Source organism: Cannabis sativa, chromosome X, assembly GCF_029168945.1.
Source record: "Cannabis sativa cultivar Pink pepper isolate KNU-18-1 chromosome X, ASM2916894v1, whole genome shotgun sequence".
In the NCBI taxonomy this organism is placed as follows: Eukaryota; Viridiplantae; Streptophyta; class Magnoliopsida; order Rosales; family Cannabaceae; genus Cannabis; species Cannabis sativa.
The window spans coordinates 74,224,526-74,368,704 of NC_083610.1; the positions used below are offsets into that span (position 1 = coordinate 74,224,526).

At 34.8% G+C, this 144,179-nt stretch overlaps 4 protein-coding genes and 1 long non-coding RNA gene across 10 annotated transcripts; 1 reads left to right on the plus strand and 4 right to left on the minus strand.

Annotated features, from left to right (window-relative positions):
* Positions 1-24,149: 24,149 nt before the first annotated feature.
* Positions 24,150-25,558, minus strand: LOC133032349 (uncharacterized). The gene is made up of 3 exons (XM_061106267.1): positions 25,073-25,558; positions 24,460-24,977; positions 24,150-24,371 (listed from the first exon to the last, which is right to left on the minus strand). Exons 1-2 carry the CDS (start codon positions 25,556-25,558, stop codon positions 24,636-24,638), a joined length of 828 nt encoding a protein of 275 aa, XP_060962250.1. The 3' UTR covers positions 24,150-24,371; positions 24,460-24,635.
* Positions 25,467-28,546, minus strand: LOC133032350 (uncharacterized). The gene is made up of 3 exons (XM_061106268.1): positions 28,538-28,546; positions 26,141-27,001; positions 25,467-26,064 (listed from the first exon to the last, which is right to left on the minus strand). The coding sequence occupies exons 1-3, from the start codon at positions 28,544-28,546 to the stop codon at positions 25,576-25,578; spliced, it is 1,359 nt and encodes a 452-aa protein (XP_060962251.1). The 3' UTR covers positions 25,467-25,575.
* A 16,869-nt stretch (positions 28,547-45,415) lies between these two features.
* Positions 45,416-53,560, plus strand: LOC115697598 (uncharacterized). Its single transcript, XR_004007972.2, has 3 exons — positions 45,416-45,901; positions 52,454-52,520; positions 53,080-53,560. It is a non-coding gene; the product is annotated as an uncharacterized LOC115697598 (long non-coding RNA).
* LOC115697575 (MADS-box transcription factor 27) lies at positions 52,510-87,857 on the minus strand. Of its 6 annotated transcripts, none has more exons than XM_030624658.2 (9): positions 87,563-87,714; positions 87,139-87,349; positions 67,412-67,490; positions 65,732-65,793; positions 53,819-53,918; positions 53,669-53,710; positions 53,487-53,570; positions 53,180-53,364; positions 52,510-53,097 (listed from the first exon to the last, which is right to left on the minus strand). In XM_030624658.2, exons 2-9 carry the CDS (start codon positions 87,318-87,320, stop codon positions 53,082-53,084), a joined length of 750 nt encoding a protein of 249 aa, XP_030480518.1. In that variant the 5' UTR covers positions 87,321-87,349; positions 87,563-87,714; the 3' UTR covers positions 52,510-53,081. The 6 variants fall into 6 exon arrangements, with proteins under 6 accessions (XP_030480518.1, XP_060962848.1, XP_030480508.1 ...); XM_061106865.1 differs by having other exon boundaries at positions 53,529-53,570; positions 87,563-87,712; XM_030624648.2 differs by lacking the exon at positions 52,510-53,097 and having other exon boundaries at positions 53,143-53,364; positions 87,563-87,709.
* Positions 87,858-94,814: 6,957 nt separating this feature from the next.
* LOC133032351 (uncharacterized) lies at positions 94,815-96,533 on the minus strand. The gene has a single exon (XM_061106269.1). It carries the CDS (start codon positions 96,531-96,533, stop codon positions 94,815-94,817), a length of 1,719 nt encoding a protein of 572 aa, XP_060962252.1.
* Between the last annotated feature and the right edge of the window lie 47,646 nt (positions 96,534-144,179).

Consider the following 144,179-nt stretch of genomic DNA (forward strand, 5'->3'; position numbering starts at 1 on the left):
AAGAAATATGGTAAGGAATAAAAGATTAAGAATTGATAAATTTAGTGATATTAAAAAATCTAAAAAAATGCAAGAAAAAACCTTAGATCTAGAGAAAAACGATAAATATATGAGATATGTATCTAATCAAATGTTATAAGAATGGAAAGATTAAAAAATTAAAAAAAAAAAAACTTTGTAAAGAAGTCAATGTATATATATATATATATATATATATGGAAAAGGTTTCAATGGTTACATTTTTATTGTAACCATCATGCTTACATTTTTTTAAGCCATTGGATTACTATTAAATGGTTGTGATTATTTTGAAAATTAAATAAAACTAAATAATAAATAACTTGTAACCTGAAAGTAACATAATCATTTATTTCCTTATAAAACTTTATTTAAGATTAATTATATTTTAAAATTAAATTAATTATAATTATTAATTAATTTTTTGCAATTCATTACTATATAAGGATCTTTTAGCAATTTATTTTTTTATACTTAAATTATTTAAAATTTTATAGCAAAACTTTTTATAATTTAAAATTATACACATATAATTTCATAATTTAAATTTTATTATACTTGTAATCTTAATTTTAAATTATTACACTTAATTATTTAATTTTTTTATTTAAATATTTAAAAGGTAAAAAATGAAATAAGTTGAAGGATTTTTTAGAAAAAAATAGCTGCACTTGTTATCGATTGATTAGCTTGAGGCCTCATACTTAGTTCATATAATTGTAACAAAATAATTAAATATCATTTAAAAATAATTAATTATTTGAAAATTTATTATAAGAAGAGAATTTTAATTTGTGTCAAAAGAAGTTTAATTTTTGTAAAAAATAAATAAATTTTATTGTAAATATTATAATTAAATGGTTTAATTATTAAAATAAGTCAAGTAAGGATTTAAATATAAATATTAATTGCTAAAAGAGGTCTTGTTAAATATTTAATTAATTATTTTAAGAAAATAGTTAATTATAATTAAATAATTCTAAAAAAGGAATGTCTATTTAATTAATTATTTTAAGAAAATAGTTAATTATAATTAATTAAATCTAAAAAAGAAAAGTTTACCTATTAGTAACCTGTTATTACAGGTTAAAAAAAAATGTAACCATATGGTTACAATAAAAATGTAACCATTGAATAGTCACCCATATATATATATATATTGAAAACATACTATAAAATTCTAAAATCTAAAAGAAAGAAAAAAAAATATAGAATTAGAGAAAAATTGTGCACTACAAAATAAAAGAAAAGAAAAAATAGAAGAAAAAAAAAAAGAAAAACGTGAGAGAGTGAGAGAGATAATGTATACATATAATAAATTAATAAAGATTTAAATTTAACATTAGATATTTTAGTTTTTTTAAAATGTACATATTTTAGATATTTTATTAATTAATTAATTATAATACTTTTCTTAATTAATTAATTCATCAATATTTATAAATTGAATAAAAAATTAGAAAGTGAGATAATTAAGGAGAGATCATATAAGCCTATTAGGAGTGATTATAGAGTGCCACATCACAACCTCATACTTCTCCTTCATATATATATATAGATTGTCAAAATATCCTGAAAAATATGGAGTTATCTCACCTATAAATAATATAGGTACCGCGATCTTCAAGCTCATTACTCATTTTGTAAAAATACTAAATCCATCTAAGAGAGTTTGGAAGTCTGAATACCCACACTAATTAACTTAGTTTGCTTTTTCTTTTATAGATTCAAAACTCATGCGAAATCAAAGCTCAGACAATCAATGTTTGGAGGTATTTCAATACATTCTTCATATTTCATATATGTTCATTTCATACATGATTATATATACTTTTGTTTACCAAATTTTTTGGCAACCGATAATTATAGAGCTTAAGTAATGAAGGTATAAATAATACAATAACACACAAAAAAAATTTACGTGGTTCAGACGTTAACTATCCTTAGTTCACGAATCTATTTTATTAGGCTCTTTGGCCGATGATTGCTTATACAAATACAAAATAATGGACCTCTACTCCCTTTCACTGTGTTCCTCTTGAAGAAGAGGAAACTTAGTAGGAATATTCTAGAGTTAATGGCGGGGTTACAGAGATGTGTTTTCTTGATGAAGAATGGGTCTTCAATCTCAAGGTGAAGGTCTGAAGGATGGGTCAGAAAAAATCTCCCCTCCTGTGCTTTCTTTGGAGTATTTATAGGTCGGCTCCATTGCATGGGCTACCTTGGATGGATCTTCATAGGGATGAATGCCCACCGTTGGGTTGGTAGGTGGTATATTTTCCATGTGATCTTTACCGATGTCAGATTGTACTGGATATACCGGCAGGGCTTTCGACGTGTGTCACTCCAGGGTCGTTCTTATTTAAATTTCCCTCATCACTAGCCTTTGGATTTCTTAGCACAGTACACAAGGACACGCATGCTCTGCATGGCAGCGAGGCGTGACAAACAACCTCCGACATTGTACATGAAAAATCTCGATCAGTGGGCCGGTAGCCTAGCATGCGCGAGCTGAACTTTCGCAGGTCATAGACGTATCCCGAACTGGTGCATCCTAGTAGAAGGAAGATCCATATACCCTTTCCAAGAGCAGGACGTTCCTGTTGGAAATATTTTACCAGGATCTAGATTTACTACCAAGTATGTTTAATTAACATCCTAATATGAATTCTAAAACAATGAAATAAACACATAAGAGTTTAAGAAAACCTTACATTGGGTGCAGCGGAATATTATGACTCCTTCCATTCAGATCTCTAGCCCTTGATTCCTTTCTGTAGCAGAGCATAATCAAGATCTGAATCTGGATCTCTTTCTCTCCTTCTTTGATGCTGATTTTCCATAGTCTTACATACTATGATTGAGGTACCACTTGATGTGTGTGGGCACTACTCTATCACTCAAGGAATTTTCGAAATATTGAAAAGAAGAAAAGAGAGAGGAAAGTGGTGGCTCAGGAATTCACTCTGAAAAGAATGAGATGCAATTGTGTGTTGTTTCCTGAAGCCATTACTTTCTATTTATAGAATGCCCTCTAGGTTTAGGTTAGAATTGTGTGGCATTAAAATAATGGAAAAAATAAAATGGTAAACCTCTTGCATAGTGGGCGGCCCATATAAGGAAATTGGGCTTCACTTTGCAACTTTCCCATTTTGTTATTTTTCATTCCCATTTTCTCAAAAATGCCAATTTTCCAATTTAACCTTTTAAATGCCAATTCTAATTATTTAATAACTTAAAAATAATTATTAAATAATATTGTCATTTAATATATTTATTAATTTAGACATATAAAGTATCTTAATTAATAAATAAACCTAGAATCTCTTTTCTTTACAATTTCGCCCTTGCTTAGTGAAAATTCATAAAGTAGACATAGTCTAACTTTAGAATTATAATTGATTAATTAAAATCAATTAACTGAGTCTTACAAGCAGTATGGTCTCAACTAGTATGGGGACCATGGGTCTATATAACCGAGCTTCCAATAAGTCAAACCGAATTTACTAAGTAAATTCCCTAACTTATTAATTCCTTATTGAATCCACTCTTAGAACTTGGAATTGCACTCTCAGTCATATAGAACGCTCTATATGTTCCATGATATAGACACGTCATTAGTTATCCATTGTTATAATCCTAATGTGATCAATGATCCTCTATATAGATGATTTACACTGTAAAGGGATTAAATTACCGTAACACCCTACAATGTATTTTATCCTTAAAACACTTAACCCTGTATAAATGATATTTCAGCTAAGTGAAATGAGTACTCCACCATTTATTTTCGTTTGGTTAAGCTCGAAGGAAATCATCCTTTACTTTCTATTCGCCAGATAGAAGCTATAGATTCCATATTTATGTTAGCGCTCTCACTCAATTGCACTACCGTGTTCCCAAAATGTACGTATCACCCTGACCCAAAAGTAGGCTTAACTAACAAATCAAAGAACACGAATAACACTCTTGAGATTGAACCTAATCATATCAGGATTACGATCATTTGATCTAGGATCAACAGGTGATATTGAATTGAATAGATATTACGGTAAATTCTAATATATCTAATCAAAGTTCAATATCGGTCCCTTCCGATGTATACTCCATACATCCGATACTGGTAAACTTTGCCAATGTCCTGGAAAGGACATAACACTTTTCCAAGGTGTAAGAATACCTATCGTTGATTATACCATGTCAGTCTAAATCCAGTGTTCTGACAAATCAGGGAATAAACTTTCGAACATATAATTAAGATTATATTCCACTGTGCTGACAACACTATAATCATTAACAAATTCATATGTTCTGGACTTAAATAGAATTCATACATTATATATATAATCATGAAATAAATCATGTGAACCATGCAACATAAAATGTTATTTCTGATCTTTATTAATAAGTAAATCTGATTATATTGAAATGGGTTTTATTTAGGACACAAAACCCAACAGTTCCGTCTTTTGTAATGGAGAGAGACATTAGCTCGTGGATCTTTCTCGCATGGCCCGCACTCGGGAAATCTTCTCTCGCGGAGACTTGTTCTTCGAGGTTAATGTTGTTATCTTCTCAGAGTGCAAAGTGAGGCACTTCGGCAATTTAATGACTCATTGACCTTCTTTAATTAGTATCCACGTGTCGTCATGGCAAAATGCAAATAATATTTACCCCCCAAGCTTTCGGGACATACCATGGTCCGGGAACTTGCAGTATCTTCTCCTGAGAGATCTTTCACGCCCAGGGAATTTATGATAAGTCTTTTAATGCATTGCATCATTAGTCGTCAAACCGAAGTGTCATTATTAGGAAGGCGTAATATCTTCTATTTTCTTATCTGGATCTTAAATGCTGACTTTTGGGTTTCTACGCATGTGCCGAGCGAGTGTTCTTTGGGAAGCTCAAAATGGCAGCGATTAGACTTAGGCAGTCTTCTCATTTGCTGAGTGTTCTTTACGATGCATGCAATGATGGGAGCCGTCCATTGGGAGGTGAGGTATATTGGGTTTTGTGCCCTAAATAAAACCCACCACAATCTGATTAGTTATCAATTTAGAATTTTGAAGTGAATTATGATTACATGTATGTTACATGTTTATGGTTTAATATATATATACTTGATATATGCACAAAATCAGTTAAGTCCAGAACATATAGTTATTCACAATTACAGTATTGTCAATACAGTGGAATGTGATTGTGATTATATGATTCAAAAGATTTGGTCCCTGTTCATCAGTGTTTTGGATTTACACTGATGTGATAATCAGCGATGAAGTATACTTACACTTGGAGTAAGTGTTATGTTCTTTCCAGAATATTGGCAAAGTATACTAGTTTCGAATGTATGGAGTATACATTGGACTGGACCGATATTGAACTTGGTCAAAGATATTGTAAACTTACCGTTGTATCTTTCCAAGTCAATGTCAGAAGTTGATCTTAGATTAAGAGAATCTAAATCCTGATATGCTTAGGCTCAATCTCAGGAGTGCCATTCATGTTCTTTGATTTATTAGTTAAGCCTGCTTTTGGGTCAGGGTAATACATATATTTTGGGAACATTATAGCATAACTGAGTGGGAGTGCTGAACATAAATATGGAAATCTATAGCTTCTACTGGTGTATAGAAGTAAAGTGATGATTCCCTTTGAGCTTAGTTAAATAGAAGTAAATGGATGAGCTCTTGTTTCAGTGACTATATATATTAGATCACTAAAACATCATTTACAGGTAACTAAGTGTTCAAAGGGGCAAAATACATTGAGGGGTGTAAACGGTAAATTGGTCCCATCTCGATGTAAATCATCTATATAGAGGATCTCTAAATCACATTAAGATTATAACAATGGTTAAATGAGATAGCATATTGATATCGTGAAACATATGATATGCTCTATATAAGTCTGAGAGTGCAATTCCAAGTTCTAAGAGTGGATTCAACAAGGAATTAATAAGTTAGGGATTTACTTGGTAAATCGGTTCAACTTATTGGAAGCTCAGCATATAGATCCATGGTCCCCATTCTAAAAGTTAGACTATGTCTAATTTGTGAATTCTCACAGTTTAAGGATGAAATTGTAAATAAAAGGGTTTCTAGGTTTAATTATTAATTAAGAGACTTTGCATGTCTAATTGATAATTATTTTAAATGGCAATATTATTTAATAATCTATTTTAATTATTAAATAATTAGTTTTGACATTTAAAAGATTGGAATTGGAAAAATGGCATTTTTGGAGAAATAGAAATAAAATTGAGGAAACTGCAAAATTCCAGTGAGGCCCATACACACCATGGCCGGCCACCCTTTGCATGTTTCCCAATTATTATTTTCAATTTAAATTGTCATGTAATTGCTGATCAAAGCCTAGCCTAAATAGGAAATTGGTGGATCACACTAAATAAGACAGTTAATCAATTACACAGTAAAAGAGGAAACTGCTTATTTGGAAAGTTGTGCTCTTCCCTTTTCCTATATATAGTAGGCCTTTGCTCTCTTCTCTGGTATGCATTTTGTATCACACGAATTCAAGAGAGAAAACAAGAGAGAATTTCGAAAATCCTAGTGAGAGAGAAGTGCCCACACACATCACTCAGTGCCTCAATCATAGTTTGGAAGACTGTGAAGGATCACATCCAACTGAAGAACTTTCGGGCTCAGATCTTGATTATACTCTGCTACAGACAGGAATCAAGGGTTAGAGATCTGAGTGGAAGGAGACATTTAATTTCGCTGCCATCACTGTAAGTTATTCTTAACTTTTATGTGTTTAGTTCATCGTTTTAGAAGTTCAATTTTAGGTTGTTAAATCAACATACTTGTGAGTAGATCTAAGTTCCTGATAAAATATATTTCCAACAAGGTACCCTTTCAATTTCTCACTCATCCAATCGCCTGATGCCTCTTGGGACGTACAGAAGCATCTTCTTCTTATGAAAGGTGCCCCTTCAAGGCATCCCATAAATACCTTCAACAACCATTCCATTTTTTCACTATTCTTCCCCGCCAAGCCAAAACTCTTGAGTTTTAAGTCTTCTCCTGTTGTGTGAGACTTCATCACCATTACAGTTAGACACAGTGTCCTTCATCGTGGATGTTGCATCAAAACTGTCAACCCCCACATTCTCTTGTCAATTGGTAAGTTTTCTTTTTGGTTGATTCATTGTAGAATTTTGAGGGGATTGTGAGGATGCCTTGGCTTCTAGAACACTGGTTCCACACCCATCGTCGAAGGTTCTGGGATCATGCCACGCACTGACCTGTTTTGTTATTGTATCGACCTCTGGCAGGTACAGTAAGTCTGCCATGGAAGGAGCGGGTCCTTCTGAAGCTGCGAGCGGCAGTTCAGCCAGGAAAAGGTAGAAGCTTGTGGTATCTGCCCCCGGGATGGGAGCCTTTCCCCAATGTCGCGATCCTCAATTGAGGTTGGGCTAGCCCCGATCTTCTTACCCCTTGGCCCTATCAAGGGTCCCTTCAATGGGGTTCACTTTCCCCATGAAAGTGACTCCTTTCAAACCTCTCAATATGCAGAAGGAGAGGGAGGCGAATAGGGCCTTGAAGAGACGCTTGGAGGTCGAAAGGCTACAAGTTTGCAGGATGGCGGTTGTGCTGTCAACTGTTGGATTTTGTGCCCTAAATAAAACCCATTTCAATATAATCAGATTTACTAATTAATAAAGATCATAAATTATTTTATGTTGCATGGTTCACATGATTTATTTCATGATTATAAATTCTATTAGGTCCAGAACATATGTATTTGTTCATGATTATAGTGTTGTCAGCACAGTGGAATATAATCATGATTATATGTTCAAAAGTTTAATTCCCTGATTTGTCAGTTCACTGGATTTAGACTGGCATGATAATTAGCGATAGGTATACTTACACCTTGGATAAGTGTTATGTCCTTTCCACAGTATTGGCAAAGTTTACCAGTATCGGATGTATGGAGTATACATTGGATGGGACCAATATTAATATTGAACTTTGATTAGATATGATAAATTTACCGTAATATCTATTCAGTTCAATATCACCTAGTTGATCTTAGATCAAATGATCTTAATCCTGACATGATTAGGTTCGATCTCAAGAGTGTTATTCATGTTCTTTGATTTGTTAGTTAAGCCTACTTTTTGGTCAGGGTGATACGTACATTTTGGGAACACGATAGTACAATTGAGTGGGAGCGCTAAACATAGATATGGAATCTATAGCTTCTATAGAAGTGAAATGATGATTTCCTTCGAGCTTGCTAAATAGAGATAAATGATTGAGATCTCATTTTAGTGATTATATTAATTCACTAAAATATCATTTATAGGTGGCCAAGTGTTTTAAGGATAAAATACAATGAAAGGGTGTAACGGTAATTTTATCCCTATGCAATGTAGATCATCTATAGAGGATCATTGATTATTGGGATTATAACAATGGATAATTAATAGCGTATCTATATCGTGGAACATATAGAGCGTTCTATGTAACTGAGAGTGCAATTCTGAGTTCTATGAGTGGATGCAATGAGGAATTAATAAGTCAGTGGATTTACTTGGTAAATTCTAGATCAGCTTATTAAAGGCTCGGTTATATAGGCCCATGGTCCACATACTAGTTGAGACCATACTGCTTGTAAGACTCAATTAATTGATTTTAGTTAATCAATTATAATTCTATAATTAGACTATGTCTAGTTTATAAATTTTCACTAAGCAAGGACTTAAATGTGAAGAAAAGAGATCCTAGGTCTTATTTATTAATTAAGAGACTTTATTAAGTCTAATTAATAAATATATTAAATGACAATATTATTTAATAATTAATTTTTAGTTATTAAATAATTAGAATTGGCATTGAAGTGGTTAAATTAGAAAATTGGCATTTTTGAGAAAATAAGATGGAAAAATGACAAAATGGAAAAATTCCAAAATGGGACCCATTATCCAACCCATGGCCGACCACTATGCATGGATTTTACCATTTATTTTTCTATTATTTTAATGCTAATTAAATCTAACCTAAACCTAAGTGGTTACCTATAAATAGATAGTGATGGCTCACACTTAAAGATTGATGAAATTTCACTTTCAGAAAATTTTTCCTGAGCCTTCTTTCTATTAAGCCGAAACCACATTCTTTTCTTTCTTCTCTTCATAATTTCAAACCTTGAGTGATAGAGTGAGTGCCCACACACATCAAGTGGTATCTCAATCATAGTGTGTAAGATTGTGAAGAATCCATTCAACAATAAGGAGAATCAGGCTCAAGAAGGAAAGAAAGAGATCCAGGTTCAGATCTTGATAATGCCCTGCTGCATAAAGGAATCAAGGGCTAGAGATCTGAACGGAAGGAGTCATTATATTCCGCTGCAATCAATGTAAGGTTTCTTAAACTTTATATGCGTTTATTTACATTATTTTAGAAATTCATATTAGGATGGTAAACAACATACATGGTAGTAAATCTAGATCCTGGTAAAATAATTCCAACATCAACGGCCTGTAAGGCCGAAATCTAGGAATGGTAATATGGGCCATTTTCGCATGCCGAGTCGGGCCTCCGGCCCGACGGGGTGACTTTGACCCGATTATGTCAGGTTCTTATCGGGCTTCAGGCCCGGCCCAACTCGGCCCAGTACATATTATTTTAGGTCGGGCCCGGCCCAATTTCAACTTTTTTTTAAGACCTAAATCCCTAAAAAAAACACCATTCCCAAATTCTTCAGTTTGAACTTTGAATCTTCTGACTTCTTGTTCTCTCCCGTGCATCTGGGAATGTGTTTCGATTTATGGCTATGTGGCTTGTTTTTTTCGTAGATCGAGATTATAGAAAACAAATAACAGTGCTCAACTTATATAAAGAAAGGGATATTGGCGGCTAAATTACCTAAACTTTAAATTTTTTAACACTTAACTACAAAAATTGATTTTTCGGGGGAAAAACTACCTAAACTCCTATTTCGTTTTGCTTTGTACCACTCCGTCCAAAAATCACAGTTAAGTGCCATAGTGGACGGCCCACGTGTACACACTTGTACACATAGCAAATTTTTAGTGGCCCACGTAATATTAATTGTAAAAAATAATTATTAATATTTAAAAAAATTAAAATTCAGAAAAAAAAAATTAAAAATATTTTCTTTTTAGGATATTGGCAGCTAAACCACTCGAACTTTAAATTTTTTAACACTTAACCACAAAAATCAATTTTTTGGGGGCAAAACTACTTAAACTCCCATTACATTTTTAACACTTTTCCTTTCTCTTTTCTTTTCTTCTTAACTGAAAAAACCTAGCACCCAGTCACCTACCCCACGACCCAACCTTCTCCGACTCCCCTCTCACACTCACTCTCTCTCACGGTGCACAACGTCGACCTTCTCCGACCACCCCATGTTAGACGGACCACAAAACTGAACCCCACGACCCAAAAAATCCCAACCCCGATCTGCCCCTCTTCTCTCTCTCCTTCGATCTTTCTCTGATCCCCTCTATTTTCTTCATTCAGTCCGACCCCCCCTTTGGCGACCGCCACGAAAAGAGAGAGAGAGAGAGAGAGAGAGAGAGAGAGAGAGAGAGAGAGAGAGAGAGAGAGAGAGAGAGAGAGAGAGAGAGAGAGAGAGAGAGAGAGAGAAAGAGGGCAAATAGCTCTGGCGAGGGCCTGGGTGCTTCGGCTTCGGCGAGGTCTTGGGTGGTGAGACGAGAGAGAGAGAGAAAGAGAGGGCCTAGGAGGGAGGGCTGAGAGATTAGGGTTTCAGAAAGTTTAAGAAAGAAAGAAGAAAGAAGAAGAAAAAGAAAAAAAAAAGTAAAAGAAAAAATATTTTTGATTTTTGTAGTTAAGTGTTAAAAAATTTAAAATTCGGGTGGTTTAGCCGCTAATATTCCAAAAATAAAATTTTTTAATTTTTTTTTTATTTTTAATTTTTTAAATATTAATAATTATTTTTTAAAATTAATATTACGTGAACTACTAAAAATTTATCACGTGTACAAGTCTGTTCATGTGTGTACACATAGGCAGTCTAATGTGGCACTTAACCGTGATTTTTGGACGGAATAGTACATATCAAAATAGAATGAGAGTTTAGGTAGTTTTGCCCCTAAAAAAATCAATTTTTGTGGTTAAGTGTTAAAAAATCTAAAATTCAAGTAGTTTAGCTGAGAATATCCATAATTTCCGTACTCAAATTATGATCCTCAGCGTATGAAGAATCATCCGTATCAATTTTGAACATTCTTAGCCGTTTATTGGTTTTGGATTTTTCACATTATTCAAAAACATACACATGGAAAATTAGAGCCGTATATAGTTATAATAATTGTATATCACATCAAGTACAGTTAAGAAAACAACAATACACTTTCAAGACAAAGACAACACGTACATAGATGATGAGATGATTATAGAAATGTGTGTCTTTAATGTCCTTTTCTAAATGTTTATGGTGGATTACCTTTGTCTAAATACAACTATAAATCACCCTTACAATTGTTGATTTTTATTTTTTAAACAACTGTCTGCGGCTACTAAACTTATATTGATTGCATTTTGTAGTGCTTTTTCATTGCCGGTGATGGTTTAGTCTCATTTCCTTTACCTAATAGATTTGAATATATTTTTTAAAATAAATAAATAAATAAACTGATTTTCAAAAAACAAATACACGTTGAGCTCAACTTGGCCCGATTATCTCGGCTAGGGCCTGACCCGCTAGACTGGATAAAGTAGTCGGGTCGGGCCAAGCTGGGCCAAAGTGATATCGGGCTAGGCCGGATCTATGGCGAACCGGGTCGGGCTCAATTGACATTCCTACCGAAATCTCTGAGGACATGCATACTCCACCCCTTGCAGGTCCGACTGTGGAGGTCGAGGTCTTGGAGAAGAGGCTGGCATACAAGGTGGGCAGAGAGGCTAGACCTTTTGCCGCCGAACTCCTAGACCAGGTTACCGGAAGCGCCTCTGAACTGCCCATGGAAACCTGGGCGTCCTATAGTAGCGCAAACATTTTCACACTAGCCCATTCTGCAAAGCAGCAGGCGGTTGGGGTATGGCCTCGAGACATTGCCTCCACTTTTCTCTTTATTTTGGTTTATTTGCTTTGGCCCTTGTTCTGACATTTCAACCTTTTTTTAACTTGGCCCGTTCTGATAGGCGGCCCTATTGACGGAAAGGGTTGCCACGGAGATAGGCGTGCTGGTGACGGAGTTGGAGTAAATCAAGGCGGTCAACCGTGACTTGCGTGCCACCAATGAGACCTTTCGGACCAAACTTACGGATGCCAGGTTCCAAATTGGGGGTTTGCAGCAGGTGAACCAGCAGTTGGAGGAGGAGAATGCTCACCAGACCCGCTTCATATGAAGTATGAAGGCTATTCACGATCTTTACACAGAGACTGTGGGGCGGATGTCCGGTGCAGGCTCTTCCTCCCAATCAGGCAGTGTCTAACCTTGAACCTTCGGCAGGCCCTTCAGATTAATGTTGTTTCTTTTTCTCTTCTTTTTTTATACATCCCCCCTTTAACTATACTTCTTTAGCCGTGAAGAAAATAAAATTTTTGCCTTGGCCACGAGGGGCTGTAATAGTAAATAGAGTCCTTTTTTGTTGTTCTTTACTTGGAGATTTGTTGTGGTAGACTTTTAGGCGCTGGTTATGTTATTGAAGCACCTGGTTCCAACGACCGGTATTTCAACCTTTTTCCATTAGCCTTGATTATCTCCTGGTAAGTTCGAGAATTACTTTTCGATTTGACCCTTTTCTTTCCCAGTGTTGTGATGTTTTTCTGTTCGCCACCCAGGAGGTTGCTTGTTTGGCCAGAAGATGGCCTTCCTCTGCGAAAAAAGGTCCTTCATAATCTTTCTCATCCCTTTCGAGGTCTAGTTCCTTCATAAGGTCGAGTCTCAGGAGTGATGTCTGCAATTACCTTAAACTTAGATGTTTTCCTTACTGTGGTCCATGTCGGCCTTTCATTCTAGCCCTTTGTGCAACTTGATGGGCTAAGCCTACATGAAGCATGTGGAGATGTGTAAGAAGGGATTCGGGCATGTCTTTTCATTTTCAAAAATGTTTTGGCCGAACATGCTTCTTATCTCCGAGTTCACTCTTGAGTTTAGCTTTTGAGGGAAGAACCGAAGTGTATTTCTCTTGGGGAGACTTTGGTTGAGAACGTTTCCCATTTTTGTTGCATGCATACTCTTGGGTTGAATGACTTTAGAAAATTGACATAAGGTGTTGTAGGTGTCAGCAATCGGATATATCATACCCCCACAAATGAGCTGGGAGTTTTGGACTCAAATTCCCGATCATTTGCTCGTAGTCTAACTTGTATCTCAATTTTTTAGGAGGAGAGTTCAGTGTAGCTTTGCCTTGCTTCAGGAAGCATATTGTCCTTCTGGGATAGTTTCTTAGAAGTGCACATCCACTTTCAGGCTTCTGGGAAGGGAAAACATGGGATTCTGGGCGAGAACCCGGTTGTATATGCCAACAATCTCTTCGAGGTGTAAATTCCGTAAGGGAGATTCTGGGCTCCTCATGGCATGGGAGACCGTTGGTTTCTCAGAGGGAAACCTAGGTCTGCATCCTCGTGTAAACAATCTTCCTTTCGTATAGGTTTATGTAAGTGATGATTACGTTGAACCCTGTGGCAACAAACTTTTGACTTTCACTGAGAAAGGCTAAAGTTGCGCAAGGAGTTTGAACATTAAATTTACTTCAAATGCCAAAGGGTAAAGTATCGCTGGGTTTGCGAGAGTAGGATAGACCTCAAGTAGTCTTTCTAATCCGAGAAGGAGGGTTGAAGACATATTGTACCCCCAGTGATCTTTCTTGCACGAAAAACAACGTGCATGCGAGAGTCATGTTGAATTTTTGTGTAACAAGCTTTGGCTTCCGGGAAGAAAGGCTGAAGTTGTATAAAAATTCAAGCTTAGACTTCGCTTGAAAAGATCAAAGGGAAATCATCACGAAGAGTAGGATAGTCTTCAAGCAGTCCTTCCAATCTGGGAAAGAGGGTTGAAGACGTATCATATCCCCAGTGATCTTTCTTGCATGAAAAACAACGTGCATGCTGTTGGAATTATTTTACCAGGATCTAGATTTACTACCAAGTATGTTTGATTAACATCCTAATATGAATTCTAAAACAATGAAAATAAACACATATAAAGTTTAAAAAACCTTACAGTGGGTGCAGCGGAATATTATGACTCCTTCCATTCAGATCTCTAGCCCTTGATTCCTTTCTGTAGCAGAGCATAATCAAGATATGAATCTGGATCTTCTTTTCTCCTTCTTTGATGCAGATTTTCCATAGTCTTACATACTATGATTGAGGTACCACTTGATGTGTGTGGGCACTACTCATCACTCAAGGAATTTCGAAATTTAGAGAGAAGAAAAGAGAGAGAGGGGCGTGTGGCTTTTCTGAGAGAAACTAATGTTCAAAGTTGTGTGTTTCCTGAAGCCAACACTTTCTATTTATAGAATACCCTCTAGGTTTAAGGTTGAATTACTTGGCATTAAAAAATGAAAAATAAATGAGAAAAGGAAGCAAAGGTGGTCGGCCATACATTTGAGGAAACAAGCCTTCCACTTTTGCAACTTTCCTATTTCATCATTTCTAGTTTCCCATTTTCTCAAAGATTGCCAATTCTCCAATTTAACCTGTGAAATGCCAATTCTAATTATTTAATAACTTGAAAATAATTATTAAATAATATTACCATTTAATATATTTATTAATTTAGACATGTAAAGTCTCTTAATTAATAAATAAACCTAGAATCTCTTTTCTTTACAATTTCGCCCTTGCTTAGTGAAAATTCATAAAGTAGACATAGTCTAACTTTAGAATTATAATTGATTAATTAAAATCAATTAACTGAGTCTTACAAGCAGTATGGTCTCAACTAGTATGGGGACCATGGGTTTATATAACCGAGCTTCCAATAAGTCGAACCGAATTTACCAAGTAAATTCCCTAACTTATTAATTCCTTGTTGAATCCACACTTAGAACTTGGAATTGCACTCTCAGTCATATAGAACGCTCTATATGTTCCATGATATAGACACGTCATTAGTTATCCATTGTTATAACCCTAATGTGATCAATGACCCTCTAATAGATGATCTACATTGAAAATGCACTAAGTTACCGTTACACCTTCAATGTATTTTATCCTTAAAACACTTAGCTCCGTATAAATGATATTTCAGCAAAGTGAAATGAGATCTCCACCATTTATCTCTGTTTAGCCAAGCTCGAAGGATATCATCGTTTCACTTCTAAGTTCCTATAGAAGTTATAGATTCCATATTTATGGTAGTGCTCCCACTCAATTATACTATCATGTTCCCAAAATGTACGTATCACCCTGACCCAAAAGTAGGCTTAACTAACAAATCAAAGAACATTTATAGTACTCTTGAGATCGAACCTAACCATATCAGGATTAAGGTCATTTGATCTAGGATCAACAGGTGATATTGAATTGAATAGATATTACGGTAAGTTTTAATATATCTAATCAAAGTTCAATATCGATCCCTTCCGATGTATACTTCATACATCCGATACTGGTAAACTTTGACTTTTCCAAGGTGTAAGAATACCTATCGCTGATTATACTATGTCAGTCTAAATCCAGTGTTCTGACAAATTAGGGAATAAACTTTTGAACATATAATTAAGATTATATTCCACTGTGCTGACAACACTATAATCTTTAACAAATTCATATGTTCTGGACTTAAAAAGAATTCATACATTATATACATATAATCATGAAATAAATCATGTGAACCATGCAACATAAAATGTTATTTCTGATCTTTATTAATAAGTAAATCTGATTATATTGAAATGAGTTTTATTTAGGGCACAAAACCCAACACATGCGAGAGTCATGTTGAATTTTTATGTAACAAGCTTTGGATTCTGGGAAGGAAGGCTGAAGTAGTATAAAAATTAAAGCTTAGACTTCACTTAAAAAGATCAAAGGGAAAACATCACGGAGAGTAGGATAGAATTCAAGCAGTCTTTTCAATCTGGGAATGAGGGTTGAAGACGTATTGTACCCCAATGATCTTTCTTTCACGAAAGACAACGTGCATGCGAGATTCATGTTGAATTTTTATGTAACAAGCTTCGGCTTTCAGGAAAGAAGGCTAAAGTTGTATAAAAATTCAAGCTTAGACTTCGCTTGAAAGATCAAAGAGAAAGCATCACAGAGAGTAGGATAGACTTCAAACATTCCTTCCAATCCGGGAAGGAGGGTTGAAAACGTATCTTACCCCCAGTGATCTTTCTTGCATGAAAAACAATGGCATGAGAGAGTCATGTTGAATTTTTGTGTAACAAGCTTCGACTTCCGGGAAGGAAGGCTGAATGTAACACCCTAACTAGGATAGGCGTATTACGTGATTTTTCAACATGCTGTGCAGCTCGTTGCTAATCAACGAGGTTTATGGAAAACGTGATTAATTAAAATTTTTGCTTTTTAATTAAACTTGTAAAATATTTATACAAAAGACTCGGGATCCCGATTACAAAATCATTTACAAAAGTTTACTGTTCATACAAAATAATTGTCGCCTAGCGACTAGTTACAAAAATAGCCTCGCTGTCCCGATGATCGTACGCTCCAGGCCTAACCGCCCCGACATGTACAATCTTCACCGGCTCGCTCACGGTCCATCAGCTCTAGCCTTGCCTTTACCTACACATAAACATAGCACTGTGAGTCGACAGACTCAGTAAGAAAAGCATAATAATACTCATACATAAATCCCGGTCATGATCGAACGCTCATACCCCTGACCATAACCCTAACTGCCGTGTCCAACACGATACTGAGTCCCCCTAACTGCCGTGTCCAACACGGTACTGAGTTCTGAACGTTCATAGGGACGGTACTATTGACAAGTAGCAGCCTGATCGGTCGAACCGGTCATACTCCGGCTGCTGGTCATACTCCAGCCTGTACCGACGTGTTCTGATGTCGGCTGATCGGTCGAACCGGTCATACTCCGGCTGCTGGTCATACTCCAGCCTGTACCGACGTGATACGTCAAATAGTACGGAACCACCAACCTAAGTATCAGCCTGATCGGTCGAACCGGTCATACTCCGGCTGCTGGTCATACTCCAGCCTGTACCGACGTGATACAGTGTCAGCCTAATCGGTCGAACCGGTCATACTCCAGCTGCTGGTCATACTCCAGCCTGTACCGACGTGACACAGTTGGATGGTTCGAAGCCAACATACATATCTAATGTAATCTAACAGGCTTCCTACATGCACGGTAAACATGTAATCTACATATGCATACTGTTATACTAATCTTACCTGGATTCCGAATTCAGGTGTCTTGGAATCAACTTGTTGGAACTATCTGCGCAACGGACATGTGCTCCTAAACCATAAAAATCACAACACTATAAGTGATACGCTAAATCACTTCCCGGGGACTTAAACTAGGAACTAAAAGTTACCCTATCGATAAAAAGCATGGCAATACCCCAAATAACATAAAAACGAGGAAAACTAGGGTTTCTGAAAATTCCCCAACCGGTAGATCGGTTCTGCAACCGGAATTCCGGTTCTGAGAATTCCTGGACCCTCATCCGGAATTCCGGTTCCTCGCACGAATTTTTCAAAAATTCACCACTCAATCAAATCCAACCCAAATCACCTCAAACCTTCCAGACCTGTTCTATATAACCCAAATAACATTTCTAAAGCATTAAAATCACCCAGAATGCACAGAATTGAAAAACACCATGTGAGCTCCAAGCTTTGAGTTCAAACTCAAACTTGGCTAAAGCTCACTAACAGGCCTCAAAACTAGCTTAGAACTTCATAAACAAGCATAATAACACTGCAGAAAACTAACCCTAATTCATGCAACCACTACAGCAACAATTCACACAATTTCTCTTTGAAAATTCAAGCTTTTTAACAAGAAATCTATCCAACTAGAGCAAGAATAACTAGCATGCAATTCAACCTAATTAAACATACTTAAATCAACATTTTAAACATGGAAACAACAACAACAATTAACAGCAGCAACATCATCAAAATCATTCATGCATTACTCATCTTTTCATCAAAATTTCAAGAAAACAAAGGAAGAAAACTAGACAAGAAATACCTCAACTAGAAACACTTTAACTTGCTGAAAATCACTTGAAATTGAAGAGGAAAATCCACTTTTCTTGCTGCCTCAAGTGGCCGAAAAAGAGAGAGGAAAAGAGAGAGAGCTTTTTGAGAAATTTTGTAATTTTCTAAGTTTTGAAATGAAAATGAATTTTAAGGCACTTAACACATTTTATTTCAGCCAAAAAGAATAATTAAATAACATATATTTCCAATTTATTAAGTCACAAAAGACAAACTAACAATGGGGCAAAATGACCATTTTGCCCCTTCACACTAAAATCACATAAATAACACTAAAGGGGTATTTTTGGGAAATTCTAAATTCCCGGCCATTCCCGACATTCCCAATGTCTAATAAACTGTCCCAAACTACTAACATACTAAGTTGTGATTTTACTGAGCCAAACACCGAGTTCCATGCTACCGGACACCGGAAATGTAAAATTATGAAAACTACTGAATAACATAAAATGCATCTCAGAATTCAATAATAACAGTATAAATAATTATTTAAATAGCTATAAATAATTTTTTCATAATTAAACATGATAAACTGCTAATTTCTAAATTAAACTAAGCGGTCTTTACACTGAAGCTGTATAAAAATTCAAGCTTGGACTTCTCTTGAAAAGATCAAAGGGTGAAAGAGTCGTTGGGAGTAAAGCAGACTTCAAGCAGTCCTTCCAGTCCGAGAAGGAGGGTTAAAGACGTACGACACACCCAACGATATTTCACAGATGGACATGCAGTGTGCATGCATCCCCCGAGTTTCGAAAGGCTCTAGGAGGTGCATGTTTATACCCCAGGATCTCATGGGCACTCTGTCTCCTCTGGTTAAGCGCGAGGCATTTGAGGGTCTCTAGAGCAAGAACCCAGTCTCTTAACAGGATAAGCATGTCACAAGGACTCCCTAACTGGTTTTTAATGGCCCGAGTTGCTCCTTTCTGATGTAACCCCGGGGTTGCAGCTACACTAGGCAACAAGAACGACATTAAGTGAACTTTGCCCAAAGTTGTCAGCCTCTACCAACAGTACCATAATCAAGCCTCACCGATAACCCAGCAAACGCTGACATGTACTAAATTGTGCCCCCTGAACTTTTTTGGCCATAAAAAATTCCCCCCAAACTATTGAGATTGTTAAATTTAAGGACTTTTGTCTAATTTTAGTAAAAAAATTCTAACATGGATGAAAGTTCAAAGGGCATGATTTAGTACATATCAAAGTTAAAGTTTGAGGGGCATGATTTGGTAGATATCAAAGTCTGGGGAGCATGGTTTAGTACATAAACAATCACTAAAACAGTAAAATTGAATGAAATTAGACAAATGTCCTTAAATTTAACAATCTCAACAGTTCGGGGGGAAATTTTAACGACCAAAAAAATTCAGAGGGCACGATTTAGTACTTGTCAAACTTCGGGAAGAAAAATGACTAATTAGTCTAAATATTATATTTACTCTAAAATAATTTTATTATGATATAGTATTAATGATTGTTTATTGTTATATTGTTACATTGATATTTTTTGGTATTTTAAATTTTTATTTCTAGTGTAACTCTATTTAATTATAATCTTTCAATTAGAATATATTTTACTTGGTCTCAAGTACTGTATTCTTGGATAGAAGTTCTACTATAAATATTATTAAAAGAAATCCACTTCATAAGTTTTGTTAATTCTATTTTTAGCATATTTAATTGACAAAAATATTTTATTATTTATTATTAATTTCGGCTGGAGTATTTAAATTAGTTTTCATATTTTGTGTATTTAACTTTTATATTAATCAATTTAATTTTGGAATGAAAGTTGTCTAGCTTTCCTATTTATAGAAAATAAGGTAAAAATAGTAAGTTTTGTTACTCATTTCTTTCTTACCTAACTAGATGTTATATTCTAATCTTGTGTAAATTTCTTATGGGAAATTAGAATTTCCATGCTTAAATAACCCATATATTATTCCCCTAAACTAATACTATACATAATTAATTTTATATGACACTTTTTGTATTTTTCCCATAATACCCTCCCCACCTACATCTACCCACTCCAACCTTTTTCTCATCAATTCAACAAACAAAATCCCCACCCGAAAGCTTCCACAACCACCAAAAAAAATTTCTTCTCTTCACTCATCACTAAAAGCTACAACCTTCCACACTACAAGCTACCACACTAATCCACCACATTAGAAGCAAGAACACATACAAGCTCCATCAATGGGTAAGTAATTAATTTTTTTTTTCTAAATCTTGTTTGTTGTTGTCCTATTTAATTAAGAATGTTGTGTTTGATGATTGATCTGTGGATTGTTGCTGTTATTTTGCTATTTTTTCTGTTATAATTTTTGCTGCATGTGAAAACTGGGATTTTGCTGTTTTTCTGCATTTTTTTTCGTCGGGTCCGATGGGGCTCGATGCTGGCCCGACGTGGGAAAAAATTTGTTGACAGGGGTGAAGACCCGATGGGTCCGATGGTCCATCACTGGGTCCGATGGTCGGACCCTCCTCGGGTCCGATGTTTTTTTCTTAATTTTTTTTTTATTTTTTGGAACAAGGGTCCGATGGTCCCCATAGGGGTCCGATGGTCGGACCATCGGACCCAATTTTTTTGTGAATTTTTTATTTTTTTTTTAAATTTTTTAATATAAGGTCCGATCCTTGTGGGGTCCGATGGTCGGACCAATCGGACCCTACGGGATTTTTTTTTAATCTATTATTATTTTTTATTTATTATTATTAATTTATTTTATATTGATTTATTATTTGTGTTATTTGTTATTTTTTTATTAATCATTATTAGTTATTAATTATTATTTTAGTTAATGTTTTAAGAATTATTTTTTTTTAGTTATTTTATTAACTATAAATTATGAATTATTATTAATTATTGTTTATTTTTTATGGTTTGAGTAATAATTATTAATTATATTTTATTATCAATTAATAATTATTTTTTAATTATTAAATTTTTTTTATTATGAATTATTAATTATTGTTTTATTATGAATTATGAATTATTATGAATTATTATTTTATTATCAATTAATTATTATTGTTTTGTTATTAATGATTAATTAAGATTTTTTTTCGGTGAGATTTTTGTTGTAAATTATAACTGTGTTTTTTTAAATATATGTGACAGGTTGAACTGTTAATGCGTGTGTTATGTATAATGGTGTTTGGGAGTTTGATGGTAGAGATTGGGTTTATAAACGGGGCGACAATTTGACATTTGACATTGATCCAAACCTAAGCTACTCAGGTTTGGTTGATGTTTTGTACGAAGAACTGGATGTCGACAAAGTGGAGTATGACTTGAAATTGGAAGTACATTACAAGTACAAGAAAGGCTTTGAGTATCGCCCTGAAGTTATTGGAAATGATAAGCGTGCAAGGTACTTTTTATCTACACTTGCGAAGAAGCCAGATGAATTTACTCCTTTGTTTGTGACTTTGTTAAAGAAGAATGTTTGCGTCGATCCTAGTCCCACACCAAGTTTTGTTAAGGATAATCGTAGCGAGGTTGGGAGTTTTGTTGGTCCAGAAACAAATCCAGAGGTGTTGGTTGCAGATGTATTACCTGAATTAAACAATATGATGCCGAGTGCTGATATTGTAGCACAAATGCCGTTCATCGATGGTTTTTTTAATGGTCCAGACCCTGAATGTTATGTTGAGGGCAATGATGGCGTAAGAGACGACCAAGGTACAGAGGCCCCTGCTGCTGTACCTTTGAACTTGACTCCACTATCGTACCAAATACCACCGAGGCCACCGACACGGAAAAGAATGCCCCGTAGAGAAAATTGCCAAACACCTGGTACTAGTAGTAGTCGTCCAGGCGAAACCAGTCATGCTAGAGGAACTACTGACAGTACAGGTCCTAATAATGGTAGAGAGACCAATGATATTAGTGGTCCTACTGATGCTCGAGGTACCAATGTGACTGGATGGAGCGATCCATTTTCTTCTTCGACAAGTTACGGTAAATTCAAGGAGAAAATGTATACAAGAGAAGACATCGAGGATCATAGTCATTATATATCTACGGGTGGCACACCAGGCGGGGAGTTACATGTGGGAAAGTTTTTTAGAGACAAAGAGCATTTAAAGATGGTTGTTGGCCTGTATGCAATGAAGAAAGGGTTTGACTACTACGTTAGGAAGTCCGGTACTGATATTTGGTACGTCACATGTAAGGATACAGATTGTGGGTGGAGATTAAGAGCGAAGAAGAACGTACTTTCTAACATGTTTGAGGTGAGTACATTTCATAATGTACATACATGTTCCCTTGATCTTCGAGGAAAAGATAACCGTCAAGCATCACCTGTAATAGTTGCCCATCTAATTAAGGATAAGTTCACAACTGACGGCTCGGATCAGTTGCCCTCTGATATAAGAAAAAGTATACACAAGGATTACGGGATCCAAATGAGTTACGAAAAGGCATGGAGGTGCAGAGAGAAGGCAATACACCTGTCTCGGGGTACACCTGAAGATTCGTACTCTTTATTGCCTAGTTACTTGCACATGCTACAGTTGCGGAATCCAGGTACCATCACGGATTTTGTGGTAGAAGATGGTCGCTTCAAGTATTGTTTCTTCTCTCTAGGTCCTTCTATTCGGGGGTTTAAGTTTTGTCGACCTGTTATATGCGTTGATGGGTCTTTCTTGAAGACTAGGTATGGTGGGCAAATGTTGTGTGCAGTGGCTTTGGATGCAGGGAGTCATATCTTTCCGATAGCTTTTGCTATAGTTGACAGTGAAAACCACAATTCCTGGACCTATTTTATGAGAAAATTGAAAGAAACGATTGGTGATGTTGAGAACTTAGCTTTTGTTTCGGATAGGCATCAAAGCATTGTTCGTGCTTTGGATATCGTGTTCCCTGATGCACACCACGGTGCATGCTACCACCACATTATTATGAACGTCAACCACAAGTTCAAGACTGACGTCTTCACGAATCACATTTACACGTGTGCGTACACGTATTCAAGATCAGAGTTTCACAGAGAATTTGAGAACATTCGGGCCATGAATCCAGCGGTTGCAAAATATCTTGAGGAAATCAGATTTGAAAGATGGGTCAGGTCGTACTTTCCAGGGGTACGTTACAATGTAATGACGAGCAACTGGGCTGAGAGCTTCAACAACACAACTAAGGATGCAAGAGGCTTCCCGATCACTACTGTTGTAGCATTCTTGAGGTCCAAGGTCCAGAAGTGGTTTGCTTCACGAAAAGAAAAAGCTGACAAGTGGACGAAACCCCTAGCACCAGAAATGGAGGAGGACTTGACATTGCATTTTGAAAAAGGTCGGTATTTGAACGTTGACTCATGCGGGCCTTACACGTTGCAGGTTCACCCTGGAGGAACAGTTATGACCGGTGGCGTAGTGGACTTGCAGGAACATACTTGCACTTGCGGCTTGTTCCAGTGCATGAAGTTTCCTTGTCCTCATGCATGTGCTGCATCTCAGGAGCGAAGTATTAGCGCGTACACACTATGCTCGCCATATTACACAACTGAATATTGGAGGAGGACATATGAAGGAACAATTATGCCAGTTGGTGACGAGGATGATTGGGAATTGCCTGATGACATCAAGAACATGAGAGTTGGAGTGCCTGTTGAGAAGCAACCAGTAGGGCGACCCAAGAAGCAAAAGGTTGGAAGAATTAAGAACAACCGAACTGCTTGTAACGGTGAAAGGATTATCAAATCGCGAAATTGTAGCATGTGCGGTGCCAAGGGGCACAACAGAAGCACTTGCAACTACCGAGGTTAAAAATGTTATTTTAGTTTATTTGTATCGTGATGGGTTGGACTATTATGTATTGTTATTGAATTAATGTTGGACTATTTTAAACATTAGAATTTGTGATATTTTATGTTTACATAATTATTATAATTTGTTGCACGAAAGAAAGGCGTAAAATTTGTATGAACTCTTGAAAAAACATAAACATACCAATAAAAAAAAACCATTTACATTGTTATCTTAATAAATACCAAATAAAAAAAACATTTGTTCATGCTAAATTCTGGTAAAACAAATCTACACACCACCGCTCTCTAAATTTCTTCATATTCTCATCGTGCACATTATCAAACGTAGTCTCCAGCATACTATGCTCGATGTGCTCTATCACGTACATCCCGCAGTTACCGCTGTATGAGACAATAAAAAGTAAATGAATAAAAGTGTGCAAATTAAATTCAAGTTAAATAACAAAAAAATCAATTGTAATTAAGTTACCTTGTCTTTGTCTATGGAACAACGGCCCGATCCATGACTTTTGAAGTGAAACTTCTGACCTGGCTCTCTGAGGCGGTAAGTTGAGGCAAGAGGATCATGTCATGACTCTCGAATAGGCCAGCCTGCAGCAGCAAATTTGGTAGTAATTTTTCCCACATTGCCAGGTGACGGTTGAATTATTTCGGGGAAATCGATCCGAGGCTGGAGTCAAATATGTTCAACAACCAATGATCCAGATCTATCTCTAATGCCACCCAATGCTTTGCTCCATCGAAGTAGAGGGCCATATATATTCTCTCCTTGTTCTTCCAACTGGCCAAGAATTGACTTTCATCCCCTCGAATCAAATCTAATATGCTCTCGTCCCACTGATAGTTAGCCTGGTCATCACCCGCAGCTTCCCACCGAGCAATAACTCCTGCTGGGAAAATACACGGCATTATGACACATCTATTCGGGTAGGACTCGGGATAAAAGTGTTGCCGCCTCCTCATCAAATGGAATGCCGCATCCAAATGCTAAAACATGAAAATTAAATATGTCAGAGTTAAATAAAAAAGAGTTAGATAAAGTCTTTAAAAGCAAAAGCAGTAAAAAAGTCTTAAAAACTTACATCGTTCCCAAGCCAAAATTTCGGAGTATGCAGTTCGAGGAACCAAGACGAATGGTATCGACCGGTGAAGCACTCTCTCGAGTAATTGTTCCCAATCTGGTCGAGTACCCAATTGTGAAAAGTCTTGAGCAGCTTCCGATCAACCACTCTAAGTGGGTCCGCATTCACGAGTGTCGAAGTAGCCCTAGCCTTCTTCTTCATTTCAGTGTACTCAGCGAACCACCTAGGCCGCCTTCTCTTCCTCCGGTTCTCCATGACTTCTGGAGCTGTCTCTAACACCTGCACCTCAGAATCCTGAGTATCCCCGATGCTGGTGATATTCGTCTTCTCAGGTGTACAGAACATGTCATCATCATCCGGTTGGTAATCATTTGGGAGAATAAAGTCATCTTCCGGTTGTGGCTGTGGCTGTGGCTGTGGCTGTGAATCTGCTGCCGGCCTTCCAGGATCTTGCAGGAGCGTCATTATGGTCTTCAACTGATCCATAATCGCTGTTTGTCCTCTTAGCAGAGCGGCCTGCCCCCTCTCCACAGTCTCCAACCTTGCCAAAATGGCAGGGTATACTGGATCGCGAGCCTCCGAGGTGCTGGGAATGGAAGCTGACGGGGGAACAGGAGGACCCTGTGACGCTGCAAGTGGGTCAACACCAGACCCATCAGGAACTGAAGCTGCAGATGGGCAACACCAAACCCATCAGGAACTGAAGCTGGAGATGGGTCAACACCAGACCCATCTGGAACTGCGGGCGATGCACGTGGAGGAGACGGTGGAGGTGGTGTAGAGTCTTTAAATATTCGGGCTGCCTCCGCTCGTTCTTCCAATGTGGAGGCAAGCTTTTCGGCCTGGCTTCGCAAAGCATCCTGTGTTGGTTGCCCATCCTCACCCAACACAAGTTCCTCCAAGTCAACAAATAACGGAGGCTGACCCCCGGTTATGTAACTCACAAACTCAATCTCGTTCGGCCGAGGACATAACACGGAGTACACTGTCAACTGAAAAATATAACAAATATATTAATATAATATATGGAAATTAACATGAATTCAAAATAAAGCGTAACAAACTTACATTTTTAGCAAATAATCTGGTCACTTCATCCTTCCCGAGTGTAGTTTTCGGCTTACTCTCCCAGTTGACCATTCTCGGAAAGCCATGCGACCTCCTCACTGCATACTCGTTGCCCAGCTGTAATATGGCCTCGTATGCCCAATACTGCAACGCTGCAGCATAGCCGTAGGCTGAGTATTTTGCCTCCTTCTGAGTTACTCCCTTCTCAATCTTTTTCAACATCTTATTCTTCACATCCAAGTAATCCTTGTTACAACTTTCCATCAGCTTGGTGTAAGAAATCTTTCCCCAGGGATACTCGTAGAAGAATGGAAGGTTATCAACCATTCTTATCACAAAAGGAGGAACGGCAGTCTTCTCCTCCTTACCAGTGAGGACGCCCATAACAAACAAGGCCATCCCCAACTTGTAAACATCATCAGCTTCTGTGCAGCTCTCAAAAACTGTGCGCAGTTGGCCGAAGGTGATCGAAGCACTACCGTTGAAATATTCCTGAATCAACCGGTCAGAGCTTCCATTTTGTTTGATGTCTTCCTCAGTAGGGCCGGGCAATAAGTTTAACCCGGTGACCAAGCCGAACTCCACCCTCCCAAATCTACATCTCTTCCTTCCCACATAGAAATGCACCTCGTCCGGCTTGTCAGATTTTATTTTGTGAAGCATCAACTGATGAAAAAATGCTCCAGAAAATTGTATGGGCGCTCTCTCGAAAAACTGTTTGAAAGGGGATTCCCTCACCCTGTCCAATAGGTTAAATTCTTCAAATTTAGCCTTAATCTCCGGGTAGTAGTAACTACCCCCGTGCCATGTGACACGGCCAATGTAATGGTCCGACACTGGAATTATAAGATGTGCACTTCCCTAAAAAAAAAAAACCAACAACGATAATTAATAATTAATAATACAAAAATACAACAATTATTGTTTCTTTAATAATAAAAAAAAAATTACCAATTTGAAATACCCCTCTCATTTTACCAATACCTAGTAAATAATATAAAATAATTATTAATAGAAAAAAAACACTAATTCATAATTAATAACAAAACAATAATTAATGATTAATAATAAAAAAAATTATTAATAAAATAATTATCAATCATTAATATAAAACAATTATTAATAAACAAATTATTAATATAACAATTATTAATAATTAATGTAAAACAATTATTAATAATTAATAATAAAAAATAATTATTAATAATATAAAACAATTATTAATATAAAACCATACCTAGTAAATAATATAAAATAATTATTAATAGAAAAAAAAACACTAATTCATAATTAATAACAAAACAATAATTAATCATTAATAATAAAAAAAATTATTAATAAAATAATTATCAATCATTAATATAAAACAATTATTAATAAACAAATTATTAATATAACAATTATTAATAATTAATGTAAAACAATTATTAATAATTAATAATAAAAAATAATTATTAATAATATAAAACAATTATTAATATAAAACCATACCTAGTAAATAATATAAAATAATTATTAATAGAAAAAAAAACACTAATTCATAATTAATAACAAAACAATAATTAATTATTAATAATAAAAAAAATTATTAATAAAATAATTATCAATCATTAATATAAAATAATTATTAATAAACAAATTATTAATATAACAATTATTAATAATTAATGTAAAACAATTATTAATAATTAATAATAAAAAATAATTAATAATTAATATAAAACAACTATTAATATAAAACAATACCTAGTAAATAATATAAAATTATTATTAATAAAAAAACATTAATCAATAATTAATAATAAAACAATTATTAATACTAAAACAATAATTAATACTAAAACAATAATTAATAAAAAAAATAATATTCAATAAATAATAATTACTAATTAATAAAACCAAAAAAAAAAAAAATCAACCCACAGGTCCGATGGCTACGAATCGGACCCACTGTGAGGTCCGATTGGTAGCCATCGGACCCATACAAAACAATTACTAAGCATCGGCCCCATTAATATTTAAAAAAACGAAAAAAAAAATTGGGTCCAATTGGACCGATGGGTCCGATTGGCTGCCCATACAGAACACAGCCGAACCCCCCCAATCGGACCCATTTAATCGTACCATCGGACCCGAGCCAAAGGGACCATCGGACCCATACTCGGGCCCGTAATCGGACCATTGGACCACCTCCACTATCGGGCCGGCCTTCTTCCCCAAATCCGAACGCCATATTCACCATTTTTTACAGTCGAAATCCAATTTTTACGGATTTCTTAAATCCGAATCCCATTTCACAATAAATTTCTTAAATCTTACCAATAATATTTCACAACTCAAACTAAATAAATCTGTAAACCATTTCTAAGAAAAAAAACAAAAAAAAAAACCACTTACCTTTGACATTTTCGGAGTGGGGGTCGGGGTTGCGAGTTGCTCGGACTAGGTTGCGAGTTGCTCGGGGTACAACGTTCGTTGGGGTTCAGGTTCCACGCCGGAGTGATCGGGGTTCAGGTTCGACGGCTGTGGCTGAGTTGGGGTTTTGGGTTTTTTAGTGCGGCTGAGAGAAGAGTGAGGAAGAGAGAGGTTGATGGTTTCAAATGAGAGGGGTAAATTAGGAAAATTGGTAAATTGGTCATATATTACCAATTTTAATAAGTTTGCATTTAGGGAAAAAATAACATGGTATTTTAAGCATAGAATTTCAAATTTCCCTTTCTTATTTTGTTAGATCATATTTATTGAGGAGAAAATTGGAGCTAAACTTTCATTTTTTATAAAAAAAAAAATCATACTTACTGCTCACGATTCTATAAGTACAAAAATAAAAATTACGAAGATTTACTTTAAAGAATTTTCTAGTAAGTTAGGATCTTGTTCAAACTGTGTATAAACTGTCAATAAAGTATATATTAATTATAAATACATCTTAAAAATATACTTTTGTAATATACGACTAAAGATACACCCCTAACAATAATCTCAGTAAAATAATAATAATAACAATATTCGTTGTAAAGAAAAATGAGAAAAAATACAAAGAAAGGTGCTACTTTAAAAATAAATAAAAGACCTCGAAATTATATATACTTTGGTAGTTGTTCTTCCCCAAGGCCAAGGCCATAACCATAAATATCTTGGTTGTTTGGAAGATATTTATAGAGGTTCGTGACGCACAACATGACGACACATTGCATGATCGACACGTGGCGTTCGGACTCACTAACTTAAAAGAGCTAATTCAATTGTTGTAATAATGATGTAATTACACGTGTTCAGATGCTTTTCCAGTAAGCTCGCCACTTGCTTTTTCAGATCAATCCATAGATTTGTATTTATTAGATTGGTTTGTTAAACCAACCACTGTTTTGTTATGAGGGGCTCTACTTGCATATGCAGAAATATATATAAATAAAAGAAGAAGAAGGAAATGAACGTAGTAGAAAAGATAGCATAGTGATATTCATTGTTGAAGGGGATCGATGACCTAACAATTGATGTACAACCATAGTAAAAAAAAATAATATACAATATAAAAATATAACTAATTTAGATTTTGAGGAATTATGTCTTTTTAATTTTTTAATCATTAAAAATTCTTTTTAAACTATTGAGATTGTTAGATTTAAAAATTTTTGCTCAATTTTATTAAAAAAAGTCTCATGTGAATGAAAATTTAGGTAACATAATTCGATACATGTTAAAATTTAGAGGGCATAATTTTATAAATATTAAAGTTTGAGAGACATGATTCATATTATATGGACAATTGTCATATTACTAAAATTAGATAAAAACCTTTAAATCCAATAATTTTAATAAATTAAAAAAAAATTAACGACCTAAAAAATTTAAAAAATATAATTTAGTACATATAAATAAAAAAATATGAAGTATTTTTAAATTAATTCTTCATATCCAAGCTTTTTATATATGAGATTATAGTAAAATTTTTAATTTACGTTTATTTATTGAAAAGAAATCAAAATTTAATTTGACAATAAATGAGGTGTATAATTATAGTTTTTTTTTTTAATTAAATAGTACACAATTTGTTTTTTAGTAAGAAATAATGTACAATTTTTTATTTTGGTTTTTATTTTTAATTAGTGTACAATTTAAATCAAGTATAGTTGTAAATAAATAATTTTATCTATTTATATAGAATGATATGTAATATATCACTTTAATTTTAAGTGTTGGTGAAAAGGTATGGAGCTGGTGTTGAGTTGTTTCGGATTTGTGGTGGTAAAGATTTGGATTGATTTTTGGTCTCTTATTTTATGAAAAAAAAAAAAATTTGTTTTTTTTTATTTTTTTATTTTGATTATAGTTTTAATAATGGCGTTGCTACACCACTCTATTAGATTAAGTGGTTACTTGTTATTTTTAGGAAAGATGTTTGTGAACTGTTGATTATTGTTACAAGTCTTGCCATTCAGAAAGCTAGTTGTTATTCTGGAAATAAGTTATGGGAAGCTTGGTGTCTATCCGGAAAGCTTTGTTTGAGAAGTTGTGGCCAGTCTGGATGATCCTTCCAGATAGCTTATCCTCCGTAAGGAAAGTCTTGTCAGATAGCTTGTCATGAGTTAGGAGACGTACTTCCAGATAACTTGTTGTCAGACTTGAGTGTCCATCTGGAGTACTTGTATTCATCCAAATAGTCTCGTCGTGATTGACTCTTCTATATTGTCCATACTAACAGCACGTTACTGAAGCTGACATGGAATATGTTGCTAGAGCTGACTCGGAGACTTTAAAGCGGCATTAATTAGTCACGATAAAATTAGAGCTAATTTTAGTAACTTATACAAGCCTATATATAGCTATCACATTTGTAGTCCATGGTAATCAAACCACTGAAAGCTTGAGTAAAAATCGTGATTGTGAAAGGTTTGAGAGAGAGAGAGAGAGAGAGAGAGAGAGAGAGAGAGAGAGAGAGAGAGAGAGAGAGAGAGAGAGAGAGAGAGAGAGAGAGAGAGAGAGAGAGTCCATAATAGAGAGAAAATTTTTCTTTTAATCTCTGTAAAGTGTGAGAGGATTCTTGTAATTCTGTAAACAAATATCAATAAAGATATAATTATTGCTTTATCATATATTTGTTATTATAAATCATTTATCGCTTATCAAATAGACTCGTTATCGTTGGCTAAAAGCGAGGTCAACACACTGGATTTAGACTTACATGATAATCGGCGATAATGTATACTTACACCTTGGATAAGTATTATGTCCTTTCCAGGGCATTGTCAAAGTATACCAGTATCAGATGTATAGAGTATACATTGGAAGGGACCGATATTGATCTTGGATAAGATATCATAAACTTACCATTATATCTTTCTCAGCCAATATCAATGGTTGATCTTAGGTCAATGAATCTTAATCCTAATATGGTTAAGTTCAGTTTAGTTGTATTATTTATGTTCTTCAAGTTGTTCGTGGATGCTAACCAATGGTTCTGGCAGATATTTACATCTTGGGAACATGGTAGTTTAATTGAGTGGGAGCACTAATCATAGATATGGAATCTATAGTTTCTATAAGTATTTAGAAGTGAAACGATGATTTCCTTCGAGCTTGGCTGAATAGAGATAAATGATTGAGATCTCATTTCAGTCATTATATTAATTTACTGAAATATCATTTATAAGTAGCTAAGTGTTTTAAGGATAAAATGCGTTGAAGGGTAGAACAATAAATTTATCGCTACTCAGTGTAGATCATCTATAGAGAATCTTTGGCTATTAGGATTGTAACAATAGATAATCATAACGTATCTATATCGTGGTACATATAGAGCGTTCTATATAATTGAGAGTGCTATTCAATTCCAAATTTATAGTGGCGCAAGGCGAAATTAATAAGTTAGGGAATTTACTTGGTAAATTCTAGATCTACTTATTGAAAGCTCGATTATATAGGCTCATGGTCCCCTCACTAGTTGAGATAATACTGCTTCTAGATCCAGTTAATTGATTTTAATTAATCAATTATAATTTTAAAATTAGATTATGTCCTATTTATGAATTTGTTACATCAAATTGTGAGACCTTCCAGTTATTCGAGACAACCAATGACAGAACAGTCCGAACTGTTGTTGGCTTAACAACCGGACTAAAGGTTTTTTCAAAATCTATGCCAGCTTCTTGAAGATATCCCTTTGCTACAAGTCAGGATTTGTATCTGTTTAGAGAGCCATCTTTGTTTAGTTTGACATGATGAACCCATTTGCATCTTATGACATGCATGTTGGATTTAAGTGGTACAAGTGTCCATGTCTAAGCCTTATGTAGAGCCCCAATCTCTGAATTCATTGCCCCATTCCATTTTGGATCAGTAAGTGCAACCTTTAGTGACTTAGGTTCAGTTGGCAAGATAGACTCAGGCAATGGGTGCTTAGCTGCCATATATGACTTTGGCTTTCTAATGCCTGATTGAGACCTAGTGCGCATGCTGTGAGTCCTTTGACCTGTGACAAGGGGCACTGGTTCTGTGTCAATAGAAGGAGCAGGGGGTAGAGAACTAGGTATAATCTGAGGGTTATTAAGTTGAGTGGTATTTAATTGTTGTGGATGAGAGTTGGTGAGATCAGGGTTGAGTAAACTGGAAGGTTCAGATGGTGGTAAAGGAGATTTTGTTGGTGCAGGATGTATATTTGTGGCAACTAGGTTACATTCAGGAGGATGAGATGGTAAGATATGTGTAGGAGACACAATGTTGATGGTTGGTGAAGTAGTATCAGTATTATGGTTGGTTATAGGAGACGTATGCTCATTGACACCAGAACCAATGGCCACAATAGGAAATGCACCAAAATTAGTTTCAGCATGCTTATATGCACCCGTAGAGAAATTAGCAGTAGGTAAATGAGATATAACATGAGAATTTACCTATTGAGATGCTTGCTGAAGTGTTGTTGCAGGAAATGAATTCTCATCAAAGACCACATGCCGACTAATAAACAGTCTGCCTGAGGGATTTTCACAAAGATATCCTTTGTGCACTGAAGAATACCCTAGAAAGATACACTCCTGAGATCTAAACTCCATTTTGTGGTTATTGTAGGACCTTAAATGGGGATAACAAGAACAGCCAAACGGCTTCAAAATGTTGTAATCAGGAGGTTGACCAAACAGATACTCAGAAGGAGATTGATTTTGTAAAACTGGGGTGGGTAGTTGATTAATGAGAAAGGCAGCTATGTGAAAAGTGTAACACCCTAACTACCTTAGGCGTATTACGTGATTTTTAAACGTACTGTGCAGCTCGTTGCTAATCAACGAGGTTTATGGAAAAACGTGATTAATTAAAATTTTGCTTTTTGATTAAACTTGTAAAACATATTACAAAAGACTCGGGATCCCGATTATAAAAATATTTACAAAAAGTTTAACTGTTTAACTATTACATCAAAATAAAAGTCGTCTAACGACAGTTACAAAAAATCTCAGCCTTGCTGTCCCGAGGATCGTACGCTCCAGGCCTAACCGCCCCGACATGTACAATCTCATAAGCTCGCTCACGGTCCATCAGCTATAGCCTTGCCTTTACCTACACATGAACATAAACTGTGAGTCGACAGACTCAGTAAGAAAAGCATAATAATATCATACATAATTCTAACTGCCGTGTCCAACACGATACTGAGTCCCGCTACTGCCATGTCCAACATGGTACTGAGCCACTACTGCCATGTCCAACATGGTACTGAGTTTTGAACGTTCAGGGGACGGTACTATTGACAAGTATCCTCCTGATCGGTCGAACCGGTCATACTCCGTGCCGCCGGTCATACTCCACATGTACCGACGGATAGGTCAATAGCACCGAACCACCAACCAAGTGTCAGCCTGATCGGTCGAACCGGTCATACTCCGGCTGCTGGTCATACTCCAGCCTGTACCGACGTGACAGGGTTGGATGGTTCGAAGCCTAAATACATAACTAATGTAATCTAGCAGGCTTCCTACATGCACGCTAAACATGTAATCTACATATGCATACTGTTATACTAATCTTACCTGGATTCCGATTTCAGGTGTGCCGGTCAACCTGACTGGAACTGAAGCTGAGCGGCGGATTACTGGCTCCTAAACCATAAAATTCACAACGCTATAAGTGACACGCTAAATCACTTCCCGGGGACTAAAACTAAGAACTAAAAGTTTCCCTATCGATAAAAAGCATGGCAATACCCCTAAAAACCTAAAAACGAGGAAAACTAGGGTTCGGAAAAATTCCCCAACCGGCAGACCGGTTGCCCAACCGGAATTCCGGTTCTGGGAATTACTGAACCCTCATCCGGAATTCCGGATGCACAACCGGAATTCCGGTTCCTCGCAGGCAGCCAACTAAAATTCTCATAACTCGACCAATTCAACCCCAATTGGTCCCATACTTTCCAGACCTGTTCTAAACTATCCCTAGAACAAATCCAAGGCATCAAAACCACCCAGAAAACACATATACAAAAATCACCATTAAAGACCAAGCTTTGAGTTCCAAAACTCAAACTTGGTTAAATCCACTAACATGCATCCAAACCTAGTTAATTCTACTTAACCAAGCATAATAACACCTCTGAAAACACACCAGAACATCCAGCAACTTCACAGAACAAAATGAACCATTTCTTTCAAAAAAAATCATAACTTTTTCACATAAGCATTTAACCAACTAGAACAAGGATTCAAGCATGCTATACAATCTCATTAAACCTAATTATTTCAACATTTAAACAAAGAACAACAACAATAATAATCAGCAGCAACAACATCAAAGATTCAAGCATGCAACACCCATTTTCATCATAAATTTCAAGAAAAACAAGGTAAGAAACTAAAGCCAAGAAATACCTCAATGAAAATTCACTTTGATCTAGCTAAACCACTTGAAATCACCAAGCAAAACCCAGCCCTTGCACAGTGTTACGTGCAGTCTATGATGGCATGTTACAAGCTAAGTGATGCCCACAAGTTGGCCAAGTGGTGGTCAAGTGGTGGCGCATGTTGTGGTGCATGCAGGTGGCATGCTGATGCTTAGTTTGTATGCAGTGGCATTTTCGTAAATATCTTCAATATTGTCCGGATCGGGACGGGACTTGGTATTCACCATTTATTTGGGTCTACAAATAGAATGGTGCAATCGGTTTGGCGAAACTAGGTGATTTGGTATATGGTGCTTCCCATATGTCTACAGAGCAAAAATCATCTATGTTCCTGGTAGAAGGCTAAAAGCTCAGAATGCTCTTTAAGGGGGTACTCTGGTGTCAGCTCTCCACCACCCCTTGCACCTTGGTGCTAAGTGAGCTACTACTAGCCAGTGGGGGCTAGTAGGGCGGGCATATGATGACCACGAGGGGACTCATATGTCTCCAGCGGGAGTCGGGAGTACTCATGGACATTATCGGGCCGACCTGGTAGTGCGTCGAAGAATGCCGCCAGAGGTTCAATGGTACGTTTCCCGTGGCTTGCCGGTATGCCGCTTGCACGAGACGTCGCCTAGATCCTCCAAGAGACGTCGTGGTGCGCCTAGGCCACGAGTCTCAACACGAGATGACACGGGTAGTCATTCGTGGGCTAGTTTGCATACGCGCATGGGACGGATGCAACATGTTGGAAAGGGACAGAGGTCTAATGTATGCAACTGGTTTGGTGGCTTGTCTTGAGGGCCTGCCAACATGCGTGGAGGCATGGCGCCTTGAGGATTGGTCCATGGACGTATGGGAGTCCTTGGGCGACGAGAGAGACTATTCGGACAGTATCGAATGGGGCATGATAGAGGCGTTGGCACGTTGGCTTGGTGTTGGCATCTTGCCACACATGCTACCTTGGTCACGAGTGACAAGGTGAGCGTCAGTGTTGGGATTTGTCTTACCATGGTGGGAACCTATGGACAGTGCGAGTATCCTGGCTAGAGAGCCTCGATGCATGAATGCACTCATGGATGCTTGCGAGCATGACTCGGCGGGAGTTGTTCGAAAGACGGAAGTGTGCACGAGGCACACGGTCGCGCGAAAAATGAGCCCCTTTGTTACTCGGATGGTTGGAAGGCTGACCTTGGCTTAGAGAAGTCAAGGTGCCGCACGGGTGTTCCGCTGCCTGAAAAGGTGAGCCCGTGACAGTTGGTATCAGAGCCAGGTTCATCTCAGTGGGAGGTGAACCTGGTTGGCCTATCCTAGAGAGGATGTAGGCGTGTGGACGGATCGAGATGGTCCGAATGTTGGAACAAGACGTCGTTGAGCCAGTTAGCCTTTTAAAGAGGATCAGTAGGCTGAGATGGAGTTAAGACTTGGTTGCTTCTCTTCATGGGAATACTGGACATCCTAAAGAGGAGACATGGATGGTTGCTTCGAGTCAAGTTCAGGGATGCTAGAAAGACAACTACCACGTGAAACTGTAGAGAGGCGCAACAGAATGTTTGAAACTCGTTGGCATAGGACAAGGTTGAGGGGATAGTCCATGTTGTATGCTTGGTACACTAGGCCAAGTTTGCCTGAGTGACATTGTAAGCCGCAGGAGGCGCTTTTGTTGAAAAGGAAGCTTGCTGGCAGGAGTGTGGAAGTAGTGCAGGGACCGTCAGATTCTTGTTAGTCACGACAGAGGTCGAGAGTTGATAACCGAGATGGTTCAGATGGGGACAGATATGGAATGCTTCAGTTGCTACATTGTGTGTCGAGAGGGACGCACATGGAGACCAAGGCGGGCAGAGGCCGCAATCGTCAGAGGATGGTTGTACTTGGAGGTGTTCGCATGCGAGTTTTATTTGATCCATATGGAAGCGCCGAGGCAGTTGAGTGGAATGTGTTGGCTTGTTAAATCGCCATAGGGCGTAAGTCACACAAAGACATCGATAGAGATGCGGAGTTGTGGAATAAAGGCATCAAAGAAGCCAGCAGGGCTGAGAAGACCGAGCGCAAGCATTGAGATGGCGCTAGAGTTTGTGTGGAGGCCAGAGGGCCGTGCCAGTGAGACTTAGTAGTCATGTTGGCCTGCGAAGGTCGAGAAGGGTGCTACAGTTTGCATGATGACCAGAGGGCTACATCATTGGAACTTAATATACCGTGAGAGCCAGAAGGACGTGATGCAAGTGTGAATCAGTTGGATGGTTGAGTGGGAAGTTAGTGCATGCATGTGGAAATCGACAGGGGTGCTAATGAGATAGTTGACTCGAGAGTCACATCCTGCGGGATGCACTTTTAGATGACATGGTGTGCATGAAGAGTTGGGGCGGTCAGGCATTTGCGTGTGGGCATGTTGTCGAGGACGCCAGCAGATGAAGTGGGGGAGAGACCTTCACGGTTCACTCAACAAGACTAGTTATTCATTACAAGCATTGAGAGGAGTATTATGGAGATTGATTGTTGTTCAGGATGTAAAGTCAAGAAGACTCAGGACACAGGCAGAGCCAGTTATCTAGGGTGAAAGTCTGCTGGACTCAGGTACTAAGATAACATCATGGCAATGTTGGCCTAGGGTGAAAGTCAGCAGGACTACAATACTAAGGCAACATTGAAATGTCGAGGGGCGAAGAGTCAGAATGATCGAGGCATTAGTTCAACATCTTCATCAAAGTGAAATGTGGAGTGGAGGAACCGTATGCGAGTATGCGGTTAGCTTGCGAGCTGTACCTTGAGAGGTATTCCTCTTAGAGAGAAGTTCTTCCCAAGTTGAAGTGGGGGAGCCCACTAATTCATGTGTTTGAAGAATCAGGGCACTTGTTCAGTTTTGGTATGTGAATCCAGAGGGAAACACTACAACAGATGGTTTGTTCAGGGTGAAGACTTGCATGATTGCTGCAAGCTGCAGATAGACAATATGCAAGGGCGTAGACTGAGATCAAGACTGAGCTAGTTTGCGGCATGTTATGGGCATGTTTTGTGTTTATGGGAACACTGGTGTTGTATGGGACACTGTAAGCCGAATGGTTCAGAGAACATATGTCGATGGGAGATAGCGGATTGGGATGACTTCAAGTCTTAAGAGTAAGACTGGGTGTCATCAAGTTCATCGAAAATTAGCGAGTCATCAGAGGATGCAGGGTTGATTTTGGGAGATAAACTTGTGACACAATTTTGGGAGCCGACACAAGCAGGAGCTCAGAGGAGCAAGTATGCAGTGGGTCAGTGGGACCTTTGCATGAAGCCGTGGGTATGCGGTTGGGCCAGAGGGCCAATGTTGTCAACTTCGCGAAGAAATTGGGTGCAAGAGTGCACTTGGTGCTGCATTGGGTGCAGTTGGCTTGCGAGCCTCGTCCAGGTGGGACGCACCAAACTTTATCCTGCGATGAGTGTGTCTTGCTCGATCGCCATCAGGAGGATGGTGCGCCATAGAGTTGGCATGTGAAGTTTCCAGAGGGACTTGTCCAGAGGGACTTAGCTTCAGTGGAAGCGTGTTTTGTAGGTGCCGTTGGGAACGGTTGGTTTGCGAACCTCACCCCGAGGGGTGCACCATACTTAATCCGTGTCAAAAGGAGTATGCATTGGACGATTGGCGAGTGAGCTGCAATCAGAGGATGTGGTAGCTTCAGGGTCAGTGTTGCAAGGGCTACTTGGTTGACTGGAGGGACACTGTGATGGACTCGGAGGAGTTCATGTAGGGGGAAGTATTCTAGTGCAGAGGCACTACTGCATGGGTGGATCTGAATAGCGACAGTGGCACAGGGTCTTTGATCAAGTCCAAGAGTGGGTGTGCGAGATCATCACCAAGAGGGTGGTTCTACGGAGGTAGGGGGACAAGTGCAGACTTAGGATTCGGGAGAAGCTTGGGATAAGCTTAGGAGTCGAGATCAGGAGGATTTGCCTCCGGTCCGTCGATGAGGGCATCGACATGTTGAAGTGGGGGAGAATGTTACGTGCAGTCTATGATGGCATGTTACAAGCTAAGTGATGCCCACAAGTTGGCCAAGTGGTGGTCAAGTGGTGGCGCATGTTGTGGTGCATGCAGGTGGCATGCTGATGCTTAGTTTGTATGCAGTGGCATTTTCGTAAATATCTTCAATATTGTCCGGATCGGGACGGGACTTGGTATTCACCATTTATTTGGGTCTACAAATAGAATGGTGCAATCGGTTTGGCGAAACTAGGTGATTTGGTATATGGTGCTTCCCATATGTCTACAGAGCAAAAATCATTTATGTTCCTGGTAGAAGGCTAAAAGCTCAGAATGCTCTTTAAGGGGGTACTCTGGTGTCAGCTCTCCACCACCCCTTGCACCTTGGTGCTAAGTGAGCTACTACTAGCCAGTGGGGGCTAGTAGGGCGGGCATATGATGACCACGAGGGGACTCATATGTCTCCATGAGTTGGAGTACTCATGGACATTATCGGGCCGACCCGGTAGTGCGTCGAAGAATGCCGCCAGAGGTTCAATGGTACGTTTCCCGTGGCTTGCCGGTATGCCGCTTGCACGAGACGTCGCCTAGATCCTCCAAGAGACGTCGTGGTGCGCCTAGGCCACGAGTCTCAACACGAGATGACACGGGTAGTCATTCGTGGGCTAGTTTGCATACGCGCATGGGACGGATGCAACATGTTGGAAAGGGACAGAGGTCTAATGTATGCAACTGGTTTGGTGGCTTGTCTTGAGGGCCTACCAACATGCGTGGAGGCATGGCGCCTTGAGGATTGGTCCATGGACGTATGGGAGTCCTTGGGCGACGAGAGAGACTATTCAGACAGTATCGAATGGGGCATGATAGAGGCGTTGGCACGTTGACTTGGTGTTGGCATCTCGCCACACATGCTACCTTGGTCACGAGTGACAAGGTGAGCGTCAGTGTTGGGATTTGTCTTACCATGGTGGGAACCTATGGACAGTGCGAGTATCCTGGCTAGAGAGCCTCGATGCATGAATGCACTCATGGATGCTTGCGAGCATGACTCGGCGGGAGTTGTTCGAAAGACGGAAGTGTGCACGAGGCACACGGTCGCGCGAAAAATGAGCCCCTTTGTTACTCGGATGGTTGGAAGGCTGACCTTGGCTTAGAGAAGTCAAGGTGCCGCACGGGTGTTCCGCTGCCTGAAAAGGTGAGCCCGTGACACACAGCCAAGCCTTGGCCGAAAAGAGAGAGAAAAAAGAGAGTGTTTTCTTTGAAATTTTCTTTCTTTTCAACACTTAGTCAAATTTTGTAAAAAAATGGAGAATAAAACAAAGTCATTTATTTCAGCCACAAAACAATTAAAATAAACATTTAATTTCCAAATAAAAGTCACTAAAAGATAAAAAGTCATTGGGGCAAAAAGACCATTTTGCCCCTCCACCATAAAATCACATAAATCATACTAAAGGGGTATTTTTGGGACATTCTAAATTCCCGGCCATTCCCGACATTCCCAATGTCTAAAACCAGTCCCCAAAATACTAACATACTAAGTTGTGATTTCTACTGAGCCAAACGCCGAGTTCCAAAATACCGGACACCGGAAATGCGAAATATAAAAGCTACTGATGACATAATCATGCATTTCTGAATTCCATAAATAACAGTAATAATTTATTTAAATAGCTATAAATAATTTCATAATTTAAACATAAACAACTGCTAATTTCCAAATTAACTAAGCGGGCTTTACAAAAAGCATGCCACCAATAGGTGAAGTCTAACCCTGATTGTGCTAGAAGAGTTAATCCCATTTCTGTAACATGTCTATGTTTACGTTCAACCTTCCCATTTTGTTCACTGGTTTTAGGACAAGGATGTGTGAAAGAGATCCCTTGATCACTCGGAAACTTAGAAAATGGTATGTACTCTCCCCCCATTCGGCCTGAACTCTTCTGAACTCTTTTTATTGGCAAGTTAAATTGTTTTTCCACCATAGCCTTAAACTTTAAGAACACATCAAGAGCTTGGGACTTAAGTGTAAGGGGATAGATCCAAATAAACCTACTGAAATCATCAAGAAAATGGATATAATAACTATAACCATCTTTGGATTTGATGTGTGAGGGACCCCATAAGTCAGTGTGTATGAGTTCAAGGGGCTGTGAGGCATGGGAAATCGATATGGGAAAGGGTTGTTTGTGACTTTTGCCTAATTGGCATGCTTTGCAAAATGAAAGCTGGTTTATGGTGCCTGTGTGGGGTACAGTATGTAAGGCTTTATTTAAAATGGCATTCAAAGGATGCCCTAGCTTGTTATGCCAATTTGTAATATTGGATTTATGACTAACATTATTAACAGTAGGAGAGTAAGTAGACAGATCAACAACATCATCTTTATTCATAGTAACATTGTTACATGTGTATTTACTTATTACATTGTCATAAACAAAGTTACTAGAACAGATTAAAGCAGAGGGGTTACACACAGAGGCAAGTGGTTGTTTGAGAGTGGGTCTTGAGTATTCTTCAAGCACGTACAATCCATCCTTAAGTGTTCCCTTGAGCAGCACTTTCCCAGTGTGTTTGTCCTTGACAAAGCAACATGTTTTATGAAATTCAAGAAACACATAATTGTCACGAGTAAGTTGAGACACACTTACCAAATTCTTGGTAATTGAAGGGACATGAAGAACTGAGTTTAATTTGAGAGGTAAAGAGTTGAAAGACTGTAAAGAAGTTGATCCAATATGGGAAATGGATTGTTTCTTACCGTCTCCAACAACTAGACCTTCATGACCCGTGTATGTAGCAGTAGAATCCAGATTCTCAGTAGCTGAGGTGACATGATTTGTGGCACCGGTGTTCACGAACTAGCCAGAATCATCGCCAAAATCAGGCAAGAATGTAGTAGCATAGGCTTGGGGATCATACTCGACTTCATGCTCCATGAGATAGGCATGATGAGTGGACTGAGAATTGGTGGATGATTGATTGGTGGTGCCGGGTGTAACGTTCGTGCTAAGATGGCACGTTACAAGCTAAGTGATGCCCACAAGTTGGCCAAGTGGTGGTCAAGTGGTGGCGCATGTTGTGGTGCATGCAGGTGGCAGGTTGACACTTAGTTTGTATGCAGTGGCATTTTCGTAAATATCTTCAATATTGTTCGGAACGGGACTGGACTTGATATTCGCCATTTATTTGGGTCTACAAATAGAATGGTGTAATTAGTTTGGCGAAACTATGTGATATGGTTTACGGTTTGGCCGTATGTCTACAGAGCCAAAATCATGTATGTTCCTAGTAGAAGGCTAAAAGCTCAGAATGCTCTTTAAGGGGGTACTCTGGTGTCAGCTCTCCACCACCCCTTGTACCTTGGTGCTAAGTGAGCTACTACTAGTCAGTGGGGCTAGTAGGACCGGCATATGAGGACCACAAGAGGACTCATATGTCTCCATGAGTTGGAGTACTCATGGACATTATCGGGTCGACCCGATAGTGCGTTAGGAAGTCGCCAAAGGTTTACTGGTACGTTTCCCTTGGCTTGCCGGTATGCCGTTTGCACGGGACGTGGCTTAGATCCTCCAAGAGACGTTGTGGTGCGCCTTCGCCACGAGTCTCAACACGAGATGACACGGGTAGTCATTCATGGGCTAGCTTGCATGCACGCATGGGACGGATGCACCATGTTGGAAAGGGAAAGAGGTCTAATGTATGCAACTAGCTTGGTGGCTTGTCTCGAGGGCCTGCCAACATGCGTGGAGGCATGGTGCCTTGAGGATTGGTCCATGGACGTATGGGAGTCCTTGGGCAACGAGGGAGACTGTTCGGACAGTATCGAGTGGGACATGATAGAAGCGTTGGCACGTTGACTTGGTGTTAGCATCTTGCCACACATGCTACCTTGGTCACGAGTGACAAGGTGAGCGTCGGTGTTGGGATTTGTCTTACCATGGTGGGAACCTATGGACAGTGCGAGTATCTTGCCTAGAGAGCCTCGATGCATGAATGCACTCATGGATGCTTGGGAGCATAACTCGGCGGGAGTTGTTCAAGAGACGAAAGTGTGCACGAGGCACACGGTCACGCGAAAAATGAGCCCATTGTTACTCGGATGGTTGGAAGACTGACCTTGGCTTAGAGAAGTCAAGGTGCCGCACGGGTGTTCTGCTGCCTGAAAAGGTGAGCCCGTGACACCGAGCTTGGGAGGGACCCAATTTTTGTCGAAGCGATAATGGCATACTGGTGCAGTATGGCCGAATCGAAGATAGAGTTGACACAATGGTCGATTGTTCTGAGCTGGGCCATGATAACCACCTCTAGTGGAGTTCTTGGTTGCAGGAGGGCAATATGGAGTGTTTATTGAGCCAGAGACAACCATATTCGCTTGAAGCTTCATGCTGAGATCATCAACAGTATTATGATGATCGAGGCGACTTTCATGAGCAAGAAGGAGCGACTGAACTTCTTCAAATGTAAGATCATCACTACGCGCGGTGATGCCGGAGACGACAGAGTCGTATTCAGGGCCAAGACCGTTTAGGAGTTGTAAGATCAGATCTCGATCTTGAATGGGAGAGCCAGCGATAGCTAACGAATCAACAATAGTTTGAACTTTGTCACTGAAGTCAGAGATAGATTGTCCGCCCTTGCGAAGCGTGGAGAATTGGCTTTTGAGTTGGAGAAGACGAGCCTTTGACTAGCTTGAGAACCTCTGTTCTAAGGCTCGCCAAACAAAGTGAGATGTAGTGAAGTTGGCGACTGAGGCAAGCACAACTTCTGTCATAGAAGCACGCAACCAAGATAGGAGCAATTGATCTTGACGTTTCCATTGATTAAATATTCTCGCTTGAAACCAACTGAGCAGGTGGGGGAATACCTGCAAGAAGTATTTCATCAAGATCATGTCCTATCACAGTGGGAAGAACTTGTGATTTCCAAGACAAGAAGTTAGTGCGATCGAGTTTAATAGTAAGAGTAGAAGTGAGAGAATGAGAAAACGGATTGTTCATCTGGTTGGGACGATTGACGGCAGTATGAGTAAGGACCGTGTTGGTGGAAGGAGATCTGGGACGTAACGGATGGCTTGTTGACGAAGACTCCATTGAAGACGTTAGTCAAAGGCGACTGATACCATGTAAGATTTCAAGAGAAAAATCTTGAGAGCAGCAGAATGAAGAAGAAACAGAGATGAACAAATAGCAAAAAGCTTACTTTCTTTATTGATTAGAGGGGTATATATACAAAGTCATTAGAAGCTAAATAAACTTAACAAACTAACTTATAGTACAGTTAGAGCAACTAACTAACTACAACTTGTACACTTAGCTAACGGTAATAACAGTACTAACAATAAGCGACATATTTGATACATACAACTTGCTCCTATACATTACTTAAAAAAAAAAAAAAACTTGCTCCAATACATAAATTGATAAAAAAAATAATCATAGTTTAACATTGATACATAATTATAATTTAATATTTGTTTAAAAGAATATATACAATTTTGTTTTCTTTATGATTTATTATTATTTTTAGTATTAACATTAAATATAATGTAAACTTTTGACTATATATTTTTAAAAAAATTGTGGTTAGATAATAATACAATAATAAAACTAACATAAAAATAAATAAAAAAAAATAATTATTTAATGTTGATCTAAACAAGTACATAAATAAAATAAAAATGCATAGCATATGCTCTGAGTACACTAATACATAGAATATCTATTACGAGTGATGCATTGCTAAAATATATTTCATTTTATAAAAATTATTTAGTTCTTGATGTTAAAAATCTATTATCTAATTTCCCTAATGTTTGTGTATCTCATATTCGTTCAGATGCTAACCAAGCTGCTCATAATTTGGCTAAACAGGCGGTAACGATGGATACTGATTGTATTTAGTTAGGGGAGATTCCTCCTACAATATTTTCTGTTGTTGTAAATGACTCTTTGAATTTATAATTCTGTAGTGCTTTATTTTATTGTTTTTCATTATATTTAACAATCACATTATATAGGTAATAAATTAATAACAAAATATATTTATTTTGAATTTTCAAATAAAATAATAAAAGAGAATTTAATTAAGTGTTGATTTTTGTATCAAAATTTTATTTATAAAGTTAAAATTTTATACTAAATATAACACAACTTTTATTTATAGACATTCTATTTTTTTTTAATTTTTTTTTTGATAGAATAGAGACGTTCTAATTTTTTTTTTAAATTTTTTTGATAATTTAGAGACGTTCTAATATTTGATCATCTCTTTTTGAGAGTGGTATTATGGAAGAATGAGTAGTAGTATCCTTCTGGAACCATCTCTCTATAAAATATGCTCTATATCTCCCCATCCTCCATAAAAAGCAGATTATCATTAGGAAAACTGAAATAAAAAAGGATCACCTGTCTCTCTCACTCAATCCTTTTTTAAGTATATATATATATATATATATATATATATATATATATTCTCAACCTTTTCTTCTTCTTCTTTCTTTCTCTACAAATTTAATTTCATTCCAACATTCCATTGTTTGCTTTCACAATATCAAAGTTAAAAGACTGCTACTCTTTACAAGCATTACATTACAGTAGTAATCAAAAACATCTTCAAACCACAATTTCAACTACATTACATTACACTACTACTACTTGGTTTGGCATAAATAATACACGTCGTTGCAATTCTATACCCATTCTTTCTTTTTCTGTTTCGTACCAACATACTTCTTCCATACATATAGTTTTTTTTTTTAATTGATTTGAAAATAAAAAGCTCTAATTCAAAATCTATAATTATATATATATTTCTTTGACCAGGTTGGGCGGAGGTTGGATTGGAGGCCGCGGGCTTCAGATCTTGTTCGTGGGCGACGGGACTTGGACTGGTCGGCGAACTGCTGCTAGAGGTTTTCTTCAAAACTGTAAGAACAATTTGCAGGATTTTGTTATATTTGGTTTTTAAAATTTCTTTGCTATTGAATTCACTTGTTTTTCTGTTTTTGTGTTGATTTGTTCCCCGAAAAAAGAAATTCTTGAGAAAATTGAGGTTGATTTGAATTAGAGAAGGAAAGGAAGATAAATTTGTGAGAGAGAGAGAGAGAGAGAGAAGGTGAAGCAAAAACGAAAAAGAAAGAAAAATATAAGTTCAACTTAATTAACACTTTGCATGATTTGATCGTTTTTCTGATAATTTGGTTTATTTTAATATAATTTGTTTAAAGAAATCAGAGAAAACCTTTACTGGGACAAGTGTCGTTGAATTGAATTACATGAGAAAAGTCCACAGACACTAGAAAGAAACAACTAACTAGGTCTCACTCTGAGACTCAGTTTCGAACCTAAGACCTCCAGCCTTAGTTAACATGACCTTCTTCTTATGTAGTAATTGATAAGTTATGCATTTCTTTTTGTTTTATTAGTTGATTGAAATTGTAAAATCAATTCTAAATTAACAAGTTGTTTCTTGTAGAATTAAATAAATTACTTGTAATTATAATAAAAATAGTTTTTCTGGGTAGATGTGTGATCATCTTTCTTGCCTTTGTCTTTAAAACTACAATTGTTTCTGCAAAAGTAACAATTGTTTATACATTCCATGTTTCTGCAAAAGTAATAGCTCATAAGATTTGATACAAGCCTTGAAAATTTCAATTTCTCTTTCTGTTATGAACAGATGCTCTGGTTTCTTCTGTACTAGAAAGTAGCTCCTGTATGTATTCAATTCCGAAATTAGTTTGCAAGATGGTGATTAATAAATAAAAGAAAAAATGTAATCTATACTTATTAACAATAATATAGAAAATAATAAACAAGCTGGTGTTTTAATCCAAAATAGAAATATGATTCCAAATGATCTTATAGCAACAACCAAGCTATACTTTAGTCTTGTCATTATTTCCAATTTGAGCATATTTGCAAGTTTCGTTTCTTGGTGTTGTGGATTTTCATTATACTGTTTTTCAGAAAGTATGATAGTCTTTATGTCTTTACTATTCTGTCTTTGAACAAATAATAATTGTATTTTTCTTTCTTGAGATCATGTAGGTGTTTTCTTTTGTAGGATTTCTCATCACATGCTTTTCTTAGCTTTCGCTTTTAGAAAATTGACTATTTCTCAATTTCTATTCTTTTGTAAAAAGGAAAAATTCCCTGGGAGGGTCCCAGTATTTTGAACTTGGGAATGATTTTCTATTGTAAACACTATTTTTGATAACATTTGTTACTTTTGTCTAAAGAGTTTAAGTCTACGATTATACTTATTTTATCTGTATTATTTCTTCAATGAATCTTGGGCATAACAATTGGAGTCAATGCCATACTTTTGGCCCTTGTGGCTGTTTGACTCTAATTACATGTTTGACTTTATTTGTGTGGAGCTTGCACTAGAATAGCATTGCAATTCTTCGTAATTGTTTGTGTTTTTCTCGCAAATAAAATTGGAATCTGTTTGGAGTTAGAAGAATGTATTTTTTAAGTTTTGTAGGTTTAGAGCTAACTGATATATTGTTTAAGATCTTATTCACCATTTAGTAAGATCAATAACTACCGTATGTTTGTCTAATAAGAAAGATCTTGAGCAGGTGGTAGTTGAGGTCATTTTCTTTTCTCTTCAATTAGAACAAATCCATCAAGATTCATACTATATATTGTTTCAATTATAGTTTAAGGACGGCAATATTGTGCCATAAGGATTATAGGTTTGTGCCATAATGCACACTCAACACAAGTGGATTTTTTGACTGAAATCTTTCAATCATAGGATTAAGGGAGTATTTTATCTTAAAAGTCATTGGCTCGTTTTGAATTGATATTGAAGCAACTTATTGCTCACATTATTACCCTTTTAATCGGGTCAGGTATTACAAATTAGGGTGATAGGCCACATAATGCTTATGGGCTGAATTGTAAGGGACATGGGCTGTTGTTTTGAAGGCCTAGGGGCTGTAAGGGTTCAGGGAAAAATGGACCTGGTTGTAAGGGGTTAGATAATTACAGCCCATATTACTGTGAGCATTGCTATTACACACAAAAATTTATATCCAACATCACCTAGAGATAGCGCTTTACGAGTCGTTAGCTGTTTTTCATAATAATTGTTAAATTTAAATGTGGGACTTGAAATTAAATTGCACCAATAGTAGTATAACACCTCAAGTAGTGTTGGACACCTCAAGTAGTGTGGGACAATTCTCTATTACATTGGGTTAAGAGAGTTTGGACTAGTTTGCAACCCAATGAAATGTAGCATAGCCAAAGAGACTAATCAAAAGAAAAAAAGAGGGAGATGGAGGAAGACTAAACTGAAGGTTAGGAGAGATTTTCGTAATCAAAAGATTGGCAACTGGTCTGATTTTCAAGAGCTCGAATAAAAAAAATGGTTTTGAAAAAGGTCCAAACCTGAGAAGTGTAGAAGAAGACATTAGTGAAGATAACTAAAGAAAACTGAAGCAAAAAAAAAAGGAGAAAGTTCTTTGGTAAACGAAACATAATGAGAGGTAGAAGAGGATTGGGCATAATTGAGGGATTCTCTTGGGCCTCATGATGAGGCAAATGAAGGTTTGTATGCTGAAAATCAGTTCACAACCTCGAATAGTAGCTATTGAGATTAAGAATGGTAAGATTTTGAAGTTTCTAATCGGAAGATGATTTAGAGAAGTATTTTGATGATCTCTGCAGGCTTATGAACTCATAAGATATTGGTGGGGAAAGCTTTGAAATGGTTACCGAAAACGTGGACCATAAAAGAACCACATTAAGAGAATAATGAAAGGGAAAAATAAAAAGGAGGTAAAGGAAGATAACCAATGGGGAGAGATTGAGGGACATCGGTCTTAGATGGGACTACAAATTCTAGAGGTTTAGACAACTAAGGGAACTAAGAAGAATGTTAGTAGGGAGTTGGAAAACCTCACATTCAATGTCAACGACGTTGAGAGTAGGTCATAGATAACGAAGCAATTGGTTTTGAACATATGAGAGGAAGTGGCTTGACCTTTAAAAGAAGGGTAGTTAAGGAGGTGGTAAGATCAGTTCGGATGTGTTAGCCTTGCAAGAAATGAAAAGGGAGATTATATAGAGAAAACTTGTTGGAAATGTGGAAATCTAGATTTAAATAATGGGCATATCTCCCATTCCATCCATAAGAAGGTGAGGAGGTATTGTGGTGATTTGGGCTTCAAGGAAAACAAAGGTGATTGAATAAATTACATGGGCGGTCTTACACTATGTTTGGTAGGAGGGAGAAGTGGAGGGATGGAGAGGAGAGGAGGGAGAGAGGTGGGAGGAGATAACAAATCCCTTTGTTTGGGAAGAGGGATTGAAGGAGAGAAAGGAGAGGTGAGAGGATAGCAAATCCACTCAAATCTCTAATTTGTAATCCCTCTAATAATGGAAGGATGAGAACTCTCCTTCATCAATTATTGTAAATTACATTAATACCCTCAATAAATATTATTAAAAAATAATTATAATAATAAAATAGTAATTTTATAATTTAATAATTATCTATCTTTCAATTACTCCATCCTTCCTACCAAACAATATAAAAGGATTATTACTCTCCTCTCCCTCCTTTATATTCTCCATCCTTCATCAACTCTCCATCCATCCAACTCTCCCTCCTTCCTACCAAACATAGCCTTAATGTCAATCCTGTTGTAGGAAGAAGATGATGAAAATGGTGTTTCTTTTTGTGGTCTTGTCAGCTGTCGTTGGTGAGATCTATTTAAGGATTGTTGGTGCGTCCATAGAAATGGTGCATGGGTGGAGATTTTGATGTTGTAAGGAACACATAAAAAATTTAGTAGTGGAAAAAACACAAGGAGTATGAGATTATTCCATGATCTAATCAAGGAACTTCCTCTAAAAGACTAGATTAAACCACGACCAATGTACATGGTAAAATTAATTTAGGAACTTCCTCTAAAAGACTAGATTAAACCATGACCAATGTACATGGTAAAATTTGAGAGTTTCCAACATGTAGTAGGCTGGATAGATTCTTGATTACTCAATAGTGAGAAGGGAGGTTTCATTTGTTAGGTAATCTTTGCAGGTTAGGGCTATCTCCGATCATCTTCAAGTGATGATTGATACTATTGCCAAAGGTGTGGTATGAATCAGGAGGAACATTGGAAAGTGTTGTTAGGCATTGGTTTAAGGCTCTGATGCAATCACTTAGGTAGAACTTACTCCTAAAAGCTAGCCTAAGAGAGGAGGGCCAAGTAATTATATACTACTAACCAATCCCATACTTGGTCAATCAATGTAGGAACCTAACAGTACACCTCCCTTTAGAGTTGACATCTATGACGGCACACTCTACAATGACCTACTCTGCGTTGGCCCATTCTAGGCTTAATCCACAGGTTGGCCCTTCCATATGTCCTCTTTTGCAATGTCGGTCCAATTTGAGGGTCATGACTCCGATAACACTTGATACAACCACTTGGGTAGAACTTACTCCCAAAAGTCTAAGAGAGGAGGGTACCCAAGTAGTTATATACTACTAACCCCATGATCAATATATGGGATCCTAACAAGCTTAAATTCCCATAGACTCGGAAACCTTGGGCCACTGGGAGGTCTCCTCGTCGAGTAGTCTAGGCCAAAAATTCGCAAAAAAAATAATAATAATAATTTAGAGGATCGAGCTGTTAGATATAGCCTGAGTTACTATGAGCCAAGGATGGTGATGACAATTCAAGGCTCTTAGAAGGGCAACAAATTTTATTTCCTAAATTGAGAAAATGATGGACCATTTTAGATTTGGCAAATGAAATAGAAAATGAGGCAGTTAGCTTTTATAAATTCTTATACAAATCGACTCAAACGAATTTTGTGGGCTTTGAAGGGTTAGAATGAAGCATAATATCCTAATATTGCACTAGAGTGGCTAAAAAGACCTTTTATTGTGGAAGAGACTAGAAGAAGCCATTTTTGAGTGCACTGGAGATAAGGCTTCAGAACCTGATGGTTCTACGTTGGTTGTCTATAAGGATAACTAGGAGGTGTTAAAAAGAATTTGTTTAAAGTATTTGCCTAGTCAAAAGTTGACTTTGAAAAGGCAAATGATATGAGCTTAAGATTCAATGGGAACTCCTGCTGATTGTCAGAAGTTGTTGATGTTTTATGTTAGAGGAAGCAAGGAATGGCAAATTCTCTGGGTCACTGCTGCATCAGCTCTTAAATGGGGCTTATGGTTGGAAAGGAAAAAGAGGATTTTTGAAAAACAAGGCAGCGTATGTGGACAGTACACATCATCCCTTGTTTTGTTGTCACTGTTTTTTTATATTGCCTTTTTTAAGCTGGTGATACCTGTGGTTTTTCCACATCCTTATATTTTTCTTTTAAATTAATACAAGGCAGTATTGTTTCAAAAAAGAAAAAAAAGTTACCTTTTTGTATAAGTCATTGAAATTTAATCAAGACTTGGGTGTAGACTGTAGAGGGATGTATAGTTATTTGGGCTTACTGATTGTGTGGAACATTTCTTAAATAACAAATATCTGAGAATTAGTCATCCCAATGTTGACAAAAATAATGGTAAAAGAAAGCAATGTGAAAGTTAAGACTGAGCAATGATGATGCTAGGATGGGATTTGACCAACCTTCTTGATGATGCTAGAATGTGATTTGACCAACCTTCTTGAATTGTAAGCTCTATTTTGGTAACAAGTACCCATCTTTGCGATTTTGCCTGGGCAGGGATTTGTAATTTATCCTCAGGCTCATAATCTTATTATTCTCATGTTTTTTATATATGAAAATTAGTTATTATTAGTAACTCTATGTGTAGATTTATGAAGTTTCTTAGTCACACTTGTCCTGATTTATTCATGCCAGTTCTGTTTTAAGTAAAACCCAATCTTAAATTGCAGCATGGTGTTGTCTTCTTCCTCTTTGGAAACCCAAGCTGGAAAAGTAAATTTCCTATCTTTCAATCTTTCTTAAGACTCTCTGTTCTAGAGAATGGGAAATGTGAAGTTTAATACCTTTGTTCAATTCTTGTTTCTGCTCTCATTTATTTTGAAGATATCTTTGCCTTAGCTTTTGCTGGTAATTGAAGCTTCAATCTTTAAATTAGGTTTCTGTACATATTTCCTTCTGTGATACAAATAAAGCTACCAACAAAACTGATTGCTAGCATGTCCGTTTAGTGTATACCTGGGTTAGCTTGGACTTTGTAGTTCTCTTTGGTAATTATAATTTGTTCCCCCATGGCTTGGACTACTTTGCAATAATGACACTGTTGTATTAAATGATAGATATATGGAATATTTTATTAGCTATGCTCGTGGTAAAATTTATGCTATTTAGCACAAAAGCAATGTAGTTTTTTAGTTTCTGCTAGGAAATGATTTAAAAAGTTTGAAGTCATATATTCTGTTTGTCTAAATTTTGTTTATGCTTGTTTATTTACTGTGTCTATGATGTATTTCATCCGAACATAATGCCAATGTTGTCCAATACAGATAATCTCTATGCAATGAAATCAGTTTCACAGGTTGTGTATGCTACTTAAGGGCCAGAATAAACAAGGTACATACATACTTCATGAACCCAATCAACTTTATCTAAACTAAAATTCATTAGTTTATATGCTTACATGTTTCAATTTGTTATCAATTAGCATTGTTTCGTTTTCCCTCAATTAATTTTCTCAAATAATAGCTGCTATATTTATACATCTGGTTACAAGAGTATGTTTCCATAAGAATGCATTTAGCAACCCTTAAGCTATACTTATCAATATGTATATATTTTTTGAAAGCTCAAGCTAGTTCTCCATTCTCAAGGATAATGAAAGATGAAACGATTATTAAAATGTTCAATCACATGAAGAATTCAAATGCACATTTAGTGCAACTTTAATTATTCTGTTATGTCTAACTTTTACCTTTACATAAGTGGCTGGTGTCTTTAGTCACAAGATCACAACAGACCTGTTACATTGTTGCTTGTTTCAAACCAAAGTCTTTTAATCGATTGGTCTGTTCTCTTGTATCACCTCATGCAGTAGAAGCATAATCTTGTAACTATAGTCTTGTTGATAGAAATTTAGTAAGCCACCTTACACCAGCTGATGATTTTCTGCCAGTGTTAATGCAGTTGTAATCTGCTGCAACATCCAGGAGTAAGTTTGGGATACAAGTATTGCTAATCATGATTCATTGTATAGTTTTATGGAGGAATCATACCCCAATTTCGTAGTTCTTGCTGGTGGTTCATAGTTTTGTTGTTGCGGCTGGCTAAGCTGGAGATCAATTTGCTTCATTGACATCCCTTGTTCCATACCTAGACCGTGTGATTCCTCTCTCATCCCCAAATCTTCTGTCAGTAGAGGAATTCTATTTGCTTCATTGACATCCCTCGTTCCATAGACCTAGTAGGTGAAATGTTTCCACTGAGGGTTGCTATAAAACATCTCACTACTTTATTTAAGAATCTTAGAGAGATTTTTATGTTTTCACAATTAATGTTTGTCTTAATTGTTTAAATGAATACCTTCTCATACAATTCCATGTTTTCTTGGCGAATTAGGTTTACCTTCTTATATAGATCAATGTTTTCTTGGTGAATGAGGTTCCCCTGCATAGCAAGATGAAAATTCAGTTTTTTAATATAAAGAGATGAGGTTAAATAAGCTATTTAGTTTAAAAATCAGTAATCCTTGTTTTGGGATTGACCTTTTTGTTCAGCTCTTGTATTTCATGCATCAAAATTTGGTCCTACAAAAGTTTTTATTGAACCAACAAACATGTAAGTACCATTGGCATGCATTGTAGAAGTATTAGCATTTAGATAGTATGCAATTGCTTGGTATTAGAACTTCATACTTTCTTCATACGAACACCACGTAGACTCATTTCCAGTTGATTTTCTAGATTCTGTAATTCCTTCACATTCAATCCAGAGAGTTCTTCACCCATCATTTGCCTGTTTTTAATCATATTGGAATGTTAGCTAGGATCTGACTTACATATTAGAATTCAAGTTTTTGTAGAAACCCTCATTTTGTTCTATGATGCTAAAGTAGTTTGACTTTTATTGCTCAGAATATTCATTCATTGGTAACTTGCATATTATGTTGTTGAGTAATGATATGTGCACATTGCACTTAAACATTGCACACAGTGACATGATAGTTTTTAAAACGTTTATTTAAATCGGGACTCAATGTATGTAATGTTTGGGTGCATATTTTCAGTGTACTTACCATTACTCGATGTTGTTATTTTTGTGTTGTGTGTTTTGTGACCAACTTGAAGATTTTGGTATCACAAAACCGTTGCTTTGATTCTAGGAGTAAGTTCTTATGTGTTTAATCAAGGATTAAACTATTGATAATATGGTGATAAACATATAAGTGGGATTTCAATAATTGATAAAGACTAAAGAGAAGGACAAATATTTGTGATAATTCTCATAAATAATAAATAAACATTTCCTTTTATATTATATTATTATTGTAATAATGTAATTAGAAAATATCAGCATATTCAACTTAGAGTCAACAAAGATTTTTTTTTGTGTTTAGACTTGATATAAAAGATTTCTCTATAAAATCAGAATATTGATATTTCATTAGATATCAATATTGTCAACCTTGGTTTTAGCAAAGGTATTAGAGTTAGTACCTTCTAGTGGGACCAATCTCACAAAGTGAGCGACATAAATCACCTACGAGGTCAAAATGTCATTCAAGTAGTTATAATTACTACCTAGTCGATACAACATTCTCACCATTTACTTTATAGAGCCATTGTCTAGGATGATCAACTCTGGACTCCTCACTTCACACAAGTGCCCCTTTTATATTATGTTGTCATGTTTCCTATTCCGCAACAACATTTGAATTTTCGGTATCATGAAAGCATTGTTTAAATTGTAGGGTACTCTTATGGTAGTCCTCCTATTTGGATCACTTATTCTTGCCTTAGGAATATGAATGTGTCAGGTGTGAGTATCCTAGCTAGAAAGCTGGGCCAGTTTCCTAACAATTTTGCATAGCTAGTATGACAGTAGATTGGGATTTTACTATGAGCACCGGGGATGTTTAAGGATTATGCTGAGTATTGTATAACTGGGTGTTCTTAATTTTTTTTTTTTGAAAAAGAGAAAGAGACTGCTTCTCTTATACTAGCCCCTCCCCATTATGTATTAAGAACCTCACTTGTGGCGGAGGAATACCTTGTTAAACAAAAGTTTAGTACAAAATAGCAGAAAGTAAAATCACAAAACAAAACAGAACAAATCATCAGGTCTTTTTACATCACCAGACTCCACTCCCTACACAAGTCTAGGAAGGAAATATTCTCAAAATGTTTCGTTCTAAAGACCCATGTCACTGTCCAAAATCTGACTCCCTCCCAAACATTCTCCGTTGATTTCTTAATTCCTTCGAAGATTCTGCTATTTCTCTCATTCCAAACATCACACAAAATGACCAATAGTGCAGTCCTCAACAACTTTACTCTCCTTTTGCCACCTAACGACTTATTCAACAACACTTGAGACACTAACTAAGGCATCACCCAAACCATCTTGAATTCTTTGTAGAACGAAGACCGGATTTTTTCAGTGTAAGTACATTCTAAGAACAAATGTTCTATGGTTTCACTACTAGACTTGCAGCAAACACACCTGTCAGGAGACAAGGCCATATATGGTCTTCTCTTTTGCATAATTGCATGCACATTTGCTTTTCTCAAAGCCACCAACTAGGCAAATACCTTAACTTTAGCTGGTACATTACCTTTTGAAGTAAACCATTGAAAAGCAGATTTACATGAGAAAGAACCTCCATATTCTGGCTTCCAACCTCTACTATTAACTAACACCTGTGCCAAATTCACATGTTCCATACGCTGTTGCAACCCGAGTAGACTAGGAACTTCACATTTTGGTGGGTTTGAGTCAAGTATTATTAAACTATGATCGGACACCAATCTCACGACCATCTCTTGTCTAACATAATGATAGATTATGTTCCACTTGTTGGCGAACAAGAATCTATCCAATCTACTAAAAATGGGTTTCACTCTAAAATTTGACCAATTAAATCACCATTATTCAGTTCGGGACCAATTAATCGTAATTCCCGCACTAGTTCATCAAAAATCTTCATACTCGTAGTGCATGAAATGCTATTCAATTTTTCTTGGACACTTCTAACCACATTAAAATCACTCTCGTTTCATCATGACTCTCCACACAATGAACTGAGACCATCTAAAGCTCATCTCTTAAATCAAGTCTTGCTTTATAAGAGCATGGCCCATAAATACCTGAAAACCGTGGAGGTTCTTTTCCTTTTGCTTGAATCAAAAGTGAAATAGAGAATTCCCCACCATTGAATCAAACACTGTGATGCTTCTAGTATCCCAAATCATCAGTGTGCCCCTGACTTCTCGATAGATGGAAAAAGAATCCATGCTTTAAACTGAGATTTCCAAATGCTTCCAATAAATTTTTTACGTACCACTTCCTTTTTAACTTCTTGTAGAATTGCTATATTCGGATTGAACTTATACATTGTTTGCCATAATAGCCCTTCTCTTCTCCTTGTCCCTACTACCTCTTATATTCCAGGTGAGAAATTTCATTGGAATTTTTTGTCCAACTTTGATTTTTTGAGACTTTTATCATAGTTAATGTTAGAAGTCAATTTTTTCAACTCCTTACATTTTCTTTTAGCTACTAGCTCTTTGCTAGCTCTTTCGCCTCACTTCTAGCCATTACTTCCTCTTTAATAATTAATTCCATCCCCATCGCGGCCATGGAATCAAATACCTTCGGCCATGAGGATAATGAGGGTTCCTTTACACTTGAATCTAGGGCTGTTCATCGAAACTGGAAAATTGCGGTTTAAATCCAGACCACGACAATCTGATCTACTGTAGATCGTAACTGGGAAAACTGTTATTGGTGGTCTGGTTAATCCAGACCGTTTACTGCATAATGGTTCGGTTGCAGTTCGTAATAAATAGTTAATGGTTAAAACGGATTGGACTGTTTATAATAAATAATTGATTTATATATATCTTATATATGACTATATGCATAATTTTGAATTTTTTTGTGTGTCAAGTTTTTTATTGCATGAATTTTAGATTTTTATGTTATGTTTGACTTTTGAGAATGTTTTTATATAGTTATTTATATGTTATAGATTTATTACTTAACATGTTAAATATATATTTTGAAAAATAAAATTAAAAACTTAGTAAAAATAATACAATTACTTAAAAAATATGAATAATTATAAATTCCATTTAAACTATGGTTTCGAATCAAACCACACCGTTCTTAATGGTTTGGTTTGAGAAATTTATTAGTCTGGTTTGGTTTCCAATATTTAAAAAACCATTATACTAGTTTGGTTCAAAAATTATGAAAGTCCAGACGAAACCAATTCATGATCACCCCTACTTAAATCCCCACCAATGCTACACGTCCCTCCAGCCATCATAGTGTCTTTCTCGATCCACAATTCTTTGATATCGCCTAATATGTCAACATATGTTTCACCAATCCCTTCAGAGTAGTCGTCACATTCTGCATTTGAACCATCATTTTTGGGAAAGTATTCACCGATTTCCTCCTCTCGAGGATCTTCATCTTCTTCCAATTCATCAAATTGAAAATCCCTGAAGGTTTTCATGATAGTTTCCTCTCGGTTTGGGCATATTAACTTCCTTTTCCTTGGGTAGACTTTCAATTGTTCGTTTTCAAAAAACTCTTTTGGTTCTATCTTCTCTGAATTATGCAGAACTGATGATCCTATTTCTTGTATCAGTTCTTCAAACTCTGCCCGAAAATTGATGGCTGCATCCCTAAAATTTGCACGTTTCTTAGGTCGAATCCTTCTTAGGCAGCGATCAAGAAAATCGTGAATTATTTAGACTGGATTCTTTTTTTCCACCAAGGCCAGCTTGTTATTAATAGGGCCCATAACTTCTCTTCTCAATGCCTTAAAAGGCCTCCTACCAATCTGGACTCTTCCTAACCTTTTTCACTTGCCGACAACCCCAATTCCACCGCAATCATGGGCTTAAAGCCAAGTCTTAAACTTTTACTCTTTTGGGCCAAAATAATACTGTAAGGCCCATTGTGTATATATTAATTTCGGCCCAAATCGGTTTGACCCAATCCCGACCTTCTCATTGAGTTTTTCTTGGTATTAATAAATCCATCAGGACATCGACCCATAATATGTCTAGGGCCAAAGAAATAACATCTCCTTTTTCCATATAATTACATGTGCCATTAATATTGAGAGAAAACCTAGTCCTGTGATTTTTAAACAATTGTGGTCCATTCTGATACACACCAGAAGTGTATCGAACCAAACCAAAAAGATGCAAGGAAAATATAAGAAAAATGTATATAGAGAAATAGAGTATTTATTGAAAATAAGAAATTGCCCAGGATATTTGAGAGACCCGGTTTCTCTCCTAGAGCTACTGCTCTATTACGAATCGAAAGCCTGACCCTCCTCACATTCTCTTCTCTAAGCTAATCACAAAAACAGAAACAAATAATTCCAATTAAATCATAAGGCAAAAAAAATCATAAACTTCCCTGAATAACTCATCTCAATTAGTGCAAGATCTTCTAGCATAGGTATAACAAATTGGAGGCTTATCATTACCCGCTGCCCAAACTTTCACCTTATCCTCAAGGTGGAATTGAGGGAATTGCTGTAGCAATTTGTTGTAGTTTTCCTAAGTAGCTTCAAACATTGGCAGGTCCTTCCATAAGATTAAGACCTCCATTTCCCCCATTCCATCAGATTGAGTGTTTCGTACACCAAAAACTTCAGCTGGCTCAACTATCATCTCCAAATCAGGACTGAGTTGTGGTGGCAGTAATGAAGAAGAATGAGTCACCCCATGAGCACGCTGCAATTGTGAAACATGGAACACGGGATGCACCGAGGAAGTGGCTGGTAGCAAGCTATAGGCAACAGCCCCTATTCGTGCCAAAACATCAAATGGTCCATAAAAATGAGGTGACAGTTTCTCATTGCGTCGAGAAGCCAAGGATTTCTGACGATAAGGTTTGAGCTTGGCAAACACCTTTTCACCAACTGCAAATTGTTCAGCCTTTCTCGTTTTATCTGCCACATCCTTCATTTTCTGTTGAGCTCGAAGCAAGTGCATTTTAAGGTCATCTAGCTGCGCATGTCGCTCTTCTAACATTTCATCCATCGAAGACACTGGAGTCGCATTCTTTCGGTAACAAAGAAGCGCGGGAGGATCACGCCCATATAATAGTTTAAATAGAGTGTGCTTGGATACCAATACTCAGCCCAAGCTAGCCAACACATCTAAGCTCGTGGCTGATCTGACGCATAACAGCGTAAGTCTCCAAACAACAATTCACAACTTCTGTTTACCCATCAGTTTGGGGATGATATGCAGTGCTATGTCGAAGTTTCGTACCTTGCAACTTAAAGAGCTCTTGCCAAAAGTGATTCATGAAAACCTTGTCCCTGTTTGAAATTATTGAACTAGGAATGCCGAGAAGTCGGACCACCTCTTTTAAAAACACTTCAGCAACACTACGGGCAGTAAAAGAATGCTTCAGTGGTATGAAATGAGTGTATTTACTCAATCTATCCACCGCCACCATTGTAGTGTCCATGCCATGCGAATGGGGCAACCCTTCTATGAAATCCAGTCAAATTCATCCCAAACCAGCGAGGGTAATGCTATAGGCTGCAACGAACCTGCGGGAGAAGTATTCATAGTCTTATGTTTCTGGCACACTTCACATTCTCGTACCTTATCATCCACCACTTTTCTCATTCCCACCCAATAAAAATTAGAAGCAATCTTATAAAATGTTTTATTCTCACCTGAATGTCCACCCAAATGAGAATTGTGGTATTCTCGCAAAATAGTAGGAATCTTACATTAATTTCCCATGTCCAAAGAAGACCCAGTTGCCCTCGACCTCTCCTGTGTAAATCAGCAACCATTCTGGTCAAAAATGGATCCTGTTGCACTTCATGTTGCACTGCTACCCAGTCAATACCTTGAGAAACAAGTAGATTTTTAAATTCAGTGGTTGGTGAACTCGTGATAAAGCATCGGAAACTCGGTTTTCCGTCCCTGGCTTGTACTAAATCTCAAATTGTACCCCATGAGCTTAACCATCCAACATTGGTATTCTAGGGCAACAATACATTATTCGAGTAGGAACTTTAAACTTTGCTGATCAGTCCGCACTACAAACTTTCTTCCCAACAAATATGGCCTCCATTTTTGGATTGCAAATATGCCATCAATTCCTTTTCATAAATAGGCTTCAACCTTGCTTGCTGTCCCAAAACTTGACTGTAATAAGACACGGGCCGCTAGTTTTGCATCAAAACATCCCCGACGCCATATCCTAACGCATTAGTTTCCACTACAAAGGGTTGGTCAAAATCGGGCAGAGCCAATATAGGCACCATGGTCATAGCTTGCTTAAGTGCTATAAAAGCGATAGTTGCAGCATCATTCCATCCAAATTTGTCCTTCTTCAATTGCTCTGTCAATGGCCATGCCATTTCACTATACCCTTTAACAAATTTGCGGTAACAACCTGTTAAGCCAAGAAACCTCGTAACTCCCTGATGTTCTTGGGTTCAGGCCACTCTAACATAATTCAATTTTTGACGAGCAAATGAACATTTTTTGAGATTAGCGTAAAGCTTGTGTTTGGACAAGAGTTGAACTTTGGAAAGGTGTTGCACCCGATCGCTTAAGCTGTTATTATACACCAAAATGTCATAAAAAAATACTAAGACAAATTGACGGAGATGGGGATGAAATACCTCATTCATCAATGACTGGAAGGTTGTCTAGGCATTAGTAAGACCAAATGTCATTAGTAGAAACTCATAATGTCCATCATGAGTTCGAAAAGCCGTCTTAGGCACATTGGAAGGTTTCACTCTAATTTGGTGATATCCCGATTTCAAATCGAGCTTCGAAAAGATAGTGGCTCCATGGAGTTCATCCAATAGCTCATCAATAACAGGAATTGGAAACTTCTCTGGCACTGTCTCACGGTTCAATTCACGGTAGTCCACACAAAACCGCCAGCTCCCATCCTTTTTGCGAACTAACAACACCGGACTAGAGAACGGGCTGACGCTCGGTTGAACAATGCCGGTAGCTAACATCTCCTTCACTAATTGTTCAATGACATCCTTTTAGGCTTGTGCATACCGGTATGGACGGACACTTATTGGCGATGTACCTTCTTGTAAGAAGATAGAATGCTTGTGGCCCCGAAGTGGTGAAAGTCCGGTTGGCATTTCAAAGATTTTTTTGGCCTCACTCAAAACTTCTTTAATTTCATTAGGTATTTCATCATTCCCGTTCTCAATGGAGGCAGCCCCAAGTTCAATAATTAATCCATGACTCTCTCGTTTAATTGTTTGCATCATAGCTTTTAAGGACACAAGAGTCCTATGTAAAGTTGGGTCTCCCTGTAAACTTACTGCTGTGTTTCCCACCATGAATTTCATAGAGTGAGTCTTCCAGTTTATGTGAGTCACACCCATAGTTTCCAACCACTGTATACCCAAAATTATATTAGTATTGCCCAAATACAACACTTTAGGGAGTGACACCCCTTACATATGCATCGAGTCTATGTTGATTGTCCCCCTTACATATGCCTCGAGTCTCAGTTGATTGTCCCGCACCCAATACAACACCGTAGGGAGTTGTGGCTGTGATAGGCAGCTGCAAAGTTCGTATTAGAACATTCGAGATAAAATTATGAGTCGTCCCACTATCAATGAGAACCACCACCGACTGAGAACTAACGTGTCCCTGTAATTTTAAAGTTTTTGGGATGTCAAACCAATAACAGAATTAAGGGAAACCTCTACGACTTGATTTTCCAGTTTGGTGTCTTCTTCTTCAACAACCTCGTCCAAGTCATCTATGTTTCATTCTCTTTATTCATTGAATTCTTGAACAATAATGACCTAGAGTTCAGTTTTTTTGCACCGATGACCAGGGGAAAACTTTTCATCACATTTGAAACATAATCCCCGAGCCTTCTTATGCTGAATTTCAGTCTCCGTGGGCTGTCAAAATCCATTCCTAGCTGGCTGACCTTCATCTTTGAAATTTGTTGAACTTGGAACGAAGCTACTTTCACCACTTCTAGTCAGCCCTCCCTGGAATCGTGAAACAGAGCTTTGTATAACAGATTTTTGCTTTTGTTGGGCCAACAACTTTAATTCCACCTTTTGGGCTAATTCCATAACATGTTCCAGCCCATTTGGGGCCATTACGGTTACTTCATACCTTATTTTTGAATTCAGCCCATTAATAAAAGAAGATTCTAATATTTGTTCTGAAATTCCTTCTAAAGAAGAGGCAATCAACTCAAACCTCTTACAATATTCACGTACGGTAGCTTCTTGTTTGAGGGCAAGGAATTTTCGATACATTGATTCAACGAGCAGAGGTTGAAACCTCTGAATCATTTGCATCTTCAAGTCCTCCCAATTGAAAAATGGTCGTCGACGATGTTCCCGTTGAAACCAAATCAAAGCCTCTCCCTCCAAGCTATTTACAGCAGTTTTCAAACACTCTTGATTTGTCATACGATGAATGGAAAAATATCGTTCAGCTTTCAATAGCCATTCGTCTGGGTTGTTGCTGTCGAACGTAGAAAGTTCAATCCAGCGAGGCCTAATATCCCATCGTGGGTTACCTGGTTGTTGCGAGTCCCACTATTGTTTCCACGACTTCCCTCAACATACACGGACACTCCCTTAATCATGAACGGACGACCAGGTGCCATAAGTCGGGCGCCACCATCAGCTGCCATTTTTTTTCCAGTTGCCGACGCCTGGTCCTGCTCCTCCTCTATGGGCGCCTTGTGCCGCTCCTCCTGGCTCTGTAGAAAATCATCTAACCGCTGTACCAGGGTAGTGATTCCATTTTCCAGCAGAGGTAATTTTTTTATTTCTTCCTTCATTGTTCCCAGATCTTTTTGTACCGCAACTACTAAACCTTCTACAACTTCCATTCGAGTCATACCCGGTCCCGGTCGGTGCTCTGATACTAAATGATACGCACCAGAAGTGTATCGAACCAAACCAAAAAGATGCAAGGAAAATATAAGAAGAATGTACATAGAGAAACAAAGAGTATTGAAAATAAGAAATTGCCCAAGATATTCGAGAGACCTTGTTTCTCTCCAAGAACTACTGCTCTATTACAAATTAAAGGTTTGACCCTCCTCACATTCTCCTCTATTTTAATTCTTTAAACTTTCCAAACAAAGCTAATCACAAAAACAAAAACAAATAATTCCAATTAAATCATAAGGCAAAACAAATCATCAACTTTCCTAAATAACTCATCTCAATTAGTGTGAGATCTTCTAGCATAGGTATAACGAATTGGTGGCTTATCACATTCATGTTTTGCAAAAGACGATTAAAAACTTGCTGAAGGCCAACCGACTCCCTCGCTTCTCACACTGTTATTTTGGTAATAACAACCTCGTGCGTTTCAATAATGGTGTGGCAGCTATCATCCTCAGGACTTTAGTTGTCATCAAGAGCCATTAATTGCCTTCCACCACCATTCTTGATTTCCACATCTTGCCCTTGCCGAGTTCAACAATCATAGTCACGTCGACCGACAGTATGGCCTCCATCGCCTGAGACTTTGATGTAATGGAAAAGCATCGTCAATAGGCCCATTGTTCACTCCCCCATTCTCCTCCTCTTTTGCGTCTTTTCCCATAACATTAACAGTGACTGCTTCATCTTCCATAGCCATTTTTTTTTGGCGTACTCACTGTCCTGGAACCAACAAATATTGAAATATCCATGAAATCTATAACTAACATCATTAAGTTTGAACAGGCTAAGCTCAAACACAATATCTTCATGATGTAAAGCTATAGATTCAGGGACAAAACCATACTCATCACTCATCAACTAAAGTCTTAAATGAGACAAAATATTAGATTCGGCAGTGTCTTTATCCACGTCGAGCAGCCCTCCACATAAGGCTCCTATCTTCCTGAACATTTTCATGTTCCAAAGGTTCAAAGTTAAACCTTTTCTTCTAATCCAAGAGCCTCTGCAATCAACCTTCACATTTTTTCTCTGCTCTTCCCAGCTCCAATGGATGAAAGACACTACTGTGTTGGCCCCCAGTACATTTAACTAATGAATTCCAATCAGCTCCTCTTTTTCCTTCTCATCTTTGCACCAAATCATTGTTCTATCATCAAAAAGTTGGCTGACTTCTAACTTTCTACCCAATTCTCTCGATAACTTATAGAAAATAGCACTCCATGCCACGACTATTGTCTCTAATTTCTAAACCTTCAATATTACAAGTTACCTGCGCTGATTGCGGATGTGAGCATCGTAAATTCTGAAGTGATTTTAATCTCTATGTCAAAAAAAAAAAAGAAAAAAAAAGAAAATTACAAGTTACGTGCATTATTTCTATTCTATTGCTCTTTCTGGGTTTGTAGTTAATAGTGCTTATCATCTTTATCTGGTAAACTGTTGCCTATGTGTAATTGTTAGAATCCCACATCAACTACATATGGGTGTAGTTAATGTTCTATAATCAGTTGGGCATCCTCCTCTCACAGGGCTAGCCTATTGGGACTGTGGTGGTTGTAACACTAATGGCATTGATGTAATAATGTTAGGCAAGCTGTCAGTTATTAACAGATTGTACATGGCTGTATTTATCAACTATTTTGTTATGCGTCAGTCCTAACTTACTAGCTTAGTCTTGTATTTAAAGAGCTTCAACTCTCTTGAATCAGTAATGAGAAATGCATGTTCAATTCATTCTTTCTCTCGTTTACAATTCTCAACAAATAACTATACCTGCCTCATTGTTGAGTTGGAGAGTAATCGGTTACCTTTTGTATTGAACTTAGTGATAGCTTCTGTTAATTCTGAGTGTTGCTTGTTCACTCTGTGATGACTCTTCATCATTACATTGTATAAGTTTATCAAATCTAATCTCATTAAATTGAAATTTCAGCAACTAGAAAGTTTTGATTTTCTTTTTCTTTATCTTACAAGGAACTACATGTAGAGGACACATAGATCCTTGATATTCAATTTAAACATACGAACAAATATTTAACAATTGAAATCACAGCCTTTTGTTTGAAATAAATAGCTCCTCAATCATGGATTTCCTTATTGGTGTTTGGTATCAATATGTGAAGAACTACTATAAAATCCACCTAATTTTGAAGATAAAACAAATGTTTTCTTGATTTACCACTATTTTATCATAACCTTTTATAGCCAATCTTGGACATCTGTGGCTGGATACATGTTCTTTGAGATAATGAATATGTAGTCATAGATGACTAATCTATATTTTAATTTTCACATGATAGGGCTGAAGTGATTGAAAGAATTATGTCAGGACGTAACTAAAAAGTTATTTTTTATGTTGACAATCCTTCTTAAAAATTTAAATTAGTACAGTTATAATCTATTAGCTGTGTTGTTGTTTGTGAAGGACAGTGTAGCAACATTTTTAGGGTAGTGTCTGAGCTAGCCCCAGTAATTGATAAATTTGATTCATTTGAGCTTGTAACTAGCTAGTAGGGCAACAAGATAATTCAAACTCTCGAGTCTCGAATGGTTAGTCTTTCATCTCCTTGCTGTATTTTCTCTAATATCCTTATTTCTTGAACGATAGCTCATGTTAAAATGAATTGACTATACATACCGGTGATTTTCTTGCAAGCTTTGTAATTGTTGCCTTAACATTGCTGCTTCCCTTTGCCAAAACTATTCAAAACACACATTATTGATGAATATTATCACAAGAATAAGCAATACATATTGGTATTGTAAAAATAAACAAACAACTTATTTTGAGAACAATACTTTCCCTTTAAGTTGTTACTAGTTGAATGTGAAATGCCATCATGAAAATATTAATCAAAATGAAAGTGTTTTATCTGTTCATGTAAATATTTACTGTCGGTGCAATGTCAAATTCATTATCTTTAGCAATAGTAAGAATTTGACCCCTGAAATCAACTTTAGAGGTGCAATCACATTATCAAAATATCTAATAGAAGATTAGGATTCTTGGCGGATTGGAACTCAATATATTTGTCCTGTTTTGTTATTTATTTTTTCTTTTCTTTAGCTACTAGAGACTTTTGTTGGATCTTTTCTATATTAAGCAGAAGTCATATTCTCTATGAGAAAATGAATCTTTATTCATCATTTTTTATTCTGCGTTCGACTTCTAAATTAGACATGTCATGGCTTACAATGTGCTATATAATGTTTAGCATTTGAATTATAGGAGTCCAGCAGATTATAATGTTGGTAGGCAATATGGAATCTTTATCACATTTTTCAATGCAACATGACCTGTAGCAGCTAAATGTCAAGGACTTGTCCATGCTGTTAGTTTGCTAAAGTGCACATGATTAACTCTTTGTTTTATGTAGTCTCTAATTAGAGCTAATTTGCCATCAACCTCTTTGAAATTTGGCTAGCATTTTTATAGCATAGACTTTTTTATCAAATGAAAGTTTTTGGTAATTTATTCTATAATAAAACAAATGAAACAAGAAGAAACTATTTAGGTCTGACACAGAGCAAGACCCAACTATTGGACTTGGAGAAATACACCCACCATGTATTATTAATGAGTATTGCTAGGCAACTTAAGTTGCCCGACACCATATGAGGTAGCGCTTTATAGTGGTTAGCAGTTTTTTTACATTAATTTTTAAAATTAAAACATGTAAAATCTGATATTAAATTGTACTAATAACGGTATAACACCGTTAATGTGATGTTGTCCTTTAGCAATTCTCATTATTTACGTTTAACACAAAGCAAGGCTGCAATCTGTCTTGACTAGATGCAAACAGGTAATATGAGGAAATTATTAAGTGGTGATCTGTATAGTTAAGCAGTTTCAATTGCATTTGTAAACGAAGGCTTAATTTTGAGAGAGAATGGGAAACCCTTATATCGTTGTTCTACTGTATCTAATAGCTTAATAGAAAGCTCAATTTTGTTTGGCATCCTGTTCTTCTGCAGACATTTTTGTATCTTCCTTGCCTTCGAGAGAAATGCAATGACTCCTTGGAAGTGGAATTTTTCATAAATGTTACACTAGAAATAAGAGATAGGTTTTTGAAGTTTAAAGTATTGCATTCCTTTTGTATGAAAAGTGAAATAAGAGCTAATAATCTTGTACTTGAAATTTAAGGTATTGCTAGATTGCTATTTAACTACAAAAATGAACATGGATTTCAGTATGTTGATCCCTTGTATACCAAGTTGTTATGTAACAAATAATCGATAAGCATTTCACTAACTTCTCAAACATGCTTAGAAGAAAAAAGCCAAAACAAAAATGACAAGAACTGGATGATACCTTCACTTCAGATGTTGGGTTCCCTGGTTGATGATGATCCTCTTTCGCTTTGTTGTATCGGTCAATTATTGTTTTCATGCTGTCAAAGAAGAAGGAAATTTCACCAGATAAGTACTATTATCCGTTTGAGAATTTGGGAATGAAATTATGGTAAATTTCAGCAATCTTTGTACAACTTAGCTAAAGGGTATTTTATTTATTTGAGCCTTTTCTACTTAGTATTTCTCAGATGAGTTGAATTGTATAGCATGTACATATTGGGTGTATTTCAGTTTGTTTCTCTGCAAGGTTTCAAAGTTTTCAAAGAATGCATAACGATTGAAACAAAGAATACAGGTATGCTTTCGTTTGTACGACAAAATTTGTAAGTTCATTCGTTCTACCAATCTCTGAATGGTTATAGAATATATACAATTTGTAAACAAGTAGTTGCACATTATTATTGGTACATCTATTTAAATTTTCCTTTCTGACCCCAGCTAGATGTTATTACAAACAATTCAAATGCTAGGCTTATTAGGAATAGAACAATCTGACTACTTTAGTGTAATATTAGCCTATTTGAAATTGACATACATTACTAACAAAGTATAAAATGCAGGGTGATTTAGTTCTGCAGCTGCCTTGCTCATACCAGGGCAAAACAATGTTTAAGGCAATTGGCAAGTAAACAACAATTTTAACTTGGAAACCAAGATTAAAGGAGGGAAAGTTGCAAAACTATGCTTATTATTTTATATGGTCAGCATACTTGCCACACCAGAAAGAAAACAACAGGGAGGTTCTTGGTCAAAATATTGGACCTCTACTTTTAATCCATTCCTCTAAGCTAGCCTTTGTTGCTTCTAGCTAAATGGTTGAGTATATTGGGTTTCGGGATTCATAGTTATGCTCTTAGATATGCTAGATCAAGCTATTGATTGACATCCACAATTAGGTAAAATAGAAAACGGTTAGAATAAGATGTAGTACAACAACTAGAGGTGGTAGTTCTCTAGGAAAACATGAATAGAAAGATGATTGTTAATCAGTTTTGAGGGAAGGATTGATAGGCCTTTGATTAAATATACCTACCCTAGAATAACGAGAAGGGACAAGAGTGCTAGGTATCCTATTGATGGGAAGAAACCACTGCTGAGGGCTGGTACTTTATGACAGAATTAACAAAGATAGAGAATGAGCCACATTGTAAGCCAACATCATTCGTTTTGCTTTCGCTAAAGGTTTAATCACTCAAACAAAGTTCAAGGTGCAATCCTAATGAGAAATGATAATGGCTCGATTATTCAAGATCATAGATTGCCATATGTTGTTTTGATTAAGGCCCATCAAATGGTTTCCTCACTCTCTGAAAGGTTAGAGATAAACCGTACCAGAGCCATGGTTGCCAAGTAAATGACAACGAGAATGGCTGCAGAGCAGGAGACTATCATAGCAGTAGACAAAATGGAGACGAACAACAAGACACTTGAATAAATTGGTATACGGTCGAAACACACAAGAAAAATGAAATCCCACTAGAAAACTTTTATTGAATCTTTAAGAATTATACAATAAATCTGTTTGGGAGATTTTTTCTCTCCTATGACCTCTCAAGACAATTTTATTCTCTCAAAACATACCTACTGCCGAGTTCTCTTACTCTATTTATAGAGCATAGAACTTGCCACATCAACAACCTAATTAAATTCTAATAACCACTGAACACCTGTCTCAAAACAATTAAGACAACTATACAATGAAAAGTAAAACTTTCCAAGACTAACTTATACTTGGCCTTTGTTGACTTTCCTTCTTTTGTAAACAAACTGAATATAAGGCTCATCAAGTGACTTAAAGAAGTTCAAGAATATACAACAGAGACATCCTTTTCCATCTTTAGTCAAGGCTAAAGAAAAAGTGGCGCACAATCCCATGAATATGGCAACCACAAACTCAATGACAGTGAGATCGAGTTCTTTGCAAAAATTAGAACTACCTTCTATAGCTAGATGGCAACTAAAGACTCACGTACTAAATGTTTGGGGCAAGGTTCAATGATCAAGCTACACTAACGAATCAACACGAGAGGCCTGATTGATATTGCATGGTTCAAAAGCCAGCCTAATGAACCTAAGGAAACGTGGGTCTAAGTGTTTGGGGCGAGATTTTCATATCCACACCTCCAATTTTGAGATCAGCAAGTGGAACCCCTATTTTCCCAGGACTTGTGTCCTCATTAACGAGTTAGTGCTTTGTGGTCCATTTTATTCGAAAGAGGATAACATGTTGGTCACACTTGTTTCACTTGCAACTTTGTTGATCTCGAAGGGGATCAAGATTCTAGCAACAATGGGTGTTGCTATGGATGAGATTGACGTGTTGGATAGGGTTTAGTAACTCTGCATGGGCATTGTTAAAAAAAATGGCCCATTTACAGAGTTGGTTCTTCGACATAGGGAGAAAGAATGGAGTTGGAAGATAATCAATTACACACCAAGAATAGTCAAGATATCTTCTTTTCCTTTTTAAAGACAACTTGGGGAAACCGAAATAATAAGAAAAAGCATAAAACAAAAATTACAAATTAAAGTAGGAAAAACCTAAAAAAACAGAACTTCCACAGCTAGAGCTAAACTTAAAGCAAAAATTGTAATGCTCTCGCTTCACTTGTATAGATCCTTTACATAGTATACACGGGTACATCACTTTGGTTGTTTCCTAGAATAATAATTCTCTGGAAAACAACTTTTGTCCTCACTTGTACGCTTTTTAGGAAAACTTCCTAGGAGGCTACTTATTCTAAGAGTAATCTAGGTCAAACACACTTAATTTTGAAGTTCTTAAGTGAAGGACTATTGAAAAGATGTATGTTGTTGGCATAAGTAGTACACATCAATCCATTTAAGCTATTTTCAATTGTGTAGTCCTATATTTACACAGTCTTAGAATTATTACACTTGACATTTCTCAGACGATGTAAAATTGCATAACTTACCCAATTTTTCCATTTACGAATCATGGGACTTTGACTGTCATAAAAGCTTTTCCCACTTTCTACATAGATTTAAGAAAGATATTCAAACAAACTCTCTTCTTGTGCAAAATTGGACCTTCTGCCATATAAGAGTAGTCTAGATATCAACTTGAAGTTTGCACTTTTTGTCATACGGAATTTGGTTGTGGGGGGAAATTACAAAATGCCTTTCATGAGTTCGATAATGAGAAGGATATCCAAAGTTACATAGCGAATTGGTATAGTTTTAAAGTATTTGCTTCGAGATTAGTTTGGTACCTTGGCGTGTTACTACTCCCGACCAAAATTTTTGGTATGGCTAAGAGCTTTTGAACCCGTTAATTAGACTAAACATTCAACATGCTCAAGAGCTCAACATTCCATGTACAACAACTCTTCGATTTATTAAGATTAGGAGAGGAACATTGTAGGATTGATTTTTTGATAGAGGTCAATTGGATTAAGTTTAGGTAGTAAAGTTACTGTCATATTACTTGAGGCATCAAGATATCTAGCACCACTATGAGGTGGTACCTTATAATTGGTTAGCGGTTCTCTATAATATTTATTAAAGCAAAATATGTGGGACCTAATATATTGATTTGCACCAATAACAGTATTACACATCACAAGGGTACTAGACACCTTGGGTGCCCTTTAGCATTTCTTAGCAAGAAAATCCTATTTTATTTGAAATGATCGACAGTCAACACAATTGATTTGTTCTTCACCTTAAGGAAAAAATAAAACTTTGAGTAACCAGAAATATTGCATTTACACTAAGATAAAATAGAAAAATGAGGATTTCTGTCAAAAGGTAAATTGAACATAGTGATATCACTCAAGAGCATAATTAACAAAAATATGCTAACCACGTCATTAACAAAGAAAACCTGAACACCACATTCAATTAAAAGACTGATAAGCTGACAACAGTGAAGCATTAAAGGAGTGCAAAGAATGTTAGCCTTTAACATGAATGAATATATGACAAATTACACCTATCAATGACTATCAGCTGAAGATCTTCCAATAAAAATTCGGTAATGCAACTCCATTATTCAACTTAAAATAAATAGAAATAGCAAAACTAACCATGCTTATAGCAATTCTGATGAAGAATATAACCACAAAGTATCTGGTTAATAAAAATATGAGAATTGCCCAACACCTAGAAGAATAGTCATGCCACCTACTAAGCTAGTGACCCAATGAGAAACAAGACTATTATCACCATAAACAAAACTAACCCTACTATCAAAATAATAGCAAGGCGGTGATGTTACACCATTATAAAAACTAAAAAAAAAAAATCATCGATTGTTCCTGGATGTAAACCCACAATGCCAAATCACCCACCCCTACCCACAACCACAGACAACCTACACGACTCCACCAGCCCAAGGCCAGATCCATGACACAAACTGCAATTGTGCTCCGCTAAACCTAAACTTCGTGATCTTCACTTTGAGATTGAATGCCAAACCATCATTGATGCAATTTAATATCTAGTTCCAATATTCTAGTTGGAAATTAAACCAATCACATTTAACTGCATGGTATTAGGCACTGGAAATATTACTACTCAATCAAAAGTGATAATGTGGCTAACTAGTAGTGATCTTCACTTAAAAGTGGTAAGCATGTTTGGCATCATGATCAATGCTTTTTTAGAGACCAAGACCTACTTTTAAAAGCTTTTTAATGATTTTTGTGTTTTCTAATGGTTTTGTTATTTAAGAAAAGAAAAGATTGTAACTTTTATTATTCAGAACAATCAAAAGCGAGACAACTCAAGGGGACAATTATCCACTTTAATAATACGGTTAGGAATAGAACATGATGCTCAAGCAAACCAATGAGCAACAATGTTTGTTGACCGCCTAACAAAACAAAGAGAAATATTCTCTAATGAAGAAAGTAAAACACGACACTAAATGATCAAACCATAAGAAGAAGATATAATGGTTGAGCTATGAATAACTTTAACAACAAATTGACAATTCGTTTCAACTATGGCATTCTTTCCTCGAAAATCCTTCAACCAGCTCAAAGCTTCCTTTACCCCTAACACCTCAGCTAGTTCTACCCGTACACTACAAGGTTTACACTAGTTGTGTGCTTCAGTCAACGGACCATGAGTCTTGAGCAACGAAAGCAAATCCATACCTACCCTCTTCAGAGAACATATCAACAATGCTATCCAACAATACTTGAGGTGTCATACTAAAGTTAGAAAAGAAACAAATCAAAATAGATAGACTACCATTTAGAATTGCTATAGGGCACTAATGCTATCTAACAAAGAATTGTTGAAGGATACTAATGGTGTATAATACCACCTAAGACTCTATGACAACACTAGAAAGAAAGGGATACCAAAAGAAATAGTTTAATTTAAGAAATTATTTTTTTGTCTGTAATATATGGTATACATTATGTATATTGTAATATTATTTTACAAGATTTTTTTTTTCAAGGTGTCTTACTATTTTGAATGATTTTTGCAAAAATAAAAATAAAAATAAAAAATTATGGTTATAGTATTAGTTTATAGGGGTTACTATGCACATCATGTAAAATGTTATTTTATTTTACAATATTTATATCTAATATTTAAGTGAATAAGAGAGGAAAGAAGAAGAAAAAGATAATAGTTAGCAATTTTTTTTTCTCTTTAATTTTATGTAGATCTATGAATTTTTTTTTTTTTTCACATATTGCTATTGGACACCAGTGGTGCTCAACACTTTTAATAAGTGGTGTTCCACAATTGGTCAACGATATTTCTTAAAAGTTATTTATTTAAGTTATATGAGACTTGGTACTTAATTAGACCAATAACAGTATGACACTGAGGAGAAGGCTAAGCACCAATAGTGCTTTTTAGCAATCCTCTAAAAATAAATCTAACTATAATATCATTATCTCTTCTTTGAGCAAGTTTCCATAAAAAAAAATTATGTGTGGAATTCTAGAGTGTATTTATGAATTTTGGATTCTATTTTGTAAAATATAAATTTTTTAAAAATTTGAAAGGTATATATATACATATATATATATATACATTTTTAAGGACACTGTAAAAACACTTTATATGTTTTTAGAATATCATAAAAGTAGGAAAACTTAGAATGCATCCCTCAATAGTAGATGTATCGATACATCTTTTATCTTTTCAGTCTTCGCTTAATTAAGACATCGTAAGTATTAACACATCTTACAAATTTTTGAGCAATTTAAAGTAATTTATAGTGTCAAAAATAAAATTCAAATAAATAATGTGTCGATTTTATTTTATATATACATATGCGGTTTAAAATGTATTATTTTATTATAAATTATTTTGAGTAAGAATAAATAAATAAATTTGAAAATATAAATCAGATTTGTCGGTTATGCAGACTTGCTGCAATCCTAATTATTCTTCTTTAACATTTCCATTTTAACTATATTAATGGTAAAATAAAATTATAACAATCAAGTAAGTATATCACTTGATAAATCATCAATAACTTATTATTACACTTCAATTACACTAAACTTGATATGTTTTGATGGGAAGGAGACATTTTTTAGGGAGAAAGATACACTTTTTTTTTGAAAGAGAGATGAAAAGACAAGAGAGGTAAAGGGATTATGAGCTCTCTTGTTCTTTCCTTCTTCTTGTACATGGTGACAAATACCCTGTTTGAAAATAATAAAAATTATTAATTTTTTTTAATGGTTATATTAGAACAATGTCCAAATAGGGTCTGAAATGCTTAAGACTATCTCAGAAGGAGATATCTACATAAATGGTAACGAAGCACACAACATGAACATAGAACTTAGATACAATAAATCAATGACTGCCTTTCTTATCTAAAACAATATAGTAAATTGGCTATCAATGTCAAATTAGATGTACAAATCAGGAGCTATCCATAAAGATAATTTGAATGGTGGAAACAAATCATGTCAAAATTGAGAAGAAGGTGCAAGTCCTCCAAGGACAATTAGCAAAGGTGATAAAAACACTAGGTTTATTTTTTTTTTTTTTCTCTGAAAAAAATCCATAACACTAACAATTATTTGTTTTTTTTTTTAAAAAAAAGAACTCGAACAGAATCACAATAGTTAGAGATCACATTGACCACTACGAAGATTGTCAATGTTAAAAAAAAACGGTGAAACTCCATGGAAAACAAAATTCGAAGGGTCAAGCAAGCACCGAACAATCGACATTACACATTACAGAGGAGCACAATATTTGTATATTGACAAACCACCAAAGAAGCCATAACATGCTGCCATCAATTGAAAATAATGATCGAAAGATGAGGGGCCTATCTACCACTGTGAGTAAGCCACCAAACTACAGAGGAGGGGGTTCTCAGCCAAAGCTCCGCCATAACACATATGCTTCGTTGGTGAATGGTGATGCTTTGACCAAGAGAAAACCATATATAACTAGGTTAAGAGAATTCAAAGGGTCGAAACTGAAGGGCTGAGAGAGTTTTTTTAGAGGTAAAAATGTTAAAAAAATCATAATCAAAGTTTAACATATAGAATCTCTTTACTAAACAATAAAAAAAAAAACTTGACATTGCTCATTTCTTCTGGTTCTTCATCCTTTATAAGATACTACTTATCCTTCTCACTACAAAAGCAGGCATTAGCCAAAACTATTTCATCGTTCTAGTTGAAGCATTACGTTAGAAGTATCAATAGTGGTTCACTTTGAATTGTTATTTTTAAACATTTATTTCATGTCCGTTTACTAATGAAATTAGAGAATAGGAATAAGAATGAATTTGATTAATTTTGTTTAATTTCTTAATTTCTTTTAAGGAATTGGAATGAAATACGTGAGTTCCACACTAATTTGGCTTTGAAGAATGGGAGTGGCTATGGCCCAAACTCATGTAATTGCCACACTTATTTTTTCTAAAATTATAATTTGTCATTTTCACTCTCATTTAATTATTATTATTATCATTATTTTTTTTTATATAAAAGTTCTATATACATGTGTAAAACTTTAATGAGTGTTATTTTTGTAATTTAAAATCATTTATTTCTATTCTAAATTAATGTAAACACATCATAAGAATGCTATTTATTTTAATTTTGATTATTTGTAAACAATTTTTTATGATTCCAAATATTCATCAATCTGATTAAGGATAAATTCGATTGACGGTCAAATGGATAACCATTGTGATACTTATGCAATTATATATTGTGATACTTATGCAATTATATATCCACCAATATAGAGAAATGAGCTTTGTCTTGGTGTTAAGAGTATCCACACAAAAAATGTGTGATAGTATTATACTAATTGTTGGAGTATAAGTTATTTCATTCGTAACTAATTAACTAATTAATTTTGAGATAGAATGTTATGTATATACTATTCAAATAAGGTAATAAAACTAAAGAAAATTATAAAGAGTATTTGATGGTTTAGATGCAAACATTGTATTATTAAAAGAGTCATGAAAGATTTTAGTATATCAAATTAGTCACGTAAGTGTAATCTATCGAAGTAACTTTGATAGTTTGAGAATAATTTGTATCGGTTTAGTTTATGATAAATGAAAATGTAGTATTAAGTATTTAGAGGATATTGAGGTAAAATAGTAAAATAGTGTAGTGATGGTTAGTTAAGGATAATTTTGCTTAGAAGAGAGAATGTATGTAAGTTTGTAGCTTTTGACTTTTTTTTGGCTATTATATTGTTGATGAGTTTATACTTGATAGTTGATTGAGATAAGTTAGAAAATAGTTGTATATGGAAAAAATAGAAGAGTACTTAGTATTTTAAGAAACAGTAGGCAACTTGTTTTAGTTTCCAAGCTTGGTTACAATATGGAATCTTGATGGAGTATTTATAATTGTATGCTCTCTACATTTGTGGCTAGAATAATTTATCTAGATTGTTCTAGTTCTATATAATTCACAATTACTATAGATTTTTCTTGATTAATTACTTCTAAACTCTTCTAAATATTATAGGTTTCTCTAGCTTGTTTATTTTTCCTATAAATATGTAGAAATTTCTAGACTAATTACTATTGTAGAAATGTGTAGCAACTTCTAATACTCCTCCTTCGTACACATTTTGATAATTCTGATCATGTCTCGTAGTAGCTCAAAGTTGCTCATTGGTAGTAAATATCTACCAATTATTTTTCGGTCTTGTAGTGCTTGAGCTCAATTTCTTTGTGTGCTTTAACTTCTCTGATGAAATGATATTTGATGCTTATATGCTTGGTCATGCTGTGAAATACTGGATATTTTACCATTGCTATAGCTGATTTACTGTCGTAATAGATCTTTGTAGCTTCTTCTTGCGATTCTTCTATGTCTGCAAGTATTCTTCTCAGCCATATGGCTTGGCTTGTAGTCATTGTTACTACAATATATTCTGTTTCCGCTAATGATTGTTCAAATGTTGCATGTTTCTTTGATGTCCAAGAAAGTATTCCTGATCCAAGTGTGAAGGCGTGATCTTGACATACTTTTCATGTCGTCTATGGATCCTGCCCACTATCTATGTAGCCAACTAATTTTGAGTCACTTGTAAGAATTTTGTAGAATTTTGTTCCTTTCAAGTATCAAAGAATTCGCTTGGCAGCCCTATAGTGAACTTGACTTGGATCATGCATGAATCTTGATAGGATACTAACTGTGTACATTATGTTTGGTCTTGTAGCAGTTAGATAGAGTAAGCTGCCGACTAGACTTGAAAATTTTGATTCATCAGCTTTCGGTGAGCCATCTTCCTTCTTGAGTGTTTTACTGTTGTCTAATAGAGTTGATACAGTCTTGCATCCTTCCATTTTGAACTTCGAGTGCTTCTGTATACTTCTTTTGTGAGATGAAGATCCCAATTTTTTTTTGTCATTTTGATTCCGAGGAAGTAGTGCATTAATCCCAGATCAGTGATCTCGAAATTTTTCATCATGTCTTCTTTAAACTTCCTTATCATCTTCTCACTATTGCCTATGTAGATGAGATCATCAACATATAAGGAGACAATAAGTGTTTCCTCCGTACCTTGAGTCTTGATGTAAAAGTGTCGACTCATTCTTGCTCTTCCTGAACCTTTGTTTAGTGAAGTAGCAGTCAATTCTAATGTACCAGGCTCGCGGAGCTTGCTTTAGGTCATATAAAATATTTTCAATTTGAGAAGACCATGAACCCTTGAGGTTGTTCCACATAGATTTTGTCTTCAAGATAACCATTAAAATTTGTTGACTTCATATCGAGTTGAAAAATCTTCAATTTCTTCCTTGTGGTTAGAGAAATTAAAGCCCTTATTGTGTCGAGGCGGGAAATTGGAGCAAATTTTTTGTTGTAGTCGACTCCGTATTGCTGCGAGTATCCTTTGACAATTAATCTTGCTTTGTACTTTTGTATTGAGCCATCTACGTTCAGCTTTGTCTTGGAGATCTACTTGACTCCTATAGTGTCTTTGTCTAGTGGACGATCTACAATCCCAAGTTTTATTTTTCTCAATCATCTTTATCTCTTAATTCATCCATATTTCTTGTTGTTGAGTTGCTTTAAAGTTTTTTGGCTCCATAAGTACTAAGTTGCAAGTCTCGTAAATTTCTACTAGAGGTCTTGTTTGCCTAACTAGTGAGTCAGATGGGGATTCTAAGGCTTATGTCGGTTCCACTGCGGTTGGCAAGGGATGTAAACGGGACAGGGCGAGGGCGGGCATTGCTCCCCCACCCCCATAACCGCTTTCTAAATTCACCCCCATACACACTCTAATACCCGTTTAAATTAAAGCGATGACGAGGTGGGGATTACCCGACGGGGGAAAGATTCCCATCGGATACCCATAGGGACGTAAACGAGACATGGCGAGGCTGGGAATTGTTCACCCACCCCCATACCCGTATCCTAAATTCACCTTATACCCGTTTAAACAAAAGTGGGAGACAAAGCAAGGATTACCCAGTGGGAGGAGGCTATTCATTGGGTACCCATAAATATAATTTTGGAAAAAAAACCTCAAAAAGAAGAAAGACTATAAAAGTGAAGAGTTTTTTCTTTTTTTACTTTTGCAGTTTGCTTTTATTTTTTTTATATCAGTGAATAACTCTTCGTGAGTCTCTCTTATGTATATATTACTTATGTTAGTGTAATATGTGAATGTAATTTATGATGGAGAGTGAATATGAAGAGTCATGTATGTGTAATAGTAAATTGTGAGTGAATGTGATTTATGATGTGGATGGATGAATAGTGAATATAAAAAGACATGTAAGAGAGGTGGTAATGATGATGAGTGAAGATATTTAATTAAATAATGTGTACATTAATGGGTAGTAGTAAAAAAAATTAATTCAAATAAGTAGTAAACACATGTATTTTCTTAAAACATAAAAAGTCAACTTCTATGTAATTAATAAAAATTGTCCAGCGTGAAGTAAATTAATAACAACAGTTATTATTTAAATTTATGTTATATATTAGAGTCATATCGAGGCAGTTTTGGGGTGGGTATCAATACCCCCACCCCGACCCCGATTCGGGTATGAATACTTAAACCCGCCCCCAAAACTTGACCCCCGTACCCCTATTAGGGGAGGGTACCCGCGGGTACGCGAGCCCGCGAGTATAATTGCCATACCTACGGTTGGCTGAGTTAGACTTCATTTTGATCAATTTTTTCACTTGACAGTAGAGGAATATTGAGTCTCTTTCTTTCAACTTCTAGTGTCCCCTAATTGTATGTAGCATCTTCATCAAATTTATGTCTCGACTAATTATAAGTTTGTTTGTTTGTTTCTAAGCTATAGAATCATAACCTTTTGATTGAGTATTATAGCCTAAGAAAATTCCCTTTTCAATTTTCTCATCAAGCTTGCATCTTTTTTCTTTTAGAATGTAGCTGTAGCATACGCAACTAGAGACTTTGAGATGATTTGATGATAGCTTATGTCAACTCCAAGCTTCAATAAGAGTCTTATTCTGCACAATTTTGGTTGGACATCTGCTGAGCAAGTAAGTGCTTGCTGCCTCTGCCCAAAATCTTTTTGGGAGTCTCTTCTCTAGGAGCATGGCCTTATTTTGCCTCCATATCAGTCATGTTCTTCCTCTCAGATATGCTATTTTGTTCTGGTGCGTATCCAACAATGAGTTGGTGCTCCATCCCTTCATCTGCACAGAACCTGTTGAATTCATTAGAAGTGTATTCCTTGCCTCTATCACTTCTAATTTTCTTGATCTAGTGATCGTTTTGTTTTTCGACATGGGGTTTAAATTTTTTTGAAAATATCGAAGATGCGATTTTTGTTAGATAAAATAAATCTATGTCATTCTCATAAAGTCGTCAATGAAAAGAATGAAGTACATGTTTTGGTCATTTGATGAAGTGTGCATTGTCCCGCAGACGTGTATGGACCATCTCCAGTGGCTTTTACGCTCTCCATGTTTTGCTGGATGGGAAAATTTGTCAATGTTGTTTCCCGAGCATGCATCCTTCATAGACTGTGTTGATCTCCTTAATTGCTGAGAGGTCTCGCATCATATTCTTCTACTTGAGGATCTTTAGCCCGTGGAAGTTGAAGTGACAGAACTTTCTATGCCAAAGCTATGATTCATCTGTTTGTGCTTGCATCGCCACACTGCTTGCATATCTCCATTATATAGAAAAGCATCTGTTTTCTCTTATTTTCACCTTTTTAATTTGAAAGAATTTATCTTACTTATCAAAGATTGTGCAAGAAGCTCCTTCAAAATGCAAAAGGTGCTCCTTTTCAATCATTTGACCTACACTAAGTAGGTTTTGATCGATATTGGGTACCAAGAGTACATAATTAATGTATCTCTTGCCTTTTTTAGTGACAATGGCAATAGTGCATTTAACCAGTGCTTCCATGAAGTCATTATTACCAATTTTGAATTTAGTCTTGAATTTATCAAGACTACAAAAATACTTTCATTTTTCGTCATGTGGTCACTTCAACCACTGTCAAGATACCAATTATCTTTGATTTCTTCCGTTGTAGCTTGACAGACATAGAAAATATTACTTTCATCATTTTTCTGTTCGAAAAAATTAGCTTGATGAATTTTTTTTAAACGACAAGTCTTTTCAGTGTGCCCATGTTTCTTTTCAATTTTGGCATTGTGGTTTTCTTTTAAATTGACAGTCTTTCTCCAAGTGGCTTTTTGTTTTTGGAAATGCCACATGGAGAATGCTTGTCGTTTTTTTTTTCTTCTTGTATCTTTTTCCCATCAGTTAGGCATTTTTAGTTTCACTGTCTTTATGCCTTTCTCGTCTACTTTCATATGCTTCAAGGGAGTCCATTAGTTCAATTGGTGATAGAGTTTCTAAATCTTTTATTTCTTCTATCATAGAAACTATGGAATCATATTTTTTTGTACAAGAAATTAGTATCTACTATATTCTTGTTAGAAATTATTTCTCCATAGGCTCCCATTTAATTTATTATTTTTTCAATTCTAGAATAGTAATTTTTTGCGGTCTCATTATCCTTCATTCTAAGATTCTTAAAGTCTCTTCTAAACTTGTGTAGTCTAACTATACTTACCTTAACTGTTCCTTGAAACTCCTCCTATAGCGTGTACCATGCTTCTTTTGTTGTTGCTGTGCCCATAATCCACGAACAAAGATTGTCTACTATAGCTTGCTGCAAGTAGTATAATGCATGAGAATTTTTTTTGTTGATTATCTATCCTTTAATGCCTTCTTTTGTTCTTCCGAGAGAGATGTAACGTCTTTCGGAACGATGACTCCCTATTCAACAATTTTCCATAAATTTTGTGATCGAAAATAGGTCCTCATTTTGATGGATCAAAAATCATAGTTTTTTTATGAAAAATTGGAAGAGGTAGAAGTTGAACTCCAAACTCATGCTGATGAGCGAAAGGATTACGCCCATTGATGATCGAACTGAGCTCTGATACCAATAATGGTTTGAGAATAAATTTGTATTGATTTAGTTAATAATAGATGAATATGTAGCATTAAGTATTTAAAGGATGTTGAGGTAAAATAGTAAAGTAGTATAGTGATGATTAGTTGTTGGTTTAGTAGATGAGGATAATTTTGCTTACAAGAGAGAATGCATATAAGTTTGTAGCTTTTGGCTTTTGGGTGTTATATGTTAATGTTGATACTTGATACTTGATTGAAATAAGTTAGAAAATAGTTGTATATGGGCAAATAGAAGAGTAGGTAGTATTTTTGGAAGTAGTAGGAGACTTGATTTAGTTTCAAGCTTGATTATAATATAGAACCTTGATGAGGTATTTATAGTTGTATGCTTCCTATATTTGTGGCTAGAATAATTTATCTAGATTATTCAAGTTCTATATGACTCATAATTACTCTAGACTTTTCTTGATCAATTACTTCTAAATTCTTTTAAATATTTTAGGTTTCTCTAATTTATTTATTTTTTTTACAAATGTGTAGAAATTTTTAGAGTAATTACTATTGTAAAAATGTGTAGCAACTTCTAATAAACTCTAATAAGTAATTTCTTCTAATCTGTGGAGCCATCAAGAATGTTGAACAAGATGAAAATATATTTCTTGTAAACTTCTTAATTAATGGATGTGCTATCATCTAAGTATATAGGAATTATTTTGCTTTACTCTAAACTACTCTATATTGATCAATTATATCTATAATATGATTGTTGTATTATTTGAATAAAAACGAATTAGATCTTCCAAATTTATTTGTGTTTAAACATGTGTTTTTGAATTCAATTGTTATTAAATATTATGATCACTAACAATTAATAAGCATATCGTTAGTTTAGGCTTGTATAGAGAAGGTTGTTATGCTTAGCAAAACATATTATGGTCATCTTAATTCCGGAAGTCTTCAAACGACGTAGTTTTTTCTTTTTTTGGACGTGAGATATGTCTTTGAACGAGCTCCAAATATTCATAAAGTTGTCTGTTAATTAATTATAGCCTTTAAAGTTTAAAGTATGAGAAGTAAATAATAAAAGAGGATGGGGGATTGTTAGAGAAGTTACTCGCTTGGTATTATCTTTTATTCATGCAACTCTTAACCTAAAACCTAAATAATATTATTGACAACTATCAAACAATATATAAATTTTTTCTAAAAATAGAATGCATTTTGCTATAAATAATAAGTTTTATTATATGCTTTGATTAGAGTTACATGTACTATGGGCACGGTTTGATGTATTTGATTTTTGATGATTAACAAACTGTTACCCATCATAATTCGAAGTCAAGATATAGAGATGAAATGATTCCCTCACAGGATAAAATTCAATCCATATATAAATATATATTTAGTAACCATCAATAGGTAATACTAGTGTTCCATAGATATTTATATTTATTATGTTATAATATATGCTGCTATATATATTTATATTTATAATTTATTTGATGTAAATGATCAGTCCCTGTCGAGATTCTTTGTGTATTATGCGAGCTTATTCATAAATTCGAAATTTGTGATTCCAAATTTCAGCTAATTTGCACTAAATGAATCTAGTTTCAATAATATGGTCAATCTAGGCCATTCATGATTCTCTGATTCAATTATAGTTTTATGCATAATTTTTTAAAATGTATTTGGAATCAATCTTTATAATAGTTGTTTATTTGTCCTAAACAGAATGTTGATATTGGTTTAATATTGTTTTGAGTACTTTTTTTTTATTGCTATTGTAATTATGTGAACTATTTCTTTTGATCAATTTAGTGTAATATATACATATAACTAAAATATTTGTGTGTTAATTTGAGAGTACGTAATGTATAATTAGTACAGCTGTAATTACTATTTATTAAAATAATTGGGTGTTTGGATGTGATTATAAGTGAATTTTTATGGTTTTATTTGAAAAAAATAATTAGTAATTACAAAAAAAAAAAAAATTAATAGTTAATATATTAAATGAAAGGTTTTAATTAGTAATCGCAATATTAATGATCACACATAAAATATACAATTTAAAAACTATGTTGCATATAAGACTGCCAATATTAATATACAATATCGAATAAAATATTAACACTATTAATTTTCTATTTGAAAATATATATTAATATTACTAAAATGTTAGTATTGTATAAAGGTTTTGAATATTAATATTGCCAATATTTTTTTAGAATATTACAACATTAATATACGATATTAACGTACAATATTATTTCTATTTGGCAATATTAATATTGTAGTTGACAATTTTATGTGAGGTTTTATTAATATTTTACTAGCAATATGAACTTTATAAAATAGTTAGTAATCATAAATTACTCAAAAAATATATATATCATGCTAACAAAATTATATATACCAATACATAGCAAAAAATTTATATATAATAAAAAAAAAAAACTAAATATCATCTTAAATAAAAGATATCTTATAGACAACAAAACTCATATACCATACAAGAAAATGTATATACCTACAATAAAAAATAAAATAATATAATATTATTAAAAAAATTGTATATATCATATTAACAAAATTATATATTACCATTATATATAATAAAATAAAAACTAAACATGCATTCTTTAAAATAAAATGATATATTATACAATAAAATTTATATACCATATAATAGAAAATATTTACAATAAAAATATATATATAATAATAACAATAAATAAAAATTAAAATATATAGCTAGAATGCTAATAAAATTATATATCATGTGTACAATAGAAAATAGAACTTAAATATTATTTAAAAAAAATTATATACCGTATAACAAAAAATACATAGACCATTCACTAAAACATATATACAAAAAATAATAATAAAAAAATATATATATTACTAATATATTTATATATACTATACTAAACAAATTATATACCACAATTAAAATATATATACCATGATAACAAAATTATATACTACCATTGTATATAATAAAATAAAAAGTAATTAAATATATGTAGTATGCTAATAAAATTATATACATACATTAATTAAAATATTTTTATTATGCTAATAAAATTATATACCACTATTATACATATCATAATAAAACTAAATATTATCTAAGAATAATAATATACCATACAACAAAATAAAAATATACCGTACAACAAAATCTATATACCAACGACCACAACAACTCATAAAAAATTTAAAAAATCGACATAATAAAAAAGATTTTAACAAAACTAATATAGATATACTATAATCTTTAAATAATTTGCTTCTAATTCTAAAAAATAATAAAAAAAAATTAATGATTTTAAAATGAGGACATTTACTAACATAATCCTATGATTTATTAGGATCATTTGTTATAATTTTTTAAAATTAGAATATATACTAACATAATTCTATGATTTGTGTCCGGCCATTTACTATAATTTTCCTAAAAGTAATTCTACCGTTGTTTCTTGTTATATAGCCATCAGTACCGATTAGTAAACATGGTTTTATTTATATTTTAATTTAATGCATTTTTAAAAGGCTAGGTGAAGCCGAATTTTTTTTTTCTCATTCTCTAACTCTTACGTTACAGTATTAACTTTTCTTTCTCATATATCTGATGTTTTCGTTTGATCCTCATTCTCCTTCTCCTTCTTTTGTAGTAGCTAGCGACGATAGATATCACATGGCACGACGTTGGTAGAGACAGCATGGGCCTGCAATCTCTCTTCTGCAAGTGTGGTGATCATGAGAACTTGCACGGTTTGAAGACTACAGAGGGGTTTGTTGCTCGATCGATCTTCAATTATATTTTTATTTTTAAGTTTTTCTCATTTTATTTTAGAAGATTTTTCTTTTTTTTTTCATTTTTGTTTATATGTTGGTTAGCACTTTTAACAACGACTAATATTTGCCAAAAAATTATAATCCATGGTGGGTTAATAAGTGACACAAAAGATAGTTATTTATGTCAAAAGTTTTCAATATAAGTTAGTACTTTATAATGCCAATTTGTTACCTAAGCCGCATTAATATAGTATACACTATAAATTTTTTTACTTTTAATCACAATAAAATTTGTGACTAAAAGTAAAAAAATATTGTGACTAAACATAAAATTATCATTCCTATATTATTATTAAAAAGTGCGTACCTAAAAATATTAATCACAAAAAATATAATAAAAATTTATTAACAAATGTGTTTTTAGCCACAACACTTACTGTGACTAAAACTAAATTCGTAACAATTTATATGATTAAATATTTGTTGTGACTAAAAGTAATATTTAATCACAAAAAATTTATATTCACTAAAAATAGTATTTTTGGTAGTGATAGATGCTAATTTTGCGAATTGACACCTAAATCTTTAGCATTTAAGTAATAAATTACACCATTACATTGTATATTTTGTTTAATAAGATATTATTAATAAAATTTCACTTATAAATGTTCAATACAAACAAGTGCACATATTAATTCATATGTGCTAATGTGCATATAACAAATAAAAAGAGGGTTAAATGTTTATACAAAATAAAACAATTTTTGCCTATATTTGTAACATTATAGGAGATATTATAGATTGGGCTATTAATTTATGTGTATAAGATCGATATTTAAGTTCTACTTATTAGGTCTTAAAATTTTATTTCTCTAATTGCTCATATGTACATCCTATCACTGAATATTTTGGTGCAAAAGTTTGCGTTCACTTATGTCAATAATTAATTAATTAGAGACACCAATGATACATGAAACGTACCTAGCTAATGTGATCATCCTGAGCAAAAATTCTAAGAATTTGCTATACTGTATGGTATATGAGCTATGACCCAAGAGATTAAAACGGCTAGCAAGCTACAACATAAATCAGTAACACTGTTTGGTCACTTAAACATAAAAAAAAACCTATTTTTGGAACTGTATATAATATTTTCCCTATTTTGATATGATCATGTTCATGTGAGAGCTAGGCATAGTATATATACCCCAAAAATCAAAATTAAGTTAATAATGCCATCAGTATATGCATTACAAATTATAGTCTTTGGACATTTCGTCGATAATCCGCACACACATATACATGTTTTGGATGTAAACCTCTTTTTTAGCGGTCTCGTATTCCATTATAGAGTAGTAATTTATAATGCAGTCAAATATATATATATATATATATAATTTAGTAATAATATTACATTTCATTTGCATTAGTGATGCTGTATAAATATATTACTCAAAAATGAAACAAAATCAGTCCAAAAGCGGCACTACATCTGCTCCCATTCCCAAAGGTCTCTTTTTCTAGTCCTGTGAGTTTGTTTTCAAAAATGTACTTAATATCACTACAATTAGTGCTCATTTTCTAATAGCATTACATGATGAGAACTCCATTGGGAATTCACATGAATGCTTCATCAATCGATCAACAAAATGTTTTATAATGTAATTAATTCATGATACACGCATATCGAAAATTAAAACATCAAAGAGAGAGAAGTTAAAGTTAACAATTATCAAGTTATAGAAGTTTGGATTTCAAATTTCAACAATTACTTACATATACATACATACATGCAAGCAAGCAAGAATCTCGGGACTGTAATATATATATATATATATACGAATTAATTTATAAAGTAAATACCACAAACATGTACCGCGCATGCATTTAGAGAGAATAATATTATTGTCATCAATTATTATTAGTACCATATAAGTTAATTAATTAAAACAAAAGAGCATAATTAATTAATAATAATATATATGTATGGAGATGATGAGGATGAGGATGAATGACCTGGTGCTTGAAAAATCATAGAGCTTTCCAGTGCTAGAGAATATCATAACTCCAACCTCCGCATCGCATAGGATCGCAAGCTCCTTCGCCTTCTTCAACAAGCCATTCCTCCTCTTCGAGAAAGTCACTTGCCTGCTCGTTGAATTATCGATCCTCCTTATTACAATCTTACCCCTTCCCATATATACCCCCTTTTTTACTTCCGATATACCTATATATATATCAATCAATGCATTTTTTTTTTCAAAATCAAAACAATTTCTTAATGCTACTATTTATCATTTCAAAATCAACAGTTATATATATCATTTTTCTTTGTCTCGTTTCAAATTAGAAAAATTGTACAGAAGAAATTAAGAACAACAAAAATAATCGCACAAGAAGAAACGAAGAGAGAGAGAGAGAGAGAGAGAGAGAGACTTACTTGGAGGAGAGGAGAAGATAGACAGAGCTTTTTCAACAAATGGAGACCAACGGAGGCTTGCGAAATTGAACCAAAAAAAAAATGGTGAGAGTCTTTTTTTTTTTTTTGTATTTAAATTTTTGGCCGTACTGAAGAAAATCACATCAGCAGAGGCTATATAAGGAAAGCGTATCCCGGTTTATGAAACCGCCTTTATTTTAGGCGTAGAAAAACCACTACTGGTTTTGGATTATTTCCACCAATGAGGAGCTCAGAGAATTTCAACTTTTTATTCATACCACCGTCAACCCTATAGATCACTGACGCGTGGAACTCCCAATACGTACACTGCAGTTTCCCTTTTAGGAATGAGAATTGCAAAATGGTATCACTCATCTTTATAGGTGTAAGAATTGCTAAAAGTTGATCTATTGATGCTTAATTACAATGCTTTATAAAAAATATATTTTTTTTCTTTAAAAAAAATAAATTTAAAAAACTTTTTCATTTATACTTTTATAATTAGCTTTTTATTCATTTTTATTTTTATAATTAGTTTTTTATTCATTTATAAAAATATAATATAACATTAAAATAAAAATATTTTTTATAAAATAGAAACATTATAACCTTTATATAAAAATAATATAACCTCAAAATAACAACAGTTTTTATAAAAATGAAATAAATATAAAAAATAAGTAAAGTAAAGAAAAAAAAATTGAAAATGCCATATAGCACTTCCCCTAAATTTAATGTTCCTTCAAAAGCCCCAAAAAAGATTACTACTAAAATTGTTAATTGAGTAGTGCTATAAATGTGTCATCGTGTCGAGCTATTTTTCACTTACATCTAATTTTATCAACCCTAACTCAATACGTAAAAAATTGTATCGCATTCATGTTGACTCGCTTTTAACTCATTTTTCTATTAGTGAAATTGGGGTTGTAGATAAAAAGATTTAGGATTCTATTCAAAAATATATATTTGTGTATGTATAGTTTATATATATAGCATAATAAAAACTAGATTTTTTAAAATGTTTTCAATTTTTTTTAAAGAAAATTAAATTTAAATATTTTTAGTCATAACTAATCTCTAAATGTATATTTTTACATAGTTATATTATTATTAATAATTTTTTATTTTATTTTATTTATAAATTTTTTTCAAAAGTTCGTGTTTAGCATGTCGTGTTTGACCCGTTTTTATTTCATGTCAATCGTGTCTACCTGTGCCTAATTTTTTCGATTCTAACTCGTATATTTGTGTCTTGTTTGTGTATGTCGAAATTTATTTTTCCACCCCCATGCTAAATACCACTTAATGATGTCGTATTATTGATGAAATTAAATATTGAGTATTTTACATATTCTAATTTAAAGAATTCTAAAAGGTATTAGTAATAATTAACATTATCATAAAATAATATATTATTAATATAATTTAACATGAGATCTTATATATATTAATTTAATATTTGTATTATAAAAATTGCTAGTCACTTTTAAAGCGTTAACTCATGGTAGTATCATAGGTACTATTGATACTTAGTAGTATTTTAATAATTATTATAAAATATCGTTAACTAATTGTTATGAAAGTTATCTTATAATAATATTGAATATTGTTATTTGGTAGCTATATAAGTGTTCAATATGATAATTATGTAATACTTTGTAATTAATTGATTAATGATTTTTTTATATCATTTATAAAATTAATTTGTGTACTGTTTAACACCTTTAAAATTCACCATAGCATTTCTTAGATACCACTAGTGTTTAATTAACAACAATACTCTTACTAATTATTATCCTGGTATTTTCTTTATAATGGCCATCATGTCCCCTTGGAAGGAGGAGTAATGCTAAAGTGACAGTAAGCAGTCTTTTTCAGCAAGCATGACCCAACCCAACTCAAATCAACCTAACTCGATCTATTTTGTTTTGCTTGGCTTGCTTTTGACCCGATTGATTATGATTTGTGTGTTAATTTGATACTATATTTAGGTCCCAAATAATACATACGTGATAAACAGTGCAAAGATAATCCAATTATAATGATTTTGATGAATATATATTAATATAATCATTAATTAGTGCAAATTGTTACTTTATTAGGACATCACTAATGGCTAATGTAGTAGTAGATTAAATTTGTCCATCTCAAACTAGTGGGCTCACAAAAGTATGTAAGGGGTCACCCTTACCAAAAAAGAAAAAAAGTACGTAAAAGGTAATGCTAATTTGGGAAGAGGGCTATATTGTGTTTTAATTGTTGTGGTATGTTATTCTATTCTAATTTTCTGAAAGGTATGAATGTGAAGTTTGTTGGTTCATAAACAATATATATTAGGCTAATTAATAATTTTTTTTCCCTCGAACTTTGATATGTACTAAATTGTGCCCCCTGAACTTTTTTTGTCGTTAAAAATTCCCCCTGAACTATTGAGATTGTTAAATTTAAGGACTTTTGTCTAATTTCATTTAATTTTACTGTTTCAGTGATTGTTTATGTACTAACTATGCTCCCCAGACTTTGATATCTACCCAATCATGCCCCTCAAACTTTGATATGTATTAAATCATGCCCCTTGAACTTTCATTCATGTTAGAATTTTTTTACTAAAATTAAACAAAAGTCCTTAAATTTAACAATCTCAATAGTTCAGAGGGAATTTTTAACAGCCAAAAAAGTTCAGGGGGCACGATTTAGTACATGTCAAAGTTCAGGGAAAAAATTACTAATTAGCCTATATATTATGTCATAAGACACTATTAAAAAAATTATTTTTAGTGACAACCTTTTAGTTACAACATAATTTTTTTTTGATTAAATATGACTTTTAGTCACAACAAAAAATTACTTGTGGCGTTTTCACTAATTTAGTTTTAGTCACAATAAGTATTGTACACTACAACATTCAACACTAATAGCGGCGGACCCCTCCGCCGCTATTAGAGTCATTTCTGGCCGCTAAAGGGCAATAGCGGCGGACCTCGGCCGCTATTGGTCCGCCGCTATTGCTTGGCCGCTATTAATAGTATTAGCGGCCAAAAATGGGGTCCGCCGCTAATACTATTAATAGCGGCGGAGCAATTACGGCGGGACCCCGCCGCTATTGCCCTTTCTCAGAATCTGGTTTCGAGACTGACACAGGGCAATAGCGGCGGGGTCCCGCCGCTATTGCTCCGCCGCTAAAACCCCTCAGAATAAAAAAAATAATAAATATTTTTAAAAATTTATTTATATATTAATCAATATATAAATAAATAATTAATTATTTGTGTAAATATTTAATAAATAAAATCTAATTAATATAATTATAACAATTTAATAAAATTTATTTATAATCTAAAATTGTCTCCAAAGTAATTAACTTTAACATATTAATCCTAATAAAATATTGTCTCAAAATTAAACTAAATTATTACAAAACATAAATAAATTATTCATTAACGTCTTCATTCAGGTCTCTAATTATGAAGTCTTGATCTGGATTATTTTCGGTACGAGTCCCCGAAGCCCGTGGCGGAGAAGGCACATACGCTTGGTCTGATGATAAACCCAGCGTTAAATTACCGAGCTCAGCTTGGTTGAAAATGGGAGTTGAATAAAATTGGTTCTCCTGCGATGAACTCCCAAATAATCCAAAATCAACAAAGTTTGAGCCGAGCGGAGGAGACTCTGATGGTGTTCGGTACAAGAACTGATTTCCCAATGGCGGAGTAGACTGTTGTTGCTGCTGAGGAAACTGCTGAGGAAAAGATTGGGGTTGCTACTGCAAAAAATTTTCAAATTGCTGCTGTGACAAACTTTGGAATTGTTGTTGCGAAGACGGCTGTTGTGGTTGAGGAGGTTGTTGTTGCTGTTCCGGAGGAGCGGCATAACTCTGAGAAGACGAACCACCAGGCGACTGCGACTGACTATACGTTTGAATAAAATTGTCAAAACGTGGGTTAAATATATGAGCACGTTGTTCAGGCGTCAAATTACCCGCCCAAGTGGCACGCATAGCTGAGAATATTTCTGCCACAGTGCTCATCATTTCAGTAGTTGGTTGGGGAGGCACTGTCGATTGAGTTTGAGGAATTGGTTTCTTTCCTTTGCCTTTGAGCCTTTTACCCACGCCTCTTTGATAGTCAGATCTTTGGCCTAGAACTGTTTCCAAAACGTCAAACTGATAACCGCATCGATTCGGATTCGGGCCCAAAGATCGCTCTGGGATTGTCGTTCAAGTCTGTTCCTATCAAGCTCCTTGATCAGTTCCTCCTATTTAAATCAAAATTATTAGAATATATAATTAATATAAAATATAAATTTTAATAATAAATCATTTTATTCACTTACATAATCTTTTGCAGCTAATTCATTAACGAAAGTTCCAGACGGTTTTTTCACATGGATCTCCTTCCATGCTTCAACTACATGCTCTCCAGGAGGACCCCCCTATACGAATATAAACAATTAAATTAGTTTATTATAAGAGAAAAATATTATTAACAATTAAAGAATTTTTTTTTATGAAACATTTAACAATTAAAGAATTAATACATACCATTCCGTGGCGTATGGACGCCAACGATTTTGTGCCTTGCGTTGTTGGATATTTCATTAGCTGCCGATTCGATTTATTTTTAGTTGAGCGATTCAAAAATGCCTCGCTAACGAACAATTCGCAAACTGGTTTCCAAGTCTCGGTATTCAAGTAGTCAGGGGGGAATTTGAGAACTGTCTCTCAATCTTCTGGTTTTTTGTAATGTTGTTTAAGATGCTTGTGTCTGAGTGTCTTTCGCTCACTATACCGCTCCGCCATCACCGAATACAAAGTCCCCATAAGTAGGTCTCGATGGGGATTCCCATCGATATCAAAATAGTACTATGTAATAAAATAATTTAAAATTATGTTAATTTATAAATGAGGACATAAAATTATTACAACTTTTAATAATTAAAAATCACTCACTCTAATTCGATTGAGCACTTGATCCTTGTATTGTTGGGGTACATCAGAAAAATTTAGATGACCACCCGGGCACAACATGCTTACTTGTTGGTCAAGAAATCGAACATAATTGCTTGCTTCAGTGCCAACAACTTTGCCAGTTTCAAGATCTACCTCCACCGGTAAGGGCTTACCAGCTTCTCTCCTTTTTTTTCGAGGTTAGCGTTTGCGGCAACCCCACGACCCTTTCTGACCGGAGGTGGAACTATATATATTCGAGGGAAAAATAATTTTATTAGTAAATCATACATTCACTATTTATATTCAGAACAATGTTAGATTTGAAAAAAATATGAAAACCTGATTCGCAGGACGACGGTACCCTAGAAGGATCAGGGGGATCCCTGCCATCACCATCCCCACCATGGTGTGTCGCTAACGTAGCAGACATTTTATTTTACTTTGAAGACGGAAAAAATGTAAGAATTCACAAAATGTGAAACACATAATTGAAAGTTCACACAAATGTTAATGCGAAAGAAATTAAAAAGGCATTTAATTGTAAAAATTTTTAGTAACAAATGTTTACAAAATAAAAGTTACACTGACGAATCACTATCATTTCCATCATTCACTAAGTTTACATTTTCATCCTCCACATGTTCAACTAGTAAATCATCTACTTCTTCAGCAACATAATTTTCATCAAGTTCATTATTCTCTATCTCAGAATCCACTAACTGATGGGACGATTCAACAATTACTGGAGGTTCATTCGATTGCATAATCAACTCTCCAAGATCAACCGTCAACACAAAATTGGCAGAGTTAGAATCACTAACAACATCAACATCAGTCTCATCTTCATTGTCAGTAATGTCCCAAATTTGTCGATGGCTAATATCTTCAACAACCTTCCAATCGCGACCTCTGAGTGGATCTTAAAGATAGAAAACTTGCTTCGCTTGGTTAGCAAGGATGTACGGTTCATCTTGATACCAATATGCATGAGTATTTATACTGGTTATATTATTTTCAGTGATTGTCTTCTTTCTTAATGGATTAGTGTTATACCATTTACATTCAAACAATGTCACTGTATATGCACCAGTATAAGATATAGTGATTACATCTTCAAGTGTGCCGTAGTAATTAAACCCTTCGGGCCCAAAGAACAAGAACACCACTATTTTGTGTCTTCCGCTTTTGGTCTCGCTTTGATGCAATAAACCGAACACCATTCACTACACAACCTTCGTAAAATGTTGCTAAGTAATCGGACCCGGAAGCGAGAGCGAGTAACTCATCACCATTTTGTAAAGTTCCAAGCTTGTGCAACTCATATATCTAAATACATAAAATGTATTAATAAATGAGGAATATAAATGTTTGAATTAAAACTTTACAATTTTGTCATTATACCTTCTTATGAAACCACGGACGGAAAGTTTGCCTATGCAAGGCATCGTGATTACCATTAGGATATTCATGCCTGATCTTGTCCAAATGTTCGCTGTGAAGTATGATAATGTTAAGATACGATAGAGGGAGATAGAGAATAAAAACTAAAAATTTAATAAAATAATTTATAAAAATGTAACAAACTTACTCTAAGTAAGCTTGGATTTCAGGAGAATTTTGAAGAATGTACCACTCAGCTTTTTCACGACCAATATGATCAAGAGGCTTGATGATTCCGCTAGTTAAAGGGTGAGATTGAGAATTAAAAATTGAGAGATAACGACACACAGAAGGCGCATCTTCATTTCGATCAAGCCGATTAAATCTGGTTTCACACCCTTTAAAGTACATGGAACAAAAGGTTACTGCCTCATCAGCAACATAACCCTCTGCAATTGACCCTTCAGGACGTGCCTTGTTTCCCACATAATTCTTCAATTTTTTCATGTACCTTTCAAAAGGATACATCCATCTCATAAAGACCGGGCCACCCAATATCGCTTCTTCAGGCAAATGCAATACCAAATGTATCATTATGTCAAAAAAAGCTAGAGGAAAAATCAATTCCATCTTGCACAATAACAGAATTAAATTATTTTGAGCATCCTCCATATCTTTTACATTTAGAGTTCTAGAGCATAACTGTCGAAAAAAATTACACAGCTGAGTAATAGTTGTTGCAGTGTCACGAGGTAGAAATTTATGGACACCAACTGCTAGTACTCGCTGCATAATGACATGACAATCGTGGGATTTTAACCCAATAATGTTAGACTCATCTGGAGAAACTTTGCTCTTTAAATTTGAACAGAAGCCATCGGGAAACTTTATTCCTTTAACAAACTGACAAAAAAGTTGTCTTTTCTAACGAGTCAAAACATAAGGAGCATGCGGTTTCATTAGCCTCCCATTCCCATCTTCATAAATCCAAAACGATTCCCTAATACCCATCTTCTTTAAATCATGTCGCGCATTGGTTGTGTCCTTTGATTTATCATTATCCAAGATGGTTCCTAGGAGACTATCACACACATTCTTCTCAACATGCATGACATCAATATTGTGTTTTAAAATATTCGTGCTCCAATACTCCAACTCGTAGAAAATACTTTTTTTCCTCCAATTACAATTTTCTGCAACTCTTCTACGTTTCACGCCCCCAAAAATTTCATGATGTCCGGGAATTTGGGGTTCGAGAGCATTAACTTGTGATAATATTTCTTCACAAGTAAATCGTCTTGGAGGAGGTCTTCTTTCAACTTTACCATCAAATCGAGTATCCCTTCTCATTGCATGGTTACTTGGCAAGAACCTTCGATGACCAACATATGATGTCTTCCCGATCACTCGAATGGACGTCGTGTCTTCATTACAAGTAGGGCAAGCTTTATAACCTTGACCACTCCACCCAGACAAGCTACTACGAGCAGGAAAATCATTCACTGTCCACAAAAGCGCAGCACGCATGGTGAACATCGAGTTGGTCGAACTATCACTCGTTGGTACCCCATTATTCCACAACTCCTTTAATTCATCCACCAAAGGTCTTAAAAATATATCCATGTCTTTACCTGGAGATTTTGCACCAGGAATTAGGGTAGATAACAAAAAATAATTATCTTTCATACATAACCAAGGTGGTAGATTATAGTTAGCCAACACCACTGGCCACATGCTGTATGCAAGACTCATGTTGCCAAATGGATTAAATCCATCAGCAGCTAACCCAAGTCGAACATTTCTTGGGTCCCTTGCAAACTCGGGATGTTTTGCATCAAAGTCTTTCCAAGCTAAACCATCGACCGGGTGTCGCAACACCCCATCATCTTTTGATTTTCCAGTATGATGCCATATCACGCTCTTCGCTGTAATCCTCGAACTATATAATCTTTTAAGTCGAGGTGTCAACGGAAAGTATCGCATGACTTTGCAAGGAACTTTTGTTGCTTTGCCGTTCTCGGAAGTAACCCAACGACTAGTTTCGCACACTGGACAAGCCTCCTTCGATGCATTCTCCTTATAAAATAGGCAACAATTATACAAACAGACATGGATAGACTCATAACCCAAGCCTAATTTCTTTAATCTCTTTTTTGCCTCGTAGTAAGTTGCTGGAATATTATTTTCCTTCGGAAATGCAAACTTTAAAAGCTTCAATAATTCTTCAAAGATGTTATTAGGAATTTTTCCTCTAACTTTTAAATGCAATAACTTTGCTAAAAAGTTGAGAGACGAAATCCAATCACAACCGGGATACAATTCAGCTTCAATTTCCTCGAATAAATCATCAAAATGAGGGTTTGTGGTTGGTTGTTCATCTTCTCCTTGTACATCCTCTGTTGTCGAGGGAAAGAAGTCTTCTAGAATAGGAATCATTTCATCCTCTGATTCAACATCAACAACTGCTACATCATCGACAACATCCTCAGGCTCGCCGTGATAGATCCACTTCTCATATCCTTGCATGAAACCTCGATCAAATACATGTGCTCTAACCCTATCTATTTTTTCAAACCTACTATTTATACATCTTACACAAGGACATCGAATTCTTCCATCACAATCCTTGTGTTCTGATGCCATTGCTAAAAAGGTTTGTAGACCATTCCAAAATTCATGACAACCACGATTTCTGATTTTGGTCCAAGACTTATCGATTGTCGCCATCTACAATTTAGGCGACAATTAAAGTGTTACAAATATGAATGATTTGTACAGTGTTACGAAATATAACAAAACTATGGTATATATTTATAAGTATACCATAGCATTGAGATATTATTTTCAACATTAATAAAATTTTATGAATATTTTATGAATTAGACACATTTAAATAACAATTTTATTCATTGAATTATAATTACAACTTAAATTACAAAAAATGAACAAATTACTCTTTAAAAAAACATTTTAATTTTTATGTTATTTATAAATTTATATAAAAAAAGTAATAAATTTGGTTTCTAGATTTAAATAATTATTTTTTTAAAACAATTTATTAAAAGTTGACAAACTTATCTATTTTCCCTATCTACAATATAAACCACAAATGTAATATTACAAGTTTAATAATTTCTAGTTATATGAACGTTTTTTAGATTACACACATGTATTTCAACTTTTAAGTAAGATAATAATATTAACAATTTAATTCTAATAAACTTTGAAAAAAAATTATTCATTTAATTACCAATTACTTTAAATTAAAAAAATAAATAATTTCTTTTTACGAATTATTTATTTTAAAAAAATATATTATTTAAAAATTTATATAATTTATTATAATTTAAATTAATTTTTTATTTATTTTATAAAGTTCAAAGTTTATTTATTTTTATTTAATTTATAAAATTAAAAGTTTATTTTTATAAAATAAATTTATACTAAATTATAATTTTTTAATTCTATTATTAATCTCAATTTTTTATAATAATAAAATTATCACAACATAAAATTCTATTAACAAGTTTTTTTTTAAAAAAAAAACATAAAAGTTTACTAATTTAATTACAATTTATATTAAAATTAAAAAAGTTCATTTTATTTAACTTTTTAATTTTTAATATTTAAATTATTATGTTATATTATACTTTTTTATTTTTTATATTGTTTTTATTTTCCTTTATTTAAAAAATAACAAATTAAAAAACTTACAACCTAAAATTATATTTAATAATTTTTTCACTATTCTCACTATACTATGATAATATTACATATTTAACATACCAAACAAAATTAATTACATCAAATAAAAATTATAATATAAAAACAACAAATAAACAATAATAAATACATACAGTTCACAAAAGAAATTGTGTGTCAACTTTATTGATCCTTTCACTTAATCTGAAAATAACCAAAATAAATAATATCAATTCCACAAAATAAATTAAAAAAGTAAAACAAAATACAGCAATAAAATATTTATATAAATCATACAAAATATAATCTTTTAGCATATATAACATTACCAAAATAATATATATATAATATACACTTATATAAACAAAAATAACATTATTATATATATAATATACAAACAATACACTATACTTTAAAAATATAACCAAATAACATTATTATATTTATAATATACACTATATATATATGAACAGTTAATATATAAACCAAAATAAAATAATAAATATCGAAATTATATATATACAGTGAACTAAAAACACCCAAATAAAACAATAAATACCCAAATCAAATATATATACACAGTGAACATATATACCCAAATAAATCAATAAATACTCAAATCAAATATAAATACTCAAATCAAATATATATATGTAAACAGTTAACATATATACACAAATAAATTAATAAATACCCATATCAAATATATATATATATACAAAAATTATATTATATAATACCTAAAATTTATATATATACACAAAATAATATATATATATACCCGAATAAAATATATATCTATAAATACACATTATATTATATATATACTAAAATCAACCATATATATACTGTTCTAACACAAAATAAAAAAAAAATCAATCTAAATATACATATATACACTGATTATACATACCACAATAAACAATATATATAGATATAACTTAGACATTTTTCAGTTTAAATGAAAATAAATCACAAACAACCCAAAAAAAAAAAAATTCAAACACACAAAAAAAATAGAAAGTTTAGATTAATACCTATGTTGGAGGCAAAGACGGTGGGCGAGGCGGAGGCGGAGCAGTCGAGCGAGGCGGAGGCGGTTGGGGAGGCTGAGGGTGATCGGAGTGGGTTGGGCGGTTAGGGAGGCTGAGTTCGGAGTGGGAATGAAATGGGGATTAGGGTTAGAATTTTTTAAGAAGAGAGGAAAAATAGGAAAGTTGGGGCTGATGGGGTTTATATACCGCCGCTAATAGTAATTATTTAATTTTTTTATTTTTTTTTTTTTAAAAAAAAACTATTAGCGGCGGGGTCCGCCGCTAATACCCCGCCGCTAATACATTCAAACGTAACGGGCGGGAATTTTCCCGCCCACTCATTAGCGGCGGGGTATTAGCGGCGGACCCCGCCGCTATTACTATTAGCGGCGGGCATTAGCGGTGGAGGCCCCGCCGCTATTAAAAAATAAAAAATTAAATCAGCCCCCCAATAGCGGCCACAGAGGGCCTCCGCCGCTAATACCCCCATTATTAGCGGCGGAGGAGCTCCGCCGCTAATATCCCCGCCGCTATTGAGGGGAATTCTTGTAGTGGTAACTATAAATACATTTAGTCACAATAAATTATAATTTTTTATGACTAATACCTTTAGCTACGAATTTTTTAGTCACAACATAAAAATTATTATTTATAATTAGTCACAATTTTTTTTACTTTTAGTCATAAATTTTGTTGCGACTAAAAGTAAAAAAATTGTAATTAATTATAAATAATAATTTTTATTTTGTAGTGAAAAAAAATATATAGATTAAAAGTTACTTTTTGAAAGAATTCTGTAATAAAATTGTTTGGGTGAATAGATATATATATATATACTAGCAAAAAGCTATGTGTGAGGCACGTATACTAAATTTTATGCTAGTTTTTCTATGTTATTTGAAAGTGATACAATTAAAAATTAAAGAAAAAATATTATTAGTTATTAGGTGAGATTATTATTATGTGTATGAAGAACTTACAAATTAATTAATCTTATAATCTTAACTTTAATCAAATAGGATTCTAAATATATGAACAATAAATAATCACGTAAAAATAAAAAATAATTATTTGAATAAAGAATTCAATATACACAGTTATATATATGAATCCCATTAATTAAAAAAAATTATTCAATATATGAACAATAATTTATCACGCTATCTGTTTCCCAATAAAGACATCCACATCCTCATAGTCAAAAATAAATAATACATGTAATACAGATCTTTGTAATAGAGTACCTAAAAGAAACAAAACTTCAGTTGCCATAATCAGAAAAGGTTTAAGTGAACTAAATAATGACTAAGAAGAACTAAATTACAAAATGAAAATAACATGTCTATATGAGTATGATTTTTTTGCTATATGAGCATGATTGATCTAAGAGAAAATAGATAAACCTATAAACATATAAATATACTTAATATTAATCTTGACAAATAAACAATTCAATTATAAACAATTCTAAATATCAGCTTGACAATTTCAACACACTAATTACTCATTAAATAACCATAATGTATACATCATGATAATTTTATTTTATTTGATATCAAATGATAGAGATTATTGAGGTTTTCAGCCATGGAAAATACACTATGATCAAAAAGTAATGTCCATTAATTGTATATTTCAAAGAAACCCAAATTTCCATGAACGTCCTAATAAGATATAAGCAATAAAGTTGTAAATTAAAAAAAAAAAAAAAGTAGCCAAATTTCAGTTAATATAAGAAATAGAACAAATAAAAGAATTATACATTACTGAAATTTGAACTCTTAGAGGCCATTAGCGAAGGGACGAAACTCGTTAGATTCCTTAGTAGAACACTACCTTAATGGTCTGAACACAAAAATTGTAGAAATCAAAATATGAATAAATTAGCATCATCAACAAAAGGAAAATTAAAGGGAAAAGACTTAATAATTACGTGACAAATAATTATTAATTGAATTAAAAAGTTAAGATTATAAGATTAATTCAAATTATTGTTCATATATTGATTAATCCCATTAATAGAAAATAATTCAATATATGAACCCTATTTGATTAAAGTGATTTAATCAAATAGGGTTCATATATTGAATTATTTTCTATTAATGGGATTAATCAATATATGAACAATAATTTGAATTAATCTTATAATCAAATAGGGTTCATATATTGAATTATTTTTTATTAATGGGATTAATCAATATATGAACAATAATTTGAATTAATCTTATAATCGAATAGGGTTCATATATTGAATTATTTTTTATTGATGGGATTAATCAATATATGAACAATAATTTGAATTACTCTTATAACACTACAAAAAACTGCTACTCACTACAAGAAATGTCACTTTTACCAGCACAGTTCGCTACTGCGCTGGTAAAAGTAACTTTTACCAGTGCATTTCGCAAACTGTGCTGGCAAAGAGGTCAAAGTTTTACCAGCGTACATTTGCAGTGGCTAAAATCTAAGTTTTACCAGCACATTTATGAGCTGGGAAAAGTCATCTTTGCCAGCGCTTTTCATTTTATGCTGGCAAAAGTTCTAATGCCAATATTGATTTGCCAACCCTCTTTCGCCAACGCATCACAAGTAAATTCTATTTTACCAGCGCAATACTAACTTTTGCCAACACAAAAATGTGCTGGCAAAAGTGATATTTCTTGTAGTGACTTTCAGTGACAACTTCTTAGTCATAATATAATTTTTTTGTGACTAAATGTGACTTTTAGTCACAACAAAATATTACTTGCGACTAAAACATAGTATTTAGTTACAAGTTGTCACTAATTTAGTTTTAGTCACAACAAGTATTGTGACTAAAAATACATTAGTCACAATAAATTGTAATTTTTGTGACTAATACCTTTAGCCACGGATCTTTTAGTCACAACATAAGAATAATAATTTATAATTAGTCACAACGTTTTCACTTTTAGTCAAAAGTTTTGTTGTGACTAAAAGTAAGATTTTTTGTAGTGTAATCTTAACTTTAATCAAATAGGGTTTATAAAAAAGCATAAATAATAAAATAGGATTAAAAATACGGTAATTAAAGAAAATCTAGAACCCTATTTTTTTTTTGGATTTAATGGGATTTATTTTATTTTTATTTTATTATATATAAATAAAAAGTGACCCATGAATTTCTCATAAACCATTTTATTTTTAATAATAAACCATTTTATTTTTAATATAAATAAAAAGTCACCCATGAATTTCTCATAAACCAAGAATTCTGTTATATAGACACACTTTATATAGAATAGATATATTTATATAAACAATATAAACACTAGCGGATGCACAAGTCCTGGCTGACACCCTAGAAAAAAAATGAAAGAAAAATACACATTTTAATTAATTATAATATATATATAAACTGATTTTGAATTAAAAGTTCATAAGCAAAAATGAAGAGTTTGCATTGCTTTCATTAAGCCAAAAGAAATAGTTAATTTATTCTACTTTTAACATGTTTGAAATAGTTAATTTATTCTACTTTCAACATGTTCATCTTACCAATACAAATTATATTGAATTTTAATAAATTATGAGCCTTAATTTGATGATAGAGTTTTGATAATTAGATAAATACTATATTTTATGTGATATATATATAAATTTAAGAGTTCATTTAGTATGTCGTATTAGATCGTATTGTATTATATTAAATTGGGTTATAGAAGAAGCAAAAGGAAAAGAAGGTTTCATGACTCTAAAATTGTAACACCCTAACTAACATAGGCGTATTACGTGATTTTTAAACATGCTGTGCAGCTCGTTGCTAATCAACGAGGTTTATGGAAAAACGTGATTAATTAAAATTTTTGCTTTTTAATTAAACTTATAAAATAATATTACAAAAGACTCGGGATCCCGATTATAAAATCATTTACAAAAAGATTTAACTGTTTAACTGATACATAAGATAAATGTCGCCTAGCGACCAGTTACAAAATCAGCCTCGCTGTCCCGATGATCGTACGCTCCAGGCCTAATCGCCCCGACATGTACAATCTTCACAAGCTCGCTCACGGCCCATCAGCTTTAGCCTTGCCTTTACCTACACATAAACGTAGAACTGTGAGTCGACAGACTCAGTAAGAAAAGCATAATAATACTCATACATAATCCCGGTTATGATCAGACGCCCATACCCCTGATCATAACCCTAACTGCCGTGTCCAACACGATACTGAGTCCCGCTACTGCCGTGTCCAACACGGTACTGAGCCACTACTGCCATGTCCAACATGGTACTGAGTTCTGAACGTTCACAGGGACGGTACTATTGACAAGTATCCTCCTGATCGGTCGAACCGGTCATACTCCGGCTGCTGGTCATACTCCACTGTACCGACGGGATAGGTCAATAGTACGGAACCACCAACCAAATGTCGGCTGATCGGTCGAGCCGGTCATACTCCGCCGTCTTGGTCATACTCCAGCCTGTACCGACGTGACAGGGTTGGATGGTTCGAAGCCAACATACATAACTAATGTAATCTAACAGGCTTCCTACATGCACGCTAAACATGTAATCTACATATGCATACTGTTATACTAATCTTACCTGGATTCCGAATTCAGGTGTGCCGGTCAACCTGACTGGAACTTTAGCTGAGCGGATTACGGACATGTGCTCCTAAACCATAAAAATCACAACACTATAAGTGACACGCTAAATCACTTCACGGGGACTTAAACTAGGAACTAAAAGTTTCCCTATCGATAAAAAGCATGGCAATACCCCCTAAAACATAAAAACGAGGAAAAACACGGATTCTGAAAATTCCCCAACCGGTAGACCGGTTCTGCAACCGAAATTCCGGTTCTGGGAATTACTGGACCCTCATCCGGAATTCCGGTTGCACAACCGGAATTCCGGTTCCTCGCAGGAATTTTTCAAAAATTCCTAACTCAATCAAATCAAACCCAATTCATACCAAACCTTCCAGACCTGCTCTACATACCCCAAAGAACATTTTCAAAGCATTAAAATAGCCCAGAAATCACAGATACGAAATTTGCCATTAAAGCTCAAGCTTTGAGTTCTAAACTCAAACTTGAGCAAATCCCTCTAACATGCATTCAAACCTGGTTAATTCTACTTAAATATGCTTAGCTAAGCCTCTGAAAACAATTAAAAACAATAACAACAACACAGCAACAGATTCACAACATTTTCTTCCAAAAATCACTTCTTTGAGCTAGAACTTCCAAACTTGAAACAAAGTAATTTTCATGCATATACAAGCTCTAAACTACTTAAAATAGCAAGATTAAACCACAGAAATTAACCTCAAATCACAACAGCAAGAACACATTAACAATTATGCATGCATCAACTATACTCATCATTTTTCCAAAAAACAAAGAAATAAAGCTAGAGAGACATACCACAACAAAGGATTACTTGAACTTAGGTTGAAACTAGCTGAAAATCAAAGCAAAAATCCAGCTTCAAGCACACCCAAACCCAGCCGAAAAGAGAGAGAGAGCTTGAGAGAGTTTTCTTTTTCAAATTTTTCTATTTTTTTGCTAAGTGTTGAAAATGAGAAGAAAAATGAATAAATGCCACTTATAACATTTTATTTCAGCCACTAATTAAACAAATAAACATTTATTTTTCAATAATAAATTCACAAAAGACAAAACACTAATGGGCAAAAAGACCAATTTGCCCCTCCACACTAAAACCACATAAATCATACTAAAGGGGTATTTTTGGGAAATTCTAAATTCCCGGCCATTCCCGACATTCCCAATGTCTAACAAACCGTCCCAAACTACTAACATGCTAAGTTGTGATTTCTACTGAGCCAAACACCGAGTTCCAAAATACCGGGCACCGAAAATGCAAAATATGAAAACTACTGAATAACATAACCATGCATTTCTGAATTCCATAAATAACAGTATAATAAATTATTTAAATAGCTATAAATAATTTTCATAAATAATCATGATTAACTGCTAATTTCCAAATTAACTAAGCGGGCTTTACATTAGACGTGAGCAATGCTAATGATAGGATAGAGTGCGACTTTTGGAGGGTATTCTTCTAAAAATGGGTTTTCATGAAAATGGGTGCATTTGTTGTTGAAATGTGTTAATTCAGCTCGGTATACTATTGTTCATGATCGAAGAGAGAGGGGACCTATCACCCCGACTCGGGGCATTTGACAAGGAGAACCTATATCTCCTTATCTTTTTATTTTGTGTGTTGAAAATCTGTCGACTCTGATTAGAAAATATGAAAGTAAGAGTTGGATCCATGGATGCAAAGTGGTAAATAGAGCACCAATAATTTCTTATATTCTATTTGTTGATTACAGCTACATGTACTGTTAGGCAACTGACTATGAAGCATTGAAAATTCATGATTTGTTACTGAAGTTCAAAACTGCTTCAAGCCAGAAAGTGAATTTGTGGAAATCTTCAAAAAAAAATTAGTTATAATTGTGAGACTTAACTTAAGTTGCATCTTTTTTAAGTACTTCAAATGGGAATGGTGGAGGAGGGGAGCATGTATTTGGGTTTACCAAGCACTTTAGGACAAAACAAATCAGTGATACTTGGCTATCTTAAGGATTGAGTTAGGAAGAAAATGCAAGGTTTGGAAGATAAGTTATTATCAAGAGCGGGGAAAGAGAGACTTGTTAAAGTTGTGGCCCAATTCTTGCCAAGTTATGCAATGAGTGTCTTTCTCTTACTGTTAGAGATATGTCGAGACATGGAGAAGCAAATGACGAGATTTTGGTGGAAGTCTTCTAACTCGAGTGGTAAGGGAATACTTTGGATGTAATGGGATAAGTTATGTAATCATAAGAGTACAGGGGTATGCGTTTCTAGCACTTAAGAGACTTTAATCTTGCTCATCTTGGAAAGCAAGGCTGGCTGCTGCTCACTCGTTTGACCTCATTAGTTTCAAGAGTTTTCAAAGCAAGATACTTGCAACAAGGTACGTTTCTCTCTGCCTCTCTTTGTAACAACCAGTGTTTTATTTGAAGAAGTATTTGGGAGGTCGATGAGTTAGTAAGAAATAGGGTTCGTTAGTGTGTAAGGAATGTGAGTCATATTATAAAGTCTTGGAGGAGCCTTGGTTATTGGATAGTGATAACTTGTATGTTATTTGTAGTCATCATGGCCTTGTAAATGCTATACTATGAATAATTTATTACTTATGGATGGTGATGGGTGGGATGAGTAGTTAATTGATGATATGTTTAAGAATAGGAACAAATAAATTGTCCTTAATATGCTACATCATCTTATTAAAGGGACATACCACCCATTATGTGCGGGATAAAGAGGTCTCAAGGTTATATTCAGTCAAGGGTGCATAGAACCTCCTATAAAAAAATTCATGGGAGATGGATTGAAGATAAGTATTCTAATGTTTAGAAATGTTTTTAGAAGCTAAAAGTCTCCCCTAAAGTGAATAACAAGGTTTGGTGAGCTAGCACGATGTGTCTTCCTACTATGGTTCGGTTACTATAAAAAAGAGTTGAATTGTTAGCTTTTTGCCCGATCTATAGTGTGTGAGAGGAGAATGTGTTACACAATTTTGTTACTTGTCAAGGTGTTCAACATACTAGAATTGTGTGGGGATTGTCACTTTGACAGTGGTTGGATAACCTTTTTTTGAATGGGTAGTAGAGGTTTTTAAGTGACTGGACTCTAAGAAAAAATGCTTGGTGTTAACACAGTGTTGGGCTATTTGGGGGGACTTGTAATGAGATGGTTTGAAAGAAAAATTAACAAAGCCTGTTGTTGGGTTTTATGCCCTAAATAAAATTTTTTTCTACATTATCTCATTTATTATTCAATAAAAAAAAATAGAACATCATTTATGACGTAATCAATTACTTAGTTCACACATTTTGTTTTACGTGATTATATGTTTATTATTTAAATTTTATTAAATCCAAATAAACTACAAGAAAACGTACTTTTGCCAATGCAAAAATGCACCGGCAATGCTTTGCCGGTGCTTAATTGTGCCAGCAAAAGATGTAAGCGAATCTTCGTAGGTAAAAGAGTTTTTACCGGCACACAGGTGAAATGCTGGTAAAACCTTATTTTACCGGCAAAAAATAGTGTCGGCACAACTTAAACGCCGGGATAAACAGATACCCTAATCTGCTTGGAACCTGCTTTGATACATTTTTGCTGGCACATAGATGCACCGGTAAAAGGTTCGCGCCTTTTCTCACATTGGCTCCCGCACCTCCCTTCAACTTAGCTTCACGCTTGAGTTGAATGAATTCATTCTCCTGATGAGCTCCCTCAGCCCAACAAGCACTGGATTTCCTCTTCTTCTCCTAAACAGGCTGGGAAATGATGTCCTTTGGGTAGAGCCCGTACTCCACAAAGTTGTCCTCTGAGGTCAACAAGGTGATATTTCGAGCAGCACCCAGCAGCTGAGTGATCCTTTAAGCTCTATCCCTAAGAGCTAGCGTGAAGGGTGGACGACAATATATAGGGATCTGTTGGAACCGAGTATAGGTGGTGCCCATGCAATCCACCACGTAATACTCGTCAACAAAATTCCCGAATTTGCTCACGGCCTTGTCCCCAGTGCCCGTCAACCACTTGATGTCTGGCTGAGAAAAATAGAAGTATCCCGACCTGCCTTACTTGGGAGTAGACTTCAAGTCAAAAACCAGCTAACCTCATGAGGAGAAGTCATACCCCACTTCTGGGTGGCGTAGAGAATGAACATGGCAGACAGATACTTGATGCCCTTGGGAGTGAATTGGGTCGGACAGAGACAGAAGAAGTTTCCACCTTCCTAAAGTACGGGGGCAAAGGCAGCAGTGCCCCTTGTTTGGAATGAGCGCCTAACCAGGCACACATCCCCCTATTAGGGTTTGTGGCTCGGTTGTTTGAGGCAGGAACATACCATTCCAGCTCGCCCAGATAGTCGCACTGGTTGAGATCCCGTAAGCGTGCCTCAGTGACCTTGGATGGAGGGCTCACCCACTTGGGACCCAAGGCACTTTGCCTCCTTTGAGGAACTGCAACAGTAAGCTCCTCAGTGACGTAGTCCACTCCTTCAACTAGGACATCATCGTCCGCCTCTACTGGCTCCCCGACCTCGTTGTATCCTCCAAAATTAAGAGGTGCAGCCTCCTCCTCTTCTTCTACCTCGGAAGGGCTGCCAGGACGGACATTTCCCTATTCCTCTATCTCTTGGACTTCAGCGTCCCCTTCATGATCTCCCTCCTCCTAGATGGGTGGATCCTGTTCGGCACTGGGTAATGTAGCGTGCTGGGCCACGTGAGGGTTAGACGTGTTGAGTTTACGCATTGTCTGTTTAGTGCGAGCCATCATCTTGTGGCTGGACAGGAAGAACAAGTTAAGACGTCCGTCGCTTGAAGAGGGCGGACTAGAACAAAGACGAGGGTTATCCTCGTACAGAAGTTGAAGCAAATCCTGGTCGATTCGGTGTTTGCTTTCCCAAAACTCACCAGGGTTCATCTACAAAAGACAACAGGCAAGATGAGTGTTTGGTCAGGATATCGAACAATAAACAGGAAAATATGCCGACCAGGAGTACTCAACACATTAAAGAATGGAAATATTCGACGATAAGTCAAAACTCAGAAGTTTGAAATTTTCGAGACTTAGGGCAAAAATTTCACGAAGCTTTGAATAAGCAAGGTGAAAGACAGACATTGTGCAGTTAAAAAGTAAGCATCATGAATAGTGAAGTCGCATAACTCAATGCAAAGAAAAATCGTAGAGTTTCTGAACCTAGGGTTTTCTACCTATCTTCTACAGCAAGGTTAAGATCGCATTCAGGAATTAAATGTGCAAAATAAAAGGAGAAAGAATTGAGAACTTACTCATTGATCGACGTCTAGATTCACTCTACACGAAGCTGTTCGAATTGTTCTTGTAAAAATTTCACGGCAAACTCGAAGCGAAAAACGTCTCTTTTTGCTCTGAACCTTCTTAATGGAGAAGTTGGTGAAAATGAGTTTGTGAACAATGCTCGGTCATATTTATAGGCAGAAAAACAAAAAAGGGTAATCATTTCAAATGTCTCAGATGCCTCGGTTCCCCCCAAAAGCGAATATTGGAAATCAAAAGTAATCAAGTGTAACCGTCAAATGTGGTGAGAGAAAATTGGATTTCGAAGCATTAATTGCGTCAGAGCATTTATTAGCCAAAAATCGAAGAGACGCCTAGTCAGCCTCACATCGAATCGCGAATAGATGCAATGACACGTGTCACCCATCCAAACGCAAAGACAGCTCGGATGAAGCCTACACGCAACTTCGGAAGTCCCGTACAGACTTGGGGGGCAAATGTTATCCCAATTTTTGCACTCTGACGTGGCATCACACGATGGTGACACGTGGGATCAACTCTATATACCTGCTCGCAAGATATATGCCGGACAGAACACCACATACATCTGCTAAGACGAAGTCCTCTTAGCCGAGCAGTGAGCAATTCGTGCAACACACCAACACTTAGCAAATCTAGCTTTCGCATCGTGAGTCACCAAAGAAATCCCTATAACTTTGGGATCAGATTACAGAGATATGGCAAGCTGTCCAAATCCCACGATTAGTGTATTCTGTATTTACTATGCAATCTTTCTACTTATATCAATTGTAACCAGAAGGGAAATACTTCCCTCCCAAGCTTATAGCCCTATAAATAGTGATTCATACTCACTGGGCAAAGGGTCGAAACATTCTGTCTAAGAATTCATATTCAGAGATATAATTGTAAGAACTCTAAGAAAATGAACCATCCTCCTTGTTCTTAAGTCAATACAAATAACGAGGATTAAACTATTACCGAACTGCTCGGGGCTGAACCTCTATAAAATTCTTGTATCTTTATTTGCTTTATTATACTATACTCGTATTAAACTACTTGTCGCTTACAAATCAGACTCATTATCATTGGCTAAAAGCGAGGTCAATAGAAAGTAATCAAGATTCTGTGATTAAATGTATTCCTATGATTTATCAATACACAAGATTTAACTGATAGAATAATCTACAATGTAGTTTACTTGCACCTTGGATAAGTGTTATGTCATTTCCAGGGCATTGGCTAAAGTAAGCTTGGGTTGGATGTATGGAGTATGCATCGGAAGGGACCGATATTGAACTTGAATCAGATATGATAAACTTGTTGGAAATATTTTACCAGGATCTAGATTTACTAACAAGTATGTTTCATTAACATCCTAATATGAATTCTAAAACAATGAAATAAACACATATAAAGTTTCGGAAACCTTACATTGGGTGCAGCGGAATATAATGACTCCTTCCGTTCAGATCTCTAGCCCTTGATTCCTTTCTGTAGCAGAGCATCACCAAGATCTGAACCTGGATCTCTTTCTCTCCTTCCTTGATGCTGATTCTCCTTCTTGTTGATTGGATTCTTCATAATCTTCCACAATATGATTGAGATACCACTTGATGTGTGTGGGCACTCACTCATTCACTCAAGGCTGAATAAAATTTAAGAAGAAAAGAGAAGAAGAAGTGGCGGCTAGGGTAAATAGAAAGAGGCTCAGTTTTCATCTGACAGAGTTAAGTGTGAATGTGAGCCATCACTATCTATTTATAGGTAACCACCTAGGTTTAGGTTAGAATTATTTGGCATTAAAATAATAGAAAAATAAAAAGTAAAATTTTACAAGTGTGGCTGGCCATAGGATAGTGGATTGGGCCCACTTTGCAATTTTTCCATTTTGTCATTTTTCCATCCCATTTTCTCAAAAACGCCAACTTTCTAATTTAACCACTTAAATGCCAATTCCAATTATTTAATAACTAAAAATTAATTATTAAATAATATTGTCATTTAATATATTTATTAATTAGACATATGAAGTCTCTTAATTAATAAATAAAACCTAGAATCTCTTTTCTTTACAATTTTGCCATTGCTTAGTGAAAATTCATAAACTAAACATAGTCTAACTTTAGAATTATAATTGATTAATTAAAATCAATTAACTGAGTCTTACAAGCAGTATGGTCTCAACTAGTATGGGGACCATGGGCCTATATAACCGAGCTTCCAATAAGCAAATCAAGAATTTACCAAGTAAATCCACTAACTTATTAATTCCTTGTTGAATCCACGCGTAGAACTTAGAATTGCACTCTCAGTCATATAAAACGCTCTATATGTTCCACGATATAGATACACTATAAATTATCCATTGTTATAATCCTAATTTGATCAATGATCCTCTAATAGATGATCTACATTGTATAGGGACTAAATTACCGTTACACCCTTTCAATGTATTTTATCCTTAAAACACTTATTTCCGTATAAATGATATTTTAGCGAAGTGAAATGAGTACTCAACCATTTTGTTGGGTTTTATGCCCTAAATAAAACTCTTTACAATCTGATTAGTTATCAATATAAGAAATTTGAAGTGATTGATGTTTGCATGAATTTTACATGCTAATGGTTTAATATGTTTGTTACATTCATACACACAAAATCAGTTAAATCCAGATCATATGTTTATTCACAATTACAGTATCGTCAACACAGTGGAATGTGATTGTGATCATATGAATCAAAAGTTTTGGTCCCTGTTTCATCAGTGTTATTGGATTTACACTAATGTGATAATCAGCGATGATGTGTACTTACACTTGGAGTAAGTGTTATGTTCTTTCCAGGACATTAGTAAAGTATACTAGTTTCGAATGTATGGAGTATACATTGGACTGGACCGATATTGCAACTAAGTTAAGATATTACAAACTTACCGTTATACATATATTTCCAAGTCAATATCAGTAGTTGATCTTAAGATTAAAAGAATCTAAATCCTGATATGCTTAGGCTCAACTCATGAATGCTATTCATGTTCTTTGATTTATTAGTAAAGCCTACTTTCGGGGTCAGGGTGATACGTATATTTCGAGAACATGATAGTATGATTGAGTGGGAGTGCTGAACATAAATATGGAATCTATAGCTTCTACTGGTGTATAGAAGTCAAGTGATGATTCCCTTCGAGCTTAGCAAATAGAAGTAAATGGATGAGCTCTTGTTTAACTGACTAATCATTAGATCACTAAACACCATTTACAGGTAGCTAAGTGTTTTAAGGGGCAAAATACATTGAGGGGTGAGAACCGTAAAGAAATCCCATCTCGATGTAGATCATCTATATAGAGGATCTGCAAATCACAATAAGATTATAACAATGGTTAAATGAGATAGTATATTGATATCGTGGAACATACAATATGCTCTATATAAGTCTGAGAGTGCAATTCTAAGTTCTAAGAGTGGATTCAACGAAGAATTAATAAGTAGGAATTTACTTGGTAAATTTGGTTCACTTATTGGAAGCTCAGCATATAGATCCATGGTCCCCATTCTAGTTGAGAACATTCTGCTTGTAAGACTCATTAATTGATTCGTGATTGATCAATTATAATTCTAAAGTTAGACTATGTCTAATTTTATGAATTTTCACTAGGCAGGGGTGAAATTGTAAAGAAAAGAGTTTCTAGGTTCATTTATTTATTAATGGACTTTATATGTCTAATTAATAATTAAATTAAATGACAATATTATTTAATAATGTATTTTAGTTATTAAATAATTAGTTTTGGCATTTAAAAGGTTAGAATTGGAAAATTGGCGTTTTTGAGAAAACAGAGATAAAATTTGATAAAACTGCAAAATCAAGTGAGGCCCATTAAACACCATATGGCCGGCCACTTAGATGAAGTTTTTCAAATTAATATTTTATTATTTTAATGCCAAATAATTCTAAACCTAGACCTAGTAATTGCCTATAAATAGAAAGTGATGGCTCAGTCAAAACACAAGTTTTTCAGATCATCTTTCTGACAGAAATTTCTCTCTTCAGAAAAACTGAGCCTTCCCCACTTTCTATACCTGGCCGAAATACCTCTCTCTTTTCCCTTCATCTTTTTCGTGACCCTAGTGAAAGAGTAAGTGCCCACACACAGCAAGTAGTAACTCAATCATAGATTGGAAGACTGTGAAGGATCAAACTTGAAGAAGAAGGACATTCGGGCTCAGATCTTGATTATACTCTGCTACAGAAAGGATACAAGGGTTAGAGATCTGAGTGGAAGGAGACATTAATTCCGCTGCATCAATGTAAGGTTTTCTTAATTTTATATGTGTTTATTTTATCGTTTTAGAAAGTTCATATTTAGGATGTTTAAACAACATACTTGTGAGTAGATCTAAGATCCTGGTAAAATAAATTTCCAATACATTTATCTCTGTTTAGCCAAGCTCGAAGGAAATCATCGTTTCACTTCTAAATACCTATAGAAGTTATAAATTCCATATTTATGTTAGCGCTCCCACTCAATTATACTATCATGTTCCCAAAATGTACGTATCACCCTGACCCAAAAGTAGGCTTAACTAACAAATCAAAGAACATGTATAATACTCTTGAGATCGAACCTAATCATATCAGGATTAAGATCATTTGATCTAGGATGAACTAGGTGATATTGAATTGAATAGATATTACGGTAAATTTAACATATCTAATCAAAGTTCAATATCGGTCCCTTCCGATGTATACTCCATACATCTGATACTGGTAAACTTTGCCAATGCCCTGGAAAGGACATAACACTTATCCAAGGTGTAAGAATACCTATCGCTGATTATCATGCCATTTTAAATCCAGTGAACTGACAAATCAGGGAATTAAACTTTCGAACATATAATCAAGATTATATTCCATTGTGCTGGCAACACTATAATCATTAACAAATACATATGTTCTAGACTTAATAGAATTTATACATTATATATATAATCATGAAATAAATCATGTGAACCATGCAACATAAAATGTTATTTCTGATCTTTATTAACTAGTAAATCTGATTATATTGAAATGGGTTTTATTTAGGGCACAAAACCCAACAAAACTTACCATAATATCAATTCAATTCAATATCACCTAGTTGATCTTAGATCAAGTGATCTTAATCTTGAGATGATTAGGTTCTAGTTCAGTTTCATTATTTGTGTTCTTAATTTTGTTCGTTAAAGTCAGCCAAATGGTTCTTCTCGTGACATATAGGTTAAGGACATGGCAGTTCAATTGAGTGGGGTCGCTAATCATAGATACGGCATTTATAGCTTCTATCTGGATATAGAAGTTAAACGATGATTTCCTTCGAGCTTGGCTTAACAAAGATAAATGGTTGAGTACTCATTTCAGTGATTATATTAGTTCACTGGAATATCATGTATAGGTAGCTAAGTGTTTTAAGGATAAAATACATTGAAGGGTGTAACAGTAAATTAGTCCCTACTCGGTGTTGATCATCTATAAAGGATCATTGATTATTAAGATAATAACAAATGGATAATCTCATAGTGTATCTATATCGTGAAACATATAGAGCGTTCTATATAATTGAGAGTGCAATTCCAAATCTATAGTGGTGCAAGGAGGAATTAATAAGTGTGAGAATTCCTTGGTAAATTCTAGATCTGCTTATTGGAATCTCGGTTATATAGGCCCATGGTCCCCATACTAGTTGAGACAAACTGCTTGTAAGACTCAGTTAATTGATTTTCATTAATCAATTATAATTCTAAAATTAGACTATGTCTAGTTTATGAATTTTTCACTAAGATATGGCTTGATTGTGAAGAAATAAAATTTTAGGGTTTATTTGTTAATTAAGAGACTTTATGGAGTCTAATTAATAAATAATATAAATGACAATTTTATTTGATAATTAATTTTAAATATTAAATAAATATTTTTGGCATATATAGGATTGAAATTCCAAAAAGTGGTATTTGTGAAAAATAGATAAATGGTTGAGAGAAATAGCAAAAATCTATCTAGTGATGGACCCACATAGGGGTCGGCCACTAAGTCCTATTTTTGCTATTATTTTATAATTGTTTATTCCAAATAATTCAATCCTAATCCTAAGTGAATTAGTATAAAAAGAAAAGAAAGGTATCATTATCCAACTAATGCTTAAAACTCTAGTTTTTATTCTGTCAGAAAACTAGTGTTTTGAGACTTCTTCTTCTTCTTTTCTTTCTACTATTTCGAAATTCTTAGTGTTCTTCACCATCAAAATTGTAGCCTTAGTGATTGAGTGCATGCCCACCCATAGCAAGTCGGTCCTCAATCATAGTGTGAAAGACTGTAAAGAATCCAATCAACTGAAGGAGTATTGGGCTCAGATCTTGATTATACTCTGCTACAGAATGGATAGAAGGGTTAGAGATCTGAGCAGAAGGAGTCATTTAATTCCGCTCCAAACAATGTAAGGTTTCTCATACCTTTTATGTGTTTATTTTATATCGTTTTAGAAATTCATATTTAGAATGTTAAAATCATACTTGTTAGTAAATCTAGGTCCTGGTAAAATATATTCCAACAGTATCAACATGAAGAGAGGAAATAGAGCATTAAGGGTTATCAAGCACTTTTTTCAAGAAAAGATTATGGCCAGATGAAAGCAAATGATTAAAGGCTTTCCAAAAAAAAAGTGCTTAATCTTAGAAGGTATCTTGGAGGACCAAACTATTTTCCACCAACTTTTAAGAAAACCAGGATTAGAAGAAGAAGGAAAATAAAGAACCGAGTTAGCAAGGTGATACGCAGAGTTTATAGTGAGGTTTCCAGAAGGATGGTACTCCAAAATTAGGCAATCCTTGTTAGCAAGAGCAACTAGGACTCTAAGGATTGAATTGACCATATTATCTGAGAAGAAAACTCTAAGCTTGTCAACATCCCAAAATCCATCCTCCCTAATAAAGTAAGAGACCGTATCTTCAGGAGGAGAAAAGTCATTCTTATAAGATAAAATTCTCAAATCTGAGATCCAATTAGGACTAAGAGTTTGAATGGATTTTCCATTTCCTACCTTCCAAATTAAGCCCTTACAAAGAAGGTCTCTTCCCCAAAGAATACTTCAACAAATAAATGAGGGATAGTGACTAAGGGAAGCATGGAGAAAGTCATTATTTTTGAAGTATTTGCCTTTGAGAAGTGTGGCTGGGAGGGAATCAGGGTTCATGAAAATCCTTCATGCTTGTTTAGCAAGCACGACTTGATTGTGATGAACAATAGCACGAAAACCAAGACCCCCAAATAACTTACATTTGCAAAGAAGAGACCTTTTTTCCAATATATTTTCCTGTGATTATTCCCCCATTGAACCCCAGTAGAAATTAGCCATAAGCTTTTAAAATTGCTTGCAAGTAGACAAAGGGAGTCTAAAGCAGGACATTGCATAAGAAGGAATAGCTTTGTTGACCGCTTTAAGGAGAATTTCTTTACCAGCTCTAGAAAAAAAGTTTATTGTTCCAGATAGAAAGCTTACTAATGGCTCTTTGAAGAAGATAGTGAAAGGAAGCTTTCTTCGAATGAGTAAAATATTGGGGCACACAAAGGTATTCATTAATGAAAGATTTATCATCAAGACCTAGATATTTAAGGAAAAGAGCTCTATCCTGAGGAGTGGTATTTGGCGAGAAAAGCGCAAAAGACTTAGCAAAGTTGATAGATTGATCAGTGGCCTTATTAAAAATACTAAGAATATCTTTGATAGACTTACAGCTTTGAGGAGTAACAGTAGTGAAAAGAAGACTATTAGCAAATAACAAGTAGAAGATAGAGAGAGTAGAACGACAAATAAAAATACCCTGGAAGCTATTAGAATGCACTTTAGTACGGATGGCAGCTGAAAGACCCTCAGCTACCACATATGAAAATGACTATTAATACAAAGCTTAAATGAAACAGTACAAATACAACGTAATATAAGGGAAACAAGATTAATAGGAAAGCCAAACTTATTGAGAATGTGCCTAATAAAGACCCATTCAACTTTCTCAAAAGCCTTCTCCATATTTAACTTGAGTGCAGCCCAACCAATTTTACTACTTCTTCTATTTTTAATAGCATTAATAACCTCATTAGCCATAAATATATTATCAAAAATAATCCTATTACAATGAAAAGCACCCTGGTTGTGGGCGATAAGGTCATTAAGGATAGATTTAAGTCTATTAACAATAGCCTTAGCTATAACTTTATAGATAGTAGATCATAAACTAATAGGTCTATAATCCCTAATTCTAGAAGCATTGTTATTCTTAGGGATAAAAAAAATAAGAAATCTCTCATTAATAAAGTCAACTTAGCACCATTATTTAAAACATCCAGAGCTGCTTTATAAAAATAATCCCCAATAACAGCTCAATTTCTTTTGATAAAAATAAGAGTTTAAACCATCATGGCCCAGAGCTTTGTCCCCATAAAACTAAAACAAAGCTCGTTTAACCTCACAATTGTCAAAAGGTTTGGCTAGAAAATAGAACTATTGGCTATTAATACTATTAGATATACTTGAGAGAATAATATTAATAGAGTCAATATCAACATCTTAAGAAGAAAGTGGATTTGATTAAAAACGAACAAAATTGTCAAAAATATCCTATAAACTATTAACAGTAGAATTATTATCCAAAGTGATAGACTTGATAAAATTATTCGTTGTCCTAGAAGGAGCCTTGTTATGAAAATATTTTGTATTTTTATCCCCAACATAAAGCCAATTAACCTTAAAACTCTGCTTCTAAAAAAAACTCTTCTTTATATAACAAAGTGTTTAAATTAAATTGAAGGCTCTTAGTTTTAGCAATATCATTACTAGTAATAACAGGAGACATGTAAATATTGTCAATAGCAACCTGCAAACTCTCAATATTACTTTTAAAGTTATTCTTATTCCTACTCCAATCTCTCAAGTTGTGTATACAAAAAGAATGCTTGTTAAGAAAACTCATCAAATCATTACTATTATTAGAGATAGAGTTATTAGAAGACCAGTTATCTTATACACGTTTAAAAAAAGCTGGCTCCGTAAGCCAATGATTCTAAGAAAAACCTCCCAGAAGAACACCTAACATTATTAAGGTCATTATATAGCCCTGTGATCCGAACCAAAAAAAGAAAGATAAAATAAGGAGGCATTAGGAAAGATGGTAGTCTAAGCTTTATTAACAATGCCCCAATCAAGTCTTTTCATAAGATTACCATGCTTCCAAGTGAAACGATTTCTAACAAAATGCAAAGGAAGCAAATCAAACTTATGAACAAAACTTTAAAAATTATGGATAGCATAAGAAGGGGTTATTAGAGTTATTATGATCATTATAAGACCTAAAAAAGTCATTAAAATCACCTATTTTTAACCACGGAGCAGACAAAAAAGAATCCTATAAGCAGTCGAACAACATCCAAAAGTCATTCTTACTGTTACCATAAGGAGAACCATAAAAACATGATAAGTGATAGTTTATATTATCATTAAAAGAAACAAGGCAGTCGATATGATACATAGAATAAGACAAAATACTATCATTAACAACATCATTCTAGAAAATAAACAAACCTCCCCCTACACCATTCATAGGAACCTTAAAAACATTATCAAAAGACAAACGAGCTTTAAATCGAGAACAAGAGTTAACAACTAGCTTGGTCTCTATCACAGAAAGAATTTGAGGTCGATGTTAATTAACTAGAAGGGAGAGATTACGAAATGCTTGGGAACTCCCTAACCCCTGAGCATTCCAACTAATGAGGCTCATTTTTCTTGCGGGGTTATTGAGCAACACCCGCTTGGTCATTCGAATCAAAAATAGATGGAACCACGACAAACTCAGGGTTGGAATCACAAGCTCTCTTCAGCATAGTTCGCACACAAGAGCCAACTTGTTGATTCTGCCTAGAGAAGGATCTCTTAGTCCTAGAGACAGGTCTGACATTCCCCTGAGCAATAATCGAAGAAGAAACTCTTGGCAAATCAGCATGCATAACACCTTTGCCTTTGGAGGTTGAGGTAACTGTTGGAATTATTTTACCAGGATCTTAGATATACTCACAAGTATGTTGATTAACATCCTAAATATGAACTTCTAAAAACGATTATAAGTAAACACATATAAAGTATGAGAAACCTTACATTGGGTGCAGCGGAATAATATGTCTCCTTCCACTCAGAACTCTATATCTGTTTACTTATAATCGTTTTAGAAGTTCATATTTAGGATGTTAATCAACATACTTGTGAGTAGATCTAAGATCCTGGTAAAATAATTCCAACAGTAACAGCATCAGAAACCATGATTGGGCTAGGGTTAATGTGAGAAGAGAAAATGTATAACATGCTCTATAGACATGGGGAAACTACAGCCCAAAGAGGTCTGAGTAGGGCCAACACTCATCTCTTCACAGGAACTAGGAGAGGAGACATTAAGCAGGGTAGTATAGGCAATACTTAGAACTAAGAATCTATCAACAACGTCTTGAGGACTTTGGCTAGAGGTAATGACATGGTTGGGGTACTCCTCAAGAGAAATAGAGTTATAGAGCTCAAATATACTTTTCTTATAAACAGATTCGACTGGGGCTTTGAGAGCATCCTTGTAGCTTAAGGAAAGAGGGTAAGCATGATCATCAAAATGCTTAAGAAATTTGTCACACTTATTAAAAGTGTGGTCTAACTTGCCACAGTGGTAGAAATAGTTTTTGATGCCTTCATAGAGAAGTTGGAGCCATTTGATGATAGACAACTTCCTAAAATGAACATTCATGCCTCTGTGCAAAGGCTTAGAGATATCAAACAAAACTCTGATCCTCATGAACAGAGTGATAAGGTCATAGAAAGGCGATATGAGTCTCAACAAGATCCCCAACAACATCAACAACAAATTGGGCAAGCTTGAGAGACTTAGTGCCAAAAGGGATGAAATGCATCCACAAAGGAACAAACCTAAGCTAGTTTGGGTAAATAGTATCAAAATCATCAGGAATGGCAAAGATCATAATGTTGGAAATATTTTACCAGGATCTTAGATTTACTAACAAGTATGTTATTTAACATCCTAAATATGAACTTCTAAAACGATATGAAATAAACACATATAAAGTATGAGAAACCTTACAGTGGTTGCAGCGGAATATAATGTCTCCTTCCACTCAGATCTCTAACGCTTGTATCCTTTCTGTCGCAAAGTATCACCAAAATCTGAGCCCGAATGTCCTTCTCTTGAATCTGGATTCTTCACAATCTTCCACACTATGATTGAGGTACCACTTGATGTGTGTGGGTACTCACTCACTCACTATGGGCTTCAGTTTTCAGAAGTGAAGAAGAGGGAGAGAAGGTGGCGGCTAGGTTTAGGAAGAAGGCTTTGAGATTTCTCTGTAGGAATGAGACGCATCATCATTTTCCTGAAGCCATCACTACCTATTTATAGTCAACCACCTAGGGTTAGGTTAGATTTATTTGGCATTAAAATAATAAAAAAATAAATGATAAATACCCTACATAAGTGGCCGGCCATGGTTAAGGATAATGGGCCCCACTTTTGCAATTTTGCTGTTTTATCTTTTCTACATCTCATTTTCTCAAAAATGCCAATTTTCCAATTTAACCATTTAAATGCCAATTCCAATTATTTAATAACTAAAAATTAATTATTAAATAATATTGTCATTTAATATATTTATTAATTAGACTAACCAAAGTCTCTTAATTAACAAATAAACCCTAGAAACTCTTTCTTCACAATTTTGCCCTTGCTTAGTGAAAATTCATAAACTAGACATAGTCTAATTTTAGAATTATAATTGATTAATCAAAATCAATTAACTGAGTCTTACAAGTAGTATTGTCTCAACTAGTATGGGGACCATGGGCCTATAAATATGAGCTTCCAATAAGCAGACCAAGAACTTACTAGGTAAATTCACTGACTTATTAATTCCTTGTTGCATCCACGCATAGAACTTGGAATTGCACTCTCAGCTATATAGAACGCTCTATATGTTCCACCATATAGATACGCTATCAATTATCTATTGTTATAATCCCAATAATCAATGATCCTCTATAGATGATTTACATTGTATAGGGATTAAATTACCGTTACACCCTTCAATGTATTTTATCCTTAAAACACTTAGCCCCGTATAAATGATATTTCAGCGAACTGAAATGAGTACTCAAACATTTATCTCTGTTTAGCCAAGCTCGAAGGAAATCATCATTTCACTTCCATTTGCTAGATAGAAGCTATAGATTCCATATCTATGTTTAGCGCTCCCACTCAATTGTACTATCATGTTCCCAAAATGTACGTATCACCCTGACCAAAAAGTAGGCTTAACTAACAAATCAAAGAACATGTGTAATACTCCTGAGATCGAACCTAACCATATCAGGATTAAGATCATTTGATCTAGGATCAACTAGGTGATATTGAATTGAATAGATATTACGGTAAGTTTAACATATCTGATTCAAAGTTCAATATCGGTCCCTTCCGATGCATACTCCATGCACCCAACCCAAGCTTTACTTTAACCAATGCTCTGGGAAGAACATAGCACTTATCCAAGGTGCAAGTAAACTATGTTCTAGATTCACATATCAGTTAAACCCTGTGTACTGATAAATCTAGGAATATATATTTAATCAGATAATCTTGATTACTTTCCACTGTGCTGACGACACAATAAACAAGAATATAAATGTGAATGGGTTTGGATGAATTTATAAATCAAATAAACAACTAAATGATAACATGAACCAAATGACACACAAATAAGTGATGAAAATACTTCTGCTTCTTTATTGATATTTAACGATAAAGATTACATTGAAATGGAGTTTTATTTAGGGCATAAAACCCAACACATAAGAGAGCGGTCAAAGTGTCAGGGTTACCCCTCAAAAACTCTTATTCGATCACCTTCACAGCCTAAGTGAACAAGAAGGAGCCCAAAATGATACTCAAAGAAGGTAAAAGGGAAATAGACAGTCCAAGCATCTTTCATGGCATTACCTACCCAGTCACGCTTACGAGATTTGGAAGTAAGAACTTTCATCACTAGACAAAAGGATTCGGTCTGGGGTTCAGGGTTAAGAGAGACATGATCAAAATCATGGATAAGAGCTTCCTCATCAGTGAGATGGATACTAGGACTGGAGTTTTGGGAATAGATATTCATGGCTAACAACATGCAAGGAGAAAGCAGTATACGAAGAGGAGGTTTCAAATAAGAACGAAGATAATACCTAGAGAGTAAATAGATCCTTAAATAGAAAAATCAAGAAAAGAAATACATGTTATAGAGCATAGCTGAGAGGTGCAAAGATGTCGAATCAGTCGTAGCTTCTCCTAGCCGATATCTTCCCCAGTTAGGAACAATGATGACCAAAATCTTCCTAAAGATGAAAATGGCAGTTGTTAAATGCTTGAGGAGGTGTTGGGGAGGAGAAGAGCTAAGAGAAGGAAAAAAAAAAAGAATGAATTAAAATTGAGATTAGACATCACAAAGGATGAAGGGATAAGAGATAAGATGAACCATCGAAAAAGGGAGAAATTCTTAGAGAGTTCCAGAACTTTTTAATATTTGTATAATATATTTTGTTTGATTAAATTGGTATTTTTGTTGGTTAATTTTATTTATTATTATTTATTTTTACCGCTTTAAAGATTCAACATTATTAATTTTAAGACCTAATATTATTGACTAAAAATAAAATTAAATAAGAATTAAGTATACTTAATTATAAGTAGATCACCACTTGGTGGTGCTATTACTCCTGCCTTCTCAAATGGGAAAGATCCACAATTGATGGAGTTCGTGATATTGATTGTCCGCTGTACGTTTAAGTAATGTCTTATCCATCTAGGATGTTTCCTCTTCCTACCCAAAAAACATTAACATAAAAACAGGAAAAGAAAAACACTATTTAATAACATTATATTTGTCGTTTTGCTAAAAAGGCAAAGGGTATATTTGGTACTTCACTTGGTGAATAACACGAACCTAGGATTCTTTTTACTAAACCTGCTAAAGTAGCCCTAATACAAAATATGGCGCGTGATAATATTATTAATAATAAAAGTGATGGGAATGCTGAAAAGCTAAAAATAGTGAAATTGGAACCTTTTCGTAATTTAAGGTTACCTAATTTGGAAATTGGTGCGTGCATCTGAGTTTTTTTTTAAAAGAGAAATTATATAACTATCCTCTACGTGACTTCAGTTCACACTTCAATATTTTGGAATAGAGTATATATCTGATCCTCTTTTTTATGTTAATTAAACAACTAAATAACAAATATATATAATAAATTTTCCCATCTTAGTTCTTACAACTTTGTCGACTCTCACTTCTTCCATACAAGTTCCAAAAGTGGTTACGAGGGAGAGAGAAATTTTGTAATGGTTGGCACAATAATTTTCACACCATTTATTATGCATGATAGATTACCAAAAATAATCAATTTTCAAGGTGAGATTATATAAGTATTAATAGTACTGTTGTTTAAAGAAATGTTATAGCTGTTTTAGTGTTAAAGGAAAATATATGCTTTTTATATAACTCCATATCCCATATCTTGGTGAAGGTGATGAAAAAGAAAGATTAATAATGTAGAATAATAGTGTGTGTGTGTGTGTGTTTAAAAGGAGTTTGAAATCGTACGATATAGTTTTTAAGATATTATTGTTTTATTGGGTTAAGGTAGATCTTTTCGATATTCAAAGGTGATATAGTTGTAGTTTTTTCTTTCTTTTTTTATACATCAAATTAATTAATTAAAGGAATAAGATTAAGGAATTTTGATTATCAAATTTTCATGTAGCGACAAAATGAGTCACCGGTGAGCTGTTTCAATCCACTCACCAGCTCATCAGAAGATTTATTAAAAAATTATTTAAACTTATGATTATTGTTTTATTTTTCAAAAAGAAATATTAGCTTTAGAAATCCTTATTATTACTACAAAGAGAAATATATAATCCCCATATATAAATATAATAGAAAAGGTAAACATGGATTAATGATGACCCAAATCTAATAAGATGATACGGAGGAAGAATTATGTAATTAAGGATATGTCAAAAGGTAAATCAATAATCAAGCTCTTTTTTCCCTTTTTCTGTTCAAAAAATAATTAAGCAACTTTCCTTATATATATATATATATATATATATATAATCTATAATTAAGCTACCGCTCCTCTCAACATCATACCTCGTATTTAGTTGGAATCGATTTTTCTTATGACAATTTTTATACGAGTACCAGGTTTGTTTATTACGAAAACAAACAATTAAATTCAAATAACGTTAGGGACGTTATTTGGAAAGTTATTATTTTATAATTTAGAGTATATAATTCAAAATATTTATTAGGTTTGATATGTTTGTTTAACTTAATAAAGTAGTTACACATATTAATGGTGTATATGTGTTAAATGTTAAATGTTGTTTTGGTGTTTATTAATCCTAGTTTAGTGATTTATAACCGATGCAATCTATCAGGATTCAAAGACTTGGATGATTGATATATCGTTGTTTTACTTTTTCTTATAACTTTTGTTTAATTATTAGAATTGTTATCTCCATTAATTATTCTTTGGAAGATCATTAATGGCTAGTAGCCATCGGTAGGATTGGTCTGTTCTAATTGAATAAAAGAACATATAGTTTACTTCCCATTTGTTGGAAGGAAAGCTTAATTGCATGTATACCTAAAATGTTTAATAAATATTTCATTTGTATTTGAGAACAAAAAAATAGAGCTAATAAACTCAATAACTCCTTATACATAATTAATTGGGCACTCTAAATTAATTAATCATTATACGTTTTGAGAGGAAAAGTAATACAAAATTAATTACTTCCTCGAAATGACCAAAAGTTAATAGAAAAACACCAAAATAATCATGAATTTACATATTATAATTAACTTCTTATTAAATTAGAATAAGTAGAAGAGATATGTTAAAAGGTATTAGTAGTGCTTATAGTATTTTTTTTATGTGTTATTATCGTTATTAGTCGAATTAAGTATCGAATTTCATATAGTTTAATGTAATAATTTTTAGAGAGTATCACTAGCCAATCGCAAGAAGACATATCTAAAGATGCTAGACACCACTAATATTCAATATCAATACACTAATTAAATAGAGGATCATACATTTTTATTCAACGCACATGTATATGAGTATTAGACAACGAAAGTTGTGCTGTCTTACATTTCATTTAACACTTTAAAATTAAATTAAATAAAAAAAATATTGTTGATATCATGAGTTATAGATCGAGTGTAGTCAATATTTTATATATTAAAGAAAAAATCAAGATCGAAGTATTTATACTTTTCTAATCAACAAATTAGTACTTATCGTGAACAATATACAAGGGTGCAATGTAATTAATGTTCATTATAATTTGTTTTCTTCCATAATTAGTCTGTTAAAATATTAATTAATAATTAAGCTTATAATCAATTAGGTCACCACTCTAACCACCATACCTTTCTCTCACGCACACAAACACAATAAAAAATATAATAATAATTGAAAAATAAAAACCTCACTATATATACTAAGTCCTAATTAATTAGGGATGCATATGATGGGGCGGGAATTGGCGGGGAGTGTTCCCCCATTAAGGATTTTAATTCATATCCCCGTTTATTCTCTATTGGAAATGGGGCAGAAAATCCCCTAATGGAGGTGGGGACGGGACAGAAAATCTCCTAATAAAAAAATAAAATTTATAATAAAAATTTTAATATACAAATATATATTAAACTATATAAAATTAAAATATTACACATTAATTATTATTCAATAAACTAATTATTATTCAAAATACAACTTAAAATTCATAAAAAAAAAATACTAATATACTAAAAAATACAAACATAAATTAGAAATTATAAAATATTACTAGAAAGATAAAATAAAATACTAAACGGGTCCCCGTCGGGACGGGGAGTGTGATCCCCGTTCCTGCCTCGTTTAACATTCGGGACATAAAGTAATCACCGTCTCCGTCCCGTTCCCCATTTAGACAGGAAAATTCTCGCCCCATTAGGGACGAATCCCCGTAGGGCCCATTCCCGTAGGGAAAATATGTATCCCTATTCCTAATGCTCAATATTGTTGAGAATCATGAGGTTCCATCTCAAAACTAATTGGCAATGAGTGGAGTAGCCCATGTTCTTCTATATGGCACAATTCTCTACCATTTATTCTATGTGAGACAATGTCCACAATATTCTCCCTCAAGATGATGGCTATTTTTTGCTCATCAATCTTGAACCGTATCAGAGTGGACATGGTCGCTATCTGTATAGGTGCGGATCGGATAAGATTACTTGCCCACAAGGGATATGGCTCTGATAACATGTTGAGAATCATGGGGTTCCATCTCAAAACCAATTGGTAATGAGTGGAGTACGCTATATTCTTATATATGACTCAATTCTCTACTATTTATTCTATATGGAACAATGTCCATAAACATTAATACTATTACTAGTGCAAATAAATATCAATTTTCATATATTCCAATTTAAGTTAAAATATAATAGACTCACAATTAAATTGTAATTATATCAATCATATTCTAGGGTGTTAGTGGTGCGACGTTATAAGAATTCTTTAAATTAAGAGTAATATGAAGTATAAATACTTAAATTTAAGTTTTCGTTGCAAATAAATATTTAAATTTAATTTTTAGCGGTAATAATACTAAGTTATAACTTTGAAATATTTGTAAGTATCTCGCTGTTAAGTGTTAAGTAAATTGCTACGTGGCAATTCTTAATTGGTTCAAGTCATTAAATTTTTATTTAAAAAAACTGTTTAAATAAACCAATAAAAAATAACACATAAATAATTACTTAATATTCAACAGGCAGGTTAGAATTTCAAAAATATAATTTACTTATTAATACGATCATAAAATAAATTTAAGTATTTATTTATAATTAAAAATTAAGCTTATATATTTATGCCACAAATTACTCTTAAATTAATAGGAAACTTGATAGATTATGCATATAGATACCTTTATTTTCCTCTTCTTTTTTTTTCAATCAAGAATGCCCTTAGATATAGGAGCATTATATTCATGATCACACGACAAACTTTATAAGTAAGGCCCATTTTTTTAATATACTGAAAATTGTTACATATATATCCTTATATAAATGACTAAAATATACATTTTTAAAGTTTCAAAAATCTTTTGGGAATTTGTTTCAGTATTGAAGTTGATCCTCACTAGTCCATTAAGAGGATTCCAAGTATTTCACATTTTCATCTCAAAGATTAGAAAGAGGTAGAGCTCTATATTTTTTATGATAGGATTGTTCTTTTGCACTATTTGGATCGTTTCTCTACATTCAACTTTTATTCTCTCTTTATGATATTTTGGCTTTCTTTATTGGAATTATGGATCTATAATAGTTTGTAATCTCTAATTTTCATTGTATTGCTTATAGTATTTCACTGTTTTTAGTGCACGATCTCTACTTTTAGGGTTTATTTTTATTTTTCATTAATATATTTTATTTTTATCAATTTTAATATCAAAAGAATATGTTTGGAATACACAGAGGAGATACAAATTAGTAATTTATATTACAGATGGACGTTGTGTTGACTGGTTTCATTCACGCTTAAAATTTTTACTAATTTATGAAAGAGGAATGTTAAGTAGAAGAAATATAGTGAAAACAAAAGATCAGATCTGAATGATATCTCAGATCCTCTTTTGGATTGGATTGAAAACTCGATTATGAGGTGAGTTTCTTTTTTATTTTTGAATTAAATCTTCCATTCTTTTTAGATGTTCATATGAGTTATGAATTTTAGAAATATCTTTTCGAACCCAAAATTTTTAATCCCCTAAATTTTCTTGGCCCGTGAGACCCCAATTTCTCCATAGGAGACGGATTTCTAAAATATAGTAACACTATTTCTCTAGTTTATATTATTTTATTTTTCATTTTTGTGCCACAGATTGTATATACATACAGTATGTGAATCTAGATAACACTAGTCCTTTAGTTTTTGATTCATTAAGATTGTTTGTAGTTGGTTTGTTTGGGAATTTATGCTGGTTTCTTTTTGAGTTAGTGAAAGACCTATAAATTTTAGAATTTTTGCTTGTATGTTTGCACAGTGTGATGAAGTTTTTGAGTTAAATTTTTTTAAATTTAGTTTTGAGCCTGGGAGATCTCGGTCAGTGTTGTGTTTGGTTGAAGGCTGAAATGGTGGATAGTTGATTTCATCTTGTTGTTTGTTATTGATTTTGTTCTTTTTTGGGTGAGCTGGTATAATGGGATATACTGTTAATTTTGTTATAGGTTTATTTTATATTGATTTTGTTCTATTTTGCGCCATTATTTATGGCTTTAGCGCCTTACAAGGCTTTAGCACCTATTATATGGTTGGGCCCCTAATTATTTAGGGTAGTTTGTTTAAATTTTCACGTTTTTGTATTGAATGTATAAGAAAATTTTGACAGAATAATATTTTAAAGTTAAAGTTATGCACTATATAGATTTATTAGTCGAAATAAAATAATTATTTTGGTTGAGGTATGATTTAAAGAATATTTTAAACTGAAATAAAGTTTAAGAGGGTTTACTTTAAACGCTAATTCCTATTAGATATATTTTGGTTTATATTTTTTAGGAATTTTCGTGTTTAGAATTTAGTATTCAGATTCTAATATTATAATTAATTAAATAAATTGAAGAATAAGAATTTTGAGGATCTTGTAATAAAGGGAGGTGGGAACATTAATGGTCTAATGAGAATATATTGCTTCAGATATATTTGGGAAGTCAAATTATTATAGAATTTTTATTTGTTCTCAATATTATGGGAATGTACCAAAATTATTACATTATTTGTATTTTTAAATAATTTCTGGATGAGTGGTATTAATTTTTTTATGGAAGTACAAATTTGATGGATGAGCTGCGCCATTGTTTATGGCTTTGGTGCCTTTTAAGGTTTCTCCACCTTATTTATGGATGGTCCCTAATTATTTAGGGTAATTTTCTTAAAATTACAAGATATCATTAATTATAAAATATTATAAAATTTAATAGCTAACAATTATGGTATGTAATTATGAAATTATTGCCTTATTAGTTTATTATGGATAACATAACAATAATTTTAGGTATATAAATTATAAATATGAGTTTATTATAGATAACATAATATTAATTTTGATATATAAATTATAAATGTGGAATTTTGTAATTAATTGGAGGTAGGGACATTTATTGTGAATTGAGAATATTTTGTTTTATTTTATTTTTATTTTTGGGAAGATATTGAAATAAATGGGAAGTAAATGCTAATGAAGTATTGAGATTATTGCCTTATTAGTTGTATAGGAAGATACTAATATGAATGGTTTTTATAATAATTTGAATGATATAATAATTAGGAGGTCATCTTTTTAAATAATAAATAAGGAAGCATTATGTCATAATACCGAATTGAATTAATTAATATTAATTTAATATTATTAATTAAATGTATGATTAAGTGGTATTAGGAAAAATGTATTTTTGAATGTGAAGAGTGCAATCTTAAGTTTTAAGGATATTAATACAATTTTGGTTTAATTTAGGCTGAATAAAGATTATAGATACCATGTTTTAGGCTATAAATAAAATAATAAACAATTTGACTTATCAAGGATTTTGACATATTTTAGTCTAAAAATAAATAATACTTTTAAGAGATAAAATGAAATAATTAGTATATAATATTTTGAATATTTAAAGAATAATGGGTATTAAAAGAAAAATTTTATTTATGTTTATTTTTAAAAGGGTAAAGGTATGGAATATGGATCCTATGAAGGTTATGAAGTAGAATGCTATAATTTAGTTGTTACTAGCCAAAGGGTACTCCCTTTGGCTAGTTCTAGTATTTTATAGGGAGATCTAGTTGCTTAGTCTTGGTGGTTGGTTGATTCTATTCAGTTTGAATAGTTTTCTAATTAAAGTTTTATTCTATTTTTTGATACTTTTTCAGGTGGAACTTCAGTATTTTATTGAGTTGGGAGCGTTGTTGAAAGATGTTATAGCTTTATTGTCTAAATTTCCGGGGGCAGTTTTGTCCCATGGGGCTCGCTCTAAGATTTTAGCAGCCTATGGTTGGCAAAGCATGCTCTGCGGTTAGACGATGAGCTATCCTGGTTCGAGGAGGTTTCAGCGCCGGTGGCGGACGTGGGCGTCGTAAATTCATGAGTGATTTTAATCACTTTGTCAAAAAAAAAATATATATATACATTTTTAATAAATTTTTAATGATTCATTTGTAGGATATAACTTCAATAACTACAACCGAATTACTCATTCTCTAATTTTCTTATTAATTAAATTGACAAGTTAGGAGTTAGTCGTTCATATCTTAGTGTTGTAAATTTCACTACAAAATTTTTTACTTTTAGTTATAAAAAAATTTGTGACTAATCACAACGGTCTTGTCTATTGACATGCTTTGTTTTGTCTGAGGTTTTCCTCTGTTTTGTCTTATTGAGTGATTGTCTTGTGTTGGGTGGTTATGGCATCCTCCAGTGGAACTAACAACATGGCTGTTCCGATTCTGGCGGAAGAGGAGGAAGATGATGCGTTGGCGTACGGTGTCGATCAGACTGTGGAGTTTGCCATAGACGATCGATGGTGTTTAGTGGGTCGATTTTTGACTGAACGTAATATAGATTTTGATGCAATGCGCCATCTCATGGCCTCGTTATGGCAACCGGGCAAAGGTATGTACGTTAAAGAGCTTGATTCAAACCGGTTTTTGTTTCAATTTTATCACGATGTTGATATTGAAAGAGTTATTGAAAAGAGTCCTTGGACGTTCAACAATTTTCTTCTGGTTTTTCAACGATTAAAGAAGGGTGAAGATCCCAAGCTCATTCCCCTATCCCATGTCGATATGTGGATTCAGCTCCATGACATACAATCGAGATTCAAAACTGCTCAAGTGTGCAAGGATTTGGGAAATTTTATTGGTAGTTTTGTTGAGGCAGACAAAAAGAATTTTCTGGGTTTATGGAGAGATTACCTTCGGATCCGGGTTACCTTGGATGTTTCTAAACCTCTCAAACGTCGCAAGAAAATTCTCACAGTAGATGGAAAGGAGTTTTGGGTTAATTTTAAATATGAACATGTGCCTACTTTTTGTTTCATATGCGGAATCATGGGACACTCTGAAGGTTTCTGCCCCCGTCTGTTTGATACTCCGAAGGATAGTATAGTGAAACCATATGGCTTATGGATGAAGGCGATAACAAGGAGGAAGAATGTTACTATGGGTTCGAAGTGGTTGCGGTCTTTTCAAGATTTTTCTGATGAGAAGTTGGGCGGTGATGCTAGTGCAGGAGCGACGACGGTGGATGGGAATGATAATCACGTCCCTATGATCATGGAGGGGATCGTGGGTCAATCTGCTACTGCCCATAATCGTGGAGAAAATATGGGGTTTAATGGTAATGAGACAATTGGGGGATTAGATATTGATAGTCAGAGTGATGAGTTGGCTCATGATGTATTAGTCATTACTGATACTAAAAGGAAAAGAATTGAAATTGAATTGAATGGTCTTGGTAGTCCACGTGATGGTCAATTGGGCTTGAATAATAATTCTTTTACCACTCAAGAATTCGGCCCAAGTGGGGAAGTGGTTGGTGTTGTGGATGAAGTTTTTACCAAAGACACTAGTAATGATAATGGTGTTAATGGGCCAAAAAACTTGAACAAGGTGGGTGCTGGTTTCCAGGCCCACCGAGGATTATGAGTTTTATAAGTTGGAATTTTCATGGGCTTGGGAACCCATGGGCCTTACAATTCTTAAAGGATATTGTTATCCAAAAGAGACCCAGTTTTGTCTTTTTGTGTGAGACTATTAGCAAAAAAGATAAATTAGAAAGAGTGAGATTGTTGTTGGGCTTTGACGGTGTCATTACTGTTGAACCTCAAGGCAAGAGTGGGGGATTGGCTTTTCTTTGGAAAAATGAAGACGAAGCTCGCCTGTTAGGGTTTTCTCAGTCCCATATTGATATGGAAATCACCATGGAAGGGAAGGAAAAATGGCGTTTTAGCGGTCTTTATGGTGAACCAAACCGTGGCCAACGTAGACGTACTTGGGATCAAATGAGAAGCTTGGCTTTGGATTCGGTTTTGCCGTGGTGCATCATGGGTGACACGAATAAGGTTTTATCTCATGAAGACAAGAGAGGTGGCAATAATTATCCGAATTGGTTGCTACGGGGATTTCAACAAGCAGTCAACGATTGTGAGCTTCAGGATCTTGAGCTCATTGGGCATCCTTTTACTTGGGAGAAAGGGCGAGGTACTGATCAATGGATAGAGGTTAGATTGGATCGAGCTCTATGTACTAAAAATTGGTTAGATCTTTTTCCTCTTGCTAAACTGTATAATTTAGAGTTTTCCACTTCCGATCATTGTCCCATTTTTCTTGATTTAGTGGATAACAATTCTCTTTTTATGAAAAATAAAGTTCGCTATGAGAATTGTTGGCTGAGAGAGCCTCTTTGTCATCAAGTAATTAAAGAGTGCTGGAATTTCAGTTATGAGTTCGATATTCAACAAAAGATTAAATACTGTGGTGAGTTCTTGCTTGTTTGGGGTGAAGCTTACTCGGGTGACTTTAAGAAAAGACTGAAGGAGTGCAAAGCTGAAATTAACCTCTGGAAACATGGTAGAGATACTATTTCTACTAACAATTTTTGGGCAGCCAAAAGTAAGTTTAAAGAAATCCTCACTCAACGTGAAGTCTTTTGGAGGCAAAGATCGAAACTGTTATGGCTCCAGGCTGGGGATAACAATAGCAAGTTTTTTCATGCGTCTGCATCAGCTAGAAGACGAAGCAATTTAATTACTAAGCTTCAGGATTCCAATGGTATTTGGACGAGTTGGGAGGATGGCTTGGATCGAATTATGGTTGAGTATTTCAATGATTTGTTTACTACCTCAGGCACTGCTTCTATTGACGTTATCAGCTGCATACAACCTAGTATTACTGCTCTTCAGAACATTGAGTTGCTTCGGCCAGTTTCAGAGGAGGAAGTGAAGTCTGCTCTCTTCCAAATGCACCCCGATAAGTCTCCCGGTCCTGATGGGTTGACTCTAGGTTTCTTTCAAAAATGTTGGAATGTTGTTAAGAATGATATTGTTCGACTAGTGCAAGATTTTTTTCTTACGGGCTCTCTTCCAACGAGTCTCAATCACACTAATATTATTCTCATCCATAAGAAGAAACAACCAACTGCCATGGGTGACCTCCGTCCTATCTCGTTGTGTAATGTTATTTACAAGGTGGTTTCGATGGTTTTGGCTAATCGTCTTAAAGTGGTTCTCCCTATTGTCATCTCGGATACTCAAAGTGCATTCCTTCCTCGAAGATTGATCTCAGACAACATCCTTGTTTCGTTTGAGATTATGCATTATCTTAAACGAAAGACAAAAGGTAAGAATGGCTTCATGGCTCTTAAATTGGATATGAGTAAAGCTTACGATAGACTTGAGTGGGGGTATCTGCGAGCTGTTCTTCTGCGTATGGGCTTTGATGGGAGATGGGTGAATTTGATCATGCAGTGTGTTTACTCTGTTTCTTACTCCATAGTTCACGGAGGTCATGAGCTAGGTCCTATTGTTCCAGGCCGTGGGGTTAGGCAGGGAGATCCGTTATCCCCATATTTGTTTATCCTGTGCTCAGAAGGCTTCTCCGCTCTTATTCGGCATTATGAGACGGTTGGTTTGATTCATGGGTGTAGTGTTGCTAGAGGAGCACCGAAAGTATCGCACATGCTTTTCGCCGATGATAGTTATGTGTACTGTAAAGCTAATGATAGTGAGGTCTCACATGTGCTTCGGTTGCTGCAATTGTTTGAGAATGCTTCGGGTCAGAAGATCAATTTTGATAAGTCCTCAGTATTCTTTAGCTCTAACACGGAGGAGTATATGAGGGATTACATATGTGGCTTGATGGGCATCTTTGAAGCTGATGATAACACTACGTATTTGGGTTTGCCGAATACCATGGGAAGAAAGAAGACTGCTATTCTGGTTTTTTAAAAGATAAGTTGAGGAAAAGGATTCAGAGTTGGGAGGGGCGTCTTCTCTCTCAAGCAGGGAAAGAAGTTCTTCTTAAAACAGTTGCTCAATCACTTCCTAATTATGCTATGAGTGTGTTTTTGCTGCCCATTGAAACTTGTAAAGAGTTGGAAACTCTTATGGCTAAGTTTTTGTGGAATTCAAATAAGCCACAAAATAAGGGAGTGAGTTGGATGAGCTGGAGAAGATTGTGTAAGCATAAGAATGTAGGAGGTCTTGGATTTCGAAGTCTCCGTGATTTCAATTTGGCACTCTTTGGTAAACAAGGTTGGCGGTTATTAACTCATCCTTCGTCTTTGGCTACACGAATCCTGAAGGCTCGTTATTTTCCTACTGGTTCTTTTCTTACAGCGGAGATTGGTTCAAATCCGAGTTTCTTCTGGTGTAGTATTTTCGAAGCTAGAGACTTGGTGGCGGCAGGGGTGCGTAAGAGTGTTGGTGCTGGTCTCTCAGTTAGCATTTTGACAGATCCTTGGCTTGTTGAGATGGATCATCCTTATATTGAGTCTACACACCCGGGGTTAATCGGTAAAAAAGTTTCTAGCCTTATGAGGATCGATGAGCGTGCTTGGGATGTTGAGATTCTTGAAGATCTTTTTAAGACTCGTGATAGGATGGCTATTCTCTCTATTCCTCTCAGTTCTTCCATTCAAGAAGACTCATGGTATTGGAGTTTTGAAAAGTCGGGGCTGTAAACTATCAAGAGTGCCTATCGGTACTTGGATGATTTAAAGAATGGCTTTTCTACAGATAATTCTGCTGGTTTTGGAAGAACATCTGGGCTCTAAACATTCCGCCGAAGGTGAGAAATTTTATTTGGAGAGCTGCTTCTAATGTGTTGCCTACGTGTGCTCAGTTGGTTACAAAACATGTCCCGATTAGTAGCATCTGTCAGCTGTGCAACAACAGCAATGAAACAATTTTTCATGCTCTTGTTGGCTGCTCTTTTGCTCGCTCTTGTTGGCACCGATCTTGTGTTGATATTGGTAGCTAGATGGAGATGGCTTTCTCGGCCTGGTGGTATAATTTGTCGCACAAGGTTAGTGAGTCTATGTTGGAAGAGGCGGCTATGGTTGCTTGGGGCATTTGGCGAGCTAGAAACGATGTAGTTTGGAACCAGAAATCTTCAAACGCTACTGGTGTTGTTCTCTCGGCTAGGCGTACTCTTGATCAATATCAAATTGCTCAATCTTCGAAAAATGATTCTTTATTATTTTTTCGTGGTGATGAAACAGTTGTTGAGCATTGGAAACCTCCTAATTTTAACCAGATCAAGGTCAATGTCGATGGTGCAATTTTTGAGCAGTGGGGGCGCTATGGTGTTGGGTGTACAGCCCGCGATCATGAAGGAAGAATTGTGGCTGCATTCAATAAATCTTTTGAAGGTCGGGTGCAACCCGAGATGGTTGAAATCGTTGGCATCAAGGAGGCTCTTAGTTGGATTGATAGTTTTTCTTGGGGTGATGTTGTTCTTAAGACAAATAGTTTAGTTTGTGTTCAAGCTATTTTAAGTTCTCTTTCTACGCCTTCTCAATTTGGACTTATTGTTTCTGATTGTAAGCTTTTGCTTACTTGTTTGTCTTTTGTTTCTGTGTGTTTTGTTAAACGATATGCAAACAGAGCCGCTCATTATATGGCGCGAGCTTCTTGTTTCTCCACAGGTCGTACTATCCAGGAGGGTTTTCTATCTCCTGAGTTAGTTGCCATTGCTTTGGCTGATTTCTCAGTTTAATGAATACTGAAATTTTTATTCAAAAAAAAAAATTGTGACTAAAAGTAAAAAAATTGTGACTAATTATAAATTATTATTCTTATGTTGTGACTAAAAAGTCCGTAGCTAACGGTATTAGTCACAAAAATTATAATTTGTTGTAACTAAATGTATTTTTAATCACAATACTTGTTGTGACTAAAACTAAATAGTGACAACTTGTGTCTAAATGTTATGTTTTAGTCACAAATAATTTTTTATTGTCACTAAAAGTCACATTAAGTCACAAAAAATTTATGTTGTGACTAAAAAATTATCACTAAAAGTAGCAGTTTTTTATAGTGTTTGTACATGTCATGCTAACCCGACTCATATTTATTTATGTTTTTTAAAATACGAGTTTTGTTGTTCCATGCCACAGAAAAATATGGGATGTGTCGTGCCAATATTTTTAAACAGTAGGCCCAGCACAGCCCATAAGCCCGATATTTTCATATCGTGCTCGGATTCGTGTTGTGATTTACTCGTGTCAGCCCGTATTTCTTAAATAGGCCATCCTATTCTTATATCCAGGCTCGAATTCGTGCTTTTATTTTTATATTAATTTTTTTATAATTACTAAACTATATGTATATTTTATAACTTTAGCTATATTTATATAACTTCTCAATAATATTTTACAGATAATCATATACAAAAATTATTAGCATTATTAGAAATTGAATATTTACTTATAAATACTCAAGTTTTTATATTACACTTTATAAATAAATTGATATACTTTTGGTATTACATGTTTTAATAGTTTTGGAATCCCAAAACCTCGAGATCTTCGATGAAACAATTTGGTGGTCCTAAATATAAAATCCCCAAACCCCAAGACTTTTAGATATGAGATCCCTAATGCCCAGATCTGACGATTCTCCATTTTTTATGTGTTCTCTATTTCTCTCTCGCTCTTTCTCTTTTCTCTGCGGGTTTACAGCTTTTGGCATTCTCATCGTGATTTGGATGGTGTTTGGCGTTCTTTGTAGATGGACAATGTTCTCGTCGTGATTTGAACAACATTTGGCCTTTTCTATAGATAAATCTTGCACCGCCAAGAAGGGTATTGAAGCTTTCAGTTTAGGTGGGCACGATGTGGTTACTGGGAACATCAACGAAATTGTAGAGGGGTACAATAAAAGGAAGGTTACATCGAGGGATTACAGGGTTTGGATATTGACGGAAAGAATGATGGTATTGATGATGAGGTTGGGGAAGATGAAGATAAACCCATTGAAGGTTATGTTTGATACTCTGTTTGTCTCTTTTCTTTAGGAAATTTAAATTTTGGTAATTAGGTTTAAAACGGATGTGGTTTAAAATCTGCTCTATAAATTTAAATATGTATATATTTGTGTCTTATTATGTAGTATATGTATTTTTTTTTCAAATCTGTTATTTCTCTCTCTCTCCCTTATCTACCTTGAGAGAGATATACCAGATGAATTGGTTTAGGAAGATGAGAACAAAGTGGATTACATTCTTGATTTGATTCGGGCATCGTAAGTTAGGTTTGTTGAGCCATTCTCGAAGGTGGAAAGCGATTTTGGGTTATGCTAGACATGATCGATAGTTTTTGGCTATTCATGGTAATTTCTAATATGCTTTCAGGGTTTGTGGTTGTTCGTGGTCACTGACTAAGAATAGATAAGTTTCAATGACGACAAAAGCTTGAGGTAGCCTTAGCAGTTCTATTTCTTGTTGTGATAGCAGTTTCAGACGATGGTGCACCAAAATGTAGCGGCGTACATTGTGGGATAGAGGGATAGCAATTATACTCATTTTGGCCGAGTTTGTTGCGATTAAACTTTTTTATTTGTTTTGTTGCAGTTATACTAGTTTTGGCTGAGTTTTATACATGTTAATTTATTAGTATTTTTTTTATTAACGACCACTTATTATTATTATTATTATTATTATTATAAGAGATACTTAATAGCCTTTTATTATTATTATTATTATTATTATTATTATTATTATTATTATTATTATTATTATTTATTTAATTTTTTTTTAAAAAAAATCTATTGTGTTATTGGTAAAGTGTATCACGTTATTTTAATTTTTCTAGTTTATATTTGGTTATTATATATGGAGGAGTTCTTCACTACATTTTGAGACACTTATATGGATAAATTTTTTTCTTTTAGTTTGTAATTAATACTCTCATGGTAAATATTTACTTTTACAAGGACTAATTATTGATTTTGTTGTTATTGTAGGGAGTTTCACAATCATTTAAGTAGATGCAATAGAACTAATGATAGTTCTAGATTGTCAGTTATTCACGTTGGAGTTGTTACATTAAAGTCATTCAAGCAGAATCATTAGCATTATTGGTAGTTATGGGTTGGTCTCTCACACTCCCCTCTTGATTTTGTGGAGTCTAATTGTTTAGCTTTGGTTCTTACTTTTTCTAAGTGCTCTTCCTTTTGTAATGAGCTAGATTTTTTATTAGATATTTTTGCTAGTTTACGTTTTAATTTTCTTAAGGCATCTCTAGTTCATGTTTGTGCCATAAATTAGCAGTACATGCCTAGAAAGCCCTCATCATCTGAAGAAACTCCTCCTCACTTCCCTCATTGGCAACTCCTTTGCCCTTTCCCTCAACGGCAGCTGGATGGACAGGTCAGGCAGCTTGTTTTTCTTCAGACCTTATCACCATTGGGATCTCCCCCCAAGGAAGTGCCCTACTCATGTCTCTTTGAAAAGCCCTCTCCCTCTTGGTTTCCTTCCTCTTCTCGGGAATCTTATCAGAGGGAGCCTCCGCCTCAGGCTATTTCCTCTTAGTCCCTTTCTTTTTCTTAGGGACCTTACTAAGGGGAGCAGAAGGCTTGTTCGTAGGATACAAGTTGTACTTAATAAAGTTCTCCTTTTGTGGCAAGGGTAGAGATATTACGCATGTTAGCAAGCAAGGAAAGGATGTGGTTGGCCCTACCCTAAGCTTCAAGGTGGGGATTATTGGGATTTTATACCCTAAATAAAACCCATTTCAATACAATCTGATTTATTATCAATAGAAGATTAGAAATTATTTATGTTTACATGTAGTTTTCATGTTTATGGTTTAATGAGTACAAAATCTGTTAAGTCCAGAACATATAGTTATTCACAATTACAGTGATGTCAACACACTGGAATGTAATTGTGATTATATGCTTCAAAAGATAATGTCCCTGATTCATCAGTGCACTGGATTTACACTGATGTGATAATTAGCGATAAAGTATACTTACACCTTGGATAAGTGTTATGTTCTTTCCAGAACATTGGCAAAGTATGTTAGTTTCGGATGTATGGAGTATACATTGGACTGGGACCGATATTGATCGTTGTAAAGATATTATAATCTTACTGTTATATCTTTCTAAGTCACTATCACTGGTTGATCTTAGATCAAAATATCTTAATCCTCGCATACTTAGGTTCAATCTCAAGAGTGTTATTTATGTTCTTTGATTTGATAGTTAAGCCTATTTTTTGGTCTGGGTGATACGTACATTTTGGGAACATGATAGTGCAATTGCGTGGGAGCACTAAATATAGATATGGAATCTATAGCTTCTATCTGGACATAGAAGTGAAACGATGATTTCCTTCGAGCTTGGCTTAATAGAAATAAATGGAAGAGCTCTTATTTCAATGATTATATTAGTTTACTGAAATATCATTTATAGGAAGTTACGTGTTTTAAGGATAAAATACATTGAGGGGTGAAACGGTAAATTTATCCCTACTCAGTGTAAATCATCTATAAAGGATCTTTGATTATTGGGATTAGAACGATGGTTAAATATTTATAGTGTATCTATATCGTGGAACATATAGAGCTTTCTATATAACTGAGAGTGCAATTCTAAGTTCTATGGTGGATGCAACAAAGAATTAATAAGTTAGGGAATTTACTTGGTAAATTCTAGTTCTGCTTATTGGAAGCTCAGTTGTATAGGCCCAAGGTCCCCATACTAGTTGAGACAATATGTGACAGTCAGTAGTCCCGTGATCCGTAAGGGGAAATACCGGGTAAGCTGTGCAATACGACATCGCCTGGGGAAGGTCAAGTGGAATGATTCTGAGATTGTGTAGGTATGGGACTACACAGTTGAAGAGAGCTTAAATGGATTGATTGGTACTACCTATATCAACAAGGTGCATCTTGTTTTTCGGTAGCCCATCTTGAAAGAACTCCACAGTTAACCATGCTTGGCCTGGAGCAATTTCAAGGATGGGTGACCTCCTGGGAAGTTTTCCCAGGATGCGTGTGAGTGAGGACAAAGCAGGCTGAAAACACTCGTGTTGGTCTGTAGGGTCAGTCATCAATCCAGAAAGCAGCCAGAGTGGCGTACTCGTGTATAAGAGCCATTAGTCCATGGGTGTAAGGGCCCAATGGAGGCTTGAAGCGGGGACGTTACAAATGGTATCAGAGCCTTGACCCAGCCGGAAGTGTGGTCGACGAGGACGTCGGACCTCGTAAGGGGGGGTGATTGTGATAGTCAGTAGTCCCGTGATCCGTAAGGGGAAATACCGGGTAAGCTGTGCAATACCACATCGCCTGGGGAAGGTCAAGTGGGATGATCCTGAGATTGTGTAGGTATGGAACTACACAGTTGAAGAGAGCTTAAATGGATTGATTGGTACTACCTATATCAACAAGGTGCATCTTGTTTTTCGGTAGCCCATCTTGAAAGAACTCCACAGTTAAGCGTGCTTGGCCTGGAGCAATTTCAAGGATGGGTGACCTCTTGGGAAGTTTTCCCAGGATGCGTGTGAGTGAGGACAAAGCACGGTGAAAACACTCGTGTTGGTCTGTAGGGTCAGTCATCAATCCAGAAAGCAGCCAGAGTGGCGTACTCGTGTATAAGAGCCATTAGTCCGTGGGTGTAAGGGCCCAATGGAGGCTTGAAGTGGGGACGTTACACAATACTGCTTGTAAGACTCAGTTAATTGATTTTAATTAATCAATTAAAATTTTAAAAATAGACTATGTCTAATTTATGATTTTTCACTAAGCTATGGCTTAATTGTGAAGAAAAGAGATTCTATAGTTTATTTGGTAATTAAGAGACTTTATTAAGTCTAATTAATAAATATATTGAATGGAAATTTAATTTGATAATTAATTTTAATTATTAAATAAATAGTTTTGGCATTTAAGTGGTTGAATTGGAAAAATGGTATTTTTGAGAAAATAAGATAAATAGTTGGAAAAATGGTAAAATTGCAAAGTGGGGGCCCACATCCTATGGTCGGCCACTATTGCTCTATTTTACCATTTATTTTATTTATTTAATGCCAAAATAATTCAAACCTAAACCTAGGTGGTTGCCTATAAATAGATAGTGATGGCCTCAAATCAAAAGATGATGAGAACACTTGCCTTCAGTCAAAAATTTGAGCCTTCTTCCCTATGTTATTCGAACATCTCTTCTCTCTTTCTCTCTTCATAATTTCAAACCTTATAGTGATAGAGTAAGTGCCCACACACATCAAGTGGTACTCAATCATAGTGTGTAAGGCTGTGAAGAATCCAAATTCAAGAGAAGGAGATTCGGGCTCAGATCTTGGTGATACTATACTACAGACAGGATACAAGGGTTAGAGATCTGAGCGGAAGGAGTCATTTCAATTCTGCTGCACCCAATGTAAGGTTTCTTAAACTTTATATGTGTTTATTTACATTGTTTTAGAAATTCATATTTAGGATGTTAAATAACATACATGGTAGTAAATTTAGATCCTGGTAAAACATATTCCAACAAATGGCCTCAGAGCCATGGTAATGATTTACTTTCATAAAATATGGATTTAAAACGATGTTTGTGTTGATTTGGATGGTTTCATGATGGTTTATACTTATTTGATGATTGTACGGAAATCGCAATGTATATTGTAAAATATTTTTGGTTTCATTCTGGACATAGTTTTACTAGAAAGTAGACGAAAAATTAATGAATTAAGGCTTTTACAGAATTCAATTTGAATTTTTTATGAATTAGTTACGATTTTTTGAATTTGGATAAAAATATCTAAATTTGGGTTGCACACACGCGCGCGCACGAGGTGCAACACTCGGCATGAGTGTTGTACACCCTCTATATCGTAAGCCGTGTAATAGTCCTTTGAAATGAGTGTTGTAAACCCTCTATATCGTAATCCGTGTAATAGTCCTCTAAATCTAGATCTTGGTAAAATATATTCCAACAGGGATTAGCAAGTTGAATGTGGAAGTCCTCTGAAATGAGTGTTGTACACCCTCTATATCATAAGCCGTGTAATAGTCCTGGATGTAGCCCCCAATTTTTGTCACCTTGGGCTCATTGGTTGTGCCCAACCACATATAGCCCAGTTGGTTGATGTAGAAGTATCCTGTCCAAATCTGACCAAAGTTAGACTTCAGATCAAAGTACCAACTGATCTCGAATGGGGAAGGTGCGGCCAGTCTATCTTGAAATATAACACGAAAAGGGCAAATAAGTACTTGATCCCCGTCGGAGTCAACTCCACTAGATAGATCCCAAAGTAGTTGCCTATGTTTTGGATGTAAGGATGAAAAGGCAGCATCGCCCCTTGTTCTACGTGGGGTCTAGAGCACGCCATCCAACACTCGGGAGGAGCATGGGAAAGATACAACACTGAGGTCAAGTCAGTGTGGACGTCCCCAATTAGCCCCCTACTTTGGAGGTTTCTAAACCTTATCGGATTAAGCTCAGATGGAGGAGATTCCCAGGTAGCTCCATGTTCTCAAAATTCGTAAACTATACGCTAGTGTATGTGTAACACCCGTATTTTATAATAATAAACTCGTAAATTAATTTTAATAATTTATATATTAATAATCATATGGATCGGGATCCCGAGTGTCAAAATACAAGTTAAAAGTAATTTACTTCTATATACATATATATTTTTTTTTAAGTTTAGTGGACATGCATCCTCAAAATACAGACTCAAAATAATAATGACCGAAACCCTCGGGGTTGCACTGCCGCGATATGTACAATCATGCCGAGTTCTACCTCACTGTTCCTCCAGCTTTGCTTTTCCTTTACCTACACAAGGTAGCAAACTGATGAGTCAACAGACTCAGTAAGATATGCAAGAAATATATAAAAGTAGCACGCTGCCAGCTTTATGATTAAGCTGCCCTGAGCTTAACAACGAAGCTCACCAAATGATTAAGAACGTTCTTAAGGGTAGTACGACTACTATACCAAATGCACTAAAGTACCAACTCTGTACTTGTGTTGGTAGAGCCCTAACTGTACTCCCGGGAATTACTAAGTTTTGTACCACGAATACGACGTACCCTGGGTACTCGTATTGGTAACACCGTAATCACATTAACATTCAAAACAAGCATATACATTCACATATATATTCTTACGCTATCTTACCTCGTTCCGTGCTCAAGTGTGCCGGTCAGCCTGAGTGGAAGTGCAGCTCGACGTTTTACAGGGCCCTAAACCATAATGTTCAAAATCCGATGAGAGACTCGCTAAAACACTTATCGGGGATTTAAAATAGAAACTAAGCTTAACCCTATCGATAAATAGGATGACAATACCCTAAATTACTTAAAAACGGGAAAAACTAGGGCTCGGGAAAAAGCCCCAACCGGCAGACCGGTTCCCAACCGGAACCCCAGTTCCTGGGTACCAACCGGTCGACCGGTTGCGAGAGGCTTCTCAGAACCGGTCGATCGGTTCTGAGCTGGGGACAAAAATTCAATCCCCATGAATCCAGAACAAGCCCAAACTTTTCTATAACTTCCAGAATACCTGCTTATACCCCAAATAACACATTCCAACCATCAATTTATAATAAACAAGTCAAAACATAAATCCACCATTAGAGCCCAAATTGAAGTTCATAAACTCCAATTGACTCACAACAAGGTAACCCTCCCTTAAATTGATCCAAACCAAAGAAAGAAAGACATATAAAACACCAGGTTACACATTAGAATGACTCAGAAAACAAACAACCACAAAAATCAATAACTCAACTCTCACAACTCAACCTAAACCTAAGAAAACATGAAAAAGATAGCTAAATAAAGATACCTTGAGTTGAGGTTTAAGAATTCAGCTGGAGTTATTGATTGAAGAGTTGGAAAATCACAGCTTCAAGCTGCTCCTAGGGAATTCGAGAGCAAGAGAGAGAGAGATTGAAGAAGATGATGGTTTGATATTTGTTTCTAGGTCTTTCAAGAGAATAAAAATTAAACTTTTATATAAATCTATTACTTAATAGACTTAGCTATTGGGCTGAGTAATACTTTAAAAATAAAGAATAATTAATAATAATAAAAGAGAACATTAAGCCACCAATCACCCCATATGAAAATTCTAAAATTCAATAAAAACTTCTAAGGACATTTAGTTATAAAATTTATTCCGGTCAAAACCCGATACCAATACCCTAACATTAAAACCTCGAAATAAAAGTGCTATAACATACAATATATGACTCTCTAAAGGCCCAACGCCGCTTTCCACCGCTTCCGAACACAAACACAGAAATTGGGTAATTAGACATAAAATAACATGACAACATATATGACACATTAAATATATTTCCAAAATATGCATTTCATAATTATTAATTAACCTCATACATAAATCTTAATTATTTAATAATACATGGTATTTATCATATGCGGTCTTTACAATTATCCCCCCGATAAAAAGATTTCGTCCCCGAAATCTATCTGAACAATTCAGGATGCTGAG

Excerpts from the sequence above, each read along its gene's own strand:
- LOC133032351 (XM_061106269.1), bottom strand. The coding sequence starts at position 96,533 with ATGGCATCAGAACACAAGGATTGTGATGGAAGAATTCGATGTCCTTGT.
- LOC133032349 (XM_061106267.1), bottom strand. The coding sequence starts at position 25,558 with ATGGATCAGTTGAAGACCATAATGACGCTCCTGCAAGATCCTGGAAGG. Across the intron at positions 24,978-25,072 it reads AATTTTGGCTTGGGAACGAT|CATTTGGATGCGGCATTCCA; the intron begins GTAAGTTTTTAA and ends TTCATGTTTTAG.
- LOC115697575 (XM_030624648.2), bottom strand. The coding sequence starts at position 87,320 with ATGGGAAGGGGTAAGATTGTAATAAGGAGGATCGATAATTCAACGAGC. Across the intron at positions 53,919-65,731 it reads AGCTTGCAAGAAAATCACCG|GCAAATGATGGGTGAAGAAC; the intron begins GTATGTATAGTC and ends GATTAAAAACAG. Across the intron at positions 53,571-53,668 it reads TACAAGAGCTGAACAAAAAG|GGGAACCTCATTCACCAAGA; the intron begins GTCAATCCCAAA and ends CTTGCTATGCAG.
- LOC133032350 (XM_061106268.1), bottom strand. Across the intron at positions 26,065-26,140 it reads CCAGATTATTTGCTAAAAAT|TTGACAGTGTACTCCGTGTT; the intron begins GTAAGTTTGTTA and ends TATATTTTTCAG.